Source organism: Lethenteron reissneri, chromosome 35 (assembly GCF_015708825.2).
Source record: "Lethenteron reissneri isolate LAM-NWPU_2019-01 chromosome 35, ASM1570882v1, whole genome shotgun sequence".
NCBI lineage: Eukaryota > Metazoa > Chordata > Hyperoartia > Petromyzontiformes > Petromyzontidae > Lethenteron > Lethenteron reissneri.
Genome location: NC_083813.1, coordinates 4,510,697 through 4,654,875, shown reverse-complemented (window position 1 = coordinate 4,654,875; position 144,179 = coordinate 4,510,697). Strand labels below are relative to the sequence as shown.

General features: G+C 43.3%; 1 protein-coding gene across 4 annotated transcripts; it reads left to right on the top strand.

The window, feature by feature from the left end:
- Positions 1 to 34,673: 34,673 nt before the first annotated feature.
- On the top strand, positions 34,674 to 107,975 carry LOC133350831 (TOX high mobility group box family member 3-like). 4 transcript variants are annotated; one of them, XM_061565603.1, is made up of 9 exons: positions 34,674 to 36,133; positions 65,506 to 65,568; positions 77,054 to 77,290; positions 81,789 to 82,091; positions 87,158 to 87,388; positions 88,513 to 88,593; positions 90,617 to 91,426; positions 103,652 to 103,827; positions 105,959 to 107,975. In XM_061565603.1, the coding sequence occupies exons 1-9, from the start codon at positions 36,023 to 36,025 to the stop codon at positions 106,023 to 106,025; spliced, it is 2,079 nt and encodes a 692-aa protein (XP_061421587.1). In that variant the 5' UTR covers positions 34,674 to 36,022; the 3' UTR covers positions 106,026 to 107,975. The 4 variants fall into 4 exon arrangements, with proteins under 4 accessions (XP_061421587.1, XP_061421588.1, XP_061421585.1 ...); XM_061565604.1 differs by having other exon boundaries at positions 105,854 to 107,975; XM_061565601.1 differs by having other exon boundaries at positions 103,652 to 103,848.
- The last annotated feature ends 36,204 nt before the right edge of the window (positions 107,976 to 144,179 follow it).

Sequence of the window (144,179 nt, the reverse complement as noted above, 5' to 3'; positions counted from 1 at the left end):
TTTTGCGAAATTTTGACAAAACCCAAGCCACCCCTTTTGTTTCCTCCCGCAAAGCTCAACAAAAGATGAACATCATCATCATCATCTTCTTGCCCGCATGTGGTGGCCACAAGTTTGTTAACCGGCGCGAAGCACTATGAGCAAAACTGCAGTTCTGAGACATTGTCGGAGCGAGCACTTCACATCGGCTCCCGTAAAACGCATTTTAAATTACAAACAGTGCCCCCCACCTCTCAGCAATCGTGGGTGTGAGAGTTGAGAGCCTCAAACTCTTGTCTGGCCGGTGCGCAAGGCAACGGGTTGCGATTCACAACCATTAATAACAACGCCAAACATTCGTCCGGAACGCTGCAAGTGACTCGGCAATGTGGCTAAATGCACCGCAGTGCCGTATTTATTGCAAAGGTCTCCATAATGAGGGTGTTGCATTGTGTTTTTTGAACTGCGTTATCAGGTTCCGTTTTAAAAGGACAGCCCTTTTGGATTATGCTCTGCTGAGAGGCAAAAAAAAATCGTGAAACTTATAGGATTATCTGGGCACTTTAATTGGGCAGATTTTGAGAAGGTCTGAGGGTTTAAATAATAACGATGTTCATTTGTAAAGGCCAACATGCTTTCGCTTCTAAACTTATCACACGTGAAGATGTAAACGCACTGCACTCACCATTGCAGTGGGCTCGGCAAACATTGTTGTATAAACAGTACTTCTTGAACTGGCTGTTAATACAAATGCCTTTTAAAGTCTACAAAGCAAACACTGCTCATGTGAATGTGCAAAAAGCCGTGTAAAGTCAATGACAAATTTGTACCGTAAAAAAATGGAAGTGCAATACTGTAGACCATTGACGACATAGGTTTCAGGCATATGACACGACTCTAGAGTTTGGTCCAAAGTAAATCTGGTTCCTTGACTAACCTTACATCCCCTTTGTCAGTGCACGGCTGGATGAAGACCTGGCCGTCATCAGGGTTGTGGGAAAAACGTGACCATGTTGAAGTGAGGGACCCAGGACCTGTTCGGCCACCGCTCGCCACCGCATGCCACCGGCTCCATCTCCCCACTCCCTGAACTGCGTCTGAGAGAGCATGAGACGCGACAGAATACGCTGGAGAACATCAAATAGTGGCCTCGCTCTTAATGGTGCCTCTGTGTTGTTTTGGTGATGAATGGTACACGAGGGAAAAAAAACATGACATGATCAAAAACATTGAAAATCACTCGGAACGTCACGATGGATTTGACGGAATGTAATAGAAGATTATTTTCAGTTACTTCAATGCAGTTTTATTATTGTTATTTAAAATGCTATTAAAGTGACTTTAAAATTAATCCACCAATAATATCACCGTATTGTGACATGCCGTATGAGTTATACTCCGTGCGATTCATTCAGATTAAAACATCCTCTGCTCTTCTCATGCTTGGCCATGCTACGCCCATCAAATTTGTAAATTCCTTTCTTTAATGCTCAGAACATTAAACATGAAAGTTTAGTGAAAACATTCGTCCACCCGCTTGCATGCACCGCTGTTTAGTTTCTCTCTCTCAATATAGCTGGAGGTTAATAAAGAATTTAACAAAAGCAAACACAATTAGATGCAATCAAATATTAACCCAATCGCTGCTCCCTGTCACGACAGAGCACATAGGCAAAAACACATTCCTGCGGAGGGAGCTGGTAGGAACGTTGGGTTGCTCGGTCAATGGCCAGGGTCAACGGCGGCGTGGTGTATTCCGCAAATATGGCCGACTGTGAGGGCGGGCACAAGCCGGCGTGAGTAGGTTAAACGTTGAGTTTTATAAGGGCACCACAAGGTGACCAGCCCCTCCCCACCCAGCCCCACCCCTCCCATCCCCCATCCAGCCCCACCCTCCCCACTCAGCCCCTCCCCACCCTCCCCACCCAGCCACTCCCCACCCTCCCCTCCCCACCCAGCCCCTCCCCACTCTCCCCACCCAGCCACTCCCCACCCTCCCCACCCAGCCTCTTCCCACCCTCCCCTCCCCACCCAGCCCCACCCAGCCCCTCCCTGCACGACGGACGGACGGACACAATAATCCCCTGTGGGCTGGTGTAACCAGGAGGTTCCTACCAGTAAAAGCATATGCCTGTGGCTGTACACATCGTGGGCCTAGGAGATGAGGCTTTATGCAATTGTTTGCTTTATTTTGTGAGCTCAGGATGACAGATCAAGCAGCAAGGGAAGGACAGCACACACACCATCCATATGTTTTGCTACTCACCCTCACTTCAACAAACAGCTAAATGAAGAGCTTCACAGCCACGGGCAATAATAATTAAATTTCAGTGTGTTCTAAAAGGGATAATGAAGCGATGGTGATGATGTTTTCATCACCAATGTTAAAAAATAAACCTCCATTTTGCCTTGGCATTTCACCAGTGGTGGCAATAGAGACATGCTAATGCGTTCGCCATGGTAACGACATCACGACTGACATGGAATGGCCATACAGAGCAAATGTAAATGTGGCTTTTTTATTTTTCAGAATTTCACAGCATGCAAAAATGTAGAATGAAAGGCTTCCCCCCCCCCCCCGCTTACAATTTTTTTCCCCTTTTTCTATTACTGCCCGTTACAGTATGCTTAACAGGAGCGCATCAAGGTATCCGTGCCGCCATGTATATAAACTGGCTTTGTAAAATACGATGCGTGAGCATTTCATTTGGTCGAAGCATTAACACATAATAGCGCTGCTGCGGTGAATGTTTTGCTTTGATTGCTTTTAGCATGACAAGCCACTTTAAGTGCAGATACGAAACACGTTCACACATAGACAGATGCACACGCTCGTGACCTACTTTACATATAGTCTGTCCACATCCGACACAAATGTGAATTGCTTTTCTTTTTTCTTTGCCAATACCAAAATCCATGGTGAAAGGAGCTGAGAAGTAATATTCTTAACTCACCTCCACCAGGCCCCCCCCCAAAGTATATTGTCGGTGCCTCTACCCACGCCACCCCCATGTTTACGAAGGCCACAATACACAGACAGATGACATGTCCACACCTCTAGTCCGCGCCGTGTTAGTAAGGCACTTGTGTCATGTTGCGTATTAGTGTGTGTGTATGAGCTTGTCTGCCGCAATGTTGCACCGGCATTCCCTCGTGCGCATTCGAAATGTCTCCTGCACGGTATCCACGCCGCAGCCTGCACCACCCTGAAAGGATCGGCCAAACTTATGGAAAGTGGAGAGAGTGCCCGGAATGTTCTTCCTTTGTTTTCCTTTCCCAGCCCGAGTTTCCCAAGGGTGGCGCGGTGCTCCCCCGTCGTTTCACTATCTCCAGGTTATCAAGTTGACCAATTGTGTGTGTGTGTGGTTTTTATGCAGGAACATCGTTTTGCCTTTGCGCGTGAATCATGTGAACTGCACGAATATCGTGACCCCGTGAGCACTTGGCAAGCCATTGTGCCTGCCCTCCATCATGGAAAATTGGTTCGACAGATGGTTTAAAGCCATCTTGTCTGTTTGTATCATTAGCTTGATCACCATCAGAGCCAATTAGCGCGCACGATTTCTGTTGCTAAATTTACGGCACTCATTGGGCCTCCCTTACTTTATTATATAACATGCTACAATGTGCGACTCCTGGGTTTCATTAGCTTTAAAACACAATTTAATCCTTTCATTTCGTCCATCCAATTAGGCATTATGCAACCCTCACGTGTACGCGCCGCGGTTGAAATTGCGTAGTGGTGAACGTGCTGCATGCGAGGGTTCGACAGTTCAAATCTCGGTCCGGTGGCGTCGCGGGCAATTATCGCAAATCGCCACGTCTGCTCTTGAAGTGGGCTTACTTGCGTTGCCACTCGCAAGAGGAGGCCGTTGTTTGTTGCTGTCATGACCAAAATTCTAGACGTGAAAATTAGGCGTAACTAAATGATGAAACAGATATTGGCTCACAGTGGTGCCCCGAGCCCGCTGGTGGGTATCATTTGCTTAAATCATCGTGGAGTTGATAGGGAGAAACTAATTGGGCCAGCATTGGTGCAAATAATCGCGATGCTAATAACAACAGTGATATGGCTTTCTTCGTTGAATTAATATTATTTTCATGCTTACTGATGCAGCTCGCTTAACAAAAAAGTATGCATTATCTTATAGGGCCAACCGGAAGTATGATGTCTGACACAGTGTGACGTCAAAGCACGGAGGGCCCCCCGAAGCGCGGGGCCCGGGGCAGCTGCCCCGAATCACCGTGCACTCGAGGGACGGCTCTGTCTCGTATTCCATTACAAGCCGTAGAGTATAACGCTATAAAAAAAAATATATATATATAAACATCGCGTACTCCATATGAATACGATACGGCCTATCATGAAATCACACGGGATGCGCCCAATCTCATCAGATCTTGGAGGGCAAGCAGGGTTGAGCCTGGATAGTGCATGGACGGGTGACTATAATGCACAGCATGTGTTATAGGGTGCAAACCCCTTATTGAGCAGCAGGCAGTGCAACGAGATTAGCTGTTGTACTGTAATGCTGTGCTCCCCATGTCGATGCTTACCACCTTAACTAAGCCGCATCGACTGGCGTGCTGCAGTACAGGTTGGGTCCAGATGTCTTGTGACCCCCATTTCATTATCCAATACTTCAAGCGAATAAGCAAGGGGAACACAAATGTCCGGGGTCAATTTATTTGGGGGTCACAGGACATCTGGACCCAACCTGTGCAGTCAAATATCCTGCATGTGCTCATGTGCTCGCATGTCACGGGGAAGTCCTCATCCAGCAGTGAGTTGACAAAGGTAGGAACGTGTACACATACAGCACGTACATTGTGAGCGATTGTTAAGCATCATCAATATCTGGTAGGAACATGTACACATACAGCACGTACATTGTGAGCGATTGTTAAGCATCATCAATATCTACTAGGAACCTGAAAAACAGCAAACTATCACGGTTGGCTACGTACGGTGCGAAAGAAGTCCAGCATACATACGTACCGAATATATATGCTTTCTAAAATACAAAACTCTTGAATGAAATCCTCTGAGAGAATTTGAGCAGGAGAACGCCTCTCATCCCAAATCACGTTACCCGCACCTCCAATCGCAACTGCGACAGCTGTAGGGTTCACATAAACTCACACAATCTAGGACCATAAAAATCCTATCATCCGCAATTATTTTCTTGCAGACAAGTCGAGGTAATCCACGGAAAGTCCGACGGATAATACGATCCCGCGATGTTCATTCCTAACATCATGAACAGGAGGAGATCTGTCGTATATTTTCATCATAGAGTAGTTGTGCTCTTTTTTCCGGCATTCTAAAGCACGCCGTTTGCAATCCGAAGGTTGCAAGAATTTAAATCTCAAGACGAGGGTCAACTCAGCCTTTCGTTCCTGTGGGGTGGATAAAATATGTACCACTTCGCACGTTGTTGTTGTTGTTGTTTCCTATGTAAAGACTAATCTCCCGCCATAGGAATGTACAATTCCATAACTGGCCCAAGGCTGGAAACGGGAGATGAGCAATTCTCCCCGTGTCCAATTGAATGGGAAACCACTAAAGACTCTTCTAATTTTTGAATGGATGAGAGGGCATAGGGAAACGAATTCTCTGTGCATCCCTTTTGAACATGTTGTTAATGTTGAGCAGAGGTCCAAACGGGTTTTGATTCCTTACCCATACCCGTACCCGGCCGCACCAGGGTCGCAAACGGGTACCCGTACCCGTTTCCGGCCGTACCTGTACCCTACCCGTATCTGGCCGAGTACGGGTAGGGTACGGGTATCGGGTACCTGATTGCGACCTCTGGGATGAAGCCATGTTGCAGGCGCAGGTGGGTTGATTCTAGGAACTTGAATTGTGAGAAGAGACAAGACATTGGGAAATGAGTGACAAACGGTTACTCACCAGTGACTCACGGTCTACCCGTACCCGGCCGCACCAGGGTCGCAAACGGGTACCCGTACCCGTACCCGGCCGGGTACGGGTAGCCGGGTATCGGGTAGGGTACGGGTATCGGGTACCCGGTTGCGACCTCTGATGTTGAGTGATCCCTAAGTGTACACTCTTTACATATACAGAGCGGTGCACTGTCATTTTGTGACATGTGGCCACTAAAGAGTTGTGAAGATGGCATGTTAAACTCAAACACATACGACATTATTACGACTACAGGCTTCAGAAGTCACTCCCATAGCATTTACCATCGGCAGCCTTTGTTTTGTCCACAGCTGGATGAAGGCCTCCTCACGGCATCGCCATCCCTCGTGGCTCTAGTGACGTCACAATCCATCTCGCTCATGGACATGAGCTGTTTTCATCGCTCCATCTCCACGTTGATCGAAACCTCGGACTTGTTTTACTCACCTTTGGCTGGCATTCTGTTACGGGTCTCGTCTATTTTTTTTTTATATCAACCCCGAGACTGATTTTTTGTACCCAGTCCAAGTCCGCTTACTTTTCGTATCAGTGAATATGACGTTCTAGATTTGAAGCTTTCGTGACTGCAAGGATTCATACTCTTAGTTCTTTCGGTAAAGTCACGTGGGTAAAAAATGAAATTAAATTTAATTGTTTTATTTTTATTAATTTTTATTTTATGTTTTACCTACGTGACTTTACCGAAAGAACTAAGAGTATGAATATGACGTCTCCAATTTGTGTTCTTTGATCCCGGTGTTATTTCTCCGTGCCTCGGTGTGTAATTCGCGGCACTGTATTTCTCCGCGCTCTTTTGCATACTGTTCAGTCAGTCAATCGTTCCAGTCTGCATGTCGTAGAAGTAATACGTATTGATGTAAAATGCTCTCTGTAGACACGTTTCAAAGGAAACATTTCCAGAAGCACTGCATCCGTTACTCTCAGGCCTCTCTGTATTGCATCACTTTGATCCTCGTCCACCTGTAATAATTGCTCGGGATGTACATCACCGGTTGTGTTTACATTTGCATCTCTCATTGCACGTGGATTTTGTCTTGCTCATTCATCTTCGTCCCCACTTTGGAGCCTCCTTTAAGTTCATCAATCATTTCATATCGGTAATTAGAATGCGTTCGTATAATGACCCTCTGTAATTAGCAACATCTGAGATGTTTGATACGTATGCCGTTTATGTTTACGGAGCATTAACCAACCTTTTATCATTTAAATACGATTTATTTGAACATGATTTCAGCATTAGATGACTGCGACTTCTTTCAGACTTTGCTGCAGTATCACACAGAGCATTGCATGAGTTACTATTTACAGCTGTCAAAGCCGCGCTATCTTCTTATTAGATCACAAAACAGCATGGGAGGGAGAAGGCAGTTAATGGAGCTGGTGTGTCTGGGTGCAGCAGTGGAGCTGTGTCTGCGTGCAGCAGTGGAGCTGTGTGTCTGTGTGCAGCAGTGGAGCTGGTGTGTCTGAGTGCAGCAGTGAAGCTGGTGTGTCTGTGTGCAGCAGTGGAGCTGTGTGTCTCTGTGCAGCAGTGGAGCTGTGTGTCTGTGTGCAGCAGTGGAGCTGTGTGTCTGTGTGCAGCGAGTGGAGCTGGCGTGTCTGTGTGCAGCAGTGGAGCTGGTGTGTCTGTGTGCAGCAGTGGAGCTGTGTGTCTGTGTGCAGCAGTGGAGCTGTGTGTCTGTGTGCAGCAGTGGAGCTGTGTGTCTGAGTGCAGCAGTGGAGCTGGTGTGTCTGTGTGCAGCAGTGGAGCTGGTGTGTCTGTGTGCAGCAGTGGAGCTGTGTGTCTGAGTGCAGCAGTGGAGTTGTGTGTCTGTGTGCAGCATGTGAAGCTGGTGTGTCTGTGTGTAGTCAGTGGAGCTGGTGTGTGTGTGTGTGTGCAGTCAGTGTAGCTGTGTGTCTGTGTGCAGCAGTGGAGCTGGTGTGTCTGTGTGCAGCAGTGGAGCTGGCGTGTCTGTGTGCAGCAGTGAAGCTGTGTGTCTGTGTGCAGTCAGTGGAGCTGGTGTGTCCTAGTGCAGCAGTGGAGCTGTGTGTCTGGGTGCAGCAGTGTAGCTCGTGTGTCTGCGTGCAGCAGTGGAGCTGGTGTGCCTGTGTGCAGCAGTGGTGCTGTGTGTCTGTGTGCAGCAGTGGTGCTGTGTGTCTGTGTGCAGCAGTGGAGCTGGTGTGTCTGTGTGCAGCAGTGTAGCTGTGTGTCTGTGTGCAGCAGTGGAGCTGACGTGTCTGTGTGCAGTCAGTGGAGCTGGTGTGTCTGTGTGCAGCAGTGGAGCTGGCGTGTCTGGGTGCAGCAGTAGAGCTAGCATGTCTATGTGCAGTCAGTGGAGCTGGTGTGTCTGTGTGCAACAGTGGAGCTGTGTGTCTGTGTGCAGCAGTGGAGCTGTGTCTGCGTGCAGCAGTGGAGCTGTGTGTCTGAGTGCAGCAGTGGAGCTGGAGTGTCTGTGTGCAGTCAGTGGAGCTGGTGTGTCTGTGTGCAGCAGTGGAGCTGTGTGTCTTGTGCAGCAGTGGAGCTGGTGTGTCTGTGTGCAGCAGTGGAGCTGGTATGTCTGTGTGCAGCAGTGGAGCTGTGTGTCTGTGCGCCGCAGTGGAGCTGGCGTGTCTGTGTGCAGCAATGGAGCTGTGTGTCTGTGTGCAGCAATGGAGCTGTGTGTCTGTGTGCAGCAGTGGAGCTGTGTGTCTGTGTGCAGCAGTGGAGCTGGTGTGTCTGAGTGCAGCATGTGAAGCTGGTGTGTCTGTGTGCAGCAATGGAGCTGTGTGTCTGTGTGCAGCAATGGAGCTGTGTGTCTGAGTGCAGCAATGGAGCTGTGTGTCTGTGTGCAGCAGTGGAGCTGTGTGTCTGTGTGCAGCGAGTGGAGCTAGTGTGTCTGTGTGCAGCAGTGGAGCTGGTGTGTCTGTGTGCAGCAGTGTAGCTGTGTGTCTGTGTGCAGCAGTGGAGCTGGTGTGTCTGTGTGCAGCAGTGGAGCTGGTGTGTCTGTGTGCAGCAGTGGAGCTGGTGTGTCTGTGTGCAGCAGTGGAGCTGGTGTGTCTGTGTGCAGCAGTGTAGCTGTGTGTCTGTGTGCAGTATGTGAAGCTGGTGTGTCTGTGTCCAGCAGTGGAGCTGGTGTGTCTGTGTGCAGCAGTAGAGCTGGTGTGTCTGTGTGGTGTCAGTAGAGCTGGTGTGTCTGTGTGCAGCAGTGGAGCTGTGTGTCTATGTGCAGCAGTGGAGCTGTGTGTCTGAGTGCAGCAGTGGAGCTGGTGTGTCTGCGTGCAGCAGTGGAGCTGGTGTGTCTGTGTGCAGCAGTGGAGCTGTGTGTCTGAGTGCAGCAGTGGAGCTGTGTGTCTGTGTGCAGCATGTGAAGCTGGTGTGTCTGTGTGTAGTCAGTGGAGCTGGTGTGTGTGTGTGCAGTCAGTGTAGCTGTGTGTCTATGTGCAGCAGTGGAGCTGGTGTGTCTGTGTGCAGCAGTGGAGCTGGCGTGTCTGTGTGCAGCAGTGAAGCCGTGTGTCTGTGTGCAGTCAGTGGAGCTGGTATGTCCTTGTGCAGCTGTGGAGCTGTGTGTCTGGGTGCAGCAGTGTAGCTCGTGTGTCTGCGTGCAGCAGTGGAGCTGGTGTGCCTGTGTGCAGCAGTGGGGCTGTGTGTCTGTGTGCAGCAGTGTAGCTGGTGTGTCTGCGTGCAGCAGTGGAGCTGTGTGTCTGTGTGCAGCAGTGGAGCTGTTGTGTCTATGTGCAGCAGTGTAGCTGTGTGTCTGTGTGCAGCAGTGGAGTTGACGTGTCTATGTGCAGTCAGTGGAGCTGGTGTGTCTGTGTGCAGCAGTGGAGCTGGCGTGTCTGTGTGCAGCAGTGGAGCTAGCATGTCTGTGTGCAGTCAGTGGAGCTGGTGTGTCTGTGTGCAGCAGTGGAGCTGGTGTGTCTGTGTGCAGCAGTGGAGCTGGCGTGTCTGTGTGCAGCAGTGGAGCTGGTGTGTCTGTGTGCAGCAGTGTAGCTGGCGTGTCTGTGTGCAGCAGTGTAGCTGGTGTGTCTGTGTGCAGCAGTGGAGCTGGTGTGTTTGTGTGCAGTCAGTGGAGCTGGTGTGTCTGTGTGCAGCAGTGGAGCTGGTGTGTCTGTGTGCAGCAGTGTAGCTGGTGTGTCTAAAACGACACGGAATGTCCCACAGCGCTGCTCTCGTAAAGAGCCTCTCGCTCAGAGGCCCCCTCGTGCCTTTGTCGTGTTTCACGTTCACTCGTAATGTTTATGTAACAAATGGCCTGTTTACCTTTCACGTTATGTTCATCGACCGAGATCAACGGGGGGGGGGGGGGGGGGTGCAGTACAAACCCCCCAAAAAAGAGAATCTTTCCCCCAATTATATCGATGTATGGCTAATTCATACGAGTGTCCACCGTGGACACATATGTCACGAAAACAGCCGCACAAGTAGATTTGAAGTGATTCAGAAAGCATTTAAAAGTGTCCATTTGTTTTTCTTCGAGTTTCTGTTTAGTCGCAAACAGAGCAGGTCATGGCTGCGTAAGCGCAGGAAACATTCATTTTGCTCCTTCTTAAAGGCAAAAAAATGGAGTATGATTCATGTTTCAAATTGCAAACACTGCCTTCTTTTGTGCATTTCTAAAACATTGATTATGTGCTGCGCTGCCCAAGTCGTGCTGTTTATATAATGCAACAACACAAGAAAAAACCCCGTTGATAAATGCTAGGATGCTACGTAAATATATCCTGAGCAACCCGGTGCTGGCTGGAACTGAATGGTTTAAGCAGCAGCAGCAGCAGCACAAACAGTGCCATTAAGTGGGAGTGGAATGGCGATGCAGGGTACAAAGGGGGCTTAAGAGAGGGTGAGAGGTCAAAGGTCAGAGGGTATAGGTAGAGGAAGATGGGGTTGGGAAGTATACGACAGATCAATGGTAGAGTTGAAACGTAACAAAAATATACGATATACATGTTGCCATAGGTGGAGTTTGACTTATATATTTGGGAGAGCTGGGGTTCGCTTTGTCCCTCACATTAAGCATTGTGATGCCCCCCTCCCCGTGCCCCCCCCCCCCCAACGCCGCCCATGCGTGTTGCGGCAGGAGTGCGGTTTTGCGATGTGCTACTGAAAGCAGAGTTCATCTGCACAAGGGGACACACTTTTTAAGTGATTATTTGGTGTAATCGTTGCTTATCGCTCCTGGCAATATAAATCACGCAAACGACGCCATCGAAAATGTTGCAGAGTAGATAACAGTTGGATGTCCTGGTGCAGAATTCAAAACAGTTGAGAAGCTCTTGACTGCATATTAATGAGCATGGACCCCCAAATACGCTGACATTATTCCATTATTTTGTTTAAGCTGGACCTGCTACGGCCCCTGAGGCAACATCACAATTTAGCCCGTGTCAGTCCAAATGCAATTTATATCAGATGCATCGATCATTTGTGTGGTTCCCAGGAGGACATATGGTAAGTCGCGCACGCTGGAAAACATTTGCCTACTTGAGTTTCTGGTTGTAGCGAAACGTCCACCGTCCATTAATATTTAACTGCTCTGTCGCAATCAACGTCCAAATTTGAAAGTTGCCTAAGTGATCCTACGAATAAGTAAAGATAATTACTTATGCATCGCATGGTCTCAGTGTGACTTATGACCAAGTCATCCAGAATATGTCCAGACTCGTCATCACTTTAATGGACGACCACCATCCATCATATAGGTGCTATGGGGCCGTCCATAAATGACGTCACGCACCTGGGGGGGGGGTCAGACATTTGTGACGATGTGTGACGATGGGGGGGGGGGGGGGTTGAGAAATGTGACGTCACATCAAAATGCGCAATTTTAAATAAATATAGACAACACGTTCTACTTCATTAAATATAGTTTTTAATAAATGTTTTCTCCTACAACATCAAAGTGCAGCGCCACATTAAATACGCACTACAATGACAATAATTTAAAGCGATTTGGGCAGAGCTTTGTGACGTCATATTTGAGGGGGGGTCTGACTTTTTGTGACGCCGTGTGACGAAGGGGGGGGGGTCAAAAATCATCCAAAATCGCGTGACGTCATTTATGGACGGCCCCTATAGGCTGCTGCCGGTCTGCGCTGTCAGCAGAGGGTAGTAGAGCAAACACATTGCATTGTGTGATACTGTACTCCAACATCGATGCTCCCTGCCTTCAGCAGTGGATTGAAAAAAAGAGCAGTACATTTACCTGGTTTGACACACACAGTGTTCGTTCATAGACCAACCGAACGAGATTGTTGCTTGTGACGGACACTTGAATCGTTATAGCTCTTCCCATTTACACTGGAAAAGAATGCACAATGCAACATTGCATCTTTTTTTTTTACCTCGTTCAATTATGCACTGCGAGATTGTCACAAGTCTAGGGGCTTTGTTTTGGAGCAGTGGTTTGCTCCACGCTGGTCGACCAATGAAAGTGCCTCCTTACAGGACACGTGATGCATTTGTTTTTCGGTTTGAGTCGACACAGTTGTAAGTCGGTTTTATCGAGCGGGATATCTGACTAAAGTGGGCCGTAGGGACAGAGTAAAAGCACCTTTCATCGTGTCCCATTGATAGACGCGGCTCTTTTCACCCCCCCCCCCCCAAAAAAAAATATATTGCGAGGTTTAGAGAGTGTAGGGCAACGATGGCACGACACTAAATCTTAAACTTCTCATACGAATGGGAAATACCACTTTTTGGCAGTTTTTGGTTTCATTCTTTTATGGTTTCCCCTCCCTCCCCCCCCCCCCTTTTTTGCCAATATCTCCTTGGTTAAATCATTGCCAAGTGAATGTTCTAAACTCCATCCCAATTGACAGTCACAATAGCAGCATGATTGCTAAAAGTAGACTGAATGCCACAATTAAAGTCTCAACTGACTCCTTTTTTTCCCCGAAAAGGAATTCGACAAGACGTGTGGTTCTTATTTCTAACAAAGAATGTGACAGAATCCTCGTGTTTTTTTTAAGAAAGTGGGCAGGCTATATAGGTGGTGAATGATTGAAATTGCGATTAAGTTTGCCTTTTTTTAGTGTGAAAATCAAGTCACTTTCAAGAAGAGCTTTGTGATGCCGTCGGACAGAGTGTCCCAATGGGGGATAACAGCAGTGTCAGGAATATTTAAAGGACAAGCCTCAATCAGGCAACGGGTGCCACTTGTGCAACCTGAGATGTCACTGCCTCCTGTTTGGCAGCCACTGTCTCCCATTCACGTCCTCACCTCGAGTCCGCGAGTTAACACCGTCGCGTAACGTGCGTTACCTCGTGGGAGTAGATGGTTAAATGGTTAGCGCCATAGACGGGGTTTGACTTCTATATTTGGGTGAGTGAGTAAGGGGGGGGGTCGCTTTGTCTCTCAGATTAGGAATTGCGGTGCATATAAAAGAATGTATTTTTTATGTTTATTGTAAACTACTGAAAATAAATTAATATAGGTGTCCAGTTTGGACGAGGAGTTGCCCTCCCCCCGTGCCACCCTCCCCCCCCCCCCGCAAAATCCGCCCATGGTTAGGACAATGGGTTATGGTCCCAGTGGTCTGGGCTTGATTCCTGGCCAGATGCAATGCCGATGGAAATTGGAATCCGAATCTGGCCTCAGCGTTCGCTAGGTCAACGCAATCTAAGACGAGTAAACTGATTTAATTTGTGAATATCAGCATTCGTAATAAGAAATCTTACATGCAATTTTGGGCGTATGACAACAGGCAATGTTATCAACACGATGTCTGTGAATATGAATAGCAGGTCACCACAGTTATTTATGCAGTGACCTCGCGACAAACACGCAGGATTCCGACACGACACAAACAGCAGCCCTCAGCACGCTAACCAAAGGCACGCATGTCGTCAAACAGCACTACAGGTGGCACACAAGACAGCCGATAACTGCATACCCGGTCCTCGCTCGACATCCACTCCACCCTCCCAACCCACAACCACCCATTTTTCACTGCCCCACATCTCGGTATCGGCCCTACGGCTTGTGATTTTAAGTAACAGCTGTCGCCCCCAGCAGCAAGCAGGCAGAGATCGGAGTGTAATTTACGGCTCAGTTCTGATATCGCCCGACAAGAGAAAGCCCTCCAATGTGTCACATGTCTTCACGCTGCTGTGGATGGGGTGCTCATCTGTGAGGAGCTGTGTGCCAGGGATCCGTTGCTGATTTCCACACAAATCCAACTCGGCCCCATTCGCTTTGTGGAACAGGTAACAATGGCCCTAAAATCCCAGCCGCGGGCGGTCAATCATTTCATCGCGCATTGACACGCGCGCAGTTCCTACATCTATATATATAAAATCGTGAATGTCTGTCTGTCCGTCTGTGTGTGTGTGTATTTCGGACCATACGCACTTTCATTGGACGGCGGTTGCCCCTGGCAACGGATAGCGACGCCTTCGCCTCTTTCATTGGACCTGGCAACGGCTAGCGACGCCTTCGCCAAGGGCTGCAGTTTCATTGGACGGCGGTTGCCCCTGCCAACGGCTAGCCACGCCTTCGCCACTTTCATAGGCTCCTTAAATAATTAAATAATAGCCATTACACAGTATTGTTGGAGCGCTGAGGGGAGGGGGGGGGGAAGGCACGCCACCCGTACCCTGCCTCTGGCGGCTGGACAATTTTGGCGAGGCCGCAGGCTCTGCACGCTACTAGGCCTCGACACCCACCACGCCACTCTGAGGTAAATTCATCAAAGTTTTTCCTACTCTTCACTCCACCCCCACCACAATGTGTGCAATTAATATTACTTTTAAACCCAACGCGCCAAACATCGATTACTTAAATATTCACTGTACAAATAGTCATTAAGCTGGGTCAGCGTACTGCCAGTCTATCATGTAGACTGTAGCCTGCTTATTAAGCTCGGTGAGCGTACTGCCACTCTATCATGTACACTCTAGCCTGCTTATGAAGCTGACTGCGTGTACTGGCAGTCTATAATGTGGACTGTAGCCTGGTTATTATAATCGATTCTTTATATGTTCTTTGTACAAATAGTCATTAAGCTGGTTGAGCGACCCCAGTTCGATTCCAACTCACGCCCACCACCGCTGACGATTATTTGAAACGGATCTGGCCCTCCCCTATGTCCACTCAGCCTCAAACGCGTAACTGCTGTCGTTTGTGAACATCGTCACTGGGGAGACAAAGGCGGCCGGCCATCGTGGATCCAAGTCCCGGGCGAAGCCGGGTCATGTGTATGTGTGTATGTGTTTATGTGTATGTCTGTGTGTCTGTATGTATGTGTGTATGTATGTATGTGTATGTGTTTGTGTGTATGTGTGTGTGTATGTATGTGGGTTTTTTTCTATGTCTTTATGTGTATGTCTGCGTGTCTGTATGTATGTGTGTATGTACGTGTGTGTATGTGTTTCTGTGTATGTACGTGTGTGTATGTATGTGTGTTATGTGTCTGTCTGTGTGTCTGCATGTATGTGTGTGTGTATTGTGTATGTGTTTGTATGTGTTTGTGTGTTTACGCTCGCATTACACAAATGTGTTGCAGGTCTAAGGCGTTCCTTGCGCAGCATTGCCACTTTATTATTTCAATCGTTTACTGCCGTACGCACCCTGACAGTCGTGTGTGTCTGCAGCAAGCGCGTCTATGTGTACCTATGGACGCGCGCGCGTGTTTTGTGTAGGGGGAACGGTAGTGTAGTGCTTAGCGTGCTGCCTGTGTCTGTGTGTGTGTGTCTGTGTGTGTGTGTCTGTGTGTGTGTCTGTGTGTGTGCGTGTGTGGTGTGGGGAGTGGTAGTGTAGCGGTTAGCGCGCTGCGCTATGAACCTGGCGACCCGGGTTCGATTCCCGCTCACGGCTAACACCAGTGACGATTATCTGAACCGGTCTTGGGCCTCCCCTAGGTCGACTCAGCCTTAAATGAGTACCTGGTGTGGTGTGTAAACATCGCCACTAGGGAGACAAAGGCGGTCGGGCGTGGTGCTGGCCACCCACCCCCTCGTGTACCGTTCCGGCCTTCATAGGTGCTCGCTAACAGCACTTGCCCCTACAGTCTGTTCAGGCTATACGGGGGATCTTTATCTTTGTGGTGTGTGGGGAGCGGTAGTGTAGTGGTTAGCGTGCTGTCTGTGTGTCTGTGTGTCTGTCTGTGTGTGTCTGTGTGTGTGTCTGTGTGTGTGTCTGTGCGTCTGTGTGTGTGAGGAGCGGTGGGTGTAGTGCTTAACGCTACGCTGCGCTACCAACCCGGCGAACCCAGTTCCATTCCCGCTCACGGCCACCACCGGTGACGATTATTTGAACCTCCCCTAGGTCGACTCTGCCTCAAACGAGTAACTGCTGTAGCGTATTAACATCGCCACTGGGGAGACAAAGGCGGCCGGTCGTGGTGGATACAAGTCCCGGGCGAAGCCGGGTAGTACAGCTAGTTATATATGAACCTGGAGACGAGATCGCCCCGTTCATTTTTAGAAGAGTGATAATTTTTAAAACAGGTAATATTAGTGCTCACAATAGGTGGAGTGGTGGCGCAGTGGTTAGTGTGCCGTGCTAATTATCCAGACACCTGCGCTAGATTTCAGGCCACGGCTGACATCAGTGGTGAGTTATATTTGGGCTGGTTCTGGGCCTCTATCCACCCTTCAACTCACACTGACCAGTGTGGCGAATTGTGGTCAAACAGCCCCCATAACTGATATGACGTGGGGAGGCCTTCATCCAGCAGTAGATTGACAAAGAACTGTCCATTATAACATTGTATTTACTTATTTTATCTTACAGACCATTAACAAAGAACCAAATAAGGCAAGTAACACCTCTTCGGTGCTGTTAATATAATTCTTGACTAACTGTTGGAAGGTCGTGAGTTGAAGCCCAGATTGAGGATTGATTCAGGCCATGAATATCTGGTGTCAGTGAAATGACAACTACTTTTCGTAGCAAGCCAACAAGTGGTGATTCTGGGAGAACGCTCAATTGCACAAAAAGATACTTTGAATCTGGCCTGGGTCATGATAGAAATGTACCGTCGAGAAATATTACTGGCAGAATAAAAGGGATAAAGAGCTCATGAACTAAGTGCTTCTCTCCTTAACCTTGTTGCAACAAAGATAGCTGGCTTTTTAATATTTCATCACCAGTTGCATTCCATTCGTGCTGTCAAGAGTCATGTCACAAGGCAATGAATCGGCCTTCTGGAACTCCTACGGTCAGCAGATCCTTGCATCAAGTCAGAGAAAGACGACACCACAGAGCCACTTCCACGGGTGTCTCTTCAATCGGCCCTCTCTTATCCACTTACACACTGCCTGATGTCACCCCTTCGGGCTCTGCAGAGAGTGGCTCTTCAAATAACAACTATTTACACGCTTTTGTCCTCATAGCTGGCATAAGACGCATTGCACGAAGAACACATTTGAGTTTACATTTTATTTTATTTCACGGTTGTCGACCAGGACAGATAAAAAAACATCCGGCAATATGAAGCAGGCAAAATACGAAAAATTTGAAGACACATCAAAAACGAACACAGCAGATGCATGCATGTTGAACTTATTTTTCACTGTACGTAGCCAACCGCGCTAATTTGAGATGCGGGGGAAGGACAACAAACTAAACACAAAACAGCAGTACTCAGGAAATTAGTTTTCAATCTAAATTTTAAAATGCACAGCTCCGGTAGCTTCATCATATCGAAAGGAAGAGTATTACAGACGGCCTTAGAAGCGCGTGACTAGAAACTATTACACAATATTGCTTTTGTTGAAAATAGGGGATATTTTCACATCAATCAGAACCATCCAATTCAAATACATAAAGAAACCCAAATAACAAATACATAAACACATTCCAAAACTCTAAATTACTTAATGCCCTCCAAAATACCAATTTACGTAAACACAGTACAAAAAAAAATTCCATAAACGCACTCCAAAACGCAAACAGGGGAGGGAAATCATAGCGAGAAAATGCAACAAAAGCATTCACCAATTGGTGTGGACCAATCAACTTCAAGGACAGTGCATACATTATCAGAGTTATGTATTGTGGTCTATGCAAACATGACTCCTCGTAAAAAGAGGTGTCAGTTTTGTTGCCAGATAAAAGGGTAAAAAACCAATTATCAGAATTCACCAAGATTACACCTGCATATAATAATCCATGCCTTCACGCTTGGAAGTTACATGTTAAGGGCAGGGATATCCCCAATACTGCTGCTCAGAGAACATCCTCAACACCGAAGAGAGGAGGGAAAGAAATCATTCTAATAATCTGGGTGAACATAAATGTCTTGCAGAAATGGTCACCAGCTACATGTGTACGTGCTAATTCCCCCTTGGATAGACGTGCCCATGTATTTTATGTAGTTTTTTGTTTGTTTTATCCAAACAATGAACTTTTTTCCATACTTTCCTTTTGTTCTATGATGAGGAACAATCTCTGGAGGCCATAAGCCCTGCTCAACAGGCTATGAACCGGCCAGGGTCTATGCGCAGCCAACCTCCACCTTGATGCGTCCTATTACTCCAGCTTAATACCACCGATGAGTCCATCTTGATACCACCAATGAGTCCATCTTGATACCACCGATGAGTCAATCTTGATACCACCGAGTCCAACTTGATACCAATGACATATCAACCTTGATACTACCGATAAGTCCACCTTAATACCAGCGACTATTCAATTTGACACCACCAATGAGTCCACCTTGATACCACCATTAGGATCGCTACCGCCTTAGTGCTGCGTGGAAGCGATTCATCAAATAATACATTGTCGAAATGCATGCCTATAAAGGGCAGCATACGTCAATAGCGACTACCGTTGATACAGCTATTTTAATATACACAATAGACAGGAAGGACAAGTTCAAAGGGCTCGCATAGTGCATAATGTACGTTGCCTCAGTAACCCCCCCCCCCCCCCACGTGGCGCAAGAGCGCAGAAGTGTGGTCACCACATCTGCGCCTCTATATAAGGAACGAAACAGGTGGACTTCTCCACAAATCTGGCTGTCGCCTGATGAAGCTGGTTGTAATTGCTGGCGAAACGTCGTACTCAGATTGTAAATGTGGCTTGGCTCTCCAACACACACCGGTGTGCTGTACTAGTGACGAATCGGCACATTCTGTTCACGTGACAACCCTTACTAGTTGGCTGTGTCGGGTGGTGGCGGGTTTTAACGACACATTGATATATTTACGCGATCTAACCCAAAAAAAACCTCTATTATGGAGTCCACTTTAATACCACCGACGAGTTAACCTTGATAACACCAATGAGTCCGACTTGATACCAACGACATATCCATGTTGATTCCACCAGCGATTCCACCTCGATCCCACTGATGAGTCCACTTTAATGTCACCGACCTCCGCTGATGATGACGTGGCTGTCACCTGGCTCGGCAAGGCGAGCGTACGGGAATAATAATGTAATGACTCCGACGACAAGAATATAAGAAGAGACACTTTTATTAGTTTACACCATAAGGAAACTTACTATAAAATGCACAATAAGGGACCCTAGGCTTCTTGGCTGTCTTCCAGCTTGTGTCTTCCTCCGAACGTCCCCACTCCTCGTGCTCTCTCCTGAGATATGCCTCAGCCCCTTTCTCGAATGTCCCCTCACCCTATTTCCCTTAGTCAATCCCTGTCCGCTCCCTCTAACGGATCCAAACCGTCGCCTTTGGGTTCAACTTTGTTTCCCACCTATTCTCCTTTAAAACGTTTCCTCCAATCACTTCAAAAGCCTGCCTCCTGACCAATCCCTGTGGAGGCCTCTTAACTCCAATCGGAGACCTTAGTTTAGCCGTTAGGCTGAACGTTGCCTTGGGGTAATTTTCGGTCATTACATCAAAAAAGCGATAGTGGAAGGCCGAGAACACAAACTTCCACGGTAGCAATGAACTGAAGCAGATCACATGACTATACATTTGGAACATCTGGGCATGTTCCAAATATCACACTCGAAAAAGTGAACCACTGCCTTTCACAGTATGAACAAAGATTACGCTCCCAGTTCGGATGGAACAACTGTGGACAGCAAATAATTGGGATCAGCTGGTGGATCGAAATGAGTAGACCTACTTGCTAAATGTTTCCTTAGAAATTAATTACAACCGATTTGAGGGATTGTAAAACCTACTCGCCTCTTATCACACGTATAAGTATATACTGTCAACCAAAATCTTATATATCTGAGTAATAGACAATTTAGAGGGCAACAACCTACGAACCAACCAGCTTGATTTAGAAAGGTTGTTCTACCATTACCCACATACATACTGTCAATCAAATATTTTGTTTCTTCAAATATGTAGCGCAGTATAACGCGGTGGCTCAGTTTTGGCCAGAGGTCGAACGTCACGAAAGAAATCGGGTGGGGGGGGTGCAAGGGGCTCTGGGACCTCAACCGCCTATCCCCTGCAATCTTCCCACCTCCAATCCGCAACCCACAACGTCAGCCGAGGCTTCTGATTGGCTGACACGACCAGTCAGTGCACCAATAGTTACGTCGTCCCACAACACCTCCCAGTTCAGTGGTTCTCACCCCCCCCTGGGTCTTCTCGGGCTCGCGGCATGGATACCGTGCAGTAGAAATCTCGAATGTGCGTGGGAAATGCCAGCGCCACGTTGCAGTGACACAACACACGCATACACAACACGAAACAAATGCCTTCCTAGCATGGGGGGATGGTGGGGAGCTGGGAGGGGACTGGGAGGGCCCAGTCGTCTTGATTGGAGGGCCGCCAAACCAAAAAGGTTGCAAACCATTGGAATAGTTAACTGGTAATAGAGTACCAAAATCTCACAGAAACTGTGTAAGGCGCCTTATGATTTTAAATACAAGAGACTCAGAGAACCAGACTGATATCCCTAAAGGTACACTGGTAATTCTTGAATCTCAGAGAGCATTGATAATACCATTCCACAAAAACCTGTATGAAGCACATAAGGATTGTTGGAGTTCGTCGTTTATGCCAGAGACTCGGAGATAAATACTGGCATGACCAAGATTCTTAGGGTTCACTGTTAATGCCTAAGGCTCAGAGAGACATTTTGTAAAGAGAGGCATATTAGTCATGGATAACCAGCTAACCATTATGTAAATACACCAGTACAATGCAGTCAAGGTCAATCTTGTTTTCCTGCTTGTGCATTGGCCAATGCGGCTCTCAGCAACTCTCTTTCCCTCTTAGGAAACATACTGCGTGATATATAATCCCCTCTCTCAAATATTTACCAAATGCCTGCCATTATTCTTCGTCAATATAATTTTGTTTTATCGGAGCGGCTATTTGAAGGCAAAATGCACACACGTATGCAGTCCGGCATGTTTAATAAGTCGTCGAACAATAATAATAATAAAAAAATATTTCCAACACAACCTGGTTACCAGGGAAACACCATTCTTTGCAAGTGTAGTAAATAAATGAACTTTAAAGAAGGATCAGTGTTTGAAAATTGTGGAACTATAATAGTTTCCTGTGTTTTTTATTGTGCGTATTTCCACGAATCTGTGCTGACTCTGTCCTCGTGTTTATTTTGGCAGATGTGGAGAGAGACAATCGGTGCTCTAATAGCACAGTTTTCTTCACGTAAACTTCATTTTGTCCACCGCCATTTCACTGTGAGCAGAAAAATAAATATATACGCCGTGCTACGGAAAGGGGCACATCCACACACGTACGACTCCTTGTTGGCGATATGCTGCTGGATGATGCCCCCCCCCCCTCTCCACGTAGCGTGCGAATCATGGGGGCTATCTGACCACATTTCACATTGTTGTTGGCAGGGGGGGTTGGTGAAAGTCGAGGGGGCATAGACGTACAGCATCATAATAATGGATTATGCTCCATTGCCCTGTGGGCTGCCCTCTACAGCCCACGACATGCCTCTTGCACCTGTTCTATGCGTGGTGGTTGCCCATCCGTGCACTATCGAGGCCCCGAACGTTGCTTAGCTTTCTATGTTTAACGAGATGGAGCACATTCCGAAATTACGGGTGATTTGCCCTGTCTGATCGTAACTTTAACACGGGATGAGAATTCAAGTTTAACCTATAAACAAGGGGAGGAGCGCAGCATTGATGTAAGTTGCGAGCGCATATGCTCCCGTTCTCTTCTGCCATAAACCACTTCCCGACTGCAGTTTTAAAGCGCTTGCTTCACGGCAGCGAAACTGTCAAGTGCACTCTGGCGCAACAAAAATAATAATTGCTCCACCAATTATTTCGCGTACCGAGAAGCCGGCTCGCATCTTCGCAACCATCCGCGGATGCGGCCAGCACCCGGCCGAGGTGTTCATGCATAACCAAATCAAAGTGGGTCTCTCTGCGCACAATTGAGAAAGGTTGCTGGGGGTGCTTTCTGTGAGGTCAGCAGGGGGACTGGAAGGAGACACTGCAGATGAAGAACGTAATCAAGGTCGTCATAGCGGGTGGAGTTGGTCACAGCAGAGCAACATTATTACGGGAGCACTCCGGATTGTCCTAGTAGCACAAGTAGCTACATATGCTCGGGGCCCCGCACTTTCAAGGGCCCCGCGTTAAATGCTTCCGAGCTATCAATTCCGGTTCAGTGATTTTGCACTTGCTCTATTACTATAGTACTATACTGCCTTCAAATTTTATGGACTGGGTGTTTAAGGTGAGCGATTTGTCGTATTGTCTGGCTGTATAGCAAATGAAATAATAAAATGACTTTACTGTCCAAGGAAAATAAATGTGTGTTTTAAAATTTTCGTGTTTTTATTTTATTTAGGACCCCTTTATAACATTTGCTACAGGCCCTGCACTAGCTTAATCCGGCATTGCTGTCCGGTAATGAAAATATATTTAAGCTGATATGACATCTCACGGAAAATTAACTGTTTTGCCATGGGTGTGGCAAACGAGGGGGGGGGGGGAGCGGCGCAGGGGGTGGTGTTGGGGCTGTCAGAGAGTTTTGAGAGTGCGAGATTTACTCGGGGAAGCGGTTAAAAGACTCGGGGTGCCATGCGCCCGCGCACTTTGCACCTGGTCACCATATAAAGCGCCGGCGAAAGTAAAAGCTGCAATCTTAATTTTAGAACTTTTGTGACTGCAGGAATTATTATTTGGTTCTTTCGGTTAAGTCACGTCTAAAGATAAAATAATAAATTAAATAATAGCATACGACGTTTCGATTGCAACACAAGCAATCATCATCAGGTATAATGAAACAGCGACATAAAATCTAACCAGAAAACTATAGACAGACATATTAGCAGACAGATATCACCAAGATACATAGAGGGAGCAACACAGGTAACAGGTTACCTGTGTTGCTTTAAAATAGCAGGTAACAGGTTACCTGTGTTGCTCCCTCTATGTATCTTGGTGATATCTGTCTGCTAATATGTCTGTCTATAGTTTTCTGGTTAGATTTTATGTCGCTATTTCATTTATACCTGATGATGATTGCTTGTGTTGCAATCGAAACGTCGTATGCTATTATTTAATTTAATTTATTATTTTATCTTTAGACGTGACTTAACCGAAAGAACCAAAAAATAATAAAAGCTGCAAGTCGCAAAATGTGTTCAGTGTTCGAGACGCCGGTCAGGTGGGAATTGCACCGTCTCACGTCGCGTCAATCCGCCGCATCACAATTAATTGCGGCTTTGGGAAGCACGTGCCCGCGGACATGACCTGGATGGAACGGGAAACGAGTTGGAGAAATTGTGTGTGGTTTGCCGGGTGCGGAAGGTGGCATGCGCCCGGTTGTAGCCACGGGGAGTGTGAAGGAGGGGGGGCAGTGAAAAGGAACTGTTACGATTGCAATGCAGCTTTAAAATAGCAATAGCATTCGAGTAAACTATTTATTGCTGGAGAGGATGGAATGCATGAGGTGGGTGTTGAAACACGATTGCTGAATTGTTCAGTTTCATTGTGTGTTCAGACACTTTGTATATTTTAATCAATTTGAAACTTTAAACAGGGGGGGAGGAAAAAACCCGTCGCAATGAGTTAAAAGAGAGTGAAAATGTAACACGTGTAAATATACAAGACAATCCAAAAATCAAACAAGCTGATGGTAACAGCCGTGCAGCTAACAAAAGTCTGGCTCCAGTCAGTAAAAAACGAGACAACTTAAAATTAAGCAGATGTTTTGAGGCAAGTATTCCAGATCCCATGAAAAGTGTTGTTAATTTTAATGGACACTTTTTTTCTTCCACGAAAGGCACACACGATCCTTCAAATTATCCACTGCCCCTTTAGACAGCACGGTGAAACATACTTGCGCCATGAGTTAATGTTGGCGAATGTGGTCACTGCCAAACTATTTGCTTGAAGGCTTGCCAGCACAGGGACGATAAAACAAGCCAGAGTGCGGTACAGTGCCACAAGGAACATGGTTAGCCTTCGTTTGCGCTTAAAGTGACGAATTTGTTAGTTTTATGAAGCTCTCTGAAGTTGCTGTGAAGTGATTTTTTTTAACATTAGCATAAAGTGTAAATAAGTAGTGGCGTGTAAATTTTTTAAGTAGATGGAGCTAATTAGACTGAAAAGTGAATCCATTACGAGGTGCTCAATGTAACAGCACCAAAGTGTTTATGGATTCTGAATGCTGTACAGCAGCCTGAAAAGTCCCATAAGTTTATTTTACAGCCCGCGTAATTGGATTTGGAATAGAAACAGCCAGATGCCGAATTGGTTTATATTACTGCAGAATGTCACTGTCTGTTCCGATAAAGATATGATATATCTTGATGAATTGCGGTACAATTTTTTTTCTCAAGATAATTTTGCAATCTATCTTGACACCAGCAAGAACAAACATTCGAGCACGCGTGTTTAGTTTTTACTTAAATCGTGTAATGAGAAATTAATGACATGCTCTCATTGCAAAAAAGCAATACATTTGACTCGTAAACACAAAACATGGATTTATATTTTCAATGTTATTTTTTCAATACCGTGTTCGCCAAACATCAGTGAAGTTATTGTCGTATATGATTAGTTCAAAGATGTGGACTTAAATATAGCCTGACATTAGGTTGGTACTACTTTTGTTAGTATCGCATTCCAAACTTTTCAACAACCCCATAAATATCTTTACGTATGCACACATACATTTCATCGCAGTGCACATAAAACCTTAGCGTTTATACAGACGCACCACACTCAGAAAAATATTTATAAAGGCAAACCACTAAAAGTTCCTTCGTAGCATGCGATCCTTCACGTGTTCGTACACCTGTGGAGATATTTCACGACCCAAAACATTGAACCGCTCTGCAGTGCCGACGTTTGGTGAAGTATGTTACATCTGTGCACGCAAGAAGGCTGAGCAAAAACAGGTCTGCACTGCAGAAAAAGAGGTTGATTTTTTTAGATACTCCCACCCCACCACCATCACACCACCCTCCCAATTGCACAGCAGCCCCTTTACTCTGTCTTTCTGGTTTCTGTTCGGAGGTAGGAATGCGGTGTTGGCACTTAGGACACAATGCGGTCACAGCTGTAGTCACTGCCCAGCCCCCAAACCAACTCTCTAACAACACCAACCCCTCCACCCACCCCATTCAATGACATGCTTCAGAAAAATCGAAGGGGGGGAAAAAGCCGGGGTTAAGGGTCAGCAACACCTCCAACAATGCCTTTTCTTTCCCTAAATGGTGAAAATGGAGCCATTGCTGCAGTCTGTGCCTTGCATATCCTTTGTGGCGTGTGCTCGTAATTAGGATCAGCCCACGAAAGAAAACGGTTCGTTGTATTTATAACAAAATGCGACATACATTGGAAACCTGCAGATTTGTTTTAACTATGTAAGCGTACGTGCAAACACACACACATATTTTGAATAATCGTAGAATGCAACATGCTACATATCCTTCATGTCATCATCAATTATCACCATAATCAACATCTAGTATCAAATAGCATTTTTTTACAAACGGCTGACACAACCCACCGATTCTGAGTAATAAAGTACGATGCGTGGTCACACGCAATGAATTGTTTCAGGCACAAGAGCAGACCGATGCCACTCTCTCATCGACTCTTCCAGTTCATTGGTGATGAATAGAATGCCTTGCTTTGCATATTGTGCACTTTATTACAAAAGAGGGTCTGCGAATGCTTAATGTGGAGGTAGCAGCTGGGAGATGGCCCTACCCAGTGAGGTGCCAAAGAAAAGCGATAATCTGCTACGTGACCACTCCACATGTGGTCACGTAGAGGATAACAGCTCCCACTGGCAGCTCCGAGTGACTGAGACTCAAGACCAAATGACCATGCTCACTTAGAATTATTTTACACGAATTACATGCATAATATTGCAAAGAGCAGTTATAATAACAATGCCTTTGCTCGGAGAATCGGCTCAGCTTTGTCTGGCTGAATTAGAATAGCGATTAATGCAATGTTACGTTCTCATCCGCCGTTCTGTTTCATTAATTAAGATAAAAATGAATTGCGATTTAAAGCTTTCGTGACTGCAGGGATGCATCTTCTTGGTTCTTTCGGTAAAGTCACGTAGAAGGGAAATAATAAAATAATAAAAATAAAACATAATAAATTAATTCTCACGACGTTTCGGCCACAACGCAAGCAGAGGACGGCTGCTTGCATTGTGGCCGAAACGTTGTGATAATTATTTTATTATGTTTCATTTTTGTTATTTTATTATTTCCCTTCTACGTGACTTTACCGAAAGAACCAAGAAGAAGATAAAAATGCCTTACTTTACATATTGTGCACTTTTCTATGAAAGGGGCATCTCTAAGCACTTAATAATGGAGACAAGAGCTGGGAGACACCTCTGCCAAGTTAAGTACAGACAGAGGTGATGCTCTGTTCTGTAAGGTTACAAGGGGGCACCTGGGGGTGGGGGAGGGCCACAGCAGTTGAATGATGTTGGTGTGGCCACGAGCATGATCCATGCCATGCCTGTGGGCCAACGCAGCCAAACATCATTACATCGATGCAGAACATTTTCAACAGACACAGCTTAGAGCAGAGTTATGCATGCAGTGTGTCCCGTTTATAAATAGCGACAGCGATAACAGACAGTTGTAACCTGGAGGCTTCATCATTAGCGGTGGAGTTTACATTTGCGCAAATGAAATAATTAGACGGTATTATTTTACGACGAAACATTTTCTCTGATCCACAATGTACGGTGATGGGAGGTGGTGGTGGGGGGGGGTACGTGGGGGTTGGCAATGCGATTGGACCAAATGACCTTTGCGTTGTGTAGTGCTGGTTACAAAGCTAATTGCCACTTTGGTTTCCTTAATTGAATGTTTTGCAACAAAAATAACAAGTACACCCACACCCAGTCGTGTTTGCTTTTAGGCCATTCTCTGAGACCAGATCGCATGGTGTAGAACAGGCAGCCAGCCCCCTTAGAACCCAATACTCTTTAATCCCACACTGCTATGGAAACGGTAAACAAGCAATGGCCCTGTTCGCCACCCACCCATCCACCCATCCCCCCCGCTACCCAATCCACACGGCCTCACTCTGTCCTTGCTCCTATTAAAATTGCTGGAGTATACCCATTCCTATAATTCGATATTTCAGGTAGTTGGTGAGGCAACTGACAAGGAGGCTGGGTGGGTGACAGCAGTGGAGAATGGAGAGGGTTTTTTTTTTGATGGTTTGTTTGCTTTGCTCGCAATTCGGGCAGGTGCTCTTCCTACGCTGATATTTGTTTAGAGATGGAAGGAGAGAAATGGGTTACACAGCTTGCATTAATCAAACAAGGGATTTCTCTGGGCAAAATGTGTATCTCCCGAAGGCTCTGTTAACACTGAACCGGCTGTAAAAACCACAGTGTGCTCCATCACGGTTGTTAAAGAGTAATGCACCTCAAATTAATTTAAAATCCTTCGTCCATGAATAATAATGTCATTATTTTCTATTAATTTGGAATAACAAAAAGGAGGAGGGAAAAAAAGCATGTCAGCAATGCAGTTGCACGGACAAATCCTGCTTTCTGGATGTAATTTCCCCTTCATCCCAGCCCTATTATTTTCAGCACACTCCCTTTGTCAGGTATAATGAATGGGAGGCATTTGGCATTTTTCATGGTGGCAATTGCTGCCATGTCTAGAATATTAAACACGCTCGCAGGTGCTGTGAAAGGCAGTGTCCTACCACCAAGCGCATTCGCTAAATATTCCCCGAAACTTATCTCCGAGATGCATTGCGCACTTTGAATAACCGAGCACCATTTAACTTTCCTCCGGAAATACAGCATGAATGACGGCCATATGTTTGCGTTGGAAAAAAGTATATTTTAACGTATGACAAATTTGACGAAAATAACCGTTTTAATTTTTTTCCACTCACCACGTTATTTCACAAATTCAATACCTATTTTGTAGAACGTTTATCGTTAAGACAAAATGTGTTTTTTTTTTAGAAGCGTGGAAACGTTTGCACGCCAAGCCATCGTTCTTCTCCACTCCACTCTAATCTAATTGTTCGCCGCTCTGGAGTACAACAACATTATTGTACTTAACGTGAATATAAAGTCAAGCCACTGACATCCATATGCTGTATGTGTGTGTGTGTGCACGTCTGTCTTGTTATATAACTAGTGACAATTGGTGCCTCAATCTGTCTTGAGCCTCCCCCCTATGTCGACTCAGCCTGAAGTGAGTACCTGATGGGCTCACACTGATGACATCACCTTCCTCTATTTCGGACTGGAAACAGGGAGACTCCTTCACAATTCTGACAATCGCCTGATGAAGTTGGTTGTTGTCATCATCAGCGAAACGTCGTACTCAAATTATAAATATTGTGGGTTTATTCTCCAACGCACCGGTGTGCTGAAGTTAGTAACTAATCGGCACGTTTTCGTTTACGTGACAAACCTTGCCAATTTGGCTGTGTTGGGTGACGGTGGGTTAACGACACATTTATATTCACGCGATTTAACCCAACAAAAACCTTTATTATGAGTAAGTACCTGTTGCTGCGTGTGGAAAAGGAGGCCGGAAGTGGTCCTGCTATGTGCCAAGCTGTTCTCAATTTAATATAAATAAATTACGGCCCTTTATATTCTGGGCACTTTCGGTAAAGTCACGTAAATAGAAAACAACAAAAAAAAAACCAAGACCGCTTGTGTTGCGATCGAAACGTCGTGGGTTTTTTGCTTTTATTATTAAAAAATTTTATTTTAAATTTGTTTGTTTGTTTTCTATTTACGTGACTTTACCGAAAGAACCACTGCTGGTTGAAGGTCTCCCCACACCATGTTGACAATGGGCGATGATTGACAATACTGGTCGGTGTGGGTTGGTAAAGTGGGGACGCCCAAGAATGATTCAGATATCGCTCACCGCTGATGTTAGGCACGAGCCAGGAATCAAACTCAGGTCGACGGGTTCATGACAACGGCGTGTGAACCGTTCCAACCACCGCTAGTACCTCGCTGGAAATTAATAGGTGCTCACTAAAAACACCAATCACTTTGCACCAGCTGTCAATAAAGCTGAATGTGCCATTTCTCTCTTCACGTGTTGCTATGCGGCACAGTTTGTGTACAGTATGAGAAATGAAGATCAAACACTTTTCGAATCAGACGAAAAAAGTCGCACAAAGCCATTGTTAGCCCTCATATTGAATGTCTGCGCTTCATGCATGCAGCACATAATAGACTATGTTAATTCGCGCTGGGGTAGAATTCATTACATTTATAAATGACGCGAAAACGTGTTGTAGGCCATTGTCATAAGTTTTTAGATCTCCCCTATACGTGTGCAAATGCACTGTTACAAAATATAAATCAAATACAGTGAGCATATTCAGTGACAGTTTAACGTTGCTGTATACACAGCTGTACAAATAACATGCGCTCTTCTCTATTGCTCTGCAAGCGCCTAATTACTAAAAAAACTGTTTGTCCTCTACTTATCGTCTGTCCTAAGCAGCGTTGACATAAATGGGATGAATTCCGCAATGGATTACTTTTTTGTTACAACGTTTGATGGGTGTACATGTATTCCATTTAGCGTTGAGTTTGTTCATCAATAAAGCGATCTTTCCATTCGTGTCTTTACAAAGTTAGTTTTTTGGATCTTATTTACGTCGGCGTGTATTCCACATTCAGTGTTTGGGAGCAGAGAAGGGACGTGCTTCATGGGGATGTTGGCTCAACATCACGACAATATAACCACATGACTTCACTTCAGAAAAATGGAAGAACAATGTGGCCATAAATATAAAGAAATACTTAGTCAATGGGCCCACTTTGTTTCACATTTTATGTCTTTATGACCGCTATAAAGTAGCAGGCAGGTGGTGGTGATTTTCTGTGCTGTGGCTTTTGTGTGAAAACAAAGGAAAAACAAAGAATTAAACATTTTATTAGTGGCATTTATAGTTTTTTTTTTACTTTGGCCACATTAACAACTTGCCTTAACACATGTAAATAATTTAATATGGCATCACATGAAAGAAAGGTAATGTTTCGTGAATATATATACAGTGTGTGCGTATTTATAGCGTGCGCCAAATAATTGCTACAAGGCAATTAGAGCATTGAGAGTGGCATGTGGATACAAAGATGGCACACACGTGTGTTTATAACAAAATGGTTGAAAACAAGTCTTTGTCAAATAGGGAACATGTGAAAAAACCCCAATTGTTTTGGACATGCCCCCCCCCCCCCCCATCTTTTCTATTCAGTAAAAAAGCGTGCGCTTTAAAAACATATTCTGAGCCAGATACACTGTATTAATTGCAATAATTACGCATAACCAAGGCATGTTCTCAAGAGTGCCCTCGTCTCTGTATCACTACTGCCTATATGTATCCCAGATGGTGCAGTCCCAGGCGCAGTCGCCCTTCCATTGCTGTGCTTGTGCTGCAGCTGGGTGCGCCTCCGTGCACAAGAGGTCGTGGGTTCGATCCCGACCCCTGACGCCTGTATATTTGTAGTTTGCATGTTCTCTCCATGGTCGCGTGGCATTTATCTTCGGGTTCCTCTGGTTTCCCCCTCCACATTTAGAATTAACGTGCATTTAAAGGACAGTGGCTGCTATACATTTGAACGTGATAAGCCACTTCGTTGAGTTATCATTTGTGATAGTCAGGTCGCTTCTGAAAAAGAGCTAAGATAGCTCAGTGGGCCTGACCTGCTAAAATGTAAAGCAGTATAGAAGTGCCTCCACTAGAGGGAGCTCCGGGGAGCCCTTGTCATGGAAGGTTTTATGCTGGCGAAACATTTTGGAGGAGAAATCTTGACTTGAAACTTTCGTGACTGCGAGAATTCATATTCTTTGTGTCTTTCGGTAAAGGCACGTACGTACGTGACTTTACCGAAAGACCCAAATAATATCTTGGAGGAGTTTAACACGTAGGCTTTCGCCCACTTGATTCCACCACGTGACCTGCCGATGGACTTACTGTTATGTATATTCTTTGGGTCTTTTGGTAAAGCCACGTGGCTTTAGTCAATATTTAACTGTTATGTATCCAGAGGTGGGATGGGGGGGGGATTTAAGAAACTTGATGGTTTGAATAAAGGAGTTAATTAGTAAACCAAATACCTAAAATGTACAGATATGCATTTCACATTTGTATACTGGACTGCACGAGGTGACCTTTTAATCGCGTGGTTTTAAAATATAAGTGTCTCTGTTTTGTGTGCATAATCGGTGCACAGTATATATTACATTGAATACAAATGCTGTGTTGTGGCTACCTATTTTAGCTCCCTCACCTTTCCTGCTCTTAATGTCTAAAAAATAACTATTTAATGCCATTTATTTAGAATATTAACATAGCAAATGTCAAAATAATGTCAAACTGTGTACATTTATAAGTTTTGATGGTGGAGTGGCGGCACAGTGGTTAGAGCATTGTGGTATGAACCTGGCAACGTCGGTTTTATTCTTAGCCATGGGTAACATCTGTGGCAAGTAAATCTGAATTTGTCTTGGATTCCACCTCTTCATCAACCTGCCTGACCAGCCTGGTGAAGTATGATCAAACGACCCCTACGATCAACACGATGAAATGAGGTTCTTTATCCAACCGTGAATTGACAAAATAGCCGAAAATATATTGTACACGATTATTATACTCTGTGTAAAGTGGTATACTACCAAGCGATTTAGCCCTGTGTGTACAATAGTAAATGTTACATGATATTCCTGGGACACGTCCTGCACAAAACCGGCAACTACCTGGAGAAGATGTTAAGTCAAGGCTCAGTCCCACGAAAGGCCAATGCCTACCAAGAAGGGTTTGGATTGATGACACTGTCGTTGCTGCTTGGACAGGGCTCAGTATGGGACAACCCGTAAGAAAAGCCAAAGACAGAGCCCCGTGGGCATCGGAGAATCCATCTCGCCACCAGCCCTCAGATCGAGGAAGGTTCAAAAGGAACGATACTTTAGAAGTCAGCGGTGGCTAACCGGCGTCTCCTGAGCCACATGCGGCTCTATAATCCACCACATGTAGCTCTATCGAAGGGGCATAACGTAGAACATACTATCACAGCGGCGAAGAATAATGAATGTCTCCCATGCTGTGCCGAAAACTGCCAATATATACACTGTTTAACATGTAGGTTTTCGTAACCAATATCATCCATAATAGAGTTTTTTTGGGTTATATGAATTGGCCACGTTCTGTTGACGTGACAACCCTTACTAGTTGGCTGCGTCGGGTGGTGGCGGGTTTTAACGACACTTTTATATATTTACGCGATCCAACCACACAAAAACCCCATTATGCATATACACTCTTATATACATACACTTGACTCTTTGCAAAACTCATGGGTCCTTTTTGTCTCTGGGTCCTTTTTGTCTCTCGGTCTACGACAGGTTTGCCACCCATGCTTTAGGTGGTGTGAGAAGCTGTCGTGGTTGAATGGTGAGCACACTGGAACTTGCAATTCAGAGGTCGCCGGTTCAATGCGATCTCCTTGTGCAGCACGTGAAGCAATGTGCGAGTTTATTATATCCAACCGCCTCTGTCTACTCAGTGGCATAATGGGTAAGCCACAGGCCATCACCAGGTTGGGTGCGGTGGGATAAAATGTGGGTAACCCCACCTCTTCCGGCCAACGTAGAAGAGTAGTCGAAAATACCCTTCAGAGGGGCTCTGCAAAGCTCGCTGAAATAGAAGAAATTACTTGGCGATACTGCATTTGCACGGATAACAAAATAACCTCAGCACGTTCCTCCATAGCATTGCATTTAAAAAGAAAAACACTATAATCGGTGGCGTTTTTGGCAATTGCCTTTCACAGCAGGCACCAGAGTCAATAGAGACCTTGTCTCTAGTGAAGGACCTTCTGCCAGCAGTGGTATGAGCAAGTTATTGCAGGGTTGCACCGTTAATTTTTTTTTACTTTAGGTGGCTAGACGAGACCCGTCATATCAACGTGGAGTTTTTGTTTGTTTTACCACTGGCAAGGACGACACTTTGACTTTTTAATTTACCGTGGCGTGGGAATGTTTTTTTTATTCATCTGTTATGAGCACATTGCATATATATGTATACACACGTTGTATATAAACAAGTACACATCTCAAAAGGATGAATTACACAGCCCTAAAAACTAAGGCACTGGCCACTGCATAACCACACGCTTATGTTAATGTACATGCCAAAACAAAGCGTGAAAAGGCATGCAATTAAAACATCCAGTGGTTTTTCTCTGTGTGCCATGTGTCGGTAATTTGCATTATTGATATGCATGGTTACAGATAACACTGATTAAGAGATGTGATCACGCGAATGTGCGGCTTAATTATCCTCTGCGTGTAGTACTCCAGTCGGACACCCATGGCACTCTACCCCGACACAATTGCGAGAGCTGGCTGCATGCCTCCCTCCCTCTCTCCATCTCACTCTCTTCTTACCCCGTTGCGAGCAGAAAGAATCAAATACGTAAATAATGAATGAATGCCACCTCCCCCCCCTCCTCCCTCCTCCACTGCCCACGCAATTCGCGCAGCGCGCCGTCGGATTGGATACACAATTACATTACATCATACCCATAGATGGAGCAGTGGGCCTGGTCTCAGCTCATCTCTCGTGCTCACGACTGGGAGAGGGAGAGAGAGAGAAGGGGGTGGGTGGGTGGGTGTAGGGGCCGGTGCGGTGGGGAGGGAGTGGTGGGTGGATGCGTGGGGGATGAACGAGCAGGAAGAGAGAGGAGTGGGGTGGGTTGGTGGATGGGTGGGTTGGTGGATGGGTGGGTTGGTGGATGGGTGAGCCACACCAGAAGGGGGTGGGGGGTGTCTACGCGCTCCCGTATAACAAGTGGGCAGGGCAGCTGATGTGCGTTGGCGCTGCGCGCACACCCAGCGCAACCCCCTCCAACCCCACCCATCCCAACCCAGCCCACGACACCATCATACCTCCCTCCCTCCCCTGCTCCACGAACCCTCCCCTCCCATTGCATTACTCACAGTCCCAACCCCACCCCATCCCATCATAGCCCAGCCACCCCTCCCCCTGGGGGGTGGGGGGGTAAGGAGGCGGAGAGGGAGGAGGAGGAGGGAGGGAGGGGGGTGAGATCTGGGGCTTGCGCAGGCGACCACGGGGCTTCCAACACCTAAGCAGTGGGGCGCTTGACCGTACCGAGCATTAGCGCTCACTTTGCCGTGACCAACGTCCGCATGTTACTCCCCCGGCGAGATTGATAGTGGCTTTGACGGGCAGCTGTGATTGCTGTAAGCAGTTTGTTTAAATAATAAATAAAATAAATATAATATAAAGGTGGCTGGCGGGTGGGGAGGGGGGCCACCGGCAAAATTGACGTTCTAATATTACAGCTCGTGTTTAAAAGGCAGTTAACTCTATCGCGTAAATATATTTTTTTGCGTGAGTTGGTGGGTGGGGGGGAAATAGGGGTTTTTGGGCCTCTTTAACGAGCATCTAGAACAATTATTTACTCAATTTTTTTTTATTTTTTTTGGTGGTGGTAGGAACCTGTGACTGTTCAGCAGCAGCAGGAGTAGCGAGGCAGCAAAGGGAGACCGCTCCAAAGAGCGACTGTGGTTATTGTTGTTGTGCTGCTTCTCATCCACGGGCCAAGCGGCATCGTCGGTGCCGGGAGTCGCTTGTTCCCTGGCCGTCCTTTCTTTGTTGTGTCACCTCGTGCGGCGCGTCCCGTGCTGGGATAACATCATCATCACTAGAAAGGGGGCAGTCCAACGCGCTAAATATTCTCGCTGTGCGCCATTGGATTCGGAAGACAATCAGAGGGGGGCCGGCCGTCTTGTCGCGTGAGTGAGACAGGCGGGGTGGTTGTTGTGTTGGGGGGTGGTGGTGGTGCGAGACGTGGCTCTGGGGGGTGGTGGTGGTGGAGAGACATTCGCAACACGGAGAGGAAGAGAGTAGCAGCCAGCGTCGGTGGTGGAGAGAGGCGAACAGATTAAGAATGCTGTAATAAGCGCAACTTTGGTCGAATCAATTTTTTTTTGGTTGCTGCTCTCGAAACTACAGCGACGGTGAACTCGGAATTGGCGTCCCGGGAGAAGTTAACGGGGCTCGCGAAGTGGAGGAACAATCAAAGTCGCCCTCGGTGGGGACTTTTTTGTTGAACGCAATTAACTTTTGCGCGTGTCCGTGTCGAGTTTTTTTAACGCGACAACTTTGGCTTAAGTTGGTTCACAAAGACGCGCAATCCCGTCGCCTGCCTCCTGAACATCATCATCATCATCCGCTGCTGCTGCTGATGATGATGCGTCTGCCACCGCCGGTTTCCGCTGTCTACTTTGTAAATCGCTAACAGGGAAAAGAGGAGGGTGGAGGTGGAAGGAGGAGGAAGAAGGAGGAACAAGAGACCCGGACTGATGTCGCAGGAGGCTCGGAGAGCCACGGGGTTCGCTGGTTTTTACGCGTTCAGTTGAACTGCTGTGAAAGCGGCGTTTGTCGGCAGTCTCAGACGGGGTTTGGGGGGGGAAGGGAGGGACAGGAGATAACCCACGAGCAGCACCGGATCATTAACTCATAGCATTTACTAATTAGCTGTAATAGTAAACCACGCACGCCTAGTTACCGCAGTTATTGCGCGTCTATACGGCGCATGCGTTCCTAAAACGAAAACTCATTATTAGCAACGGGAACAAACAAACAAACAACAGCAACAGCAGCCAGCCAGCAGAGACATCGACCATCATCATCATCGCGATCACCGGGGACGAGAGGCGAGGAGACAACCCACAAGACCGTGGCCACGATGGACCTGAGATTCTATTCCCCGGCGGCTGGGAAATGTTTTCCCGCAGAGCCCAACTCGAGCCTGGATCCGTCTCGCTGCGCATCCTTCCCCTACTACACCAGCGGCAAGGTGATGATGATGGTTGTGATGATGGTGATGATGGTTGTGATGATGGTGGTGGTGATGGTTGTGATGGTGGTGATGTTTGTGATGATGATGGTGATGGTTGTGGTGATGGTGGTGATGGTGGTGATGATGATGGTTGTGATGATGGTGGTGATGATGGTTGTGATGATGGTGATGGTGGTTGTGATGATGGTTGTGATGATGATGATGATGATGGTTGTGATGATGGTGGTGATGATGATGGTTGTGATGATGGTGGTGATGATGGTTGTGATGATGGTGGTGATGATGGTTGTGATGATGATGATGGCTGTGATGATGGTGATGATGGTTGTGATGATGGTGATGATGGTTGTGATGATGGTGATGATGATGGTTGTGGTGATGATCGATGATTGCGTCCGTGTCTGTGTGTAAAGTGAACGCGTTCAGCGCTCCGCACTACGAACCCGGAGCGCAGAGTTCGACTCCACCGCCAGTGGCGATTGTGCGAAGTGGTTCTGCTGTCCCTCGTCTAGGTCGACTCGGCCTCGAATGAGTACCTGGTGCGGTGCGTGAACATTTTAATAGTAATACAAAAAATACATCTCCACTGGGGAGACAAAGGCGGCCGGGTTCGGTGCTGGCCACCCGCTCGTGTGCCACAGTGCCGGCCTTAATAGGTGCTCGCTAACAGCACTTGGCCCTACACGTGGGGGTATGGGGGGTGTCGTTGTGTCTGTGGCTGCGCACGGGAAACGCAACTCCCTCGGCATCCTCGTCTCATCATCCCCCGGTTGACAATCTCGCAGCGCTCACACACGCGCACGTGTGTACGAACGTGCACGTGTATGGTGTGTGTGTGGTGTGTGTGTGTGGGGTGTGTGTGTGGCGTGTGTGTGGTGTGTGTTGTGTGTATGTATGTTGGTGGTGTGTTGTGTGTGTGTGTTGTGTGTATGGTGTTGTGTGTGTATGGTGTTGTGTGTGTGTGTTGTGTATGGTGTTGGTGTGTGTGTTGTTGGTGTGTATGGTGTTGTGTGTGTGTATGTTGTGTGTGGTTCTGGTGTGTTGTGTGTGTGGTTCTGGTGTGTTGTGTGTGTGTATGTTGTGTGTATGGTTCTGGTGTGTTGTGTGTGTGTATGTTGTGTGTATGGTTCTGGTGTGTTGTGTGTGTGTATGTTGTGTGTATGGTTCTGGTGTGTTGTGTGTATGTTGCTGGTGTGTGTTGTGTGTATGGTGTTGTGTGTGTGTGTGTATGATGTGTGTGTGTGTATGGTTCTGGTGTGTTGTGTGTGTATGGTGTATGTGTGTGTGTGGTGTGTGTGTGTTGGTGCTGGTGTGTGTACGCGCAGGCAGTGATTGTTCACGTGCGCGCTTGTTTGACGGGCGAGTTGGGAGGAGGAGGAGGAGGGAGGCGAAGTGGTCGTCGTCGTCGGGCGTTGCGAGTAAACTAAAGCAGCACCTCGACACCGTCAGCTGAGCGCTCGCTCGCTCACGCGTTACCAGAAGCGGGCAGGCACCACGCTGTTCACCCTGCAATAACACACGTGTCTGTGTGTGTGTGTGTGCCTGCTTTAAACTATATCGACGTGCCCCCCAATGCGATTATTGTCAATGCAAGTTACGTTCGCGCAAAGCGTGGTTGCTGGTGTATCCGTAGGGATGTATATATGTTGTGTTTGTGTGTCCTCGGTTTGCATGATGCCCCCCCCCCACTCCTTGTTCCGACAAAGTCAGGTCGTGCTTGTTAGTTGTGTGTCGTGGTTGTGCTAACACAGCTGGTGTTTGCGGGCTCGACACGCGGGTTTGTTTCGGGTTGACGTTTTTAGTTGGGAGATTTAAAAAAATAAATGAACTATGTTCTGTTCCTGAAGAGGGCCCCCGCAGCGAAACGTTGGCAACATCACGCGGTTAAACGGCGTGTGTGCGCATCGAGGAATTGTGCGAACATACCATTTGAAGGATACCTCCTGCTAACGGGGTTCTTGAGACTCCGACGATGCCTTCGTGTACAGATCACCCATCGATATACTTATGGAGTGGTAACGCCAACAACATCAAGGTGCTATGGTAGAGACGAAGACTTCACGTGGCATTCGTCGACTTTCTCAACGCGATGTTCTCGCAATGACACCTGGCGCGGCTGGGACGGTCCTTATCCTCATTTATTTACTCCTCTCTCTGTCTTTCTCGGATCCTCTGTAACGTACGAAGCGATGTTAATGACGTGTATTAAATATGAATAGCGATGGGAGGATTTTTTGTTAGTTTTTGTTTGTTTCACGACAGCGCTTTAACGAACGGGTTGTGTGTTTTTTGGGGCTTTTGTTTGGTAAGTGGCGGGTGGTTGTTGTGTTATTAATTCCACTTAGGCCACGAGGTGGCGGTAGAGTGTTGTGATTGTTCAGTCGATCTGTGCGGAGATGATAGTAAGTATCCCCATCTCCACTTGGGTTATCTTCGGGTACTCCCGATTTATTGACACGTGCCAATCCCTTAACGGAACCGGCCACGCATACAGACGTGGGATCCTCCTGCAAATCTAACGTTAAGAGTCGGATAAGGCCTTCCTAAAAATAAAGGGCATTAATCTCACGTTTAAATTAGTCGACGGATATATTAGCACAAAACACAATTGTTATTTAGGAATTACAGCGAAGCGTACTAAATGCAAATCAATTCATACTCAGTACATAACCTCGTTTAGACGGCCGTGAAATTACAACAGGCACATGCATTGGAAATCAAATCGGTAATATTTTCACTTTTTTACACAATTGGTCAGTTGGTTTTTAAATAATTCATGCAGCCACAACGTAGCAGGTGTGAAGTGAACAATTATAAAGCTTCAAATCAAGATTGAACAATTATTATAGTAGTTTTTTTTTAATATAATGTGGTTGGCCGCTCTTGAATATATATTTCAAATGTCCGCATGTAGGAGCATACATCGGTGGGTTGGATTAGAAAACTTAACAGCTGATTTTTTTTTGACTACGTACTAATTAATAGCAAAGTTCGGTCAAAATCCCAGTGACCGAAGTGGCATGGTGACGCGTTCATCTAGCAGTGGATTTTACCCCATGGTTCATGCTACTGATGTGTCTGGAGTATAATGACTATTTTATTTGCTGCCCATTGCTGCGTTGACAATGATGCTCTGGGACAGTTTTATGATATAAATCAAGACATTTGACAATCGCAAAACTGCGTGGCTTTAAAAAAGTAACAAAAAAAAACGTTCACAGTTACGTTATAGATGTAATGCAGGCTGAATTCGGTACCATTAATTTACTTCATGATGATTGTGTGCTGGTATGTCATAGATGTGGGGGAGAGTTGTTTGTAAGGTACACCTTTGAACGCAAGCAAAATGTTGATTGTCATATTTGTTTTAATGTGCAGCATATGCATTATAAAAAAAAATACGCTTTTTGAAAGCTACCTCCATTGTACAGTACGTGAGTCGTGCACTTTATGTTGTGAGACCATTAAGTGAAACTCAAGCCTTCGCAAAACACACTTATTAAACATGACTCCGACCCAGAATCCTTCAACAATGTGTAACCCAAACCGCATATAGCCCATGCCACCGCCACCCTCATTCTTAAGCCCACTGACAACATTAACAGGAGAGTAATCTGCAATGTGATAAGGCACGATTTTTTTCAATTTCCTTTATTTAGAAGCAGGTGAACGCTTGCCCAACGCGATACAATATCTCCTTTGCAAATTCAGACACTGGTCACCCATACAAAAGACCATTGTTATTATATGTTTAGATAACTAGTGGATTCACATATTTGTGTTTGTTCTCTGGGATGTTTTGCGCTATGCCATAGTCATTTACAGGAAACTGCTACTCCAACATTCAAAAAGAGCGTGCAATAATCCCGAAATTCACAAGTGTGGAGTCACACTTTGCCAACAACTCGTCCACACTGTTTATGCAGTTTCCCGATCCGGCGTGTTTATGTGTGTGTGTATATATTACGCGTTATACTGCTATTGACTACAAAACCGTGCATGTGCTAAGAGATAGGCATCTTCAGGACAGTGTTGTGGGGATTAAGCAGAGAGATGGGGGGGGGGGGAAGTTTGCACGCATGCAAGGCTGTCCCTTAGCCCTGTATGCGCCATTCATGCTGTCAAGCAGTGATAGCGAACCGCTTCTTCCACGCGATAGCCATCGCATCCACAAGCGAAAGCGAGAGGGGCATGTGGTTACGTGGGGAGGACTTTCACCCACACGTTTGGAACGCGCCGTCTTGTGGCGATCAACGGGGGAGTGTTTCGCTTGCGCCAAGAGAGAGAGGATCTTGTTGTCACCTTGTTAGGAGTTTTTTTCTTTTAAAGAGAGCATTTATTTTCATAATCAACGTTTTTGGGTTTAGATCGCGTTATTTATAAATGTGTCGTAACCCTCCACCACCCGACACGGCCAATCGACAAAAAAGTGTCACGTTGACAAAAGACAAATTGTTCACTGCTTTAGCCCCACCGGTGTGTTGAAGCGTGAAACCACAACATTTACAATTTTTTTTGCAGTGAACTATTTGTCTTTTGTCAACGTGACATTTTTTTGCTGATTGGCCGTGTCGGGTGGTGGAGGGTTACGACACATTTATAAATAACGCGATCTAAACCCAAAAACGTTGATTATGAATAATATTGGTCGCGAAAGCCTACGTGTTAAACTGAGCATTTATTTTCTGCGGATGAGTGAATATTGCACAATTTCGTTGCTCGCTTGGCTCTTGTTCGTATGCGACGAGGGGCAGTGTCGTTGGTGCCTTCATTACTGGCATACCAGCTGATCAATGTGCAAATCGATGATCTGTGTTGCATTTATATTCTTGATCTACTCTCATGCGCAAACGGCACCCACAGACTATTGGGGGGGTAATCCTGAAATTGGGGGTAATCCTGATGAAGTAATTTAGAGTTTAATTAAATAGAGTATTGCTTTGGAGCTCGGACAGCATCTGAAAAGGGTGGCTAATGTCGGACGTAATGTTATTTGGGATTCGGGTTACATAATTGTTGCAGTGTGACTTGTGTTTACCAAGTTAACGGAGGGAACTATATAGCATATATATAGTGGACTGCAAGTTGCCAAGAGAGGGGTTATCAAACAGCTGCTAAAAATCGCAAGCACGATACATTTTTTACGTCCGCCTGCCAAGTAAATGAGATACCACGGTGGAGAGATGTTAACTACCTCGCCTGGTATGCAGGGGGTGGTGGGTTCGATCCCGACTCTCGCACCTGCCGTATATTTGGAGTTTGCGTGCTCTTCCTGTGATCGCGTGGATTTTTCTCTGGGTCCTCCCGGTTTTTCCCTCCATATTTAGAAACAACATCACGCGTTTAGGGTTTTTGGCTACTGATATATATTTCCACGTGATAAGCCACTGCGTTGAGCTATCATTTGTGGCCAGGTCGCTTCTGAAAAACAGTTATACAGCTCAGAGTGGGCCTTACCGGGTAAAATAAAAAAGAGTTTAGTTTAAATTGTAATTCCAAGCCGAACTGTGTTAACCCCCACCCCCCCCCCCTCGTTTCTTGTGCAACACTTTACAGACTGTGCAGGGGCCAGCTGTAAGACCCCCAAGCTGAAAGCCCCTAAACCCCCCCCCCCCCCCCCCCCGAACACCAAATTGTAAAATGTTACAATATCCAAATTATATTGTGCGTGCTGTGTTGGTGACTTTTTTCATCAACACCCTCCTTCGCCTTATCAGCGTGCAAACAGCCGCTCCTTTGCTTTGTGCAATATTGCACGGACGCCCTCTGTCTAGGAAGAAGGTTAGTTGTACCCGGGGTCTTGTGCTTTCGTGTACAGAATGTGTAAATTTCCAAGACTTGGACCCCGCGGCTTTGCTTTGCGAGGAGTATCGGCTGGTCTGCACCATTACCCCGTTTTAAAGGTCCAACTACGAGCTCTCGCCGCACCCCCAAAGAGGAACGACCGCCCGGGTCGTTCGGCTGAGTAAACTGTTTTGACAGATCATTTGACAAAAGCTTGTGCTACGTGTGCCGTAGAGTTTCTTGTGTTCTCTCGTGTTTTGAGACTAACGCATTGTGAAAATCCTTAACCCGTGCAGTGTGAACCCGAGCTCAAGTGCCCAGACATTTTCTAAAACTTTGATCCAATAATAAGGAGTTTCAACATAATGTATCGGCTATATTTACAGTTAAGAAAGGGGGGGGGGGGGGCGGCATTTTACACTTTACAAAACGCATTAGTGAGAGTGTCAATCTTCTTCAAAGTGTACATTTTAAAAATAGTAGTTCCAAAATGACGGCTATTTTAGCTTTCATGTGGACTTTGAAAGTTGCGCTTTTTTATTGCACTGGAAATTGTGAAGTTCCCCGAGGTTTCATATTAAGCAGAGTACTGTGGAGTGAGATTAAGCAGACCAGGTTCACCAGCGTCGGATGTGGCTTTTTAAATTCAACGTGCATTTCACCGAGACCTCGAGGTTGTGTTTAGCGAGCTCTACGCGGCACAGCGGATGCGGGTGCTTTGGAAAATCCGTGCTGGGCATTTTGCAGTCTTCATCACAGAGTTAAAATCAAAGCCTCGATCATTCCAAAGTATTGCTCAGGACTTCCAGTTACACTTACAGGCAAAGCACTTGCGATATGCTGAAGTGACAGCTGTCAAAGCCCCGCTATTGCTCTGGGCGTAAAATTCCAGATGTTCAAGAAACACGTTCCATGGCTGTGAGTATGACTCCATTCCGTCTGGGGAATGGTATCCAGTCCAGGCTTTTGGCTCGCATTACTGCATTCAGATACATTGCAGTGAATACAATTGATATATTTTTGTTGGCAGTTCCTGTATGGATTGAAGCCACATTGTAAGCTTGATTTGCAGATAAAGCATTGTAGTTCCTGGGGGTCGTTTCAGCCATTACTCACCATCGTGTGATTCTGGAGTAGATCTGCATTGTTTTCAGTGAGGTCACAGATAGGTTATCCCCTGCCAGCCAATAGGCTCATCAATCATCTCAAAACATTACACGATTGAATTGTTATGTGCAAAAAGAAATATTGTCCCTTATCAATTCACCCAGCCGGGCATTGCTGTTTTATCACTCATTCATTCCCATGATGAATTTGGTGTAAAAGGTATACATTTCGCAATGAAAAATATACAGTGGAGCAAAAATAACACGTACGGTATATTGAAACAGCGTGTGACGAATAGTGAGCATCTCATCAAAATACAATATATCGAATGACGGTTCTCATTTTCATTCATGTATGTTTAGCGTGTAATTTTGTACAGCCCCTCCGTCAATCCACTGCTGGATAAAGGCCTCTCCACACCGTGGTGATCAGAGCCTGCTGGTGAAGGATGAGTGCCCAGGACACGTTTCAAATATCACTTTCCACTGATGTTGGCCCTTGGCTGGGAATATAACTTAGGAAGCTGGGTTCATAATGCGGTGCGCTAACCGTTGTCTGCCATCGTTTCCCCATTGTATGCTACTGCTTCCCCATATGTGAATATAGTGCAAAATATATTTTCATTCCACGTTCACGTAGTGTGTAACGCAATGCGTGTGCAGCGTTCACATCGGTAAGTAGAATACATGTGGATTGTGTCGAGGGCATTATACGTGCAGCGTAATTTTTTTCAACATTTTAATGCAGTACAATTAATTTTGCTTTCATAAAGTACAACAGTGTATTATTTCCTGTACAGTGAATGTAATCAGCAGTGACATGGTAGATAAGCGTGGAATGTCCCTGGCTTCAACGGAAACTTTTAAAAGCCATCCCTCGTTGCCTTTTTGAAACAATTAAATGCCTTATTCCCTACAATGCCAGTGGCTTCTTTGTATCTCATTTTGAATAATTTTACATTCATAAATGGCTATTAACTTATTAAGTAAACACTTTACAATCAAGGGGCCCTTTGTAAAGGGTGCAAATGTGTTACAATGTGCCAGACTCGCTGGAGCCTTTAAAAATGTAAAATTGGCAGCGATCCCGTGCTAAATCCAGCCTTGGTTCTCTTGAGTAATAAATGCACAGCCTAGAGTGGGACGTTTTGCTTGAGCATGAGCCAGCGCAACGCATGATGAAAGACAGAACAAGATATTACATTTACACAGACGGCACACAAAAAAAAAAAATGACACATATGAGCATTGGCTTGGGCTTATGTGGAGTAATTAAATATTTTATTTCTGACTTTTTAATTTTAATGCACCGTGCTTCAACTCGGCTTGCTTGAGTGTAACAATTCATTCGCATTTAACTCCTTCGTATTATTATGTTACACGTTATTATGTTACACGCTCCATAATAATAATAAAAATAAAAGTTGGTTAATTTGTTGGCCAAAACTTCCGTGCTTATATTTGAATTAATGTATAGTATACCATTATTGTTAAATAAAGAAGCAATGCATCATTATTACAATTGTGCACGCTATTTTTTTAAATCCACAATTAGATAAAATTCAAGTACATTACAAGCATTCAGTTTCTGTGGAATATATTAACAGGACATTAGTTTTAAAACTCGGTAGTACTTGGCCGCTTCTCTCCTAGGTATTTCTCAAAGGTTGTACAATTTGTCAACTATATTAAACAGTCATGTTCTTAAAAAACAAAAATATATAACGGACGTTAAGTTTTCCTGAACTGACGGTAATGATTAAAGTGTACTGAACGTTTTTTTTAGTTATTCATTTTTTTTCAGTGCAAACTATTTACTGTGTAACTGCATAAAAACAGAGGCACTATAAGCCAAGATCGCGAGCAAGTCTGCAATTCATGCAAGCACATGGTGTCCTGTGTCGCTTTAGAAGGGCCCTCTTGTCCCATCGGATATTGCCGCTGAATTAAAATAAAAGCGTGTTTGTTACTGTGGCTGATTTTGTTGCCGCTGTGACCAGTTTCTTTGTGGCAGTTGTGTTGATCTTGAAGTTGATATTGGTTGGCGTAACTGTTCTTGCCAGAGCGTCGGTTGTGTGCGGCCATTAGGACATTTTTCTCGAATTTTCTTTAAAGAACTTTCTGACCTTGAGAAAAAAAAACGGAATGAATATCCATGGTAAAAATTTTGTTGAACGCTACAATCGAAGATTGGATATGTCTTCAAACGTCATGTTAAACGGTGTACGTTTAAACGCATGGCATCGTGTATTTTTTATGCGTTGCGTTTGACTGAAATGCAAGCAACAACAATGAAACAGACATAAAAGCGCCTTTATAAAATTGCATTGTGAGAAGTGCGGTAAGTAAATACGATGTCATTTATCACAATGGCTATTAGCCAAATAGGGGGCTGTAATACATACGTGGGGGTAATTGGATGTATTAAAAAAAGGTAATAATATAAGTAATGTGGCTCTGCAGGCAGTGTGGCTCAATGAGGCTCTCCAGGCATTGCTGCAAGATCAGCATTGCCACCATTTTGTGTCAAAACACAGGGTGCGCCCCTAAACACACACTGAAGTAGTAGTAATAATAAAAATATACTGATATAACAATCATCACGCTTCCAGAATGTGGGTCTGGCAGCGGGCACGCAAGCGCAGAATCCATTGTTGAGGCGTGCAATTGTTTGCCAGTCGGTGTAAAAAGCACAAAAGTGCAAAGCCAGTGGCAAGCTTTGGATAAAGGGGGGGGTGGAGGTTGGGTGGGTGGATACTTCTCTAAAGCACCCCCCAACTTGCGTCTTAAATGGATCAAGCATATCAGCAAATTGTTTCGTAAAGCTGTTCACAACCACCCCCAACGCCCCCCCCCAACCCATTCTCCACTTACTGCCACTGTTTTGTAATGCCTTGACAAGCATTGGTACACACCGTGTCTGGAGCTTGTAACAAACATCACATGAAAGAGCACACAATTCTGTACGTCTTTCCCTCCAAGGCAGTTGTTCCTTTACTTATTTATAAGTTTGCAGTCTTATGAAATACACACGCCTGGATTGTTTAAAAAAAAAAACACTTTTGTGAATTTTTTGAGAAACTAGTTTGTTTTGTCGGTATATATATAGATAGAGTTGGTGGCACAAGCCCATAGAAACACACGGAAGGCCAAGATTTCGCTGACGCCGCTGTCATCTTTCCACGATGTAGTCTATTAGTGGCCTAAAAGGTTAGAGGCACCGTGTCGACGCGTGTACAACATGCAGAGGACAGGTTACGACTCGCATCCAGTGGGACGCCAGGCGCGTGCTATTCGCGCCGACGGGAAGGAGCTATTGGGACCGCTTTGCGCTGAGCGGTGCCATTTCACAGCCGGATTGCCACGTGCGCGTAAATCCCGTGGATCTCCATATCATCTGCAGGATGACGGCGCTCGTCAAAACAGTTCCCACTTTAGTGTGCACGATTTATTCCTGCCCGCTACGAACTGCCCGGTTTCGCTTTTGCTGATTAATCGAGTGTTCTGTGGAAAGCCAGGGGTTTTTGCGGCGCGCAATTCACGTCTGCAGAAAGCGGTACCTGTGCGCTGACGAAGAGGCAGCGGCAATAAGCGAGCCCATTCACCGCTCGTAGCAATAACTGGCGTCGTCATTTTGTAACCACCGTACACTATCCACAGACTCAAACGCGGTATCAAAATGCACCGCTTATAGTAATGCACCGTACACCGAATTTCCATTTGCAGTTGGGCAAGCGGAAACGCACCATTTACAAATAGCACAACACAGTATAAAATTATTTAACGTGAACAATTACGCCTTGGTTACTAACTCGGCAGAAGCAAAATGTTATGTACAAGCCAATTTAGCAATGCCACTTTCTTGAATCGGTCGGTGCGACGGCTGTTTCTCAAGGAAGCATTGTTTATTGTTTATATGGCGGCGTGCAGAGCGTTGGACGTGTCCGTTTGGCTGCGCTGCCCGCATATGGTAGCCAACTCTGGCCGCATATGGTAGCCAACTCTGGCCGTAAATGTCCCACGGACCCTGAATGTTTTTAAATGGTAGGGGACGGTAGGTGGTATCAAAGTCCACCTCTGAAATGCAACCCATACAGCCTGCCACAGGGCCAGCCCCACCTGCCCGTTGTGTTGTGTCCAACAAGAGGCCCCATTAACTTGAAATAGCATTTTAAATATTAACGATAGAAGACAATTATGATTTCATTTAAAACCTCAGTGTTAAACTCATTTTAAATCTGATTGCCACAATTGTGCGTACCGTGACAATTTAGAAAATTTGTATTGTATTGAAGTGTATTTTATAGACCTGCAATACTTACTTACAGGCCTATAGTGTTGCCAGACTAGCAATTAATTGTGAACACAATAGATTTAGTGTTTTCAATGTACTCTCCAAAATGAACAAATATTTAACTAAAATGCCTTGTGACACGGAGTGAGTAATTTATGCTTTCAAAAAATGTTATTACATAACGTGGAGGTTGCCTTTTGAATCATTACATTAATTTGTGTAATCACAAGGGCACAAATAAATTTAGAAGTGCTCAAATGCATTTAATTTCAAACATTTATTTTGAAGCTAAGTGCATAAAACACATTGGGGGGCGGGGGAGAACCACGTGTCAAGGAATTTTTGTGTTAAAAGATTTTTTTAATGGAACGACATTTTCATTTCTGAAGCCGTACATTTTCATTGTCCGCATCATTTGATCTCTCAGAATTCATAGTGCCTTTTAGTGAGGTGATAGGTCGGGCTTCAATGCTAAAGTGAAGGTTGAAACCCCCTGAGTTATGAGGGACACAGTCAAAGGGGACCAAATTCCAGTTTCTGTGTATAGATAATAATATATTTGGTGTGAGGGATAAGTGGATAAAGACCCACCCTCCCTTTTACCTGATTTATTTTTGAGCCCGAATGCCCGAACCTCAAGAGTTGCCACAATAAAGTAAGGCTATCATCGCTTGTGGATGGGGATGGCACTTGATCGGTCTTTCGGTGTGTTTTACTTGCTTCAGAGGCCCTTATCTGATAAGTACATTTTGGGTTGTGCTGTCGTGGGGGTTGGGTGTGAGCTTCGGTTTGTGGGGGGGGGTGGCAGTTGTTGCAGCACAGTGGGGGGGTAGTGCAGCATAAAGTGGCTCTGTCACTCTGAATGGCCCCTTTCTGTCTGTCTGCGTTGACATATAGTGGGGTGTGTGCACTATGGCATTATACAGTCCATAAAAAAATCATTTACAATAGCCCTACACATTTTTTTTCTTATGTAAGTATGATATTTTTTTAGAGTAAAAATTCCACGGTGCAGACGTCATTACAAACACAACTTTAAGGAGGTGATTTAAAAAGCCAGGGTAGGTCAAACGATTTAAACAATGGCTGCCGGCTTACTTTTCTCCTCCCATCCCTAAATTGAGCGTTTATGATCCAACCATTGCCTGGCATGAATGTAAACTAGATGCCACACTTAAAATAAAACTTATCAGTGCCTCCCTGAAACATTTCAAAAATAAATAAAATAAATAAATGTTAGCCCAGGGAGCAATATTGTTTCAGCAACAACCTCGTGGAAGATAATTGACTAAAAGTCAATGGGGAAATGGAATTATAAGCTCTGATTGCTGTTTAAGTGATTGTAAGGACAATCCACGACAACACGAACTGCTGGTATTTTGTTGCTTTTAAGGGCTTTGGGGGTGGGTGGGTGGGTGGGGGGACAGGGCGTGCTTGCAGTGAGGACAAGTAGCGCTGGACAGATGGCAAGGGGGGGGAGAGGCACCGACCGTGGTTATGAAGAAAGAGTCGAGGCACTCGAAATGCCGAGTTTACAAAACGTACGTGCTTGCCACCCACCCCTTAGTGTGGTGGCGGGCGGGCGGGGGGGCAAGGAATCACCCCCGCAAAGTCAGGTGAACGGTGAGTTTGCATTTCTTCCGGCGGGGGGGCGGGGGGTGCCCAGATGATTACATTGGCAGAGGCAGGTGGCAGGTGCCGGTGTAGAAGGCGGGGGAGAGACAAACAACGCAGCCCACTTAATAACAAACAGGGGACATTAAAAACGTATTTCGCCGTCGTTTTACAAAAATTGTCTCCGAGGCATCGGCACTTGCGGCGGCGGCGGCGGCATCTGCTTGCGAGCGCGCAACCTCTTAAAAAAAATAGAAAGAAAGTGAGAATTGTACGTTTTAGCGAATTGATTTATGCCTCCGATTTGCTGGGGGGAGGGGGGGTCGGTGGAGCGACGAGAAGGTGCTGCCGACACGCGGCTTTTATTCCCATTGAAAAATGCCCCACGGTTTTTTGTCCGCGTAACCCCGGGGTCCTCCTTGCCGGCGTCTCGGTTCCCACATCATCCTTGGCCTTGTGTGGCTTTTTCGTGGCTGTTTCCAAGGGAAAGCTCACGGAATTCACGCAGATGCACGGCGCTAATTTGTTCCGGCCACCCCTTCTCTCTCTCCCCCCCCCCCCCTTTTCGTTTCCATGGCTTGATTGACGGCTCACTCTCTCTCATCCGAGCACAGCTGCGCACTGTCATTGTGTTCACATTACTGCAATTACCATAACTCTGTTCACGGAATACTAATGCTGCTCTATTACAGACTAATAGGCGACGAAGCAAATTGCAACATCAAAATACATTTGTTTCCAAAATGTTGCTTTGCATTTCATTTCGCCATTAGCTAGGCGCGGAGGAACAACGGAACAAGCACAATGTGAATTAAATATTTCCATCACAGTGAGGCAATTGCTTTGGATTATTATTCAGTTTCTTGTTGTGTGATTACACTTTTTTGAATATATATCTTAGCCATGTAGATAAATGTGAAAAAGTACAACGTGTAACTTAGTAGTTTGTTTAAATGTGTTTTGATATTTTCATCAACACTGATTTTCAGAAGAACCGTGAATTATATGCCGGAAAAGTATACTTTAGTGTTGTGCTGTATTCAAACATGAGTGGCAATTGGAAACCAAAATAATTTGATCATATTTTGTTGAATAAAATCAGCAATTTAATTGCATGTGTTTGGCTTTTGAAAGTAATTGTATAAATAATGTGGACTGTCGCAGTGTTGCATGTACAGGTCTACACTCCACATACAATACGTTAATTCAGCAGTGCAAATTATTCGCTGATACCGTCTTGGCAGTAGTTCACAAGCACACAAAAAACTCTACATTCATAAATGGCACTGCCTTAAAAAGTATTCCACGAGGCGACGTGTTTTCTTTTGCAATGGCTCTTCACAGCCCATAGACGGACCAGTCCTGTACCGTAATACAGTGGCGGCTCCTGCAAAATCTCTCAGGGGGGGCAAATGTCTGGATGATTGATAAGGATAAGGTCCACCCATGCAATGGATAAATTAACAGCTTAAGCATGTAAAGGCAACTTCACTTCTTTAATATTAATGAAAAATAAAGTGACTCTTACAATACATCTTGTTTGTTTATATACTCACTATTAAAACAAACCACTCAAGTTTATTTTATTAAAGATTCCACTAGGTGGCGATACATTATATTGTTGGATGAAACGTGCTTACGTATGATGACGTTAGCACGTATGATGACGTAAGCACGTTAGTGCATGCCCTCCCGGAAGCCATAGAGAATGCATTGCAGCGCCCCCGTTCGAAAAAAAACATCTTTGAATGTAAGTCTATGGGGCCACTCGGGGCGATTCTCAGCCGGAGTGAAATCGCCCAAAAAGAGGCGGTACTCCACAGAACGTGACATGACGCTGATTGGACTATATCCAGAGGCTGACAGTGACGGCTAGCGTGACTCTGTGGTTGAATGACATTGGTGGTGCGTCGCCCAATCGCCCTAATGAAGAAACCGCCCCTGCCGTAATATCATTGGGGGGGGGGATGGAGCAGTGGCACAGTGGTTAGCTCGCTCTGCTATGAACTCGGCAAGCCCCAGTGTCTGAACTAGTCCTAGACCCTGCTCCCCTTCAAAATTCTGCACTGACCAGTGTGGCAAAGTATGGTCACACAGCCCCCATAATTAACATTCAATTTAGGGCCATTCATCCAGCAGTGATAGTAAGGATAGTACATTTATATAATTAATGTCATATATACACTAAATAGTGTATAATTAATTTGTATCAAAGAAATCATGCCAGAGCAGTAGAACAACATATGTAATACACTGTATTTTTATGTATTTTTTTTTACTTATACAGCCACTAACTAAATCTGAGGGAATCATCGTTGGTACACCAGCTGCCTGGAGCAATTTCGCCAGTGACTTGTATCTGGCTGCCTGCTGCGCATGTGAAGTGCGTGCGTGCCGTGCACTTGCCAAGGCTAACTTGCCATACGTCCTGGCATCAGATGGACCGAAGTTCTGCATCACTTTGGGCTGTTAACCGAAAATCACTTCTAATTGCTCCGTTAATATTTATACAGGACGAGGCGTACGGCGGCGGGTGGTCACGGTCTTTGCCTGGTTCCTTCCATCGGTGATCTGCACCCCTGATGATTAGCGGGGTTACGAATGTGGAGCCGCACATGCCGAGGGTGAACAGAATGATGGTTGGGGGGCTTGCTTTGAAAACCCAGATAAGCACAATCACGTCCGCGAGTTTTTATCGGCGCGACGTTTGCTATTTGTTGCCTCGGACCTTGTTTGAGTTCATATCCGTGGTTGGCGTTTATAGTACGAGCTTTGTTTTACACATTTGCACGTCCTACATGCACCACCAAGTCAGTCGTTACGGGGGAATTGTGTAATATTTTTGTATTTCTCTGCGGGCTTTAAACTGTTATTTAAGCGTCGTAATACGTGCGCATGCATACGAGAAAGCACTTTCTGTTTATTTTGTGTAACGACCCTGACAACCTCACATTGTGGGCCAACCTTTGTGGTGTGGTTTTTATTTTCCTTCTGGCGCTCGGTGTTATGATTCAAAGAATTCGCACGCAAATACAAAATATATGCAGGGCCAAAGGTGAAGGTGTAGTTTTAGCTATTTGCGCCCCGTGAGGGTGAGAAACTAAATCAAGAGCAAACATTTCAAATGCGCCTTTGTGTTAGGCGTGAAGTCTCTGAATGTAAACCCGTAATGGATAGGAATACGTGGACAAACGTACCTGAGTTAAACGTGTCTGTGTGTTGCTTTGAGAAATGTGGAATTTATATGGCGTGTTCTGTCGTTCCGCTGGCAACACTGCGCCTGAATGCGCCTCGTATTTATTCCCGCTTAGCGTAGAAAACGTGCAAGATTATGGAACGAACAGGAGGCACTTCAATCCATCAAGCCCGTTGATCAAAAAACGAGGTCCCACAGAGCAACGCATGCCCACGGCCGATGCACGCGAGACCCAAATTTAGGAGAAAACCAACTCATTCGCCGGGCACCGCTGGGGAAAAAACTAAGAAGAAGTGCTCGCTGTTTTGTTTGCGAGGAAACAAATTGAGAGAGTAAGAGCAGGTAAAATACTGTGGAGACGCAATCCTCCTTGAAGTCCCCCTTGTCTATGCCACAATCTGTGCGACTGCCGCCAAGCGGCTGAGAGCTGAGTGGCCCAATTGAGCAAGATTGATGGGGCATTGAACCAATCACATGTGAGCAAATTAATGGTCACATGTGGCTTTAAAAAAAAACTATCGGTAAGAGGAGTTTACATAAAGTTTACAGCCAGTTCTCAAACACATTTTTGGTCATGCTTTGTGAATGTATTACATTTTGTTAGCACATTTCATTTGTTTAAAAGACGCATGTGATGGCGAACGCTTACGTGCGATTGGCTACGCGTACTCGCCGTAACAGAACCAGATGCGTGAATCTTAACAAAACCTAAATTATAGTACCCTGCTGCAAACCCATTTGTAAACTGTCTCGTTACAAGCAGCACCGCAGGGAAACTTTTCTTAACTGTGGATGGTATATCAGCAGAAACACCCCCCCCCCCCAAAAAAAAATCCCTCTATCAATAAATATCTGTGATGAAGGAAAATAAATGAACACAAATCTTCCCTGCCGCTGGTTTTTAAATATTTTCCTTTGTGACCTACGAGATTGTTTTTTTTCTTGTCTCTAAACTCATTACAAAACCATTTGGCACTGGGCGACAATATGATTGGTTTGAGTAATTTCACTGTGTATTACACGGCACACTCGGTGCAGCATTTTGTTGAATCAATTCACACTCTGGCTGCTGCTTCAAGGCAGCAGCCGGGGAGGCTTAAACATCCTATGGCGTGCACTTTTCCCTACCTTTTTTTCTTGAGGGATGATTCTCCATTCTGGAATGTAGTTCTAAAGGATTGTTTGGCTGGGTGTGGTGATGGCTGCGCACCTGCAATGCAGCAAAATGGAGGTGGGGGGGGTGGGGTTGGTGGACCACGTTGAGATGATGTGCTTGAGACTCCCATCGTCGCCAGGAGCAGCAAGGTGCACACAGGAGGCAGTGCAGCAAGGGGGGCACTTCCTCTGCAAAATACTCCCGAAGTACAGTAGTGTAACAAACTGTCCACGTGTAATGATCCTCCAAACGGTATTCAGCTCTTAGGCGAGACTTTGGTGGGAAGATGAACAATGGAATCTATGATACCTTTTTTGCCCAGAATCAAAACTTATGAAAAAAAAAAAGAATGGGTTTTTACCTTTCTGGCAATAAAACAGGAGGTGTTAATGTGATCAAACGACAAATAGATACCTATTACAAGGCATCAAGTCTGCATTAGCCGCAAATACTTGTGGCAATACATGCAAACGAACATGCTGTGATAATGTTTGCATTGTCTTTGAAACTGGTTGGCCTACACCAGAAACAACCATCTTTATGGCCTTGTCTCACTAGTGCTAGATCAGAAAACGCCAAAAGGCGAACAGTACAAAGGCAATGCAAGTATCGATCAATACCACTGTGTAGGTTATTGTGGTTGTGCTGTTTCAGTTCCTTAAGAAGCTTCCAGCACGTGGAGCGAAACGATGGACATTGTGCTAAACAACACGCGACACACCACATCGCAGAGCAATTAATGAAGGAACATTTTATTTTCGACGACGTTGCCCAATACGGTTGTCTCTTCTACTTTGCACAACACGTGTTCCGTTCACCTGTCCCATCACAAAGGTGCGTGGAGGTAGTAGCGTGGTGGGTAGCAATGCTCTGTCTCATTGTAGCTCATTTCTATTCCAGCCTCTTCCTCCCGAGCTCATAACGGCCCCCTTCCCTGTTGCAGCAGGCACAGGGGAGGGAAGGGATAAGGGAGGCCATGCACGACACACGAGTTATCACATTGAGTGCTCAACTAAGAAGCGAGTAGGTTCTGCTATCTCCTGTCCCCGTCGCCCTGTTCAGTACATTGAACGTGAGTGTTCTTTTGTTTAGAGACACACATGAAAGTCTCGCGCACAAGAAGGCCATTCATTCCACAAAGCCGGTCACAAACATGGAGCACAAGCCAGGTCCGTCATACTAACAACTACTGTTACGCTGCTGTTTTATTTATTTTACCCCCCCCCCAAAAAAATAACAAATGTGTGCCTTTAGGACGTCTCCCAGGGATGCAACTGGACAGAAGGTTGCAGTGATCTAAAAGCAAGGCTCGAGTGTGCGAGGATCCATAATGCACAGAGGGTTATGCTGATTCATACGAGTCATTAAGAGAAGGATCAGCATGTTCTGAGTTTTAAGAGAGCTGGAATGAGTGATGTTTATTAACCGCAGTGAGCAGTCCCGCAAGGGACATGCATCAACAGTCACTCTTGATACACGTGGCATCTATTCTGTGTATTGTATCTTTATTTCTTGAACTAAAGGAAACGTTGTTCTTGTGATCCAAACGGGTATTAGGTTTCAAGGAGAAACTCCCGCCTGCAGTACTGTAACTTATTTCCATGGGGCGAATGTAATTGTCAAAGGAATGTGAATGTTGACTCCAAAGCTCAGCCCCTTAGACTATCCCCACCCGCTGTTATTTGTGAGTAAATATTTGAAGTTGCACGGAGGGGTGCAGAGAAATGGACCATTCAGAGGCTCTTGAGAATGCACACAGAAAGGCCCTCTCATCCTCTGGCCAGCTCAGCGTGAATAATTCATTGTGACCTTTGCACTCCATTAAAAAAACTGGAATGCGGCAAGATGACGTCTTTTGTGATAACCGGGCGACCTTACGCGGCGTGACGTTTCACCGTAATGGGATGACCGATTCCATTGTTCAAATTCTTCCGAGTTATTATAGAGATTACAAAAATCGCTTACCAACGGGGAGTGGTGTGTGCTGCCGGAAAGAGCTGACACGGGGTTTCCTACAGAGCCCCTCTTTATTTAAATCAAAAGGGATATTAATTTGCTCTTCGTGATTGACGAGCCATATCATGCAAACAAATAAAAGAAATACAAATGTCACGTCATCGTTTTCGAATGGAATTACACTAAAGTTGGTTGCGTAGACTGTAACCATTTCTATTGGCGGTCTTCCATTATTAATAAGAAATCGGCGAGTGGAATTTAAACACGCACATTCGGTACATGGATGAGCAGGCATTTACGGAAGACATGAAGACGACGTTTAAGTAATTTCACTTGTGCAGTATAAAAGCCACAGTCGTTTTAAATGGACAAAATTAAACTTAAATCGTACCTGCGTTTGTGGCCGCATGCCAAGCAAGAATGCAGCTTCCTTCACGAGAGCCCCGCGTACAATTTGAAGGCAAACTAAAATTGTTCACAAGTGGCCATTAAACATGCGTAATGTACACAAATACACAATTTAGGTTATCGTTGGTGGTCTAGTTTATTTATCCAATTTTTACGAGCATGAATTTTAAGCGATTGAAATGTTCACTGTTTGCGAGAGAGTGAGACGCGTACGGGTTTTTTTTATTTTAACATCAATACAGTTTCTAGGAATTTCCATCGCCGCAGCCATTTGGATTTTTTTTCTTCAATGTGACCTCGGAAGCAGCGTGTGATGGACAGATGCTATGGTCTACAGCTTTTGGTGCACATTTGATGACACTTGCCCTTTTAATGGGAAATGTTGAAGTTTGAAATGAAAAGTGCAGTTATCATTCCACCTTTCACCTTGGCCTGTGGAGCAGCCGGGCCACACATTTCATGTTGTTATAATACACGCATGACTTTCAAACCGCAAACATTTTAGCCAAAAAAAAAGCTAAAATGAACAATTTTTTATCTTCCAAACAATCTGCACAATTAGTCATTCCTATTATCCCAGTCACACTCGCTATTTTTAATCTTTCGCTTATACCAAGATATTCCTTTAGAAAAGAAATGTTAATCAAATACTTAATTTGAAAAAAAGTATTTACCTCTGAGAGAGACCTTCATGGTTTCCTCATAATAAGGCAGCTTATTAAAATAAATTGTGCACACTTTGTAAATGTGTACATTCGTGGTACAGCGCATAGATATTACGCGAAGCCCTGTGATTAGAATGCTTTATCTTAATACAAACCATGCCTCTAGGCTTGAACAAGAATTGGAGCAGTGCTCCTCACGCTTGTGTGACCCTGAGCCTACAGTGGAAATTCCACGTTTACATGGCAGGGACCAGATTGTCAGTAAGACAAACCACTGCTAACTTACCCAAGAAGTGGTACAGCTCCCCATCTTTATGACAATAATTTTAAATATTTGTCCGGCACTTCAGTACACCAGAAACTGGGGGTGGTGGATTGCTTCAGGATGGGATGTCTCGGATACATCTTGTGCTCGATATCAATTGATCACAAAATGCCCCAGAGGCTTCAACGTGTTTCAACCTGCCCCCCCCCCCAAATTTGTGTAAAAGGAAGTGCCTTAGGGACCAATAGAGCTTGAAATTGCAGAGCATAAGGTGACTTCCACGTTGACCTGCAGCGGCCCCTGTGCCAAAGAATTAGCGTTTTGTGTCGTCTCCGTTTGATTGCGTGCAGGTGCACGATGCAACAGTTTCATGGGGGGGGGGGGGGGGGGCTAAATGCCTTCCCAATGGAGTGCCGTGTGGAACTGTTGCAGGCGGAGCTTTGTGCCAGTGGTGTTGTGGTGGCTCTAGACTTCCTTGTCGGTGTGTTGCATGTGCGTACCAGTCAGGCCCCGGTGCAAGCCATAAGGCTAATGCCATCTGTCATGCTGTGCAGCTACTTAATGATATAAATGCTGTAATGGATAAATTAATTAATGTGTGTACGCTCATATGTAAACATGTAGGGGGGGGGGGAATATTTGTAGGTGGATGCCTTTAACCAATTAATTGTAGGGTACGTGCGATGTGGGTGTACACTTACGTACGTGCACATAGGAGCGGTAGTGTAGTGGTTAGCACACTGCACTATGAACCCGGCCAACCAGTTCTGGGCATCTCCTGGGTCGATTCAACTGTAAATGAGTAGCTGGTTGCGGTGTGCAAACATGATCATTGGGGAGACAAAGGCGGCCAGGCGTGGTGCTAGCCACCCCACCTCCTCGTGTGCCATGTCGGCCTTCATAGGTTCTTCCTAACCGCACTTGCCCTAACAGTCTGATGAATGATATATGGGGGATATTGTCTTGCCTATGTATATCCATAAATAAACTACCATATTGTACGTCCTCGATTGACCCCTGAGCAATTATATACATGCAATTATTAGTAATGATCGATATTTATCAATTCATAATAATCATTCCAAACCAAAATACTCAAATACAATATACTAATGTGTATATATAAGTAAAGGTTCAGATTCTGCTATTTGTATTTGCACAAATGACGTAATGTAAATAATATATTGGATTAGAGTCATTTCAGTGAGCCCACTGGTAAACAATATAATTTCCAAGGTAGGGTTGGGTAACTCTATATGGAACCTTTATTGTTTGTTTTTATTTTATTAAAATATTTCACCTACAAAATCCCTTGAGGTGGAAAAAGTCATTTGCAAAGGTGTCCAGGGTGTCGATTGCAATATACAAAACAAACTCGTAATGTCACGCATACACACATTTCAAATCTATAACTTATACGGTCGGCATTTATACAGCGAATATCACACCCAGTGAAATATATAAATAAATACATCAATAATTATATTGGACACACCGCTCGTTCGTATAGAATATGGTACATATAGAATGCACCACGGTTGTTGTAGCGAGTTTGTTTTTAAATAAAGATTCATCCAAGGTGAGACTGGTGAAATATTTGAGTGTCTGGGAGATGTTTCAACGTTGAAGCGGCTCGATGACCAATGCATGGCTGCTACAGTTAAGAATTGTGGTATTCGTGCCACTTAAACACATTCCTGCGGAGGGAGCTGGTAGGAACGTTGGGTTGCTCGGTCAATGGGCAGGGTCAACGGCGGCGTGGTGTATTCCGAAACTATGCTCGACTGTGAGGGCGGGCACAAGCCGGCGTGAGTAGGTTAAACGTTGAGTTTTATAAGGGCACCACGGGGTGACCAGCCCCTCCCCACCCAGCCCTTCCCCTCTCCACCCAGCCCCACCCCTCCCATTTTTGGATGCACGACGGACGGACACAATAATCCCCTGTGGGCTGGTGTAACCAGGAGGTTCCTACCAGTATAAAACATCGCTGGCCTACAGTGATACAACAGGGTTTTGAATGTTCACTCTGAATCAGACACTGAGCTTTGGTTATTCCAGTTAGCATTGCCAGCCAATTTCGGGTATGGAACTATGACAAATGTTTTGCCCAGCAGGTTGTATGAAATATTCGTGAACTATAACAACATTGATATATTGGCAGCGTGAAGGCGTAGGCCAAATACCCTATAGAGGGGCTCTTTAGAACTCCCTCTTGTGGAGACCCTTTCACAAACAGTGGTGAGAGAAAGCAATTGCAGGGCTAGACGCTTACCTGTTTGCAGGATGCCTATACTGGAATACAAATTTAAACCTAATTCCATTTTTCGGATGTGATCGGAGGGATCGGGCGCAGAATAACCAGAGCTCCTGGGTTCAAAGCTAGGTAAGTTAGCTGGGATTACACCATTTCCTCAAGTGTAGCGAGTTGATGTTCTCAACCAAAGGACATTGTATTGGATATAATGTTTCACTTGGAAAAATTCCAACCGTCATGTGACGAACATTTCTCTGTGTAGTTGGGAACGTGCTCCCCCCCCCCCTAGAGTCTCGATTAAAAGGGTATTTGATGGACAGAATCTCAGAATTAATTTTGAGATGTCCTGACACAGAGAATGTGCACTGGCTCAACAAGAGTTTTGAGTGGTTAGTTGGCCTTGTCACGTGATGCAGACAGCACAATTGTAATAGCGTTCTGCAAAAGGCAATGAAAACACATTCCCTACACATATATAACACTTACGTGTGCACATGTCAGCGAATCGTCTGCATTTAGAGGATTGGTGGTAAAAGACAAGATTACACTAGGAAAAAAAGCATTTGCAACAAATATATACACTGAGAAATGCTACACAAGTCGTGGCCTTCATGCCGACCGGGGGTCAGTTTCTGTCTAACAACGACACAAAGCGCGGGCCGGGCCATTGTGGGGATGTCACAGTGCCTCCCACGAGCTCGCACTGACAACACTAAATCATGGCCTTGTTCCTGGGACCCCACAAACCTGCCACCGCCGTCAGCCGTAATCCCAAAGCACGAGCGCGCAATCGGAACTGGCAGACGACTCGATTCGCCCGTTCGAATCGGCCGCTCTACCCTTTGTGGCGAACGACGCAAAACTTTTCACGTTTGAAAATGTAGCACTTCACACCGGACGAGACGTTACAATGGGTCCCATATTGGTCCCACTGAAAGCGCCTTTAGTTGCGTCCAGTGGCGGGAGTGGATTTTTATGCGACATGGCCTGGAAGTGGATTCGGTACATGCTGGCACGCATCGCAGCTGTGTACCGCAACGTTCTGAGAGAGGCATTCAAAGCTACCGTATCGTTTTCACAGCTTAGTGAGTCGGTGGAGCTTTTCAATTGATTGGGAACGGACAACCTCAATGGAAATTCCATACAAATTTGACATCTCTTGTCATCTAAAACGTCCAGGCTACACCCCCAAGCTCACGTGGCAGTGTTATGGGTGCAATAGTACTTTGAACGATGATGTTTTTGATGACGATGGCAACGGCAATGCATGTGGTGATGAGGATCATGTAAATAACGTGTGCAAGGTCTAATAACCAGCATAGGTAACGACAATTTAAATAGTGATCAACTATGTGGCGCTAATGGTGATGGTGACGACACCAGTGACAACAAGGGCACGGATAGCAATTAGTGGTTAAGTGTGCGGGAATTCATTACGTTGGGTTTTTAAGGAAGGTTATTTGTAATGCACTTAAGTTGCTCAGAGGCTGAGACTTCCGCCAATGTTCAGAAGGGGCATTGGCAGCTGTGCAATAAAGCTAATCCCCATCGACAAATTGATCAGTTCAATTCTTGCTTGAAAGGAACCCGCTGGTTAATTTATTGGGCAATTACTGAATTAAACCATCACGTGGATTTGGAGATGAGCCGCAGAGTAGCCTTTGGTGAAAGAAAAAAAAGTTATTTAGCGTTTAGCTGTGAAAAAAAGATGAAAGCTGCAAATTATATTCACATTACTATTTTTTGTTAATGATATTTAAGCGTTAGGTAATGCGGTTAAACTCCCGAGTCTTTTGTGTAAACTGGTAACTTGCTGCAATAGACTTCGGCTGCCTGTTTCGTTATTCCCCTTACAATAATGCAGTTGTTGGAGAAAAAAAAACATTTAAAAGGCAAATTTATGCATTCCCTCATTTAAATTAAAATAGGCTTGGATGCAGTTTGAGACAGGAGCTTTATCATGGCGCTGGACTAATGGAGTGTTTCTGGCCAGGTGGAGTCCAATTACAGCCCATTAATCATTGATAAGTACACATAACAGGACATGTTGTTCCAGGGGAACAGATTGTTCGTATTCATTACGGCACTCTTCATCTGCAGGCTTGATCAATGATGTCGTTTGGCTTGAACACAGCCATTGTGCCATGACTTGGAGTGTACCATACGGAATGCTGAATAAGTATGGGGAGGCAACGAAGGTGGGGAGGTGGTAGGGAAGGGGGGCATATGGCAGTATGAAAATGAGAAGGCATAAACTGGTGGACTGTCCTGCATTCAGTTTATTAATTTCAACGGTGCACTGCTTAATCCAGCTTTTAGCTTTGGTTCAGCTTAAATTGTTTTATTCTTTTGTAGCCGGCTTTGTGCGTGTGTGTGTTTTTTTGCTAGCGTGCGTATATTTATTTATTTAATTACATGCTTATGCCATTTTCACTGCAGCTTCATTAACAGGTACTGACAATACCACGCATTTCTCGAGGCTACGCATGTTCAGAAATACGCTCGTCCCCCCCCCCCCCACGCTCGGCTATTTAAGCTCACTGACATTTGGCGAAATATAAAACCTGCATATAAAAGAACATTAACATGCTGTCGCAGCAGTGGCTCCACCACATGCGGGCCGTTATTAGAAGCCACCGCTGTTTGTTTAGGCCGACTCGCGTACAACAAATTCTGCGAGTTGATTGAAAATGCCGAGATCGTGCCAAATACAGCTACGCAGTTTCAGGAAAAGGGGGGGGGGTGATCATTGCAAGGATGTAATTGCAAAGCAGATCACATTGACTATTGAAATGAGCCTTTGGTTGGTGAACGGGGAAATGTCATACGGTGTCATTTAGGATATGGGGTGAAATATAAAAGATGATTTGTGGGAGCGGGGGGGGGTGTTTGGGATTTGTGTTTGTTACGTCAAGTTGATGCTCTCGCTCAGCTGTTAAATCGATTTCGGTGGCAACTTCAATGCATTTTTTGGAATTTCGCTGCATAGTCATCATCAGCCATGTTCTGTCAATTGCTGGATGAAGGCCTCCCCCACATCACCATCACCCACATGACATGTGCGCAGTGATGTATTACACTCGTTTCCACAGGAGTGTGCTGCATGTGCAGTGGCTCACTGAACCTCGCATTCTGGGTTTGATTCCCGATAAAGGCCTCCTATTTTTAAATCCTTTATATTAAGTTCGCTTGCTTGCTTGCGTGCTTGCGTGCTTGCTTGCTTACGACCGTGCAAATCTTTCGGTCGTTTTTTAACCCACTTCCCGTGATCCAATCGAGCTGACATTTTGCACACAGACTCGTTGTGCGAGACAATTAATGTTCGTGAAAAAAATTTCACAAATTTTACACTTTTTAGGGAAAACAAATTAAATATTTAATTACCAATTGCTTAATACTGGCAGACAATCATCTGACCCATAGGTGGCAGCCATCTCAAGCCAGAGGTCGAGAGAACTCTAGCCGCCACGCATATAAAGGATTTATAGTGAAAACTTTGTTTTTACGGGTTATACTTATTTTACATCATTGGCGAGTAATAACGGAACCGGTATGGGTCCCCTCTTCACTTGCCCGCACTGACCAGCACGGTGAAGTGTGGTCAAACGAGCCCTGTGACGACATGGCGTGGGGGAGGCCTTCAATCCAGCAGTGGATTGACAACATAGCTCTCAATTGTTATGTGTTGTCGTTATTAGCGTTATCACTACAGTGTCTTTTAGGGGTGGTGAAACTTTTTTAATAATAGCGCTTGAAACATTAACAAAGGGTAGCGTTTACAGTCCGGTGTTTAGTTTCCAATATCCACCCGTATTAATGTATCATCGTAAATTATTAATAGCACGTGAAGTTTGGGGGCTTTAGAATTTGCTCGGCATTAGGTAGGAGGCGGAGCTTTTCCTGGTGTCTTGTTCTCAGAGTGTTTTGGCCGTGCCCTGGCTATGAATGAATGAATGTCTGTTGTGTGTGGGTAGCGGTAGTGTTAGCGGTCAGCACGCTGCACGGCCAACACCCCAGTGACGAGTGTCAGAACCGGTCCTGGGCCTGCCCTAGGTCGACTCGGCCTCAAAAATTACTACCTGGTGCGGTGTGTAAAACATCATAGGTGCTCGCCAACAGCACTTGCCCCAACAGTCTGTTAAGCCTATACGGGGGATCTTTGTCTTTGGTGGTAAGCACACCGCACTCCATTGCTGGTGGAGCTATGGCTCGTATCCTGGGCCACCATGCACAACATTGGTGAGCAAAGTGGCATCTCAACCCATCCTGCGGCTCGCGTAGTTCAACTAAGCCTTAAATAAGAGTTCCGTGTCTGTTGTTGCAGTGTGTCGAAGGATAGGCAGCAGGCTGACAAAGGTGGCGATCTTGGACGTGTTGCCAACAACCACCCACTTCTTCTTGCGTTGACAGCCTTTAATAGGCGCTCACTAACCACACTCTTCCCTGCAGTCTTTGAGGTCGGATGGGCTGGTAATCTTTTGTGTGTATTTTCATATCCTCTACGCATCAAAATGATTGATGCATGTTCATTTCGCGTACGGGCAAAACAAGAAGCCGGTGGAATTGGCGCTAGCGTTGCGCCAATTAATACGTTGCATTTAATACGATTACACAAGCAAAGTAGCACGAGGCAGACCTTGTTAGGGGAGTCTAGAGGAAAATGCTTATTTATGTGAAAGCCACTGTTCGATCTCCATCGCTCCCTTCTCAGCCACTGGCCCAAACCAATGCCCCCCCCCACCCCAAAAAAAAAACTTTAAAAAAAATACAAGAGAGAATAAAAAAAACTGGTATTAATTAGGCACGCAGAAACATAGCGCTTTCTACTCGTTAAAAATAATTCGGAGAAACAGAGAAAATATTGTGCGGGAGGGGATTAAGATTGATTACGCTCAGAGTGAACGCAGCGGGGTTACTGTTGTCGATTATTACTGTCATGCCAGCTGCAGTGGGTAATTGCTGTTGACAGCCCACCCTTCATTGTGTGTTCAGTTTGCTTTATGTTATTTCCTTTACATTTCTACTCTCTTGGCACATATTTGTCTACTTCAGTTTCTTGGCTTATGAGTTATTTATTTTGTGTGTGCGTACTGTATTTTTTTACCCCCCCCCCTACGCCCGTGTTTGCCTAATGATCTTTATCCATCTGTTGCACTGTTTACGTTCCATATCCTACCGTAACGTAGTTATGTTATAAATCTCCCTTCATTGTAAGTGACTTGTTCATTATCCCTCCATGTTTAATTCCTCCTTTTTCACCGTAATTTTTTTTGGCACTTCCAAAATTCTCTCGTCATGTGCTTTTGTTTAATATACCCTACCTATTTGTTGATGAATGTCCCTTTCTCTCATAACAACCCCTCCCCTCCACTCCCTTGCCTCTTTCCACACGAACCACAACCCCCATCTCCACCCAGGCCCTCCCTGGCCCTCCTTCATGGTCTGTCCATCTTTTGCTCTACATGCATATCCAACTTGACACTCTGTTGCGTGCCGAGTGAATTGTATGGCCAGATGGTGTTAATCAATTACCCCGGAGTTGTTAAGTGGGAACATTGATTTTCATGTCACGCTCTGTAATAGCGGTAGGGGTTTTGCCGAAATGCAGCAACGAAACGAGGACTCATGAGCGGCTGCTAACCCCTCTGCGTTCATCTCGCCCTTATTGTTGGTCCTGTCGCAGCGTATTGTCATCGTTGTAAACCACTTTTGGAATACCTCCACTGCTTGGAAAATGCGTCGCACGGGGGATGCGTTTTAAAGCCCCTTCTTGATATAAACGGGGCCACGTGCGTTGCGCAAGACAGCCCTACGTGGACGTACAATTTTATATATAAACCAGGGATTCATGCAATTTTCATTAAGGAAGTAAACCGTAAAATGACTGCTGTACGGTATTATCTACAAATCAGATTTCCCCCTTGACGTTTTATTTAAACATTGATATTGGAATGCAACCACAGTTTTTTTTGTTTCTTTACAATGTGTTTAATCATTCTTAGCAAGTGCTTCAATAATGACTTGGCAATCCATCAAATTAGACAACGTGCTTTTTATGGGAGCATTTGGAAGCCATCAAGTACAGTATTACATTGTGATTCAACCTGTCTCTCTCTCTCTCTTTTTCCCCCAGTCTAACAAAAGCTATATTTTAACCAGACTAAATTACAGCGGTCTTCAGTTGTAAAGCTTTACCATATGTACGCCTAATGTTACAATTCATCTGCCCAGTTTTAAACAAGTGATTCTCATTTGTGCAATATGTGCCTTTTAAACGTTTACCGACAACAATCATTTTGACAGCCCAGTTACATAAATTAAGATAGGGAGGGCGGGGGGGTAAAACGTGTTAAAATAAATTATAAAAACACATCCCAAAACTTAAACTTTGCACATTCCAACGTGAGAGTACAATGTAATGACACATTCTCAGCTTGCCCCCAGAATGAGCAGTGTAAGCACACTGGCCCAGTTTGGACAAAAAAAAAACCTTTCCCCAGAGGAAGAGAATTTGATGTGATCTGCCTCTGGAGAATGGAGAATTTATAACCACGTGGCCATTTTTTTTGTATGTCAATTTAAAAATGAGGCATTTGTTTAACTGTGTCCGTGTGTGCGTGTGTGTCTCTCCCCCCCCTCCCTCCATTTATTTTGTATGTTCGTCGTTTTAGTTCGGAAGCGAAAACTACATGGATGTCATGGAACCAAGCCACAGCTTTCTTCCAAATACAGAGGCAAGTAATACGACAATATTAATGAACACACGCATATATGTATGTTGAACTTCTTTAACACCATACGTAGCCATGCTATATACAGCAAATACATATACCAGTGGTCCTTAACCTTTACTGCAGCTATGCACCCCTTTGATTCTCAATCGTAAAACATATATAATGTTAACAAATACATAGGTTTGATGAAACAAAGTAGTTGTACTTACATGGCCGTGCTTAATTTGTGTTTCAATGATTTACCTTCTAAAGAAATCCGGTATGTCTCGCACCCCCAGAAAGGGCATCATGCACCCCAGGTTCAGAACCACTGGCATATAGTGTAGCTGTATAAGCATAACTCCATTGCGTGCCTTCACACGAATATAATTGTGATCACAATGCAAACACAAAACGTACTCTGATAATGTATATGATAATATATCTGGTGTGGACCAATCAGTTTCAAAGACAATGCATATATTATCAGAGTACGTTTTTTGTTTGCATTCTGACCACAAGTATTTTGGTTAATGCAGACATTATTCTTTGTAAAAGGTTTCAGTTTGGTGTATTAACATCTTAACACCTTTTTTGTTGCCAGAAAAAAAGGGGCAAACCTATTCTCATAAAATTGGTACTGGCAAAGGAGGTCCCATGATGAATATAATTGTTTTAGTCCATCAGCCCTTTGGCTTTCTAGACCAATATTATCCCAGCAGAATTAATTCTGCCGGGGAAATATTCTGGGCCGGTTTCAGAACTTCTGGGTTCTGTCAGCAGCCAGGCTTGTTATAAAAACGCTGCTGCTGATTTACCAACTCATTGGCTACAGTACTCGATCTAAGCAACGGGACCCTGTTGAATGGGAAAAAAGCAATATTATATACAAACTACATATGAACTTAGCTGTAGCTATAGCTCAATTGGTTGAGCAGTAAGGTTGCAAATCCCAAGCAGGGTTCATTCTTGCCATCATCATCATCGCTCCAGCTAAAATGAGCACCCTCAAGTGTGGCTGTGCAACTCTTTGCAAGATCAACAGCAGTTGCTCTGTGGTTGTACTTATCCCCGCCATAGGAATGTTGAATTAATACCACTGGCACAGACCACAAATATAGATGTACACCACCCATCTTTCATTGGAGCATGGAGGAATGTGAGCTTTTATATCTTAATATTAAAATACAATAATGTGATCATAAAATAAGTATATATATGAGTATGACCGCATTACTTTTTCAACGTATTATGAACCCACTTCTATATTACTTTTACAAAGACCCACCTTCCGAGTCTAAATGTGGCCATATACTCTAATTTATTGCTGCCAAGGTTGGCACTGCTGAAAATTAAACTCTCATAAAAACCTCTAGAATTTCAACCGTGAACTCGTTGGAATTTAAATTTGCTTTAGAGATGGTATAGAATGTACAGAACTCTGTATTATTACATGAAAACGTATGAAGTGCAATAATTTATTGGAAGTACAGCATATATATGCGTGTTAATTGTAAATGTCAGCCTTGCCACGTGTGGCTCATGTCACTGCAGATGGAGTTTTTGAGAGAGGTGTAGCCTTCTTTCATGCATGTCAGATGACATGGGGGGAGGGGGGGGGCGATACCCACGCTTTTTCCCCACCATGAAAGTACATTGCCTTTCATTCACTGCAGGTTACTGCAGGTACAATGCAGGTGATGATGCTGGAGGAAAATGTTCTATAATTCACCTGCTTTGACTCGATTACAAATGGGCAGTGTGAGCCTGCAAGGTGGTGAGATGTTAACTACCTCGCCTGGTATGCAAGAGGTCATGGGTTCAGTCAGTCCCGACTCTGACGCCGGTATATTTGGAGTTTGCATGTTCTCCTCGTGGTTGCATGGATTTGTATTCGGGTCCTCCAGTTTTTCCCTCCACTTTTAAGAAACATGGGTTTAGAATATTTGGCTGCTATAAAATTCCACATGATAAGCCACTTCATTGAGCTATCATTTGTGGCCAGGTCACGTCTGAAAACAAGCTACATAGCTCAGTGGGCCTTACCTGGTAAAAAAAAAAAAGTTTTTGTTAGTTCCGTATCTTCATTCAATACAGAACAGTGAATCCCATCTAATCTTCCCTCACATAGGGGTGCTATTGACAGTTCCTATTATCCGCATTTACCTCCGCAAATGACTAATTTTATCCATGGAATTACACGTGCATAAGTGGATAATGGGTCATTCCTCTTGTCCACAGTGGATAAGTGTTGATAATAGGAAGGACCAGTCCGCAGGTAATTATACTTTCCACTGACTGAATTGGAGGAGTGGATAAAAAGAAGAGTGAGTTAAAGGAAGGCAGGTTAAAGCAGTTTAACTAAATTTACATTTTGAGGTTCCATATTCTTAGGTTTTTTCGGTAAAGTCACGTAGGTAAAAAAATTTAAATTAATAAAAGTAAAATAAAAATAAAATAAAAATCACGACGTTTCGGAGGCAACACAAGCTTCCGTCTTCAGGTGGAACCGTCACAGCCCGACAGCTGTATCAAGTAAATGAGATATTACAAGAGATACCACTCCGTATATATAGCATTCTTAAGAATAAAGCGATGGGTATTACCTTGTTATCTCGGCATCTCTTGAGGAAGGCCAGCGTCTCGAGAAGCTGTGACTTCTTGTCTCGTTGTCTGTTAAAAACTCTAACAGATAGGTGGAATTCCTCCCCGTAGAGGGCATTAATTATAGATTTGAAGCTTTCGTGACTGCAAGGATTCATATTCTTAGTTTTTTTCGGTAAAGTCACGTATTTTTATTTAACTTGTATTAATTTTAATTTTTTTACCGACGTGACTTTACCGAAAAAACCTAAGAATATGAATCCTTGCAGTCACGAAAGCTTCAAATCTAGAAGTTTTGAGGTTCACCATTCGGATTGGGTCGTACGAGCCGTTCTTCCTGCATACTTATATTCCACGATAAGGCGGCATACTTGCAACAAAAACGATACCATTGTGCAAGTCGAATAAATTGCTAAAGTTAACGTCACAACAGCTCTGTAGATTTTATCCAACGTGTTATCCACACCCAGGCATCCGTCTGCATTGAAATAAGAAGTCGGTTGCAAATTATCCATGCAAAGAACAGCATAATGGAGGTAGATTGTTTAGTTAATGTGTTGCCACACACTTTGTCACACTTAATTAACATGATATGCCTTGTTTGTTTCTGGCCAGAAGAGCATTAAGTGATAACCATAATGTGGGCAAGCAGTTGGCAATTGCAAAAGAGACTGTGTGGAAAGCTGATATTTATCCTGCATTGACAAGGATAAAGTAAAAAGACACGTGTTGAAATAGACGTATTAATACTCCATTGGCATATACAATGTCGCAGCAAAAGGCATGTTCCCCTTTCGATAGTTGTCAGGAATAAAGAGAAGAATAAAATGCATTATTGTTAAATAATTACAAAGGTCATCAGATAATTAAACGAGGTCAAATCCGTGTGTTGAAGGTTGTATTATAAGTTCAATTTACAACATGTGCCACATATTCCAGTGATACATACTTTGGCCTGAGCTTCCACAATTTCTCGTGGCATAAATTCCACAAAGAAATATAAAAAAATGACATTTGAATGCAGTGTACAGACTCTTGCATATGCTGCACAGTATGTGGCTAATCCTGAGTTTTGATATACGACGTTATTTGCGCTGTCAAAACGAATATAATTGCAAACAGATGCCACTGTCCTGCATTCAAGTTATGAATGGGACCCCATCACTCGGAAAGCGTCTGCAGTGGTGTGTGTGCGCGTTTGATCAGCTTCATTGCGGCTGTTTCATTTCACGTGTAGCTGCCACGAATGGGGTCCCATTGCTAAGCAGGGTAGGCATACCAGCGTTCAATAAACAGCGCGTGCTGACAGCAGTCCACACACCAGGATAGTGGAAACCCTGCAGGCATGCACATGTCTTCTCCAGTAATAGTGGGCTGTTTACATGCTTAGCAGACAGGCCTGGCTTCTGGATCTCTTAAGTACTGTGGCTTTTTTTCCCCTGCAGATAATTTGTGTCGAGGTCCACGTTGGAAATATGTTTTGCGATGACGAAAGGGCGGACAGGAAATTGTGTGTTGCATATGCGTTTTCAGGAATTGTGCAGTTAAAGCGATTATCACCTAGATGATAATTTCATAACCCACCTAGGTCGATTCGGGTAAAACTAAAATGTTTGTCATTTACAAACTAAAACTAAACTATGTGTTTTATTTTACAAAGTAAGACCCACGCTGAGCTATATAGCTTTGTTTCTGAAGCGACCTGGCCACAAATGGTAGCTCAACGAAGTGGCTTATCACGTGGAGATGTATAGCAGCCAAATACTCTTAAAGTATAAGATTTGAATGATGGCAATGTAGCAAAGAAAGCTTAGATACACGTGAAAAACACAGCTGCCTGGAATACAATACCCTGTTACAAAGTACAAAACAGGAAAAACCAGTACTAATGGTTGACAAAGGTAACATTGAGGGAGGGGTAGTGGGAGGAGGATTTAAGAGTTGTTACGGTGGGCAGGTGTTTTTTTCTCGCCATTTCGCCAAACACTGCTCTTCATAAAGGCCACCCAAAGTATCGCAGTCAAGATTTTGTGAGGTTTTTTGTGTGTGCCCAAAACCTCTCTAATAACAAAACACACCATTTGCAAGATGGAGAACCCTTTTAAAACAACAAACAAAGTTTCCTTGCTAACAGTTGTTAACAATGGGGCTGTTATAATGACAAGTTAAAAATAGTGGAGTGAGACTTTTTTTTGGAAGGAAAGGTTAAATAATAAAATGAAGAACAATTGGAGGCAAGAGCTGGTGAAAGGCATTAGTCATATTTTGTCATTACCAATCTGCACCAACAGTAACTGTGAATGATTCACGGTCTTACCTTTCATTTCTTTCCAGTGCCTTTTCAGTTTGGTGGCACAGAGAACGTCACTGTAAAACATCAACCACGGCAGTTAAGCGTTAAAGGTTAATAAACACACCTGCTCAAGGAGGGGCCCCTGTGCGATTTTTTCTAACCTGCCAACTAATCTTTTTTTTCTAACACGGTTTGACGAATCGTCAACAATATTGAAGACAACGAACGGCCCGGGGATTTTTATTCTTCCCCTCCTTTGCTCCAGATGTTCCCATTGCCGCTGCAGGGGGAATTTGCTCGGTACAAACATTTATTATAAAACAAGAGCCTTCAGGCACGATGTCCCTGGGCTTGGGGCTGGGTGCGTTCCAAAAGACGGCGGGATTACAAGGATGGGTTTGAGGCCAAAGTCTCTGCACTCTGCCGTATCGCTCTCGGCTTTTGTTTTCTCAGGGCCTTCTGTGTACACAACTTCGCACAATGTCGCACTGTACGCGCGAAAGACGTGCCGTAAAATTCCTCCTGAATATAAAAAAGAACAATTCATTTACTTAAAAGCTCCCTTTGTTGTTGTTGTTGTTGGGCAGAGGATTTACAATGTATTAGAAGAGGAAAATTAACCCCCCCCCCCCACCTTTTGTCTCTTTGGAAACAGGCATTGAGATTATTTAGATGATTTTGGTGCTATAAATGCCCAAATGATGGGCGGCTTTGTTGAGCTATAGCATTTGTGGCCCAGTCTCTTCTGAAAAATAAGTTAATACATCAGTGGGCTTTGCCTGGTAGGATGGGAATGCTTGAGTTTTATTTGGGTGATTTCTTTACCTTTCTTGTACTTTACACTACTATCGGTTTTTTTTGTACTGTTTGTTGTTGTAACGTTCTTACCCGCCCCCTCTGGACATCTGTGAGAAAGAGCTTTATAGCTCATCGGATTCCTCCAGGCTAAATAAATATTCTGATTCTCTTTCCGTGACTGGCAAAGAGTTGTTAACCGTGCCCGTGTTTCCAGTTGGAATTGTCGCATGTCAAACATGCACTGAGTCCAGCTGAGCAGCTTTCTTTGTTTTCAGTTGTAAGTTTTTTTTTAAATCAAGTAAATGTTAATCTTGCTTTTTTACTTTGATGTCGGTTAAATTAAACTAAGAGTAATGGCAAATGCATTTTAGATATCAGGCAACCAACTCTAACTTTAGTAGACTAGCTTAATCGTTTAATATAGTACAGTACAGCCCTGCGTATATTATTTTTACAACAATAGCCTTTTGTGTGTTAATGTATTGTATCCGTTTACAAAAGGCAGATTCACTCGTCTAATGATGGTAAAGTTATTTGTTTCTAAATACGGCAATGAAATGGGAGATAAACCAAAGTATGAACAAGGCGTAGTGCCCGTACCAGTAAACAAACATTCGGAATTGAAATGCAGATCATTGGCAGAAAGTTTGACTGGCGAGAGATTCTGAGAAAACTTTTGACTTGTTCAAAACTAATGTGAAAACAATTTTAGCCGGGACATATATCTGCCCGCGTGCACGATTGCTTTGTTTAAATAGCTGTGTGGAAGACAGTGCAGGCAGATGATTGATTTTTGTGTCCTCAAGGCCTGTGCCTGGCACCAAGCATTGAAATGTTATACATTTTCTTTGTTTGATATCGACTTATTTTTTTTAGGGGACCTTGTTGCCTTTGAGCACATGATGAATACTTTGTATAATCTGCTTTGATGTGCATTCATTCAGTATGCCCACCTTCCACAAAGTGCCTCTGTGTGCTGTGTGTGCAGATACTCTGAGTAGGTATCAACACACAATCTAATTTTGCATTACAATGTGTGTTTATGTGGTGCGTCTAAGGTTAATTGATATTTTTGTGATATTTGATATTTCATAATTTATATTTTTGGAAATTCTTCCACCAAAATTCACCCAGCCGATGAATCGGGGCTGTGTGTATGCAATGTGTCATTATGTTTTGGTTTGTATATATTGGACTGTAAACACCAAAAAATAATTCAACATATGAGATCAGCCGAAAAATTTGGATATTAAAGTTATTCACAGTTTTAATTTTGTTACTGTACAAAGTGATTTCACCATCCTATGGAGAGCTTAACCTCTGCCATGGGAATGTGGAATGTTCTGCCCGAGTTTTTTTCCTCTCCAATTTCGACGGTAAGTTAGCATCCATACAAATATTTGTGCTGTACGTAATTGTCAATCTTATCAAAAACGAAAATGTGTAATGCAAACAGATGCAAATAATCTTTTCGACATATTTTAGCACTGTGTCAAGATTGAAATGATAAACTGGCCCACGCAGACCTCAGATCGTGGAGCTTACGTCACTGAAAGCCATCAGCTGACGACCCCTGTGGGTTCCGAAAGGATTTGCCAAGCGCTGCGGTTGCCCAAAACAAGATGCGAGTGGGGATCTGGGTCCTGAGTTGCTCTGCAGACATCGTGCCAGGCCTCGCTGCTTTCTTATGAAATGGGATCCTGCTGTTGAGGAATATTTATTAGGTTTATAATGGCTGCTTTTCATCTTTTTATCCACGCCCACGCATACTGGTCAGAATTTCTGTGGCCTCTCAAAGGGGTGTGCTGTTTGTGGTCATGTTTATGCTCTGTGTTCAGTTTCACGTGAAAACAGTCCCAAATTAATAGACAGATGTGTCCTTCTTAGCAAATGGCTTTCACCGACTTTAATGTACAGTGTTGTGGTGTGGGACGTGCCTCTTGTACAGAGCGACCACTGAAGGCCTCTGATGTTAACCCCTGATGGCTTTCAAAAAATGTGCGTCGTTCCATTTTAAACCGACATGTTTTATTCAAATTTTAATTTATTGAACTTGTTCAGGCCAACTAAACAGTGCAGGAGTAACACTCTGGAAGCGGGAAATGTCGAAACGCAACAGCGCCGCTCGCTTTGCCCAGAAGTTCTGCGTAAGTGGAAAAATATGCTTCTTGAGGGTTACACGCAGTCTAAGGCATTTGAGTGATTGAGCAAAACTTCTGAGCAACTTCCCAATTCGGAAGGAGGGGGGGAGGGTGTTACCGTTGCTGTAAGCATCTGCATTAAGATTGTTGTCCAAGTTAATGCGTAACACTTGCGTGTTCACGCATTCTCAGGGGAATTATTGCCCGTTTAAAATTCAACAATCCTCACTGGCAAGGCTTGCATGCCCCCCCCCTCATTTTTGTCTCTTAGTGACCCCCCCCCCACTTGAATTCACTCGCACGCGCGCACAGCACACGCTTGGAAGGAAAACGTGAAATTCTTTACCGTTCTTGACAGTCTGAATGCGGCTTACACGCGTGCTTAGACAGGTGTGCTGACTCAACGCATGCCAAACGAAACGTTGTGCAAATATGCCCCAACTTCAAGGGGCCTTTTGGCATTTTTATGCAGTTTTACTGCATCCCGCCAAGAGGTGTAGTTTTACAAAAGCGTGTGCAAATAAAAAACAAGTCTTGACTAACGTGACTTTATTATGAGTTTTTTTTATATTAACTGCAGTCCGGACAACAGTCTTTGACATTCAACAGACTATGCCACAGCGCCAAGAGGTATTTGACGATGCTTTCAGTGGGAGAAAAAAAAAACTGTGACTCGTACTCACGTTGTGGTGTTGTGCGGCACAAATGGCAGATTGTGTTTATTTGCGTGGCAGCCACTGTGTCATTAGCTATCTACAGGAAAGCGACAATTCCTGCCTTCCTGCCTTTTAAAAGAAACACTTACTGTTCGGGTATAAGTACATATGCATATACACAGATAAAGATCCCCCCTCGTATAGCCTTAACAGACTGGTGGGGCAAGTGCTGTTAGCGAGGAGCACCTATGAAGGGTGGCACTGCACACGAGGGGGGTGGGTAGCCAGCACCATGCCTGGCCACCCTTTGTCTCCCTCCACATTGCACAAGGTACTAATTTTAGGCTGAGTCAACCTAGGGGAAGCCCAGTACACACACACGTATACATTTCTATTTTACTTTCAAATGCACAACAGGACAGGATCATCAACTATGCCCCAGTTGGACGTCTGATGACATTGGTTTAAAAATCCACATCAATCAAATGGAAAACTACCTATTTTCCTTTTATTATGGACAGGGGGGTGTTTACAGAGACGGAGAGTGATTGCAACGGAGGGTAAGGGCAAGGGAGAGAAGAGGCTTAGAGCGTAAAATGGGGAATAACAGTTTTAAACAGAGGTTTTCCCACTTGATGTGGAACGTAACATTTTGAAGGAAGATGCCTGCGGGCATGGCTTTTGCTTGTTGCTCTTGTGCGCTCATGGATACTGTTGAACAAGAAGCCAAACTGTTAAATTTGACCTTTAGTCTGAAACAAATAAGTCTTGTGTAATGCATTTTAAACATGTAAATAAATTATATATCGGTACAAGTGCAATTCAAAATGTCTCCGTGCTCAAACGAGCATGAGGGCAATGCTGCTTTCTTTTGGTGGCCCCGGACCAGTGGTGCGCATCGTGGTGAGGCTCTTTCCTTCCCCCCCCCCCCCATCGATACGGGGGGGATGGGGCACCACAGTGGTGAGATGTTACCTCCCTCGCCTGGTATACAGGGAGGCATATTTGTAGTTTTCATGTTTTCTCCGTGGCCGCGTGGATTTTTCTCAGGGTCCACCGGTTTTTCCATTCACGTGTGAAATCAACGTGCGTGTAGGGCATTCGGCTGCCGATATACATTTCCACGTGATAAGCCAATTCGTTGAGCTATCATCGGGGACCAGGTCGCTTCTGAAAAAGAGCTACATAGCTCAGTCGGCCTTACCTGGCAAAATATTTTTTTTTAATAGATACAGGCAGAATAGGTGCTTTTAGAGGATCCTATTATCTGCACAAATATAGCTCCCAGTATCCGCACAATTACCCGAATAATAGACACCTGTAATACGATACATTTTTACCACCACTTTCTGGGTCTTTCCTTTTATTCGGGAAAATGTAGGTAATGGGATGAAGTTGTTGCTTCCAGGAGACACCTTTCATCCACAAACGTTGCGGATATTAGGATGGATTTAGTACTTTCAAGTGGCTTATGTGGATAACAGCTTGTTCTTGCCACTACTTCCACGTCACTGTTCTTATCTGCGTAAAAAAATATACATGATGTGAAGGATACATCGCAGATATTAGTATTTTTCATGGATAGACTTGATCCGCGGATAGTAGGAGTGGCAGGTCATAGGGCCTCAAATACGAGGGGTTGGTCTGAATGCCTTCCTATGGCTGGAGACGTAGGAAGGCATTGCCACTGCAATGTCTCATGCTTAGGAGAACATCTTGGGTTTTCTGTGTGTAGAGATGCGGTGCTATGGGCTAAATGTGCACAGCCCTTTGACAATCAGCTGCTGCATGAAGACATCGTATTGTGTCAGTCGTCGGGGATGTTTGACCATACTTCATCATGCTGGTCACTGCGGTATTGGTAAAGCGGGGACCTGGGACCAGTTTAGACATAAATCACCACTGATGTGTTACTCATGGGCAGGAACTAATCTCAGGGCATGTTCAATAATTGTATCCAGACTGATATAATCACAGAGAAACGTAAATGTTCTGCAAATAAGATAAGTAAAACTTTCTGCAATTGCAGATGTATTGAATAATAGAGCTCGGAAACAACATCAGTTGTCATTCAAGCAAACGCCAACTTTCATCACATCTCTCTCATATAGAGTACTGTAGATATACTCTCCATAAAGATGCATAATAAATGCATAATATGATTGCAGTTACTACTCATCTGGATGGTATCAAAATTGTATCTTCAAAAAAACATCCGTTTGAATATAATTTGCGCCGACAAGACATGCATTGCCTTAATAATCAAAGCACTCTGTCTTTCATCTGCATTTTAATAAAGTGCAGGCACAAGCTTTAAAGTGTTGGTTTGGATTTTTTCCCCTTTCTGTAGTTAATAAATCCTGTTCCCCTCCCAGAGAGCCATCACTGGTTATTTATGATTTAAAAGAGCAGTCTCAACTTCACAGGATGCAATATCAGTGCCAGTCTTTTGAATACTGATCTTTAATATCCCACCAATGCGTTTGATGTTCTATGTGAGAGACTGTGTATTTTCAGTTTTAATGATTTCACGCCCATGTTTTTTTGTAGCCAACCCTTGAAAAAAAAGAAATCCTAGCTCAATATTTTATTTTATTTCTTTAATCTCATGTTCAACTTTGCCCTCTTCAAATTTCAAAAATTTCCAGTCTTGTGTGTTATTGTCCAATGTAGATAGATGACATTTTTGACTTTGAAGTGAAGAGATGTACAAAAGACGATTTTCTAGCTTGTATTGTAGCAGCCTAGTGAGAAATGACACGTCAGACATGTGTTCTCTATTTGATCTGTACTACCAACTGTGAACAACTGTTATATTAAAAGAGAGCATTTGTGACCTTGAGTGTATTGGAGCCACATGTCCATAATTTTGTGAAGCAGAGCATTCAAATGTTTAAATGTGTGTCTGTCTGTAGATAAATATTAGAACCATTTTATTGTTCGATTTTTTTACATTCACAGTGATACTTTTGCACAGTTAATAACATTTGACGGTTCCTGTTTGTCACCCACAGACATTTCACACGCCAAGCCTCGGCGATGAAGAGTTCGAAATCCCACCCATCAACCCCCTCAATGAAATGGATCCTTCTGGATTGATTCTGGATGATTCTGTGGTGCGGTATCATGGGCTGGAAGATACTATTCCACCACAGGGGGGACAGTATGTGCCACATTTCCCACCACAAAATCTCGACCTGCCGGCCATCACTGTTTCCCGAGGCATGATGGGAGGTCACATGAATGGCATGGTGAGTTGTAAACGCAACGCCTTAAGCACATATCCATCCTCATGCATGCACTCATGCACGTACACAATTTAATGCATTAAGACATACTGCTGCCGCTTCCAAGTATCACAACGTTTTTTCTAACTTATTGCACTAAATACTATTTAGGCCATATATGTTTGTCATATTTTACCATGCTGATCAAGTTTGGTTAGCAAACGGGTGTCCAGTACTGGTTCAGATATCGTATCCGACTGATATTAAACGTGGTCAGGAATGTAACTCGCGTTACTGGGTTCACAGTGCAGTGCGCTCATCACCGTGCCACCGTTACATGGCATTATTTATATATTTGAATAAAGATCATGATTATTATCTATAAACGATGATCAATACTAACCACATGAATAACCGCCACTGCTCTCAAGGTTCTGCGAAGGGCTGCACTGGGCTTTGCCCTGGTCACAGGGCCTGGCTGTTACTCTCGTCATTAAAAGCCCCCTGTTTAGAATATGTGCACGCTCATGTGCTCAGAAATCATTAGCAATTGCCTTTGACAGCAGTGACAGGTCACAGGGGAAGGTCAAGCCTTGTTTACCCACATTGTCACTGTCCCAGTAGCCGACCATGCAAAGAAGCCCTGAGGGTTCACATCCTCGTGGCATCTGTGAGCCGGTGATGCATACCAAGGTGACGCCCGTTGGCCCAAATCACCCCAAGGTGACGCCGGAATCTCCAAGGGTGTTTGTGCCTCTCATCAACTTTTTGCACCCCCCCCCCCCAAAAAAAAAAAACCTCACCTGTTTCTCTTGTATACTGAGAAATGCAAAGAGCTATCGTGCCCATTTTTTAAATTGCAGATTTAGCGCAGGTCATCGAGATCTACGCATCGGAAACCTGTCGGGCAGGTTCTTTTGAGCCGGCATGATATGTACCATTACAGTTGAAAAAGCACCATTTGGCAGCCTCTGTTTGTTGAAGGTTTAGCAACATTTACATAACTACTTTTGACTGCAACATTTATCTGTGACTGCCAAGGCTGTGGCAACATGAATTGTAAACTTAAAGTGAATCACGTTTGAACAAAAAAAACTGCAATTCATGGTTGTGTTTCCATTACACGTACGTTTGTGCAAATATTTCCCTTGTTAAAATTTACAGGGCTTGATTTTTTTTCCATTAAATATCACTATGATCAACCTTGCGTCATTACTTTGTAAAAAGCCACACATCTTAATGAGGATTATTTTTAAACACAATTTTGCCAACTGTAATGGAACCCGGTAAAAGACTCGTTCAAATAATTCCAAGGCTTCCATCGTCTCTTCTCTCATTTACATCTCGACCGACTTTAACGTCCCCTTTGTAAGGTGATGTATTTTACAGCGGCTTGTCTCCACGAACGCGTCACAAAACCTCTGTGTGTGCCGTTAAATGGTGAATTCAAGACGGAACAGAAAATGGGCTCATTCTTTTCAATTGGGGAATTTCTGCCAGCAATGGCTTATATTTATGTAATGTGCACGTTTTACTTTTTTATCGACCATCTCAGACTACTCGCGTGTTTATGGAGCTAACAACACCGTGCTGCATTATTTTTTTGTTGCCGTACATTTTGACGATGGTGTAATACCGTAATTGAGGCAAAATGATATTGACTTAAAACCATTTCAATAGTCACACACTGGCCTATTCATATGCGCGCGATTTAAATCTGCTCTCAAATGAACGGCTTCTCCAGCACAAATGTTGACACAGTAACGGGCGGCCATTTTAAATCCCCCCGCTGTTCTTTCTCCCTCTCTCTTTCCTTATTGACCCCACCATCTTCCTGATCCTGACTGAATTGCGTTATTTCTGGACAAATTTGAATGAGGTTTCAGACTAAAGCTATTTCGGTTCGCACAAATTAACTCGAAGGGGGCGAATGTTTTCGTTATTTTCAAAGACATGTTTTCTTCACACGAATTAGGTGATTTTTTTTCTTATTCTGTTAATTGGCATGACAACAGCACATATTGATGCATTTGGCATTAGAGCTGTGGCGTAGTGGAAAATCAATCCAAAAGTAATGTACTGCGAGGGATTTTTAGAGATTAAATGAGTTTTACAGTAATTGCTTTGGGGTCAGCTTTCAGCTGAAGGCTTTGAGATGCAAGCCATCTTACTTAAAATGCCTAAATATAGATGGCAGTGACGTCCGTGACATTTCAATGATTCATTCTGTACCTGCTCTAACAAAGAACGCCATGACGTTACCTTGCGTGCGCACTTACATCTGTTTTTTCCCTAATTGAATACTCAGGTTAAATTATCAAAGAGGAGAATATAAAACATGTTGGTGAATGTAAAAATATAACTGTAAGAATGAAAGAACGAAATACACAGGACTCCTTTTTTAATGGTGTGTTTCACTGGTTGGACCATGACAAGAAATACAAAATAAACCTTGCGTGGCATTTAAAATGCCACATTTAATCCTGTAGGAATTTTCCATGTCAGCATTACTCAATAGTTATCCTTTAACATAAATATCCATTAGGGTTTCATAAAAGCCCTTATGAGATCTTGTTGTTTTTGTAAATTCTTGCAGGATTCCTTGAGGATTTCTCTTGAAATTGTTTACATTTCATACAGGGTCCAATAACATGTTTTTTTTATTTGTAAGATAGGGCTTTTTTTCTGGCAGTGAGCATTACAGCTAACGAATTAGCTTCTTGCCAGCAAAGAAATACTTTAGCTGATAGGGTTTCAATGAGATATATTAAACGTGTTCACAAAGTTGTCCATATCATGGAGCATGCATTACATCACTGAAAGTAAATCTGGAAGCATTGTTTTGCTGCTAAATGAAATGGGTTTAAGTGGATATTGGATTTTTTTGCTGATATACCGGGTATCAATACTGGCTAAGCATGGACACTGCTTCTGGCTTGCACACTAGCTCTCTTTTAAGCGCAGCACACTCGCAGTAATGATGCCGTTGGATTATGAGAGGCTTACGGTAATGATGTGCCCGATTTATAAAAGGCCAAATGTTTAAAACAGAATTCCTTACTCAACCAAAATTCGGCGCTTTAATAAGCCCTTTCTTAAGGTCCTTTTTGCCCTCATTTAATATACAATGTTTGTATTATCGCGTTATTAAAACTGTAGGTCAATTTCCTGAATTGAGAGCTGGCACTTTTTTTGGATGGGGGGGTAGAGGTGTCGCTATAAGGTGGCAGGTGGTCACTGAATAATGAGGGCAATAGACTTGGGGGGGGGGGGTGGATAATTCTGATTGATCGTAATAAATGCCATTTTAGAGAAACTAGAAAAGGAAGATTGCATTATATTTGCACCGTAGAAGGTATCCATCAGTATATACGTTACGGTACAGTGCGGTACTGTATATACACACACTCTGATTTGGGATTTAGAAACAATTTAACTGGAAGAAGATCAAAAGAAAAATCATGTCCAGCAATTGAATATAAAGTAATGACATTACACTAATTACGAATAGAGTTCTTTTCAACATGTGAATTGTGTTCTCTGCTTAAACAAACAATGAAGAGGTGTCTTCTTGGTTCTTTCGGTAAAGTCACGTAGAATGGAAATAATAAAATAATAAAAATAAAGCATAATAAAATAATTCTCACGACGTTTCAGCCACAACGCAAGCAGCAGTCCCCAGGTGAAGAACAGGTCTGTCAATAAGACTCTGGCCGAAACGTCGTGAGAATTATTTTATTATGTTTTATTTTTATTATTTTTTTATTTCCCTTCTACGTGACTTTACCGAAAGAACCAAGAAGATGAATCCCTGCAGTCACGAAAGCTTTAAATCGAAATTTAATGAAGAGGTGCTCCTCTACTTTGACGGACTCTGAGCAAGTGGTGAGGATTCCATATTCCTATGGTGGGGGGGGGGGGGGGCATTGTCTCTTCAAATGAGACCCACCATTCACTTCCATTTAAGTGGTGCTCATTCTATTGACCCTGGAGGGATTGTGGGGTGCATCGACCCCCAACCGGGATTTGAACTCGCGACCTTCCAATTGTGAGTCAATTGCATGAATAACAGGGCCACCTGCTTGCAATGTCTACAAATGCCACTCGTAGAGCTCAATGATACCAGCATGGAGAGGCCTTCATCCAGCAGTGGATAGACAATGGATGGTTACGATTATGGGAAACTTCATATGATAACAAAAAATGTGACCCTATAATTATATTGTGGACAATAGCTGCAGATAATGCCCCTAGTGATGTTGCTGATAACAATAATGATGTTCAATATCAAAACTGAATCCTTTATCTCACAGATAATTGAAAATGTCATCTTATGATGCTTCTAGTGCTGCAAATGGTGTCGACGATGTTTACGATTCTGTGCAGTTTCCATCTTGGTTCAGGATGATCGGGCGAGTGACATTTACTTTGAGTGTTTCCTGTTAATGATTTCAGTGGAACCTGCTGAAGGCAGTCCGCTAACGGGCGTTGCGCGTGTGTGTGTGCGGCTGCTACCCCTTAGGCAATGGCTCAAGCTAACCCAGCGTTCTTTGGGCACGACCCTCACCTGGGCTTCCCTCACATGATTCCCATGGGCGGCCTGGGCCAGCCAGGGTCCATGCTGCCACCACACGGGCAGCTCACCACCATCAACCAGTCCCACCTGGGCCTGGGGGCTATTGGGGCCGGGGGAGGCGGCGGCGGCGGTGGTGGCGCCGGCATGGCAGGGCTACCGTACGGCTCACCCTCACCTCCCGGAAGCAAGTCTGCCACGCCGTCTCCGACCAGCTCGGCTAATGACGAGGAGGCGGACGATGCGGCTCGGGTAAGTGAACACCACGGTCGCGAGATGTTAACGGACTCGCCTGGTATACAGGAGGTCGTGGGTTCAATTCTGACCCTCACGCCTGCTGTTGTATATTTGGAGTTTACGTGTCCCCTCTCCCCATGGTTGCGTGGTTTTTTTTCCTCCGGGTCCTCCGGTTTTTCCCCTCCACATTTAGAAATGTGTGTTTAGAGCAATTGGCTGCTATACATCTCCACGTCATAAGCCACTTCATCGAGCTATCATTTGTGGCCAGGTCGATTCTGAAAAGAGCTACATAACGCAGTCGGCCTTACCTGGTAAAATAAAATAAAACATTTGTATAATAGTTTAGTTTAGAAAAGGCATCGGATGTGCCACACTGGTTAATAAATAGTGATCTAATTTTGAGGCTGCCTTGTCAACACATCCAATGAATACAGTGATGAGAACAATGGCAACAACATAAACGCGAAAGCCCACACTTTCCATAGACGATGAGAAGGCCTGTCGAAACGGGAAGGCAAATGTGTGTGTGTAGGCTGGAAACAAGGTCGAGAGCATTGTTCATGCGAATGTGGTGGTGACATGATATGCACGCAAGGCACGATGGGAGTCGGGCCTTCCTGCTGTTTGTGGGCACACCTTTTGCATGTTATTTTGACAAAATTAAAACCGTTGACTGGAGGAATATTGGATGCAGAGCACACTGGGGAGATCAACAGTGATTGGTATCCTGCCCATAAGTAAAGGGCTTGGTTTAAATCCAACCTGGGCCTCGAAATGATGAGCTGCTGGGCTGTTGTCAAGCACTGCAATGCCCTTCTCTAGCTAAGTTTGCATCCAAGAATGTGAAAGGGAAAAACTCTTTCTTTTCTAATCGTATATTCTGATAGATCAAGATACAATGCTTGCATCGTAACTGAACTGTATTTCAGAAATGGAGGCATAACGTCTTGAGCTCTTGCTTTGAATGGGTTGCGAAGCCAGGTTTTGGAATAGGAAAATGGCCAGTGACCCACAGGATGACATGCCAATTAGGCCACAGTACGATGATTACACGAGCACACTCTGATGATGTACCCATTGTGCTGGAGCGCAGTTGATAATACAACCAAATCATCGGCAGCAAGGCACAGTCTTGTAGATTGGCCATTTAGTGAAGTGGCAGCCCACCTGGTCTGTAATAATGAAACCTGGGGTTGTTTTATCAGTTGTCATGGATGAAAATAACCCCAAGTCATTATTCACAAGAAATAGGCCGCTGTTGACCATAGATAGTTGTTTTCAATCTCGCATTTCCAAAATGATCAGATTGTCCCTGTTATGAATTCTGCTCTATCTCATTTCACTCTCCGCTGTGTGTTTCCTCCGGTAGTCACACGTGCTCGATTTTGCCATTGTTCCGTCAACATGCATGCGGTGATGTTTACAGGGCAAAGCTTTAGATGATTATTATTCTGTGAAAATGCCCCTGCTTGGTGCGAGTCTTGCACCTGACTACGGCATATACGTTCGCCGGGACTAATGAAGACTCTCGAGGGATGCTTAACGTGCAGTGGCAAGGCAGATAACACACGTGTTTGTTCTGTTCCCGATGCACATGATCATTGTGCATGAGCTGAGAGCCTGAACCAGCTAACCTCTGATTTGATTGCTGGTGCAATAGGATCTAAGCCCAACCACTCCGAGAAAAAACAAACTGAGCCACTGTCTTACGTGTGGTGTACAGATGTCACGCCTTGTAAGCCTGTGGCATAAAAAAAAACAATGGAGATAGAAATCTCGTCGAAATGATCCCCATTTCATTTCTACAATTTGGTTGCTTTTTGACCCCTTCATGATTTTAAATACGGCGAGTATCCCCTGAAGCTTAATTCACTTTGTTTCCCGAAAATATTTTTCTCAATGTCTAAACAAGCCCTAACATCTAAAACTCACTCCCCCAGTGTGAATATTCACATATGTGTGCAAATGCATATACCAGGAACCTCTAAGTCGAAGTGTGATTGGTGGTGTAATCCTGTGGGACGTCTCAGCTTCTGACACAGGTTAGATTCTAGGCCATATACAACACCAGTGGCAATTGGTATCCAAATGCAGCCTGGGTCTCCTCAAGGGTTGATTTGGCCTTAAATCGAGAACTTCGTGTGTGGGGTGAGGTTTGCTTCGACTCTGCAGAAGACAAAGGCAGCCAGGCATGAGTGGTATTGCAGACCACATCACTCCTATAAATACCATGCCGGCTTTAATAGACGCTCACAAACAGTCCCGTTTTTTCTGGATGGACGTAGGGATTCATACATTTGCTCATTTTATTTTCCACATCCATCTTTCCACATTGGCCAAATTTCCATGAACCTACATTAGGCCTGCAATGATTCACCTCCCTCCCTCGCCAATTTTACGAGTCGTCACGATTCCATATCGCGACCGTGGTTTGTTCCGCTTCTTTGTTGCAATTACATTGTTTGCACACCTCGGAGAAGTCGTGAGGTTCACGTGAGCTCACCACAATCAACACACGCGGAGTGAATGACAAATTATTGCAACAATTCGATGCGTCTATCGTGAGCTTGTCAGCCGAATTGAATCCGGTGGGGTGTCATTGTTCTCAAAAATGAAAGGAGGAGCTCTAGATTTGAATTTTTCGTGACTGCAAGGATTCATACGCTTTGGTTTTTTCGGTAAAGTCACGTAGGTTAAAAATTCAAATAAATTCAATCACGACGTTTCGGGTGCAACACAAGCGTCCTTCTTCAGGTGGGGACAACTAAGCGAAAGCACACTGCACACTTAAGCGGTTGTGCTTTCGCTAAGTTGTCCCCACCTGAAGAAGGACGCTTGTGTTGCGCCCGAAACGTCGTGATTGAATTTATTTGAATTTTTTACCTACGTGACTTTACCGAAAAAACCAAAGGGTATAAAGGAGAAGCTCTGGACGATGTTGAAAGATTGACTGGTGTCCAGCACATGCGGTCAAAACGAACCCCCACTTCTCATTCAAAACCGACAAGATGTGAAATATGACTGTGGCAGGCCATTTATATTTGTGGGAAAGCATTCCGTTTGTTTACAGTCGCTTTAATTGTTCAGTTATTCGGTCTGTTTCCCTGTCTCTCTGGGTGGTTCTATTCAGTTACTCCTTGCGAGTCATTTACAAGGCTGTGCTCTGTTTGTTTTTGTTGGATAACATTATCCAAAGTAGGTCTATTAAGCTCCTCTTTATACACGAGCGCGTCTTCATACAGAGCAACCTTGTTGGCGTTACATAAATCACGTTTATAAGAAGGGCCCTGTTTGCTTCTTAAAGAAACCCCGTGACTGAAGAGAGTCATGTGCTTAGCTTGGCCTTGAAATCTATACACAATATTCTGACACTAAACGAGGAGTTCTGCCATGGTGTTAGTGTCCATGAGACGATAGGACAAGCTGTTTCACCATCTGCTGTGATATATACACCAGGGCTGGGTTTCCTATTGACTTCTCATGAGATCAGAATCAAGTATACAACCAGGCTTGTACCTACAAACAAGATGAATAATAACAAAGAATAATAATACTTTGTTTATTCATAAAAGCCTCAATTAGGTTTGAGGCTCATTTCGAGAGGACCATGCATTGGGCTGTTTGTACAATTCCTGAATCGGTATTATTGCATGTGGCATGAAGCTGACATTTAGAGAAAAATAACACATACTCGTGTAAATACTCAAAAATCAGTATAGTTAAGTCGGTACAATAATTTATTAGCTGTACTGCCATCTACTGATCACCTCACAGCCCTGCTGGTTAGAAGTCTCAACACAAGGGTACCAATTAATGCAATGGGTACCACTTTGTGGGTAGTCAGCAGTGGTTCATCCTACGGAAAGACTGGGCCTTGTCATGACAATCTAGAATTTCCACCACCTGAAATGAGCAATGATCCTTGCTCGTTTGACGTTTTTTGTGCGTGCAAAAGACGATGAACGAGCGGTATGTTATCCTTAAAAGATAAATGAAGGGCATCTGGCTGGTATGTTCAGAAATTAGTAACGTCGCTGAACCGAGGCCTTAATTGAATAACAAATTAGACAGGGCAGGGAGCAGGCAAGAGAGATGGGCACTGCATTGTCAAGGTGGTACATTTGTCCTAAGGGGGTTGGCTGAAGGGTTTAATGACGTTTGTTGGCACACGCACAAGTGCGTACATTGATTAGCATGGCACAAGCCGTGCCCCATTGTAATCGTTGTGGATATGTGGCTTAAAAATAGAGCATCCCATTTTAGCTTTTAAAGGGGCAGGAGCCGCTGCGCTAATCCAAGGGTCACTGCAGCCTCAGAATAACTCGTGTGCTCTGAATCGTGGCCCACCAAAAGACCTGACATTATTTCTTATTGTTATTTTTTTCTTCTTTAAATATATACAACTGTATAAAAATGGGATCTCCTCACTACAGTTCATGCAATTGTTGCTGTGCTTCTGGCAAAGCCAAAGAGCTGAGATGGCATATTGCATCGTGCTCTTTGGTTATTTGAGTTGTAACCTAATTAAAAAATTAATGCGTATGAAGAAATGTAAACTCTGTTTGCAACTTGTCAACTTTGGTCATTGGCTGGCAAGGTTCATGAAGAACAGTTTAACACTCACAGTTCCCGATACATTGGCTGCATTGTAATTGGCTCGATGAATGCACTTTGTTAGGAAATTTGTCAGAAAATATTTCACCGCGTGAATTGAGTCATTGAGCATCACTGTGATTAGTTCGTTGATTGCACACACATTTGTAATTAAAATGTTTTTGCATTTATATTATATTCCACACAATTCCTATGCAATTAGAACTGTTATATAAACTCAATTACATGTTGTTTCTTATTTTAATCGTGTAATTTTAGATCTTTTGTTGTCATAAAAAAACACCCACAATACTGCTATCGCCACCAATGACCAATTAAACTTCGTTTCAACGGTGGAGGTGTAGCCTCTGCAATACTAACAATATAAAAAAATTTGGCAAAGTTGGGGCGGCGTTTCTTGCCGGTGGGCTCTCGTCGTCGCATTGGCGGCGGCGCTGACTGTGATCGCCTGTGTGTGTGTGCAGAATGGCGGAGAGAAGCGGCCTGCTCCCGACTCCGTGCTCAAGAAGCCCAAGATGCCCAAGAAGAAAAAGAAGAAGGACCCCAACGAGCCCCAGAAGCCCGTGTCGGCCTACGCGCTCTTCTTTCGCGACACGCAGGCGGCCATCAAGGGGCAGAACCCGAGCGCCACGTTCGGAGAGGTCTCCAAGATCGTGGCCTCCATGTGGGACGGCCTAGGAGAGGAGCAGAAGCAGGTCGGCGAGCGTCGCTTTTGTAATTCCCCGCGCGCCGCGTTAATGCGGGCATGGCACTTGGCGTTGCACCGCCCCCGTGTGCGCGCACGGTAGACACTGTCTTGTTGTGCGTGCAACAACGACAACAACAACAACAAAAATCGCAAATCGTTGTGCGTCCAGTGTTCTGTGGTGCCTGGCGTGTGTGTTGCAGGAAAGCTCTTTGTTGCCCCGTTGCCTCTTAGTGCAAAAGATAGCCACATTTTCCCTCGATTTAGCAGTCATTTTTCTGTGATCCTGCCAAATGCTAGCGCAAACTGCCTTTTCTGCGAACACATGAATTCGGCTGTGCCCTTGAACGTCAACATGTGGCATGAAGCTGACATAAAGAGGGGGCATGTTGGGGCCTAAGAAAGTCCTGTGCATGAAATATACAGGAATGTAATGTTTTCCTTGGAATACAATTTTACGTCAATACATGTCATTCCAACCACCATCTAAAATACAGCTGTACACGCAATGAACTGCGTGGCATATTGCAACCTCGCAGAAATGTAACCACATCTCGTGACATTCACACAACGTCTATTGCGATACGCGCACATATATATCATCGTTAAAATAACAGTTGCAGCCCTTTGCCAATCCTCTGCTGGATAAATGCCTCCCTCATGCAGCGTCAGTCCATGGGGGTTGCTTGACCATACTTCAGCATGCTGGGCAGTGCGGTGAGCACTTATGTCGGCCATGGCCACAAATGAAACTCGTGTCCAGGAATCGAACTCGATTCACAAAGGGTGTGCGCGCCCCTAATGTACACATGTACGTTGAACTACTTTTGCACCGTACGTAGCCAACCGTGTTTCTGCTAAACATTCCATGTAGGCGTAGACAAGAAAACGTGTTACTTATTATATAGCATGACTTACAATAATATATTTACTTATTTAAATATCATATCAATAATTCAAATGTATTGTAACTTAACCAGCATTAAGCGTTTTCCCTGCCACGATGGGCTTGTCCTCAATGCGAGTCTGAGACAAGCTTTCACTCTGCAATTCTGAGATTCGAGTGTGTGTGTGCACGATTGTGCAAATGTATTTCATGGTGTAAAGCCAGTGCATTCGAATGTGTTTTCTTAGGCATATAAACGAAGAACTGAAGCAGCTAAAAAGGAGTACCTGAAGCAGCTTGCAGCATACCGAGCCAGCTTAGTTTCCAAGGTAAGATGTTCCCCCTATCAACGCTTCAAGCGCTCCATTCAGCCTGCAAGCACCACTTAACATACCTGGACTACAAGAACAAACATTCTTGGAGGGGGAGAGGAGAAATAAATAATAATAAAATCCCACCTACTTCGTTTTTCCTTCATCACAAAACCACAACCAGTTTGTACCACAAAACTGTTATTTTTTTAATGTTACATCAAATAATATTTTTTGCAACAATCAGCGTACAATTAATTCTAGATTTGAAGTTTTCGTGACTGCAAGGATCCATACTCTTTGTTTTTTTGGTAAAGTCACGTAGGTAAAAAATATAAGATAAATTTATTTGTTTTAATTTAATTTTATATTTTTTAGCTACGTGACTTTACCGAAAAAACCAAAGAGTATAGCGTACACTTAACATACGGGTGCAGGTGGAACTGCATGACAATGTGTCATCATAATCGGTAATCGTACATTTTTATTTTAATCTGTGTTAATGCCAGCATGCAGGTGTATTTTCTCCAAGGCTTTGTCCTTGACTTTCTTTATCTACCTGTTTAACCCCATTAAGGCGCAGTCATCTTGCTCTGGCTACTAATGCACTAAGGCAGCGTTAGCTGACCAATTACACCATCCCTTTTTGCGGTCCATTTAAGGCAGATGTTGCATTTATTTCAGGGTAGCTCATAGAAGGCTGTACAGCAAGTAGGTTGCTGAGCTGTCTATTTATATTTTTTGACTGCTATCTCCTCACGTGCATGGGTATTCTCTGCTGTGCCTGATTCATCCCACATGCAAAAAAAATACTCTGAAAGAAGTTGACTGAACATCTGAAGCAGGATCTTCTTTAAAAAAAGTGTCTTAAATACTCATGAGACTATCCCGGGTAAATTAAGGATAATATATATTTAAATAATTTTCATCTATTTATAAAAATTCGATTTCCGTGCTTAATTTTTTGCAAATACAAGTTTAAAACATTAGTGCAAATGCACGCAGTCATGAACACAAATAATGTAATAATTTAATTACACTGATGTTAAGGGTTATGGAATTTAAACATAATTACATCCATCATAACTGCGAGCGTGTGTATACGTTTAACGTCTCGCTCTCAACATTTTGGCAGACTCTTGGTATACGCTGCGTGCGTGCACCCTCTCGTTCGTACGCACTCCCGAGTGAAATTTACATTTCAAGTTGCTTTTAAATGTCACCGTGTTCAGCACTTGCCACAGTCGTGTGAAGGCAAACAAACGCGTAAGCATTTTCGCCGAATTCCCTTTATTACTTTCAGCTCCATTAATATGCAGATTGCCGTTGCTTTTCGCAATAAAAGCTAAATGTTTTTTAACGTGCAACCATTTTAAAAGCCCGCAAACAAAACATTCTTTATACGGCACCCTCTTAAACGTGGCCAATTTTCTTTTTAAATATCATTAACAGGTGATGGATTTCAAAAAAATAGTTAATCTACACTACAATTCCTGAATCTTGCCAACTATCCTCTATTGCAACTGACATATTATAATGTTTTTTTGTGACCTGTAATCATGAAGTGATTGAATTTGCCTGTTATTTTTTACCATCTCATACGTCATCAGGATTTGAGTCTAATAGAGTTTTCAAGGTATATTTATTTTCAACATTAAATAGCTCATTTTCTTTTCAGCTTTAATATTAGGCCTAAAATATATAAAATGAAATCAAAGCCATTATCACGGTATTCTAACAAGCTCATCTCTCTATCGGTGCTCTGCGGGGGTGGGGGGGGGGGTGTTGGGGTTAAGTTGACCCCAGAAAGGATTTTAACCCATGACCTCATGATCGAAATCCTTGCACACACATCAATTCAAGCTATGGTATATTCCAATCGTAAAACCGTTGCTACATTCGTATATATATTTTTTTCCCCCGTCTTCATCATGTTATTGTATTCTTTCCCTGTTTTGCCGCACTGGCAGTGACAACTGTGCACAAATCCCCGTACAACGTTCCTTTGCGCTGTCCCTTCCTTCGTCTTCCCTTTTGGCAGTCCTACCCCGACCCAGGCGACACCCAGCCTCCACGCGTCACGCAGGGCGGCATATCGCAGGTCAACATGTCGTCCTCCTTCCCAATGTCACAACAATCTCCGGGCATGGCCTCCCAGCTGCAGCCCATCCCCAGGACCATCGCACCCAAGCCGCAGGGGAACCAGGGACAACCTCCGCAACAGCAGCAGCAGCAGCAGCAGCAGCAGCAGCAACAGCAGCAACAGCAACAACAGCAGCAACAGCAACAACAGCAGCAACAGCAGCAACAGCAGCAACAGCAGCAACAGCAGCCACAGCCGACGCCCGTCGGGATGGTGATGTCGCCCCGGCCAATGAGGATGAGCCCCCCTCGCCCACACCACCACCCACACCCTCACCAGCACCATCACCACTCGCCGCACGGCATGCCCACGCAGATGATGACGCCGGGCCAGGCGATGGTGCCACCCCACGGCATGCCCATGCAGCGCCTGCACCCGGCGCAGGGCCCGCCCATGGGGATGCCCACACCCCAGCAGCAACAGCAGCAGCACATGCAGCACGCGGCAGCACAGCAAGCCCTGATGGGACAACCGCAGGAGCCCCAGCCGCCACACTCTCAGCCGCAGGGGCAGCCCCAGCCGCCGCAGCCGCAGGGCCAGCACATGATGGTGTTCGGGCAGCAGATGATGGGCAGCCCCATCCAGTCACCTCACGGCTTCGCTCAGCCACCACCCGGGCCGCCCCAGCACCACCCGATGGGCGGGCAGCAGCAGCAGCAGCCACAGCTGCACTGTGAGCCAATTGGGCCAGACCAGCAGTCTATACAGGTGGGTGTCCTCTAGAACCTCTTTTCCACCGTACGAGTGAGCTGTGCCGGAGTGGTGCCGAGTCATCGCGGCCGTGCCGCTGACGTCGCATATAGTTGAACCAGTCGAGGCGCGTGTCGATGATGCGGCGTAGCCGTGTGCTTGCGGTGCATTGACTGATATCGCATGCAATGAATGCGTTATTTGGCCTGGCTCCTGGGCCTGCTTAACCCTGGAGCAGTAAGTGGGTTTCTTGTGAGGCCGATGTGTCGTGGCTTGGTTCCGGCACAGTATGGCAAATGCCTTGTGGAAAACCACCCATACCGTGAGGGCGCAGCGCTGGCTTGGGCTCTGATGTGTCAATGGAAATGGGTACTAGCGTACGTATATGTACGTTGAACTTGTAGTGTCCTCCTGACCCAGGATGTAGTGACGGAAGGAGGTCAGATTGCAGGAAGTGAATGCACTGAATGGAAATTTCCTCATCGTGGCAGTGCAAGCGAATTGTAACCGGATTTGAAATTTGAATGTAATGGGAGTGTTATTTTATAAACACAACATTGGATACCAAGACACAAGTCATTGTTTTATAATATGTCAATTGAACATGTGTATGCTTTGTAGAATTCTTATTTTTAGGAGCAGAGTCAAGAATGCAAATATTTACAGTATTTGTTTGCACATACGGGTCAATTTAAACGTACAGCAATTACGAATGTGCACTTTTTTTTTTCACTGCAGTGCAAAATTATACATCGTGCCATCGTACAATCCCATTTGTGATTACGGGAGATAAGATAGCATACACAAAAAGCATGCGCACAGTTAAAACAATTTAATCCACATAGATAATTCACGAGCAATCACTTTGCACTGCAGAGCCGTCACGCAGACGGTGATCCCTGCCTGGGCTCAGACGCAGTGTCGCGCAGCAGCAGCTGTCACGGCGCGTACTGTACACCCCACTGCCGCACCGACAGCGCTGATGTCTGCGCATTTGGAAACGATTGAACCCCAATGTGCGTTGCATTATGAGCAGAATGTTCTACGCAGCGGTGTTTTAAGTGCTGTCCCGCTTAATTATTAATGCCCCATCGATCCTTCTTTTGTGGATTTATTTATGGTATATATTTTTTACGCGGCAGTGTGCGTGGCCTGGTGGTCAGCAGGATTTTGTGAACTAATTTATAACTATTTATATCCAAGTTGGATGAATGCATTGGTGGCCAACACACCGCAAAGCCATGCGTTACAGAGGGGACAGTTTCTTTTCCCTGGGTAGCCAGTAGCCACCATACAATTGATGTATATTCAAACAACTTGTGACATTGCTCCAACGTGCAGAGAACCTCGTCTACCACCAGTATTAGAGCCCAAATCCCACAGCTCGAAAATACCCACAGGCAAATTACTAAACAAATTAACAGCTATCACTTCCTGGCTTGGAGTTTACCCACGTGTTCCTGGCAAATATTAATATATTTGATTGGACCTCATGATTTACCACTTAATTTGTTTTTGCTTGACTACGTCGCAACGAAGGAAGAATGACAAGCACAAGGCAATATGCTTCACCAATGAAATGCCTGCAGAAGGTCAGGCTCCGTTTGGTAGCATTTACTTTAGCAGCTGTGAGCCCATTGAGACATTAAAGCTCTTTTGCAAGGGAGACCTGGCTGTGTTTCTATATGATTAGTGTCCTCTGTGATTTGTCAGCCACCAAAGCAATAATGGAGCCCTTGGTTGGTTGTTCCGATACAAAAACATGGGAAGTGCATTGCAATATAGTGAGCCGCTTGGCAGTGGGATATTCGGCCAGTTGATCTGTCCTCGCAAATATTGGAGATTTGTCTACAAAATAAATCCATTGTGGTTACATTTTATTAAAAGCAAATAATATTAAATCGCTCTGAAGGTAAGCTCCCTGCAGCTTGCTGGAGTAAATAATTGCGTGTTATGTGCGCACTTTGCTTCACTTAACAAAAATATATGTTAAATTGTCCTTAACTTTTTCTTAAACGAAACATGTTTAGAAAGTTTTTCATGATTAAATGTGTGGTTTTAACCAGGCTCCTTTACCTTCCAGATGTGCATCATCAACTTTGTATTTCAATATCTTTTTGGCCATTATTAACCTACGGATGTGAAATGTAAATTAATACCAAATTCTCAATACATGGCTTAGGTAATTACTGAAACAAATATGCAATGTTAACTATTTCTCTGAAAGCTCATTCATTCTGCAAGATATCTCAAACACGTATTCATTCATTTCTTAATTACGTACACACCTCGCAACTCTTAACCATCACCACTATCAATGTCTGCCATTAGAGAATACAGCTTCATTTTACTAAACACTGATTAAGTTTTGTCATCCTTTCCCCAGCCAATGGAACTCGCTGTACCTTCAAAGCTAATAATCTTATTTAATGAAATAAGGCCACCAGTGGCTGAACTAACATCTGCATTGCCTCGCCTCTTCTTAACTTCCAGTTATTAAAACGTAATGTTCTCTTTTTTTAGAATATCCATTTTAATACTTCCAAGAAAGCTTTGTTTATTTATTTGATACCTTCGTCAATGAAAGGTGGTCGGAAAATGTTTGGAATGGGTTCATAAATGTGCGGCGGGGTCATTAAAAACCAATGCACTTTGTGCTTTTATTTTCCATCCAGTCACCTCTATTGGATTATTGTGAAACACGTTTACACTTATCATAATAACGTGCAGCATTTTGTCACAACACTGCTTGATGAAGGCCTCTACATGTCGTTTCAGTCATGGCCGTTGTTAGACCATACTTTATAGCGCCGCTGGTCAATGCAGTTTTTTGAAGGGAGTCCAGGAACGAGTTGAGATATCACTCATGTTAGCCATGGATGAGAATTTAACTCCGGTAGCTGGGTTCATCGCGCACTGTGCACTAACCAATGTGCCATCACTCCACCTCCACACTTTCATATGAAGGCTCTATAGTGTTCATAACATTAAGTCAGTGCGACTATTTCATATCACATTCTTAGATTTGTTTTCCTCCAGCCCAGTAAACTGATACAGCATCTGTTTTTGCATATGTTTTGTCTACTTCTCACCTTTAAGGCCATTGTAATGGCACATTATAAGTGTAGTTAATAAAAATAAAAAATTGCAAACATATACGCGTGTTTATACTCGTGTCCTGGTAAAGAAAAAAACACATGCAAGTTTTTTTACTCAATGGTTCATCAATATCACCGTTACTTAAATCCTCAAAGATGGCAATTCTCCGTGTCAAAAAGCAACCCAGCCCCGCATGTTGCACACACCAGCAGTGCGTCGTCTGGTTAACTGGAAGCGCAAGCCACCATTGTCAACTGTTCGATTTGCAGTATTGACGGGCGTCTGGGGGCCCTTTATATGGGAACAAAGCTGCAAGATCAGAACCCCTGAGTGGGCGAGTTGTTATTGCCCCGACGACGCAGAGGGGAAACAAAACCAATTTAGCAGCCCACTCGTCACTCTGGCGGCGCTCTTTGAACATTAACCAAAGCCTCAACCCTCTTGCTCCTGGTGTTTCATTAAAAAAAAAAACAATTATGATTTTACAAGAATATGCGTGCACTGCTGGGCTTTTTCAAACAAGAAAGTAAATGGGGATAAAGAAAAACCAATAATGAATATTTCAGCATCGTGAATAATTTGTAAGGACTAGTCTTGCCAAATGCCTGAGGAGTCCTCTTCCACCCCCCCGCTACTTTTTATATTTTACATGGATAGAGTATCAAGAGCAGTGCATGTTGGGAGAATTTCAGTAGAAATGAGCGATGGGACAGGTTTTTGGCAGACATGAGGCTGAGGACATAACGCATTAGCTGCATTATTAATGTGATGCCCACACGTTTTTAAGGTTCGTGTTATTGGTGTGCATTAAATAGCTGTTAAAGGAAAATTGATGTACGCTCAAAATCCTTAGCACAATAAACTCTATTATTGTACGAAACCTAATTATTTTGTTTTCCTGAACTGATTGAAGGCAGGAAAAAGTCCGTGGCTTTATGCACATTTATGTGTTGTCAGAGTAAACAGTTCCATGGAAGGATTTGAAAAGTAATTTTATTTTGATGGACTATGGAAAATAAATGCAATGGGCGCACAATGGAAAAAGCAAGAGATGGGGAGAGCGCTGACCACGATGTCATTTTCTGTTTGCAAGCATTGTTCACAACTATTCATATACAATTTCGAAGCTGCCCCACAACAACAAAAATGAATTGCAAATAAATTACCTATAATTGTATTTCAGCTGCCTCATTTACACTGGCTATTCTGCCAAAGTAAAGCTTTTATTGGATGTGATATCGCGCGCTCAAATAGTGACTGCATAACTGTATTCGTTCATCACAAATTGGCAGACAGAAGCCCCCAACCCATAGGTCCACTAAGCCAATGGCAGAGTAGTTGTCATAGTGATGACGGTTGACTCCGATGGAAGCTTGCACGCTACTGGCCCAGTGCACGGTTAGTGGACTTGCATGATGTTCATTTAGAGGTGATGGATTTGAGAATACTTTTTTTTTTAATATTCGCTGGGGATTTTTGCTTTTGACAAAATTGTCCTCGGCTTTCTATACATCCACGTTTAAAAGATACCGTTGGATATCTCCAATTCAATAGTTGTGTATTTCAAACAATCACATTTTTCTGTAGGCTCCAGTAAGAATTCCAAATATGACTTTTTTTACCTCAAGGAATTATTGTTTTGTGTACACAAAAAAGCGTACAAACTGTTGCAAATTTTGTGTACCCACCCGAGCACTGCATGTGCATCCACTGCCCATGTTTTCAGACAGTTATGAAGATGATAATGATGATGAATTGTACCATGGGTCCCTAGTCACTGCTAACGGGAACGCGCCCTTAATTGGAAACTGCTTTGGCCATGATGATTTGGCCAGAGTCAAACAACTGATCAAATAAAGGTACCCCCCTCCTCCTATCCCAATTCTCTGCCTCCATTTCTCCTGCACCTCAAACTTGGCTGTACAAACACTTGACAATCTTAACCTGCAGAGAAAATAAGCATACTTTAACTAGCCCCCCTTGCATTTATCGTTTGACCTAAGACACCTCTGCTGCTCGATTCAAGTGCAGCAGAGACTTCTGGTCGAGCACTCAAGCCACGGCCGTTTGCCAGTCGTGATCTCCACTTCGATCTCGCCATTTTTCTTTACACGATGAGATAGACTATCAGATTTGGGGCACTTGGGTTAATGCATAGATGATTTTTTTTCTCTTCTCTTATTAGCATTACACCATTCGAGATGGAATAATTACCTAAAAAAGCCTCTGTCTCCACCTTTATGGGGAATTTTTTTTCACATTATAGCTTCAGCTTTGATAAGTAAAAAAAAAACAAAGGACATTCAATTATTTTATATATGTAAAAGTCAGCGTGCATATTGCAGCCAATTATGGGCAAAAACGTGCTGGTTTTCTGAACAATTTAAAGTTACAAAAAGAAAAAGGTCAACAGAATTAAGGGGCTGATCCCTGACTTGAAATGTTCTCATTGTGACCCAAGGAGATTGCATCTCTCTCTCTCTCCCAGGCACCTGTCTGCTACAGCAAGTTAATTAGTTTGGAATAGGCTGGGGAAGGAGGAGGGACCTGAAGCAAGGCGCGCGAGAGAGAGAGAGAGAGGTTGTGTGTGAGGATGTGCGGCTGTATAGGGAGTGAGAGGAGGGAGGAGAAGGGGGTGGCAAGTGCGGTGTGTTCCCTGACAGTGAATGAAGAAGGCAAAAAAGAGGGTCTCAATCTGAATAGCGGTGGACAAAACCAGCTTTGTCCCCGGATAGGCCAGAGCAATGAGGCATTGGCGCAGCGGCCGCGAGAGAAAGTACTTGTCACGGCTGAGCCTCCTGGGTCTCTCAGTGGAGGGACATTTTTACACAACAGCTGAGCTATTAGTTTTTAAATTGCGTTTCGCAACTTTCTAACCGGCTCGAGGCATTGCTTTATATGATATAATGAATTGATTGATGCATTTTCAGTTATCTTATTTTACTAAATCTGGCGTCGGTTACACTGAGAGTAGTTGTTTTGCCTTATTTCAGCTTTGTGCATTTCTATGCGCAGATATTTACACATGCCTTCTTATTAATCTGTTGATGTTGACCAAGTATCACATTATCTTTTTTTTCCATTTGCAAGTCATCTTGACTAAGTTATGCTTTTCTGGGTAAATAAAATACTATCTGTTCATATACAGTACAGTATGGACAGCAAGTCATAATGTGAGACAAATATTCTTGGTTCTTTCGGTAAAGTCACGTAGAAAGGAAACAATAATGTTTTATATTTTTATTATTTTATTGTTTCCCGTCTACGTGACTTTACCGAAAGAACCAAGAATATGAATCGCTGCAGTCATGAAAGCTTTAAATCAAAATATAAAAATGTGAGACAACTTACAATGTGTTAATGTGCAATACAAACTGACGTATTTTTGGTTTCTTGTACGGTTTTTGTTACGCAAAATCACTAAGATGCCTTGCCTTTTCGTTATAAAACAACTTAATACATGAATGATAGCAATATATTTTCATTTATATAAAGTCATGTATGGTTAAATACGCACATTCCAGAGGATGTGTTTTAGAGGCTGTAAGACTGATATTTAGATGAAAATTCCACTTATATTCTTGGACCTTTCTGAGCTCACTGCATACAATTGACTTGTTTTTAATGTTTGGCACAAGCTAAATAACATCTTTAAAAACGGCTGCTGCTGTCATGGCCAAGAAAGCAACATAAAACCTTCATTGTTGAATTTACAAAACATTAATAAACACACAAGCTGTACGCTTACGAAACTATTGTATCTGTACAATATACATTTCCATTACCAGTGTAATATTATTAAATCAGAATCATTAACTTTGTGTCTGCAAAATGAGACCTGGTAACTTATTTGCCGAGGACAGTTTAATTCCAAAACAAGTGAATTTGCCTTTTTTTTCTTTTCAAATGTGGAATTTTTGGGCTTCAAGTTTATACCACTCTGGTCACATCGCACGTTGCGAGAGATGGCACTGCTTTGGTAAGTGTACAAAATAAATTGGAGATCCGTGAAGTTGTGACATCGCACCAATGCCCGCAAATAAAACCTTTAAGATTCAATGTTGTGAGTGCTAGACCTATCCTGCCACTAAAATAACATCACGCTTTTATCAGTTATTTATGTCAATGATCCAACACATACGGACTAGAACAGTTTCGGGGAAGAAAAAACAACTAAACACATGTTTCTGATAGAGTTGCAGTATCAGTTGCATTAAATTAAATTTTGCCATTCAGGCTGGAGCCATGCCCTAGCTATATTTTGTGAATGCTGCTGCTGCTGCTGCTGTGTATACTGTTAGAGAGTTGTATAAAGCAGACACTACATGAGTGTTGTCACAATACCCTGTGCTCTGGAATACATTCTGCATGTGGGCTTGTGTTGACATGCATGAAGGACAGTCAAAGAGAACTGGAGAACAGCCATCACACAGATTTGATAACCAGATATCCGTCAGCTCTGTGTGATGATGACAATGAAATAAGAGAATAAGTAGAATTTTTTTTTTACAATGATGTCACTATGTAGGGAAACAAAGTATAATGTTTATGGACAATATAAATTCTGCATCCAATACTCTTTGCTATTGTTATGCCCATGTCACATGTAAACATACCATGCAGGCTATGAAAACATTTATAACATATGTACTTTGTCCAGCCCTTACAGTTTTGATCTGATAATGGGATTGCCTTGGACTTCGTAAAAAACTAATTTTTTTTTTGTATTCAGTCCAATTAAAAACAATACTTATTGATGTTATATTCAACTAATCCTATTGATCCTTTACATGAAAACATGTAGTTAATGTGATAATTGGTTCTTTACCCTTCTATCTGAAGAAGAACCAATTATCATATTTTTACTGGCAAATGAGGTCCCCATAATGTAGTTAATGTATTCAAAGAAATCCTATAATACCCCACAGGGATTTTGAATTCCTCCAGGATCTGATAGAGCAGTGGTAAAACGCAATAGGACTCTTTTGTAAAGATCAAAATGCAACAATAAGGGCCCGTGTATGAATTGGCCTAGTCCCGTGACAACGCCCCAAACGAAACACCTCGGCTGCAGCAATAACTCCGCAATGTGCGCTTTTTTAATCACCGCCTCTTCTCGCCGTCTATTTACATCGGCTTGGCAAGGCCCAATGCATTATCCCAATGCCATCATCCCATCTTTGCAATTAAATTGGCAAATTGCATAAAAATCTAAATTGCAGTGGACTTTTCCATTAGGAAGCACACCCCCCCCCCCCTCTTACGGAGAGACAGAAAGAGATGGGGGGGGGGAGTAACTCCCATCCCACCCTTTTTACTTCAAGTCCTCAATTCAGATAAAAAATAATGTACGTTCAATCAGGTCCCGTAATCTGAATAGGGCCCAACAGCACAAAGAACCTCGCTATTTTTCGCTGTTAAATGATAGACTGAACCCTCTTCTCTGTTCCCTTCCTATGTGTGCCCCCCCCTCCTCCCTGCCTAATCCCGCTTTTATTTTGTTTGCTCCTTTGTTTAGTGGCAGCTGTCGGCTCTGTTTTTTATTATGATTATTTTCTTTCTTTCCTTTTTTTCCGTGGGGGCCAGCTGGGGTGGGCAGATGGGCCCAGAGAGAGAAAGGACCAGATGGTGCTTAGCTATGCATGAATAGTTCTGCCTCAACAAAGTTCCCACAGGCCAAGTTTCTGTGTGTTAGCGCACAGCCGTGCATGCGCACACACGCACACTCGCCAATTACATATACAGTAGATGCGGTGCGCATAAATCTATAAATGTATCGTATGATATCAGACGGTCACCCCCCCCCAAACCCCCCAGTTGCATTAATTTCGCTTATTCTCTCTGCGATTTGGGATGTGTGTAGTGTTCTTGTGTCGCTGTTGAAACTCGTTACGCAGTGCGACAGTAAGCGGTGAACTTCTTAGTGCTTTCTGCACCTCCGATTAGCGCGGTTTGCTATGTACGGTGCGAAAGAGGTTCAACGTTTCAACGTACATACGTTGAAATTGGGGGGCTACTTTAGCTTCAAGAAATGCAGGAGGACTAATACTGTAAAGGTATGGGGCGGAGAACAGATTTTTAAAAATCACAGTTGTTTACTTTGCAGTTCAATATGTTTACCAATAATGTGTTTTGTAATTACCCTCTTGTTTAGCGATGTCAGCATTAAATCGTAGGTCAAAAAATGCTTTGGTGGATACATTTACAAATAACCAGCTTCCTTCTAAGTATACTTCTGTTCTGCTTAAGGCACTGCTAACCACAACAGTTGCATTAGTATGACGGGCTGAGTGAGTATTATTTGTGGTACGCATTGTGTACACTTGATATAACCACCCGAACTTGCCCGTCAGCAGGACTTTCATTGAAAACGTTTCACGACACTTTGATGCATTCACTATTATTATTGGATTACAAATTAGATATATTTTACCCGACATTGTTTAACGATTGTAAAAAAAAGGCATTTAGTTCATACAGCTTCATTTATATTATTCTTTTGTTTAGTTGTGCTTGTGAAATCGCTCTCCGATAAATATTCACGGCTGCATGTGCACCTATTGACAAAAGCGTGGAAGGAGCTAATGGAGAAATCAATTTTGCTCAATTACGCAAACACACTCTGCCTCAGAAGCCATGTTGCTATATTGAGTACCGGAACTTCTTTAGTAATTAAAAACTTGTACTTGTTAATAGCATTAGTCCTACATTAGATTTTCCCGGCAATATTTGTTTTTTTATTAAAATTGAATAACAAAAAAAATCATTGCTCTCTTTAATATCTTTCTACGCACTCGTGTAACTATTGTTCAAAATTGAGCTTGGAATTGAACACTTTACAAGTAACCAAAGGATATACAAAACAAATAGTCGATGGGCAGGTTGCATGAGGTGGGTTACAGCGTGGGTCCTCTCACCTCGTTTTAGATAACTGGCCAGCGTGGAAGAGTAGGCCAAATACTCCTGGAGGGGCTCTCTAGGGCTCCTGCCGCCAGTGGCGTAAGCAAGCAGTCACATAATAATAGTTCAATTTGTAACGCGCGCAAATTTGCAGACGTAGTGGCCGCAACTCAGAGGCGCGGAGCCAAGCTCAGAGTCGCTCGAAAGCATGATTGTAGAGGTGAGTTTTAAGTGTCTCTTGAAGGAGGCGATTGAGGTGATGCTGCGAATGTGCAGAGGGACCTCGTTCCAGACTGTTGGGGCTGCCACCGAGAAGCGGCGCATAGACGTGACCATCCTGGATCTTGGTAACAAAAGGAGGTCGTGAGTCACGCTGCGCAGGCATCTGCCGTGTGCTGAGCTGCAAATTGTCAATAATGAAGAAAGGTATGGTGGGCAGGCGGATATGAAGGCATTGTGGCAGAGGCAGGCGGTCTTGTATGTGACCCTACTGGCGATGGGTAGCCAGTTGATTGGTTTTACCTCTTAATCTCTCGTGTCAGGTCAGAGGTTTTACCTCTAAATCTCTCGTGTCAGGTCAGAGGTTTTACCTCTCAATCTCACGTGACGGGGATGAGTGTGGCTCCTCCTTGACTGCTACACCCAACAATAAAAGCAGTGCGAGCATGCGAGCCAAGAGATGTAACCGAACCCGCGATGATGACCAAGGGGAAGGGAAAAGTGGCCCAGGTCTCTGTGTGCAGGCACAAGGGCATGGCTGAGCAGCTCGAGCAGGTAAAAGTAGCCCAGCTTCCAATCATGAGATCATGACTTAATCTCATCAACACAGGATCAACTCAGAATTACCGTCATCTAGTCAAGGTCATAACTATAAGCACTGAATTGGGAGGCTGGGCTTGTGATCATCCTGTGGATATATACAGGTCTCTGTTATAGGAATGAGTAATTAATTTTCAGCATGTGCTGAGGATTGCCAGTGGAGCGGGGGAGGGCGATAAGTGCCACTCAATGCTCACGTGTACATGAGAACACATTGGGGACTTGTTATGACTTCATCATGGGACCTCCTTTGCCAGTACCAAAATATGAGAATAGGTTTTCCCATTTTTTTTCTCGCAACAAAACAGGTGTTGAGATGCTAAAACACCAAACTGAAACCTTTTACAAGGAATCATGGCCTTTTGGCGTCCTCTGGTCTAACACCGTTTTGAGACGAGGCTCAAAAGAAAGCGGTCTCTGGTGTGGACCAATCAATTTCAAGGATAATGCATATATTATCAGAGTACGTTTTTTTTTTGCATTCTGACCACAATTATTGTGGTTAATGCAGACATGATTCCTTGTAAAAGGTTTCAGTTTGGTGTCTTAAGATCTTAACACCTGTTTTGTTGCCAGAAAAAAGGGGAAAACCCCATTCTCATATTTTGTTTCGACTTATTGAGTCTTAGGAAGCCAGGTGCTCAGGACGACGTTGAGGAGTCTGAGCTATGGGAAGACATTTTGCGGTGACCACAACATTGCTGATGGTGAATTGATGTCTGTAGAGGTCTTTCTTTGAGTTTTTGGAGGAATCCAAATCCAGAAATATGAGTTTGGGAAGGATTCTGTGAGTAGGTATTTTAATAGAGTCTTTAAAAAGTCATAAAATACACCTGCAGCCAAAGCACATTCACGATTGTATAAACATCATACAGCTGCATTCAATATCACAGGGCTTTGATCCTGGTGAGGTTACACCTGTAAGTATTGCACGTTAAACCGGTGAAAAATGTACCTGAGCCCCAACATTCCCGGGGACAATGTCTGCACGCACACCTGCACCAAGTTACTCCATGTTAAATTCAATTATCCATTCATATCAAAATCTTTCACTCTATTGTTGCTGTTCAGCTGTGTGCAGTTTCTCTTCAGGGCCCTGCGCCCTTGGTTGTGTGTGTATGTGTGTGCGTGGGTTACACTATGACTCACGATTTGGCCAACACACAGTACTTAACTCGCGTAAAAAGGGCTTCTTGGGATTGTTAATGCCTAAAAGCGGATGGGATGGCTGGTTTAACATACCCTTTGAAGGGCAGCGCACTTCTGACAATGCCATGCCCAGGGCACGAAGCCAGGGGGGGCGGGGGTGGCCTAGTGCGCGGCGCGTTAACGTGTCAAGCGTCGGTGCCAACGCGGTCTCCCGCGGCATCTACTCGCGCCCGGTGCTTTACGCTCGCTGTCCCCCCCCCCCACCCACCCTCGCAGGTGTACTCCCCGCAGCAGGGCGACTCGCGACCCATGATGGGCTCCCCTCCGCCGCCTCAGCCCAGCCTGCCTTCCCCGCAGGGACAGCCGCCCCCGCACCGGTCGTGCGTCCGCGCCGGCTGCCCCAACCCGCCGGCTCCCAGCGCCGACTGGGACAGCAGCTACTGCAGCAGCGAGTGCGTGGTCCACCACTGCAGGTGTGCGTGCTGCCACCTGTTTGTCACTGTGCATGCTTGTGACTCGGCCTAGTGGCGGGGGGTAGTGGTTGGCGCTACGAACCCTCGGTGGGCCGAATTCGATTCCCGCTCGTGGCCAACATCGGTGACGAATATCTGAACCGGGTCATGGGCCTCCACTAGGTCCACTCGGCCTCATATGAGTACCTGATGCGGTGTGTAAACATCAGCACTGGGAAGACAAAGGCGGCTGGAAATGCTGTTGGCCACCCAATGCCTTCATGTGCCATGCCGGCCTTTATAGGTGCTCGCTAACAGCACCTTTGTGACTTGGCCTAGTGGCTGGCAATATTGTCAGTGAGACGCATTTTGCATTGGGCCTGACAACGCTTTTGTCAGTGGATAATATCAACTGAGGCCTATAGCCTTTCGTTAACTGAATTTTAGCATCTCCATGCTCAAGCAAGGATTGCGTGGTGCCCATTTTCTGGTGGCCTTGTACCAGTGGTAAACATTCCACATTCCTATGCCAAGATTAAATATTTATATTTGACTTATGAAGACTCTTTGAGACCGAGATAATTGGGCCCAATGTGCACTCGGAAGACAATCCCAGTATTTTTAATTATCCGCAGTTGAATCCTGAAAATGTTGACAGAACTGCCCCTTTATGTTGCTACGATTTATTTAGCCTCTCCTGAAAAAGAGATAAGTATGAATTCTCTCCCTCGGCCAAGTACAAAAAAAAATTGGATTTCGTTTTTAAGGTCACGTTCTCTGTTGTCGGTGTTACCCAAGGCTCAGCTTACTTCCAACGCTGTTGTAATGTTATCGTTGGTGTATACTATAAATCAATGGTTATTAGCTGGAACAGAGTGACGTTATGAGATTGGCTCAGCAAAGAGGTACTATATTTCACTCGAGCTACAACACATGCCTCTTTGGTGCATTTATCACGGCTGCAGTTATTACTCTTTTATATCCCAGGTGTTTTTCCTTAGCTACAGCTAAACGCAACTGAAAATGCAAGTTAGGGATTATGTGGGGAACACAGCTGTCCCAAGTCTGGATCATACCCCTTATGCAAGCTTTTGAGATGTTCAATGATGCAGGTGCGCTAATCCAAAAGAAGTTGAATGGACCAGTATGTAAATTCACAGCGCATTAACTACGCATGAGCTTGAAAGCAGTGTGTCCTACATTACATTTAGATGGAATTGAGTAATCAACCCTTGCAAACAAAAGCCTTTGCAAGCTCACACATTTTCCTCCATTTCTTATAGGGCCCCATTGAATTAATTTCCATAATCCCATAGATTTATTTTCAGTATGGAAATATTACTGGGGTGAGTTTTACATTTAGACTGTGTTGCATAATGTAGCCCAAACAGGAACTGATCTTTTAAGCATTTCAGAAAGGAGGAAGATACATTTTGTAGCTTGTTTCATGAGAGGTTTCAGAATGAGGTGTATACTCATTTGCCCACCTCCTTGATTTGTTTTAAGGAAAGTTTTGCGTGACTAGGCATTCTTGCATTTCCATTTGGTGGCATTCCTCTGAGATCATGGTGGGGTGTTTTTTTTGTTGTTAAGTGAAACAAACAGCATTTGGTGCTTTCGAGCAGCAGATTGTTTCTAAGTGTGGGTCGATAGACCGTTTAGATGCGCAAAGTCTGGTCACGTCTTACCCTGAGCGTACGGCAGGAGGGGTAGACATAGCGGAGAGCAGCTGTGCCATGTGTTTACGAGCGCACGTGAACGTGTCCTCGTGTGCGCATGTGTGAGATGTACACGTTTCTTATTTGTGGGTGTTGCCGACGTTGATCTGTGGCCCATTCTTTAGCCGAAGAGAGCGCTGTGTTTTATTGTGCATTCCACACCCTTACAAAGCGACATATGCTTGCCACAATCAACCGTCAGATTCCTACAAGGGTCTAAAGCTCTATTGATTTGGAACAACAACAAAAAATACAAGTGGCATTTGAAACTGTTCAGACTAATTGTCCCTTTGTTTCTGTCCCTGCAGAGATGTGTTTATGGCTTGGGTGGCGGGAAGAAACCAGAGCAATGCTGCTCCTGTCAAGTGAAGCCACTGGACGGGACACTGACTGAAGCGTTGTGTGCTTTGCAGTGATTGCTGGAACTTGAAAAACGATGATTCAAAAAGGAAAGTACGCAGATCAGAGTGGGAAGGGTGACTCTCGCGCCGACACAGGGACGCTGTCTGGATTTTCTTCTCTCCCGAAGGCGAAACACATAACTGTACTGCGTCACGTCACGCAAGTTCTCTTTTAAACCCTGTAGAAATTATTATCCCTTATCCTCTCTACGCTTTAACTGAACACCTGTGTTTTGATATATCACTACATGTAAATGTTCTACGGTTACCACTTGCTGCGAGCAAAGCTAATCGTTAGTGTAAAAGCCACACGTGTAAAGGATGGTGCTTTTTTTTTCTTCTGTTTGTGACGCTATCAGTTATCGGATGTACAGCCCATATATGTGAAAAACACAGACAAACAGACCACAAACCTTGCGCCGACAGTTGATAACTACAGCACAGTTTACCAAAACGAGCAGCAGCAACCTCTCGGAGCCGGGGCTGACTGTGCTAATCCACGCCGCATTGTCGGGCGCATCGAGAAAAAAAAAAACATTTCACTGTTGTACATTCACAGAGAACGACTGAACAGACGATGGCACCGGACGAATGCATTTGTGCGACGCTTGACCACTTGTCATGCTTATCCCCTGCCCAAGTCGCAGGGTGCACTGGGTGCACTGGTGCAACCAGTCGGAAGGGAGGGGGCGGCACCCTGCTTTCTTCATTTTTTGATCCCACGGTGACCCTGGTCGGCACAGACCCGAATGCGGATATTGTTGCATTTATCAGACACTTTACCAGGCTATGATGTGTGGAAGAAGACACACGGGGGATTTAATTCTGTGTGTTAGCCTCATTAACTGAACTGGGGGTGAGGGGGGGGGGGTCTGGCAGGGGCTTCAGTAAATGACTCTCCCACACGTTTCATCGCTATGGTTTTTTTTTCTATAAGGTGCCTGTCTGCCTGTCTGTCTGTCTTTTTTTTATCTGCTATATAAATGTGTGTAATGCACGGATTGCTATTTAAGAAATGAAAAAAAAATGTAAAAACAGAAAAAAATGTACTTTGAAATGGAGAGCTGGGAATCCACTGCCAAGGCAAACATTAAGACATTAATGTGGTTTTCAGTTGGCCGTAGATAAATTGAAAAAATGGCAGTGTACAAATTGTGCGTGCATCATATATATACACATACCTGGCTGCCAAGAGGGTAGAACCTCGCATTCAGTATCTCCTCCTTTGCTGTTGGGGTTTTCGTTTTTCTGTTTTTGCAAATTTTGCAATCTTAGCACTTGTTTGTTGGAGCTGTATGTGGCTGAACAAATGTACTTGTAAGTTGTGGCAAATAAAATAAAAACAAAAAAATTCCAGCCTGGGTTACCTAGGGCTTTACGAGATAATTTGTAAAAAAAAAAATAACGTGGTGATGATGTTTTTTTCTTTTCTAGCGAAGAAAATACACCGGAAAAAAAATGTTTGGGATTTGTAAAGTAAGATGAAAACACAATTAAAACAAACCATGCTTTTTAGCTCTCCGTTTAAACCACACCTTATATTCTGCTACCAAAAAATGAAAAAAAACCAGTGAAAATATTTACATTTTGTAATCTACGGTATATTGCAGAAGTTAATATAGCTTTTTTGTATGTCGTCGTGTGTAGAATAAAAAAGATAAATCCGCCAGATTTTTAAGTGAAATCCATTTGCATTAAATGCCAAAATAGCTTTCTAATTGACTGCTGGGGGTATAGTTTTAACAGAGGGGGTGTTGAAGTTGGCTCCATGTAGCCTTAAAAGCATTCAATGGTATAATATGATGTAATAAATTAAATGTTTCTGTTTCTTATTTAATTTTGTTTTTGTATTTGAAAATGAGGCTTTATTTAAACTGTAATAATGACATTTTAAGGAGGTCATCACCATCTTTTAAAACATTTCTCTTGTTTAGTGTAAATCAGTCTTTCGGATTTGGTGGTATTATTGTTATTATTATTTGTTTGTAATTTTTTGGGCCACAATAAATTAAGTCATCACAAAATGTGACTCCACGTGTGGCTGTGTGATTTGTCGGAGAACATGAATCCACACTGGTACCCTGGTTGCGGATGATTTGTAAGCAACACTGGCCCTTTGAAAGCGACTGAAACAACACAACTTTTTTCCCAGCAGCTGCTTCAGCATTTATTTAGCAGTAAACACATAGTGTAAGGGAATTAAAATGAAGGTAAAACACAGTACGGGTGAAATTGTTGGCAGATAACCTGCCCATCAGAACTGAAGGTCCTTAATAGTGGATTAAGTGTGGAAACGGAAAGAGATTTAGCCTTGCCTAAGGAGGCCTGTCATTCTGACAGCTATTGCCTCTGACACCCTGGGTTCTAAAGCTGTCATCACAGAAAAAAACCGATCAATTTCTTCAAATGTATAAGGGCCAGTAAAACCCCTTTCTGAGTTAGATTTTTTTTAAGTATGCAAAGACTTCAACTAGCTGCAGTACTTCAAGCTGTAAATGCAATAACTCCTAATTATACCTGTGAAAATATTATATGACCTGCAAGAAACCTGTCCTATGTCAGGAACACTCAAATGTAAACTTAGTACAATAGTTAATTAAGAAATAGAGGATCTGCTACCTGCCTTAACTTTATGGCAGCGTGGCTTAAGTGTTTGAAGTTGGTTACCTCCGTGTATTCTGATACGTAATAATTTACATTTATAAGGTGCAATTCATCAAAGGAGCTCAGTGCGCCTAGTTCATTATAGAACAACCAATCTGTCTCGCAGTGCGTGTTCATTCTGGTTGTCATGGTACCGCATTTGTACACGATGAGTCAGTTCTGCAGGAGTTTGCTTGCAGACTGAAAGTCACTTTATGCGAGTAAAGGTGCAGCAATGAACGTTCTTGCTCACTCCACTGCCAACAGAGGTCCTATGAGGAGACGAAGCTTCAAAGATGCCCCCCCCTAAGCAGGATATTTTGGCCAGTTTTATTCTGGCCTGGTTTCTTGGAAGAGACTATAGAAACTTGTACGCAATATACAATATAGCATTATTTATGTATTCGGGGCCGTCCATAAATGACGTCACGCGATTTTGGAAGATTTTTACCCCCCCCCCTCCGTCACAAAAGTCAGACCCCCCCCCCTCAAATATGACGTCACAAAGCTCTGCCCCCCCCCCTCCCAAAAAAATAAAACATGCTTCAAATCGCTTTAAACTATTGTCATTGTAGTGCGTATTTAATGTGGCGCTGCACTCTGATTGTTGTAGGAGTAAACATGTATTAAAATGTCTACTTAATTAACGTATTGTCTATATTTATTTAAAGTTGCGCATTTTGATGTGACGTCACATTTCTCACCTCGTCACACATCGTCACAAATGTCTGATCCCCCCCCCCCCCCAGGCGAGTGACGTCATTTATGGACGGCCTCTTACATTAGGTTATCAGCAAATAATGCAGGAATCAAAATATATCTAAATAACTTGTAAGTTAGTGTTTTTCCCGCGCACCTCTGATTATCACGGTTGACTACGTAAGGTGCGAAAGAAGTTCAACAACATACACGACTTATGTAATTCATATCCTTTTCACTGTCTTTTTGACCACCCTGCGTACATGAAGCAGAGAACCTGGGACATTTCTGTTCATTAGGGAGGGAGTCGAAAGTAAACCAAGATGAAGATGAAGGGAGTAAACATCGGGAGCTAGTAAATACAGGGAGCTGGCCTTGCTGAGCTCCGCACGTGGTTCTTGGCATTGTTGTTTGTCAGGCTTGAATGAATGCTCCCAAGTGCACATGGGAATTCTTTCAGTGTGCTTGCGTACATTTTGACATAAGCCTTCCTAATCCTCTCTCTACTTTTGTCCGTTATTATGCATTGGGAAAAAAAATTATGCATTGGTGGTATTTTATGATCTTGGCCTCGTAAATAAAACAATCCACTGCTGAATGAAGACTTTCCACATGTGATATCGGTCATGATTTTTTTTTACCACACCTTAACATAGTGGGATGCATGTATCTTTGCATTATGTCTTTGCTGACCTATAAAATCATCTCGTTATGGAAAAAAACATCTCATAGATCAAAAGCGGAGAAATGGCATGGCGTATTTTCATGTCTTGTCAATACTCTACTGCTTTGGGTTAAAATGTTCTCTGGAGCATTGCCTGGTCATGCAAAGAAGAAGGTAAGTTCTAAATGCCTTATTTATTAGTAATCTGAATCAATTTCAATATGCAGTGTGTGTTTGTGTCTGGGGTTTTTAATGGGGGGAGCGATCGTGTAGTGGCTACCTGAAATTGATTCCGTTCACAGCTCAAATCAGTGATGTTTATCTGGACTAGTTTCGGGCCTCCCCGAGGTCGAATCAGCCTTAATTGAGTACCTGATAGAGTGAGTAAACACTCGGTACTAGGTAAACCGGTGGCCATCCGTGGTGCTGACCACATCATGCACCATGGATCGCTCTGGTAAAATAGCCGAGAAACTGGCTAATCGGCATCAAATCAAACTCTCATGTGCCGTGGGGACCTTTAATAGGTGCTTGCAAACAGCACTTACCTCAAAAGCATGTGTAGGCTTTAGCAGGGTGTCTGTGTTCACATTGTTGGAACGAAAAGGAAATGTATCATGGTATCTAATACACGTAGGTTGTTCTAGTGACTGCAAGGATTCATATTTTTAGGTTTTTTCGGTAAAGTCACGTAGGTAAAAAATTAAAATTAATAAAAGTAAAATAAAAAATAAAATAAAAATCACGACGTTTCGGAGGCAACACAAGCTTCCGTCTTCAGGTGGAACCGTCACAGCACGACTGCTGCATCTTACCGAAAAAACCTAAGAATATGATAACTTTCTTTTTCATCTGCCAATTCTACAATGCACCGATAACCATGTAGTTCCTGAATTGCAATTGGCCTTAAAAGTCAACTTTAAATCATATGTGAATGAAGTCAACAGTGCTTGGATGGCAGAGAGACCAATCTCTGCCATAGGAACGGGGAATGTACACCTATCTCAGAGCTGCGGAGATATGCATCACCCATTGCTTGTTTGAACGTCAGCGATTTAAACATATACTGGAATTAAGCTACGACAATTGGCCTTAGTTATAACTAAACTTGTCGGTAACTAGTATTCTTCGTCTGGTTATATAAGCCACGGCAAGTTACAAAATTTGTTCTCAAAGCAAGTGAGTGGGTTATTCGCGATTATGCTGTGTGGCGCGTGTGCCACTCGGGCGCTGAAGCTTTCAGACATATTGCAAAATTCGGTCAAAGGCCGAATCCAGCGACAGGCCCGTGACCTCTGTTATTGTCGACTTTGACCTCTGTGATAGGTGCCGTTACTTTGATGTTACCTCCGCCGTGCTGTCCGCACATTTTGTTGCAGGCCCACAGAGATGCAATGATCCCAGCAAAAGTGTTTTGATCATGAATCAAATACCTGATTTACGCAGCCAACTAACGCTTATTGGCACTTTGGCCATTACGTAAGCGGCTCTATTGGCTTATTGGTTTGACCTGAGGCTCCTCTAAAGTCGTATTCCCTGTGGCTGATCAACCTCACACTCTCTTGATTGGCAGCAAGGAACGACTTCATTAGGACAAAGAGCTCAAGTTGGCAAATACACTCTCCCTTGATGTTAACTGACATCTTAAATAAATTATGTTAATAGATTTCCCCCCCCAAATAAGTAGGTGCAGATCACGTTAGGGCAGGAAGAGATTAAACGGCCTTGTTTTGTTAAGGCATGGCAAGCCTTGTAACATTCAAAAACAAATCTATACTTTTACAATTTAAAAAGTAAACTTCACAAACTTGTTATGTTAAGGTTAAAGCTTTTCGTTTGGGGAGAAAACAAATTATGTATGTGGAATATAAATAATACGGTTCGAGGATACGAATGTACAGTCCTGTGTTCACAAAAGAAAAACTTTCTTTAATAAAAACCCGTGATGTATTTTTTTTACAGGTCACACCTGTTTGATTGACTTTTCAAACATAACCTTGTGTTTACAAAACACAACGCTGCCTGTGCAAGATGACACATTTTTTTTTCCAAATGTCAGATTTTTCCTTCACCCACCCCCACAACCTCATCGTTTGTTGTTGATGGGTGAGGTGTGCTTCACTTAGCAAGCTGTCTTTATGATCAAAAGCAGACCATTTTAAAGCATGTGTCTCCTGGGTATGACAAACAGCTGTAGAAAGTAGGCCTTCAATTAGCCCCCAGGCAAACTTTAATTGTCATCTAATTATTGTCAAGGTTGCTTGCCAACAAACAGAAGGCGGTGAATCTGTTAGCATCAATAAAAGTAAAAATAAAAAAAACTAATCAAACCATTAAAATGTCACACCCCCCCCCCCTTCTCTCTGCTCACATCAGTTGTGTAATGATGTGGTATTGCTAAACTACAAACAAAAAGGAACGTTGGGACATGCCATTCACTATTGAGGAAACATGTTAACTTTAGGGCATCTGCTCACTTGCTTAATGGCTTTGGTGGCTACTTTGGTTTTGTTATCATTTGTGTTGTTTCTCGTCATGCCATCTGCGCACTAATACATCTGAATGCATGCTACTGCTGCCATATTCCCTTTCCCCCTAGTCATGGTGTTACAGTAGCGCATATTCATTGTTCGCACGAGGGAGTACAAATCGCAAAGCAGACAAGCCAAGAATGGTGTGTTGCCCAGAGCAGATGTTCCCAAGCTCTCGATGAGACCTCCGATGCTTGCTTTACAGCGGCCAAACTCTTGCACAACCGTCCAAAGACGCATTCCATGTTAAGTTAAACACAAGCCTCGCAAACTTGGCATAGTTCAATTAATGCATTACAAAAATAGCAAGTTGCTCACATTCCTGTGCGCTTTTTATTTTTAGGTTCCAAGGCAACTGTTTTCTAAAAATTTACATCAACCTTTGTTAAAATCAAACATGAAACGGTGCTTGTAAAAGGAGACAGTGGCGGGCCTAGTTTAAAATTCTGGATCGTATTTCACAAGTTCACTCCGAGGATTTTAAATTATTTACGGAATAAATTAAATGCATAGTACCAGTAATTCCAGTTCTCTAATGAGAAACAAAGCAGGTGCTGAAAAGCATGAGGCAGTATACCGGCAAGGCAGTTCAACAAACAGTCACCTTTGACTTCCACAAAGGAAACCACCAGCAAATAAGAAATTGGGCTGCACTTTCTGATAAGATATTGTACAGTTCTTTACTAAAAACAAACCCATGTGTTCACTGATAAGTGTGTTATTGTTTTTTTTTTATAATTCACTATTTATTTTAAATCTGGTATACGATATGTTTATTATTATTCTTATCATTGAGTTTATTTTTTATTTTTGTATGCATTTAATTATTCTTGCTCCGTTGTCCAATGTTACTTTTAGTTGTATTAATATTAATACGGATAGATGCATTCCGTCTTGCCAAGCAGAATTTTGATATTGGCTTCAGCATTGCCAACATCATTATACCAACATCCATCAACCTCACCTGAAAGCATTGCCAGCCCTTTTACAAGAAAAGGGGGGGGGGGGATGAAGAGTACATCACAGTATGAAGCATATGCATTTTTTATAATGTTCTTGATTTATTAATATTGCAACACTGCACCTAGGGTATTTGATTTATGCCTGTTAATCCACAAGCATGTTGCAGAGATATTTAAGCTGCCGAAAAGTATTCTTTATGGGGTACTTATTTTAAAATTTGGAGAGAACTTGCCGGAACACAATACTTGTTTAATAAAGCTGAGAGATAAGGAGTGCAATGCTGTCATGTAACCTTTCAGTTTGTATGATATATTCTGATGCTCTTTGCGTTGTTGTTGTCTTTGAGGATGCTATTATCAAAGGTCCCCACTCACAGTCTCACGGGGTAAGACAGTTGACCAATTTTATCCTTTAATCTTGTGGCCCTAAATTGTTTTACTTGCCTCCAGCGTGTATACCACAAAATTTGATTCCAGCATGAGTCTGTTTGACATCAAATTAGACCAGTGCCTGGAGCACAGGGGCCTCACAATGCCTTGGCATGCCCCTAAATAACACCAACAAGACATACGCTGTTTGTTATAGAACTCGTCGTTTGGCAGGTAAGCTTACAGAATGAACTGAAACACGCAACATACAGCCAGCATTTTACAGGCACTCGCACACACACGTTCAAGCACATGTAAAAACACAGAAGACACGCATACACACGTGTGTGTGTGTGTGTATATAAGTAAAGGCAAATATCATTGTACTGTCTTGCCTTATAGACGATTTGTGGAAGTTGTGTTAGTGAGCACCTATTAATGCCAGAAGGTGCACAGAGAGGTGGCGTTGCAAGCAATGCCCCTGAATAATTTTGTCTTCCCGTGACGGATGTTTGCACACTCGCATCAGCTACTCATTTTAGGCCGAGTCAACCTATGGCAGGCGCAGGAGCAGACATCGCTCACCAATGATGCTCTCCATGGTCAGGAACCAAACTCAGGGGAGCCACGTTTTGCAGCGCGATGCGCCCCAATCACGACACAATCACTCCCCACACAGCCACACACAGCAGCAGCAACAACAACTACAGCCACCATGTGCCACTAAGCGAGGCTGATATCACCAGAGCACTAGTGCCAGAGGAGGTGCATTTGGAGACCACGTGACAGTGTCAAAGGCTCAAATGCTGGCAGGAGATCATGGAACAGATGCAGGTGTTATGGGTTAACTGAATGAGATGACTGGCAGATGACTGAGACACAGGCACGAGCGCATACACACACACACACGCGCGCGTATGCACACGTGCCTTTGTGTTAGCTCACCTGCACCACTGAATTTAAGAGGGGGAGCTAGGCATAGGAAGGGAGGGGGGGCCGGGCTGCTGGGGTGGATCGCGCCTGTGGTCTTTGGAGGTCGTCCCTCACATGGCCCCTGACACATTGTCGTGGGTGAATATGGCGGAGTGTTTAAATGTGAAGTGTCTTAATGGCTCCCCTAAGCCAGGTCTGACAGATACCAGCCTGTTTTTTTTTTAAAGGCAGGGCCTCCGGGCCGCATTCTTACCACATGTAAGGTCATGTCATCTGCCGCATAGTGCAGCCTTAGCAGCTGTGTACAGACAATGCGAAAGCCAATTTGTATTATAGCACACAATTGAGATCACACAATTCCTTTTTACAATGCACTTGGTGAGTGTCGCAAAAGTGGAAAACATATCCCTCTGCTTCGTCCCTTATATATAAAAATATATATATACGGGGTCGTAAAACCCATTGGGCTACGTGCACAACGCAAGATCACATTCTCAATAAGTTCGTGGGGTTTGATGAACAAAAACGCATTTAATTACTCGTTTAAGTGAAAGTGTATTATTTATGCATGTATGCTCACTCAGTGTTGATTCATGAACCTTATTAAAAGTTAACCATGCAACCTTTGCTCCCAATGAAAACTATCTAAGAATGGCTACATTTGAGCTAACCTTTATACATGCATTTAATATATAATGGCTTCAACATAAAAGGGAATACAGTTCATTAAAACAAACAAGGTGGTGAATTATTTTTGAGGACTTTAATAGCATGTGTAATGGCATTCTATTACAATCGGGTATTAACTAAAGTGTGTGCTATTAAAATTGTTGATGTTGTTGTTGCAAAAGAGCTTACCCGTATTCATAAATCCTTTTTTGGAAAGTGTCATGGTGTTGAGAAAACTTATCCCTTCCTCTTGTAAATGATCGAGATGAAAACCACAGCCGCTGACAGAGAGATGAATAGATCTTCCCTGAGAGCTGTTTTTCTGCCACCTTATTTCATTATAAAAAATAAGACGGCGTTCCATCTTAATCAGGGACACTGTCGCCTACAATACCCAATGATGGCTCTCGCTGTTGTCTGCCATCCAAGCATAAGTTATGTACAATTTCACGAAACAAACATTTGCTGAAAATGTACCGTGCCGTGAGAGTGAATGTTAATTATACTCTTAGTTCTTTCGGTAAAGTCACGTAGGTAAAAATCTAATTTAAATTGATACAAATAAAATAATAAAAATCACGACGTTTCGGAGGCAACACAAGCCTCCAGAACGTCGTGATTTTTATTTGATTTTTATTAATTTTAATTTCATTTTTTACCTACGTGACTTTACAGAAAGAACTAAGAGTATGAATCCTTGCAGTCACGAAAGCTTCAAATCTAGGAATGTTAATTATGTTTGGTGGCGAGCGGTGGCACCATGATTCGGAGTGGACAGCAATTTCAAACCTGAGTTTTCATTCTTAAGCACGGCTAAACAATCAGTGGTGAGTGATATCTGAACTGGTCATCCGAAGCCACACGAACCGGCGTGGCGAATTATGGTCAAGCAATCCCAATATATACGGACGCAGCGTCGGGGAGGCCTTTATCCATCATAGTTTTAATGATAATTATTTGATCTTGATTTGAAGCTTTCGTGACTGTAGGAATCCTATACTCTATGGTTCTTTCGGTAAAGTCACGTAGGTAGTAGAAAAATGTTAAAATAAAATTAAAATAAAATAATATATGATGGTTCAGCAGTTCCACTGCTGGATATTTTTTTTTCCGCCTGAGGACGACCACTTGTGTTGCGATCGAAACGTCGTGATATATTATTTTTTGTTTTATTTTATTATTTTTCTACCTACGTGACTTTACCGAAAGAACCAAAGAGTATGATGATTATTTAGATATGTGTTAGTGATGACGCACGCAGCAGTTTGCAATCTGGTGGCTTGAACAATGTGTGGGCGGATCATGTTGCCATCTTGTTAGGTTGTAGCGCCACAACATAGGTGTCACAAACTGTATTACAAGGAGTTTGTTCAATAGCGACGAGGCATTGCGTGATTTTCACCCTTGAGTATTTAATTTGTGACGTATTCATGCCTTTCTTTTATCTTGAAAATCAAAGTACTGAGACCCAATATAACTTTAGGAGGTGCCTGCATTGAGATGTTTGGACAATTCCTTTCATAAGTATTTAGCATGTGGGAGGACATCTGGAGAAAATCCCACTCACGTAAGGAGATAACACTCAAATATCTGTAATAGAGATTGTTTTGGGTTAGATCACGTAAATATCAACGTGTCCTTAAACCCGCCACCACCCGACACAGCCAATTAGTAAGGTTTGTCACGTAATCAAAACATGCCGATTTGTTACTAGTACAGCTCATCGGTGTGTTGGAGAGTAACCCCACAACATTTACAATTCGAGTAGTGACGTTTTGCCAGTAATTACAACCAGCATCATCAGGCCACAGCTAGATTTGTGGCGGTTTTAACGGCACATTTATAATTAAGGCAATCAAACCCCAAAAAACATCTACCATGGATAACATTGGTTGTGAAAGCCTACGTGTTATACTGACTCGAACATCTTCATTGGCAGATTCAACTATTTATTGACGGACTGCCATCTCCTGGCCATATTGCAGCCCAAACATTTGGAGGGGTAGGCGGGGGGGAGGGTCACATTTTGATTCAAGAATGTATTTTTGTTGCCATTCTCTCGTGGCCGCGCAGGATTCACACGATGGCGAGCACATTGGATGACCATGGCATAGGGAGGCCTCCGTTGCAGCCGTGCATTTGATGGCCTCGTGTTATTATTTAGCAAGCCACCCACATGGGGGTGTTATTCTTTGAATGCAACAGTCTACTTAACCTTGCTCACAAATAAAAAAAAAACCACTCACGTTAAAGGGATTGGTAACGTATTCCAAAGTAGCGTCCTCCTGAAATGTAGTCCTGAGACTTGGTGAGGCTCAGTAAAAGTTAGAGGTGCAGCGCTGATATTTCTTGCTCAGACTATTGCTGGTGGACGAGTCTTCCGACTTGAGGGTGCTCTTGAGAGTCCCTCTAGACATTATGTTAGCCTAACTATTCACACTGACCAGACGTCTTGGAAGAGGTGGGTGGGTACCGACACTTTTCCCCCCACCAAACACGTACTCCCGATTGACTGTGTTGTGCCCATATATATTGCTGGTGTTGGCAGAGGCCCTGCACCGGGAAATCAGTATTGTAAAGGCGTGTTGCTCTGTGCTCATTTTAATGAGCCATCTAAATTGTTACAAAATGTTGCAGTGAGAGAAATCGAGGCAGGAGGGGTAACATGAAGGAGGTTGTCAGATGTCATGTTGAGTGTGAGTAGAATAAAAAAAGCTCATACCATAAAAAACCCTGAAGGTCATAAGCCTGATATGATATTAAGATTGCTTAGTATTAGCATAATAATCATACATTATTAATAATAATACGTGTAATGGGTGTCTTAGTGCTGACTGTGATTGCAAAGTGAAGCACAGTGCTTTCTTAATTAACCTTATCAGGTATAAAAATATATATTTTATAAACTGTAACTATAAATGTGTTAGGCATATGGATAAATGTTCTTTCAAACATTGGGGCAATGTTATAGCCATCGTCAGCCCCAAGGTTGTGGATGAAGGCTCCTCCCCACAATCTCTCGGTCATGGGACTTGTTTGACCATACTTCACCATGCTGGACAGTGCAGGTTCGTTAAGTGGAGACCCAGAAGTGGTACAAATGTGACGTGCCACTGATGTTAGCCATTGAAAGAAGTCCGGCCAAACATAGCACGTGACCAAACAGAGGTCACTGGGCTCATCATGGAATGCACTAACATTACAAAAGCAACTTCTTCTTCTTCTTCTTCTTCCTAGCGTTGTTCCCGCTGTGGCGCAGGGTCCGCTTTTCGGCATTGTCTTCTCCATTTGGCTCGGTCCAGGGCATCTTCAGGGGATGCGTTGACCGTCTTCATGTCTTCCTTTATTCGGTCCATCCATCGCTTCTTCGGACGTCCGCGTGGACGGCGGCCCTCTGGCTCAATACGCACGGCAGTCTTGGCCACTGATGACTCTTCACTTCGCATCACATGGCCGTACCACCGAAGCCTTGCACTAACATTACAAAAGCAACTATGTCTTGGAATACATTCTCCTTATTTCGATTATTGCATAATAATGTATAATACATTTAAATATCGTGCATGTCAAGTCCTTGGATTATTTATTTTTTAAGACTCCTTTTGACCATGTAGCCATTCATTTTTCAGTAACAGTAGTGATAACACTCTGTCCCTGGGTAGTAAGTGTTATTTCCTAATTGCTAATGCCTCAAAAGTACAGAACAGTTTTATTATTCCCCACAAATGTTGCTTTTGTGACCAGGACAATGATATTTTGAAATGTACCTATTTTACAGAACATTCCAGATAGATTCAGTGCTGATCAAACTTGGAGTAACTTCTAGAACATTCTAGAACTTTCCAGTAATATAAATAGTAGTATAAATACAAGGGCCTTAAGCCCACCAGTTCAGTTTAGTTCCAGTTGCCTGAATTTATGAAGATGGTCATCTTCATAAATTAAAGGAGAACATGGGAGCGTACTCAGAGGAGCAAGGCGAAGCACTTCCACCAGGATCTACTGGACTTTGAACGCCGCTACCAAGGGACAGTATAACGAGAACATGATGGGAGACTACATTTGGGGGCTGATTCGTGAAAGTGATTTACAGTATAATTGTAAATCTCGAAACAATACTCATTTCTAAATCATTTGTGGTCTTTTTTGTATTACTTTAGTATAAATACATGTTAATTTTGATTCAAATGTTTTTTTTCTGATTTTATGTGAACAAAAAGACACAAATTCGCCCGTTTTCTCATTAAAAATAGGTAATTGCAGAATACCACTGTCCTGGTCACAAAAGCAAAGTTTGTGGGGAATAATAGCCATTTTCTATACTTTTTAGGCATAAGCAATTACGAAAAAAACACTTACTACCCAGGAACAAAAATTGCATTACATAGTGTAATCATTGGGGTATTTTTTGGGGTAGGGTCTGCATTAATAAATAAAAAACACATTCAGATTTGGAAAGCATGGCTATAAGGAGACATGCATGTGTGGAGTATAAGAGAAGTGCATAGGCCACTGAACAATGGGAAAACATGCTCACAGTCAGCTAGCAATCAGCAAATGCATCCTTGAAGCAAAATTATTGCACTGCACCCTGGCAGCAAAAAATTGAAAGGGCCACAGGTTTCCTTGGGGGAATTCAAACTGTACTTAGAATTGAATGCATCACATGCCTCGACTTGGTTACACAACCATTGCGATCATACTGTGCCATACACCGATTCCTCAAGTGTTGTTGCATTGCAGTAGGAGACTTGGGCGCCTCAAGACCATGTACACATTTTGATCCAGGTCCTATAATACTTTAGGTTCATGTTCTGTAAGTGAATTAATTCATATTCTTGGGTCTTTCGGTAAAGTCACGTCGATAGGTTCAAAGAAAATAATTCAGCGATTAAACAAAAAAATGCATAAAGTGCCCTACATTTTAATTGGCAATTGCACTTGTAAATTGTCGACATATGTTAATGTTTTTCACATTTGTTTTTATTGCTTTTGTAATTCTACACTTAACTTCCCCCATTGTGCAGTTTGCTTATCATTCTTTTTTAAAGTAATCTCTTTCAACTCGGGTTGAAAGTCTCTTGACAAAGAGACTTCTAGTTTCAATGAGCTCTTATCCAGTTGAAATAAATGAACATGTCTTTATTTTTTTCCAGATAAGGCCCACTAAACTATACAGCTCTTTTTCAAAAGTGACCTGGTCACAGATGATAGCTCAACGAAGTAGCTTATCATGTGGAAATGTATACCAGCTAAATACTCTAAACGCATGTTTCTAAATGCGACCACGGCGAGAACACGCAAACTTCAAATCGACAAGCGTCAGGGTTGGGATCGAACCCATCGCCTCCTGCATACCAGGCGAGGGAATTCACGTCTCGCCACTGCGGTGACCCCGTGGTGGCAGACACTGAGGCAAAGCGATACCAAGGGCCTGCTTGTGGCAATGGTTCCACCACAGGTTGGTGGAATTCTGGCCAAACCTGCACAGTTTGACACATCATCGTCGGCTCAGTCCGTGGGTGAAGCGACCGTGCTGATGCCAGCCCGCCTGCCCGGATTCTCCCCACCGGCTACCGATGTACTTGCGGAAACGATTGTGGAATGGGGCCTCCACCGATTATTCCACATAGTGAATTGGACCAGAAGCTGACATATCATATGATCTCGGCAGATACTATTTTGCCGAATTTCTTTCTTCTGCCAGAATGTCGGAGATGCGCAGAAATAAAACTGAACACGAATTAGGCCCTCGACGATACGTGTGCGTTTACAGTTAAATAAAGCCTTCCACAGGGCACATAATAATGTGCAAAGCCTGAGTGAGAGTGGGAGAGGTCTTGGAGTATCTTGTAACCGAAGCTGTTCTCTGCCAAAACGCATTGTTCTGATCTCAGTTGGAGATTCTAAGATGAAATAGTGTGCTGCTTTGTAACCAACATGGTTGAATGTTGAGGCAAAAAAAAATCTATCGCCAAAAAACTGAAATTATTTAAACATAATGAAACAACCTTGGCTAAGTTTGTAAAATATGTAATATAGCATTAATATTGACTTGGAGTTCAAGGTACGGTGGGATTTTGCTATTGGCTATCATGGTGAGGGCCTCAGCTTGTTTACAGCTTTGGTTGAAGAAACAGTAATGCATGGCTGTACAGTAGAATCATAAACTCAGCAAAGGCACTCCATAAAACCAGCAGCCCCCTCACCTTCCACGATGCACACACCACGTCGTCGTTGTTGTTGTTGTTTTAAATTGGCGGCGGGTCCAAAGTACAGAACTGTATCAAATGAAGTTCAAAGTGCATTACTGCAGCAAATTAATGAAAAATGCACTTTTAAAACCTCGAGCAGCATAGAGTATTTATTTTTCTCGACGCGTCCGCGTGTAGATGTCGAGCGCACAACAATAAAACATTATAATTTTGTTTGAAATTGGATTTCTGTCACTTTGATATTGTAAAGAAAAATCATAATGTCTTGTGTGTAGCATGCCAACTGGTTGCAGAATGTTTCAAACCCCTTAACTTGGAATGTGTAGCTCATTCAGATACACGAACAAAACAAAGAACCGCTTGTATGTTTTTTTTATTTCAGTTTTTAGATGGATGTTTAAGGTTCTTGGGAAAATGCCATTGGTGAGTGTAACTCCAAGAACATGCATTGCATGGACTTGTGGGTTCAGTTATTTTTTTCAATAAGAATTTAAATTTCTCTTCATTCACGCTCTCCACTGTACCACTACAGTGACCTGGCATCTGCACAGGGATAATAAATATACGACCCCTTTTACAACATTGGAAATAAGCACTGGCCACGTGTGTTAGCTTTACAAGTCAATTTCACTTGTGTCCAATTTGGTCTCCAGTGCAAGGCTTTTATGATACATCTGCATTGCATCTGCATTACTCATCCATAACCCAGACTCGATGTTTCATTTGAAACAAAAAGCCACTAAAACAAAGCAAACGGTTTCTAAGCAGCACCCATTATGCTTCTGCAATGGTGAGAATCGGTATATAATGTTTCGTGTATATTTATTGAAGAATAAATGCAACGAATGTCAAGAGGTAAAGGTACGGCTCTGCAATTGCTTGCTTCAGTCTACTGCTGGCGGAAGAGCCTCCGCTCGAGGGTGTCCTTGAGAATCCCTCTAGAAATGACATTTGCCTACTTTTCCCACACTGACCAGACTTTACCCCACTACTGCTGGCTATATAGAGGTGGGGGGAGGGGCCGTTTAATAAACTGGCCCATTGTTCCAACTGCTGCACCAGGAAAGAGAATCGGTCTTTGGATTGCAAGTCCAGTGTGCTAACCATTACGCCGATGAATATGGAATGAATGTACAGTTAAATAAATGTAAAGCAGTAATTCAATCCGTGTGTTATTTTCGACATATTTCATTGTGTGCAATCGGAAACTGTGCAGAAGCTGGTGTTCCTGATAACAATCGAAGATAATGCAGTTTGTGTGTATTGTAACCCACAATAAGTGTTTCAATTTATCACCAAAATGTTGTTTTGCAGCAGCTTATAACTTCGCTATAAAGAGACAACAGATTGCACAATATGCAATAAGATTCCCATTTTAAGGTGGCGTGCGTGCACAAATTGTGATAGAATGATGGTAGCTCTCTCAACCAGATGACCGCATTAAGCAGCTGTTCACATTACCTTCGGCTGGGAAATTCAAGGTAATAGTGGATGACTCCTCAAACTGGGACCATAAGCAACTGTGACACAATTCTAGATTTGAAGCTTTCGTGACTGCAAGGATTCATATTCTTAGGTTTTTCGGTAAAGTCACGTAGGTAAAACATTAAAATTAATAAAAGTAAAATAAAATAAAAATCACGACGTTTCGAAGGCAACACAAGCTTCCGTCTTCAGGTGGAACCGTCACAGCCACGACAGCTGTATCAAGTAAATGAGAGATTGCAGGAGCTACCACTCCGTTTATATAATGGTTGGAGAAGGGGGGGGGGGTAAGGGCCAAGTGCAGCACACTTTTTATTAATATGGTAAGGTGAGGCTTAAGAGGGTGAGCCTTTGTTATGGAGAGGTACGGTTTGTGACTCAAACTGTGACAAGGTGACACAGTTGTTGGTGCTATGTTCACAGCGACCAGAACGAAAAACAGATACATCTGCTTATCAACCTCCTTCCTCTTTGACTGACAACTCAGTCTACTTAAGCCATGCTTAAATCTAGAAAGCAGGAGATTTAGTATGTAAAAAAAAGCACAGCACTTATGAGTATGCACTCAATGAAGGCGGGTAAATAGATGTTTTTTTAACTGCAAAGAAAATATTAAGTTAAATTAAATAAAAAAAAACAATTACCCGCCTGTATCGATTCATCAAGTTCTCATTTCTCTGAAGCATTTTCTTTTGATCGCCTTATGTATTCCACGTTCATGGCGCTTTGTATTTTCTGCCAGTCTTTATATGTTCCACACAAAAGAGCGATTACACACGACTTTATAGTTGAACTGTAGGCGTACTGTTTGAGCGCAAGGTTCATATAATGTCTAATTGAGTCTTGTAGCGAAGTAGAACTTTGCCCGTGATCGCTTGAAACAAGCCGCCCCGGTTTCTCGGCTCTTGGCAGGAAATCTTGGGTGGCGTCATGAATAACAAAATTAAAGGGCTCAGTTAGTGCTGCCTTAGCTCTTGGGTCTTGTACATAAATTAGTAATTATATTTCCAAAGAGCCATTCTTCAGTATTTCCATGACCTGTGCCAGGCGCTAGTGGGCGTGAATACGGCTTTACCGATCTTCGAAAGGTTAACAGAGCTATTTTACCAACACATTTGAGAATAAAATTTGCCAACAAAGTTTAATTTACCCCTGAAAGTATTTCTTTTATTTGTGGGAGTCTTTTTTTTCTTTCACATTGCCATTGATTTGTCGGGCTGATTAAAAAATATTTCCGTTGGAATAAAATTTCAGTTGGATAAGCTTGGTTAAAATGGTGATACAGTAAGCCCTCGCCACTTCGCGGTTCAAGTTTTGCGGCCTCAGTGCATCGCATATTTTTCAAACTGATTTAAAGGCCTCATTATACCTGTGCAGTAACACCATCATCATCATCATTCATCATCACATTCATCGAACTGCACAGGTCTGTCATCGTCGTCATTGTCATCGTCGTCGTCGTCATTACTGGAGTCAAGTCTCAAGATACTACTGTCATTGGTGAGTGTAGAACACCATAATACGTATCGTATGAGAGAGAGAGTGAATGTATAATATCAAGGTTTTATAATTAAATAGATTTAAGTAAAATATGTATATATAAAGTATAAATATACATATTTTAAACATTCTGGTACCCACACACACATATACGGAAATTCCTAGGGGGGCCAATCCTACTTCGCGGATTTTCACCTATCGCGAGGGGTTCCGGTCCCCATTAACCGCGATAAACGAGCGATCACTGTATTTGCAAAATTCAGTTTGGCCAAACGAGCAGTAGATTTCCTCCAGTGGTATTGTGTGAATAAATCATTGTGGGTAAAGGACTGCAGTGGGACGGGACTGCTGCCTTCATAGGGAGCAGTGCTGCCTCAGATCCAGTGTGAAGCCCATGTAAACAAGTCTGTGATTCATAATTGGTTACTTTTGGGTTGGATCGTGTCGGTATACTGTCAGTTAGAGATACAAACCTCAATCACCCGACACAGCCAAACGAATCAAGTGAAAAAACAAACAAAGTGCTACTTTTCACAATTCCGGTTTGCTGAAAAATAAAATCAACTTGCACATTTGCCCACGTGACAACTTCATTTGTTTGGCTCTGTCGGACTGGTGGAGGGTTATCGGTAAGGAATGGACATTGTGCAGTATTTTCGCGGTCTCACCTAACATGAACCAATTATGAATCAGAATATTGGTCATGAAATCACGCGTACGTAAACGAGTCAAACTGTGCCCAGTGCATTGGCACTGCGGGGCCCCTACATGGAAATGGAATGCTCTGTAATCAACACCTGCAGCTGCGTAGCCGGCCTTTGCCGTTAATTAAATGACGCGCGTGTTTGAAATTTTCCTGAGGATTGTACCGTGCATTTTCGGTTTCTTTTTTTAGAGTCAAATCCCCCTTTTGGGGGCCAGCCATTGAGTCCGTCACTTAAGGATCCTGGTTACGTGGCCATAATAACCATGCATTCCTGCAAAGGCCAGATGCAGGGATGTGCAGTGAAAGTGCACTTCAAGATTGGACAACTAAACACACAAGAAACTACGATGAACACAATTTAAACGCGGCGTTTTTATGGCAGTCTGAATGTTAAGTGCACTGTATTTAACTTTATCCGACCACGCTGCTGATTAGTTCACGATCTAGTTGTAAGTGGCCCTGAATAAAACACTTTTGCTTACTTGGCAAAGCACAACTGCTTTTACCCATCTGTCGATTTTACGGAGACGAGACGCGGGTAATTATTCAAATGGTTGTGTTTTTTATTCTATTGTAAAGGTGGTCTGACATTTTTGTTCGATGTCCTGCCGACTCTGTTGAATATCCATGGGTCCTGTGGGTTTGAACACTGATTTGAGACTCCTTGTTGGTTCACTGCAAAATGGTCGAACGTTTTTTTCTACGTGGGTTCTTTAAACATCCCGTGCTCCTATTCCTACGTAGAGTACCTGCTTGCTCATACGCTCAAGCCGATTTTAAATTTATATTGAGACGTTTAAATTAATCATTAAAAGCACAAATTTCAAATATAGGAAACTGCTGTTCTGTAGCGAGAATCCCATAAAATGATGGGCTTTTTCGTTGCAATAATTAAAGTGCGCTAGTGTGTATATCAGTACAATTTGGCATGACGTGTACCGTAGATATTTTTGCTATACGTACATACATGGTATGACAGAAGCAATAGCGTTACTGTGCTTGCTTGGTGGTTAGGCATTATAACAGTGCTTATTACAGTGTTTGGGAGGCATTGCCTGTCTTTGCCTACCCTTCAAAAAGCAGAACTCTATAATAATGAGAAGTCATTGGTCATCTCAACCATAGAATCACACCGTGGATACCTACAGCCTCTTCATGAAGTTGCACATCTCATTGCTCGGTAAGAGGGTCAACGTTCTTATTTTCAAAGTCACACATTCCAGTTGCAAAACCACCACTGTATTTTGTGTGTGTGTGTGTGTGCTAATTTTCAGGAGTTGATTTGGAAAAGGCCAAAAACTGACCCGCAATTGATTGCAAGGAAAATTGAAGATCCAGTTTGCAATGTTTGAAGATTGGAAATCGTGAGAAAAGCTCATGTTGCACTCTTTTGGAGCATCCTAGTCCAGAAAATAACCCCCCCCCCCTTCATTCTGTATCTCCACACCAATGTTTTTTTAGTGTATCGTCCAATTGGCTTCCTAGAATTGTGTTCAACGCCAGCAGCCTCCAAGTGAATTCACCTGAATTTGCTTGATATCGTCGGTTATCTCGCATTCTAAGCAAGTTTGGGGCCTGTATCGGGGTCTTTAAATTGACGAGGAGATGGGAGTGCTGAGTGACACTCCCCACACGTGTGTATTTTTTCCAGGTCTTCTGATTTTCTCCCATATATACGCCAAACATCACCCGACTACAACAGCCTTAGGACTCGGTGAGGCATTCCTGGGTAAATAATTGCCAGGCACAATTGTTGCCATTCATTCAAGCAAGCAAACGCCGAACTGGATTAAACCTTTTAAGCAGAGTCAGGTTGGATAATTATACGCTGTTTTTGTTGTTGATTCAGTTGATATTGCTTCTGCTGATGGTGATAATGATGAAGATGATCCTGAAGGAAACTCCCACTGCATGCAAGAGGGAACTCGGCACCCAGAGGATATGCAAGCTTATAGAGGATAACAATCAAACAATCTGCACAGATAGATTCTAGAATGAACTTGTACTGTCATCTCTTGGCTATGTTACAGCCCAGCGGGAATTGTGAGTTTCAGCTTTCACGTGATTCTCCAACCCATCCCTCCAAAGTGATGTATGGGATGTTCCACGTCTGTGCTGGACCAGGCACCCATTTAAGTCTGAGTTGACCTAGATGAGTATTAAAACAGGTTCGTATACCACTCACCACTGATATGTGTGCCTTGGCTGATAATTATCAAACGTTAGTGATCAGGTTCATAGTGCAGTGTACACACCGCTGCATTCCCCACGTGACACAATGACAAAGGTGCTCTGTACTGTATAGTCTTTAAACAGACTATTGGGGCAAGTGCTGTTAGCTGGCACTTATGTTGGCCTGGCACGGCACACGAGGGGCTCGGTGGCTAGCACCACCCCTCGGCCAAACTTTGTCCCACCAGTGCTCATGGGGCGCCACGGTGACGAGATGTTAACGACCTCGCCCGGTATTCAAGAGGTCGTGGGTTCGATCCCAACCCTGACGCTTGTACATTTAGAGTTTGAATGTTCTTCTCGTGGTAGTGTAGTTTCTTCTCCGGGCCCTCCGGGTTTCCCCTCAACGTTTAGAATCAAGACGCGTTTCGAATATGTGGCTGCTGTAAATGTCCACGTGATAAGCCACTTCGTTGGGATATAATTTGTGGGCCAGGTCGCTTCTGAACAAAATAGCTAAATAGCTCAGTGGGCCTTACCTGGTAAAACAATAAATTGTTTCCACAAAAAATACCACTTACTCATTTAAGTCGGAGTCGACTTTGAGAGAAGACCAGAACCAATGCGCTCGCCACTGTTTCGCCTTGACTGGGAATTGAACCCAGGTGGCCAGGTTCATAGTGCAAGTGCGCTAACCAATATGCCACCACTCCCTATTCACAAAGGGCTGTAAATTATTACTGGAATTTTTTTCGTGTCGCCAAAAGGGGTAAGCACTTTGACCGGCGATCTAGGTGTTGCTGCTATCCATGTTTGCCTTAATCACTGTCATTGATCTTTTCCTTTTGATGTTTAGCAATATAAATAATTATTTTACAACCCTTTGTCAAGCTACTGTCTTTGATGTTTTTGTTTGTGAGGGAATCGAGGCAGCAGTGACCACTAGATGTACCGTGCTACGAAACCAAGCACAAACTAACTTCAATACTCAACCGCTGGAAAACATCAATGGTGTCTGTTGTTTTGAACCCACACCAGCCTCAAATGAATACTATAGCTCGTGTGGATAGGATGTTAGAGTGGGTTGGTGGATTCCCCGTTGGTGGATAATGAGTAGTTACGTGAGCATTTACTGATGGAAAATTGTAACCGACAGTTTTATGGCACGTGCGTTGTGCCGAGTGAACGATGAAGAGTAATAACAACAGTAATTATTGACCCAATGAACGCTTCTGTGAGTCTACGCATCGGGATGTTTGTCCAGGACCGTTAATGAGTATTTAGCGTTTGGAGGGAAACCAGAGTAATGGATTCTACTATACCTGGAGAAACCCCACGCAATACAAGGGGGGGCATTCTTAGCACTGCCACATCACAGCTTGAGCAAGGCCTAACTGGCAGAACCAGTCATGTAGCCTCATACCCATAACCAGCCCAAAACACACGTCACATAATAACTTTTTGTTAACGTAAACACTCAACTCATCGATTTTATTTTGTGTAATGTATGTCTTTGGGAACAGTGCTAATAACAGTGTTTCAACTCTCACTGAGAATTCCCGTGATTTTATAGATCTGTTAGGTCTCATACGTCACACCTCACGAGTCCTTTATTATGCTGTTGCAGTTCAATAAACATGCATTTATGAAAGCTTCCGTCTTCAAAGACGGAAGCTTGTGTTGCCTCCGAAATGTCGTAATTTAATTTATTAAATTTTTTTACCTACGTGACTTTTACCGAAAAACCCAAGAGTATGAATCCTTGCAGTCACGAAAACATCAAATCAAGAATGCATTTATGAATATTCCACTTGCATACTGTTTCACGGAAATTACTAATGAACCACCATATAAAATGATTTTTGCTATATCAGTACATACATAATTAAGTTGCGCTCGTTGCCAATAACCAAACAGAAGTTATAAACGTTAAACTTAAAAATTACGGCAATAATGTTACTCATTAGGGCAATTATTAAGGAGGGGTTGTTGACGTTTGGAATTTTCCACAACTTACCATACTGTACTTCTTTGGGCCACGATGTTTTTAAGAAGCTGATTAACTGAGAGAGTGTGTGTGGAGTGTGACCCATGATGAGAAAAAAGCATTGAATAATCAATGACTCAGCGTTGACTTAGTGAAAGGACTTTTTAGAAAAGCTGTGACAGTTGCTAACACCGTGTCTATTGACTCCTTGGCCAATTTATCAAATGCCTCCCTTCACTCATTCATTAAGTATCATTCTCTTCCCATCACAAATCCAGGCACGTTTATTTGTACATTTTACAAATTCCACACACTAGAGTCCAGTGTGGAAGGGAAATTGAACATGCCTTTGTTATTCAAATTACCTCGATTGACTATGCCTAACAACAACTGCTTAATATTTCGCTATGCTTTTCACACTTAGTTTTTTCGCAGTGCAGTCCGGCTATAATTAAATGGGGGGGAAATCACTTCTGCTATTGCACTCCAATTTATCTGAGTACATAGTTTTCCATGAGGGTAGGTCTTCATAATTCACAGAGCATGTAATAATGACCTCCATTCGTTGTCATTCTTAGAGAAGCCAGGGGTGTCCTCAGAAGGATCGCTTGCATCCTTCACATCACATGAACCAAATCTCGCCACGAGCACAGTGTTTGGATCTAAATATAATGCTTCACTTTTTTTGCTTATTTCTATGACATTGTCTGTCTTAATGCATTTTTAAACACCGTGTCTGTAGCCCACTGCTTTGAAGGCGGGTTGGTGGATAAATCACGCAAAGACACTGTATCATGGTGGTGGTGGTGGCGCACGCCTGTAATCCAGCACTGTGGAGGTAGCGAGGGTTGATGGATCACCGCACGAATGTTTTGAAACTCAGGATGAAAAATAAGAATAGGTTTGACCCTTTCTGGAAATAAAACAGGTGTTAAGGTGTTCAAACACCAAATAGATCAGTTTTGCAAGGAATCAAGTCTGCGTAAACCACACGTACTTGTGGTGAACATGCAAACAAACACGCTCTGATATAATGTGAACCTCCCTTCCCGAGGATGTCGAGGAGGTGCCATATCCGAGCTCGCCAGGAGTAGGCAGTACAGGAAGTGGACTAATTTCCATCTGTTTCCATCTATAGGGAGAGGGTGTTTCCCGTTTGTGCATATTGGTTTTCTCCAGGTCCTCTGGTTTCCTTCCACGTTAAAATTTAACAAAAACCCAATGCAAAAGATTCATTGTACTCAGTGTGGATTTCCTGAATAAATAAGTCGTAACAATAATAATCATTCGACATGTCAACCCTGCAGGGCTACATGGTGGCCAGTAGATGGCTGAAAGTCAAGTACAGGTAACCCTCGGTTTACGAAAGGGATGCGTTATTCAAAACACACGCATGACACTTCATGAGAATTGCCTCCCATTAATGTAATACGAAAGATTAGGAATGTGTTTCAGACAGCGATTCTATCTATACTACTAACGTAAAAATGTATATCACCTATACAACTTTCACAATTTTCTCGTTTGAAAACTCCTTTCTGCCTTTTGTGTTTAGCTTATTGTCCTCCCACCTTACTTCCGATTAGCACGGTTGGCTGCGTACAGTGCAACAACAAGAAATTCCAATATACATACGTACACAATACAAAAGAATAACGAAGACCATAAATACAAACACGATTGAATAATAATTTAGCACAGCAATTTACCTATTTAGGGTACTCACCCAAAAAGATCTGCATTTTGGAATGACTGTAAATGTGATGTGGAGGCCTTACGGTTGCACTGCAGGGACACCGTGGCACTGTCGAGGATGGATGATGCAGCCTCCCGGGTGCTTCTTCTTTGATCTCATGGTGGCGTGCCACGTGATATTTCGTTTACACAGAAATTGGATTTTGTTGATTGAAAAGTGTCCATAATTTGTCAATGGCGTGAACGCGAAATTTCGCAAACCGTACGATCATAAATCGAGGGATACCTGTGCTGTCGGTGGTGAACCTACGCAGGCACGTTTTGTTTAATGGTTTTCCAGTTTAAGTATCGGGTTTTTTCAGGGACTCTACAGGGTGGCCCAGATGTCTTGTGACCCACAATTTATTGACCCCGAACAGTGAAAAAATATATATTAATTTATGTTTGAAATAAACCTTACTTAAAAAAAACCATTAAGTTTTAGAGAATTCAATGGGGGTCACAAGACATCGGGGCCACTTTGTAGATTCCTTCTATCATTAAAAAAAACTCTACATCTGAAGGAAGACCTTCTTTATAAAGAGGCCTGATAATAAATTATTACTTTAGTTTCGTCGATTACCATTATCATCCCAATAGGGTTGATAAAATGAATGCCACTTTGTGAAAAGTTAACAGTGAATATCCTATTACTGGACTGGCCCCTGCCATGAGAATGTGGAATTTACGCCACTGGCTAAAAGCCAATTAAAAACGAGTTCCACCCCATTGCTCATTAGAGCAGTCGTACAGATCTGACTAAAAGAAAACTAATCAAATAAAATCACCGATACAATTGTAAATATTATAATTGTATGGTCATTAGAGTAGAATGTAATACAATAATAATTGAAATATGTAACAATAAGGTTTCTAGAATTTGTCTTCATTCTCGGCAATTACATTTACATTTAAAAACACGTGGGTTAAAATTAAAACCGTTGAAAATCACGCACTCATTAGGGCTCATTTATTGGTTAACTTGGAAGTTAATGAGTAAAAATAATAACCAATCGACTTCAATAAACCCATTGAGCGCCGCTTTATTTTGTGCGATCGGGCAGACTGCTGTTTAATTTGTGCAGTGATGGCGTGGCTGTGTGGAGCAGAAACATAATAATGCCTCATTTGCTTGATTAAGTGCCAGTAGGAGTGCTCTTCCTGCCACATAAACAATGTAATTTGTGCGGGTGAAAAATGGCAAAAGGTTAAATTGCGCCCGTCGCATGCAATTAATTTGCTAAATTGCAGTTTGTGATGTTGACTCGTTAAAAATCTCATCTCATATGAAATATGACTCTGGAGCCCCAAAGACAAGTATCTTTCATGTAGTAACAATAAAAATGAGTTTTATACTCTTATAATATCGCCGGTTTTAATTAATGGAACAACAGAAAGGTTGCTGTTGGGGAAGAAAAGAAATAATATGAATTAAAGATGTGGAATGTAAAATGTCAAAGATCACGAAATTAAATGTAGATTACAGTGATGTATAGCATCTTGATATCATGCATTCTGGCATTTGATTGAATGTAATTACAATAATGTAAGATGTGAAATGTCAGACGAGATAGTTTGCATAAAGTGTTTTTCCATGATGTACTTTAAAGTTGTACGTTGTGTGTTAGATAAGACATTCTCTCGTCGTTTAATTTTAAGCATATTCCGGGAAATAGATTATGCCATGACCTTTAGCTAAGTCAGTGTTTTTTTAAAGACCATCATTTATTTCACCTTGGGAAGACGTATATTGTAAATGTTCGATGAATTAAATTAATTGCTTAAAATAAATAACATTTAAATGGTAGAACATAAAAAGCTATGACTTCATAACATCCGTCCCAGCATTACTTACTTTAACAGAAAAGTGGCAACATTCCATTATGGTTTTTTTGTATTATAAGTATTGCAGTCTCATAAACATTAGTTACTGCATAGCAAGTAACACGGCCAAAGATACATTCATAAATTATCGCTATAGCTTATGTATAAGACTATAAGTCTATTAGTGAATTAGTTAAACAGTGTTTAAGTGAAGCCTTCTTTGTATCGCTGTGGTCATTACTTATTCCAGAAACAAAATCTTTATTTATGTTTTTGTAACACAATTGTCTAAGGCAATTTTTTTCCACACTTGAAAAATGTTAATGAAATCAAGGAATGTATTACTACGGGGCAATTGATGATGTTCACAATATAGAGCCGTGGTAGGAGTTTGAGACGTCAAATTGCCACACCGAACACAAACGCAAGCAAAACAAAGCGAACAACAGTGGGAGGCATTGCGGCATGTTGCTGGGCGCGAGGTCTAAAAGAGCACTGCCAAACAATTACAGACCGCCGGCCTGACACAAAATCATCACCGACGTCAGTTGCAAAGCAAAAGTGCCGGCCCCCAAAAACCGCAATCATCCAGCTTAATAAGAAACAAGCAGCAAAATATGTCTGACCCCCCACAGTCCGCTAATGAATTCATAAAAAAGCAGACACACTGAGACGGCCATATTTTCCCATCCCTGAACCTCGTCTGAATGGAGCTCGAGGCGTGTGTTATGTGGTGTTTTGTGTGTGTGTGTGTTAAATATGTCAAATGCACTTTTAAATCATCCACTTATTCATACGATAACCTGCAACGCAAATTAATGCGGTTGATGATAATTACAGTATCTTATATTTAACTGTTGCTTTGCAAAAAATTCCTATGAATGTATTCAACGGCCATATAAGGAAAATGTAACAGCATTTATTCAAGTATATTAAATGCAATTATTTTGTTTTACTTATGCTCAAACTTGCAGTCATCACATGGAAGCCATGTTATGTTCTTGCATGTCCTTTTGTAAGACATCATAAAGTGTACCCGGGATTTGAATATTGACACCCACCACTGATTCAAACAATTGTCGAGTGAACTGAGTTGATGATATCAGTCACTAATGACTGCACAAACAAAAACCATCGCATTAAATTCGTTTCTGCATTTGACTTGTTTAAATTCCAGCCCTCAGAACAAAAACAATATATTAGTTTGACTGTTATCCCAGTAAACACGCAACGTTGGGCCAGCAATTGTCATGTAGTTGGAAGCGTTGGTTCCAACATTGTTCTAATGTTCCATGCCCGTACTGTGTAGACCATAAAGAAAAAGTCTGGTCAAAAGACATTGCCTCGACAGGCCGTTCTCTGGCGCACACTGATCTGCTGCGTTTCCGAATTATGGATTCTCCATGACACGGTGCCAATAGCATAATTAGAATAATTTGGGAGGGGAAAAAATACCCATGAATTTTTGTTATAAGGCCCTTTGTAAATAGATTTCTTGAAAGCAAATGTTTCTTATAATTACACGAAAAAGCTTTTGAAATAATTGTGCACAATTTTGTATCGCAACATAACACGAAAAATACACGTTTTCATTTATTCTTAAGCGTGCAATTACCTACCAATTTTCAACAAAACATTTGCGAAATAGAACATCTTTTGTTAACAAGGCCGCACTGTACTATTGGAATACATTTGTAAACTTGTGTTGAACCAGTATGAAAATTACATTGAAAACAAAGTGTTATCACTCGCTTTATATACTGCGGTAAAGTGTAATTATACTGAAAAAGCAATATACGCCCCAAACATTGTATAATGGAAATTGGTGTGAATTGAATTGCATGTCGTTTTGCTATGCCGTGAGAAAGGGTGGGTGAATGGAAAGGAATATTATATTTTTTCTCTTTTTAATGGTTTAATGGTATTATAAACTAAAACTCTTCTGGAAAACTGTGATAGCATGTTAAATGGAAAATGCAATTTTAACAAGGTTTTTGCTATAAACCACTAATGGGATTAATGTATGCGGAGCAATCTGCTTCTTAATGATGTCTGCAGATACCAGATACTCCTGTTCGTGTGATTGCCATTATTTATTGCTGCATTGCTGTAACTTGCAGCCCTCTTGCCGTGCACTATTTAAAGATATATTACTCATATAAATCAGCCCTTGCATTATGATTATTAATATTTCCATTTTACCGTGAGAAACGGGTACCGGGGAAACATTAGTCATACAGATCAAAATGTTAGCAATGATTTATTGGTGTAGACTTGTAATTGGTTTCTTGAATGCAATCCAGCAGACATCCACGGGGAGCAAAACAAAGGGGGTGATATAGCAGTGTTGTGAAAAGGAGAATGGCTGACCTCATTAATTATTTACAGGGATAGCAGAACAAGGTAGAAAATATTGTATTTAAGCAGCGCAGCGTAGTTCCGTATTTATTTTCCCACCTTTTGTCGAAGAAATGAGTGCTCTGAAAGGGTAGCTCTTGCTAAAAAGTGAATATTGCTTCGTGCCCCGTAACAATAGGTGGCTTTGAACCGATTATGGATCTGTTCTCTGCCTGTTTATACATTGGCGACTGTAGCCCATGAAAGTACCCTGTACCTGCTGGCGTGTAATTGCCACGAGATGTTACTACTCACGTGATTTGTTAAAGTCAGCCAGCGTACCATTGCAATCCACCACTCTTTGGCAGAGATATATCTCCGTGAAACAGCATGTGTAATCTCAGTTCTCATATTAAAGACCAATTTTCAGACCAATTTTCACCTTTTTTTTTAAGTAAGTGGAGTGACAGGGGGAAACTCATGCCGTGAGAGGGGAACACACTGAAGCCTCATGGAGACCGCATCACTGCAGCTCAGGTTTGATGCCGCTTACAGAAAATGAAAAGGCTGTCGATTTAAGATGAAAATTAATAATTATGGAAATATGTCAAGCAATTAGTTCTTCGTTAACAAAGGTTTATGCATTATTAATATTGTACAAGCTGTGCAAATGTTTTAATGTTCAGTACAGTAATTTCTTTTAAATGTTTTTCCATGTAGTGTCATATTCAAGTGAAAAAAAAAGTCTCAGCATTTCTAAATTAACATCGGCCGATAACTATAATCTGTGGGCGAAACACTGGTGGAAATTCCATATTGAAATGGCAGGGGCAGTTTTCTAAATTGTAATATAATCACTTTTATCATGGGACCTAATTACTTTTGATACCCAACAAAGGGGGTGTAAATGATGAGACCACTATTAAACACTTAGCCTCTTTATCCCCTAACATCCCACAATACACCGTGGTGTAACCATTATTAGTTATTATTAGTTCTGCCACAGTTGCCAGCACCTTTGGTACGTGAAGCCTCTTCCGTGGTCATCACAGGGCCTCCAGATCATCCGACACGGGCAGCACTGCGGGTAGCTGTCACATTTACTCTTCTCGGCAGCGTGAGTGGCTTCCTTTGACCCTTGTTGCGAGTGTCTGTCCAGTCGAGAAGGCTTCTGACACCTTATCACCCTCCACCTCCACGCATCATGTGCCAGGTTGTGTTGCGTGCCGTGAGCTTAAAGAGGGCCCTTTGATCAGCGGGTGGTGTGACCCAGAGGTGCAATTGTCCCTTGTTCTGAACAACCAAACATCACTTGGCACAACGATTTAAACACAAAAAAGCAAAAATCCCTGGGTTCTCTCCGCATCTCATAATTTTACAAATGATCGTGGCTTTTATCTGTCAACACTGTAGAATGTAGACAAATTATACCGCCTTAATGCTAAACTAACCTATTTTAATGATACTGCCTTTTATATTTAACCAATTTAGTAATGTTGAAATTAAAATACTGTAAACCATAAATCATTACTAATGACAACGAATTAATACATTTTATAATAATATCTGTTAATATTAATTATATTTGTATGGTAATGATATTTTAACATATTTATAATTATTAATCCATCTGAATGTAAATTATATTTAATGTGCTTTTAATTCTAATTATGCTTAATGACCAAGTACAGGAAATTGCCGCTAAATGTTTTACATTTATAATGCGTGAATTTTGTGGCTTGGTCTAAACAAACCTGCATCGCTTAATAATTATTTTAACGGGGCACGGTTACGGTTTTGCATTATATTTACATAGCATGAACAGTTTTGCATATCCGTGCTGTTTTTGCATCGTATACAAAGTAGTTCATGTATTTTAGTGTTTTACTTCTTGCAGTCATCTGCTAAAGAGGCCACATTTCCTCGTGTATATTTTTTTTGATAACTAACAAAAAAACAACACATTTCAGGTGATACTATTAACATGGAATAAATAGCATAACTTTAAGGCAATATCTTCTTGGTTCTTTCGGTAAAGTCACGTAGAAGGGAAAAAAAAATAAAACATAATAAAGCAGCCGTCCTCAGGTAAAGAACAGGTCTGTCGGAAAGACAGCGTCTGAATTCAGACGCTGTCTTTCCGAATTAATAACAATAAAACATAATAAAATAATTCTCACGACGTTTCGGCCACAACGCAAGCAGCCGTCCTCAGGTGAAGAACAGGTCTGTCGGAAAGACAGCGTCTGAATTCAGACGCTGAACAGTTTTGCATATCCGTGCTGTTTTTGCATCGTATACAAAGTAGTTCATGTATTTTAGTGTTTTACTTCTTGCAGTCATCTGCTAAAGAGGCCACATTTCCTCGTGTATATTTTTTTTGATAACTAACAAAAAAACAACACATTTCAGGTGATACTATTAACATGGAATAAATAGCATAACTTTAAGGCAATATCTTCTTGGTTCTTTCGGTAAAGTCACGTAGAAGGGAAATAATAAAATAATAAAAAATAAAACATAATAAAGCAGCCGTCCTCAGGTAAAGAACAGGTCTGTCGGAAAGACAGCGTCTGAATTCAGACGCTGTCTTTCCGAATTAATAACAATAAAACATAATAAAATAATTCTCACGACGTTTCGGCCACAACGCAAGCAGCCGTCCTCAGGTGAAGAACAGGTCTGTCGGAAAGACAGCGTCTGAATTCAGACGCTGAACAGTTTTGCATATCCGTGCTGTTTTTGCATCGTATACAAAGTAGTTCATGTATTTTAGTGTTTTACTTCTTGCAGTCATCTGCTAAAGAGGCCACATTTTCTCGTGTATTTTTTTTTATAACTAACAAAAAAACAACACATTTCAGGTGATAATATTAACATGGAATAAATAGCATAACTTTAAGGCAATATCTTCTTGGTTCTTTCGGTAAAGTCACGTAGAAGGGAAATAATAAAATTATAAAAATAAAACATAATAAAGCAGCCGTCCTCAGGTGAAGAACAGGTCTGTCGGAAAGACAGCGTCTGAATTCGTTGTTGTAAAGACAGCGTCTGAATTCGTTGTGAATTCAGACGCTGTCTTTCCGACAGACCTGTTCTTCGCCTGAGGAAGGCTGCTTGCATTGTGGCCGAAACGTCGTGAGAATTATTTTATTATGTTTTATTTGTATTATTGTATTATTTCCCTTCTACGTGACTTTACTGAAAGAACCAAGAAGATGAATCCCTGCAGTCACGAAAGCTTTGAATCGAAATTTTAAGGCAATACATTCCATGTAATCATTTTAACATCTCAGTTTGCTTATACTGTATAAGAGTTTGAACTTAAGATACCCTTCCGCATCTCAATACAGCACACATGTGTAAATGACTAGGTCAGTGCTAAATGTGTGCACAACTTAGTCAATTATTGTTGATTGCCAACTGATGTTATATATTTGCCGTGTTCCCTAGATTGCAAAGACACTCCCCCCCCCACCTTGTAATTCAAATAAAACATTTAGAGTGCAACTTATAATCTGGTTGGTGTGTGTGTATGAGAATACATTTGTATACATTTATTGACACCTGACATACGTTTGGTGAGTGTCTTACTTTCTTAAAGCATCTCGTATATCTGGAGAATACGCGATGTGTACACTTTCTTAGGGTAAGAGTCAGGTGTAATCGTTGGTCGACGTATAAAAAACACTGTCCTCACTCCAAGGGATGCAGAACAAACAGTGTAAACACCTGAAAATTATATTTTCTTGATCTAGATCTAGTGTTTTTTTAGGAAAATTGCCTTTTATTCTCAGCACCATCCATAGTCACAGCCATCGTTAACCAAATGCCACTAAGCCAGATGTCTTTTTTCCAGCAAACCTTTTCTTGAATTTGATAGCGAATGCGGCATTGCAATGTGCGAAGAAGAAAACAATCCGAGCAAATTCATGCGAGCATCTGGCATGGCAACATTATACGCCACCAACGTCTTATTTAATGTCGGGAAATAGAAAAACATATCAGGATATCAGGGTTAGGTCATTTTCCCCTAACTTATACCTTCGTAATGCGGAAAGCGGGTTATGCAGTACAACTGTCAGTAAACGTCGCGCTCTAGTGACATTAATCTGGGCAATCATTACTTTTTGGGGTCAAGCGGTTTGCCTGCAAGATATTCTCTTCTGTGTTCTTTTACTCAGCTGACGTGCACAAGGAAGTGCTTCGTTTGCTCAGAGTTTAATGCACTGTGTTTTGTTCCCATTAATCACATCATCATCTGTTGAGGCAATGCCGCATTGCGCTCGTTGTACGTTTCGTACAATAATTGATTGTGAAATAAATGAATTATTAAACCAATTATTTAATCACGAGAATTAAAATACAGCGTTACTGAAGGATATTGTTTCCGAAACCTGACACGTGTTAATGTGCGACTGCCTGTGTCTGGTTTCCGATAGCTATGCGCATAGTGATTGCACGAACTTGTTTAAAATTTTTTTGAAAATGAGCTCTGGTTATGTCGTTCCGTTTCCCGATTTGAGTCCAAACAACAATTCTGAGATTCACACACATGCCTGGGCCTCGTTGAATTAAATAATGCTGATGGGAAATCTCCCTTGAAGAATTACCATCGATGCGAGCAAATGGCTAAAGGTTGAAGTCGCTCATAGAATTTTATATGTGAGCTTTATGTCTGTTTACTGCACCGCACCTTATATGCTACACCAAGTATTGTTGGTGCCCATCTTCACGAGCCAGGGGTAGAAACTCCATGTGTTCATGATGCGAAAAAGTCTTTCCTAAGGACGACCTGTTGACCTTTCACCATATGGTGCAGCCTCATGGAATGGCACTTATTTTACCAATGCTGTAAGGGATAAGGCTGTGTTCACACAGGATTTGAGACTTACGTTTAGTGAATGTTAGGTGCCTTACATTTTACCTAATATGTGTTCACACTACCGCAGTAGTGGAAGCTCTAAATGTCAGAATCACCTGGTGTCATTTTTCATAGTTCGGGTTTTGTTTAAGCCTAAACTATTAACTTTCCTATAGGCCCAATAAGATGCAAAAACCTCCTTATTGATCGGTAAGATACATTTAGCGTTACACATTTTAATTATATTAATATCTGTCACAAATGTTTTCGGAGTTTAACTCATAACAAAGATACATTTACAAATAAGTTAGGCCTAGGCCTCCAACACCTCTTACTCGGCCCCCAGAAGTACCATGAGCTCTGAGCTTGATACCAATATCGTCTCGGGAATTGTCAATTTTGCTTGTGACCTTGAAATGAGGTCTTCTATATTCATAGAGCCATGGAAATGCTCTCAACTATTCTATTAATCCCTTGTTAGTTTCCACTGGTGACATGCCTTCAATTTAGGCTGGTTGAAAAGTCTCAAACCCCTTGGTTCCACCTTATTTGTGTCAACGGACCCCTGATTGGCCGCTGCTTCATTACCGATCTGTAAAATTCAACTTGGCACGTTAACCATACATCCCCGCGATGTCCCTTAATTTTGGCTTTAGTGGTTATTACGTACCGTGACATGTTAAGCCATCCTGTGTGAGCCCAGCATATATTGGGTTGAGTTGACACGAGCCAAGATTTTTTCATGACTGGGCAGCTGTCAATCTATCAACTCGGTAATATCTCGCGCATTTCTCACTGCGAATACAACACATGCAATTATTTTGAATGTTGTGCATTGTGTGCATACACTATTCCCAACGAACCAAAACATAAAATATCCATTAAATCTACAACAATAATAATAAAACAATCTTTAAACCTGTTTCTGAATTTTCGTTAAGGTGGTGTCATCTTGAAAACAGTGGTATCATTTATCAGAATTTCCGCTTGAAATTGAGGTGAAGCGCCGTGCTTTATTTGAAACCCTTTTATTTTTTTCCGGCTGACAGATCTGGGGTGTCAGGCTGTGGAAGCGTTCCGGGTGCATTGGGGGCTCATCGTTTCTGATCAGCGGCGCTCACCCTCACAGCCATAACTGTTACGGTGACGAATTGTCACAAATCAAGTCACAGCTACTCCGGGAATGGAAATTGTTCTCATAAATTCAGAGGCTCCGATGACTGGCTGTGGTAAACTAGCTCGCCACAAAGTTTGGATCCTTTTCTTGACAGTGAAGAGCCATTTTTTACATTCTCAATGGTATAGCTATTTCTGCGATTTTCTCGCATAAAAAACGCACAAATTCATACTTTTGTCAAATTAATGTCGTTGCCTCCTCGTATTGACATGTACTGTATACTGCATGTATCGATTGTTATACAATATATTGTATGGGAGAGTGGTGGCTTCGTGGTTTGAACATGATGCTGTGATCTTGATAACATTGGTTCCATTTCAAGACGAGTGTTAATTCCCTGGCCTTCCCGATGTTGCCTCAGTGCCTCACGTGGTATGTTCATGTCAGCACCGGGGAAGCAATGGCAGCTTGAGTTGGTCCTGGTCAGACCTTCTCCTTGAGATTTGTGTTGGCCTCAGGAGGTGCGAACCAGAGGTCGCAAACGGGTTTTGATTCCTTACCCGTACCCGGCCGCACCAAGGTCGCAAATGGGTACCCGTACCCGTACCCGGCCGGGTATGGGTAGCCGTTCCATACCCGTACCCGTACCCTACCCGAAATGAGTGACAAACGGTTACTCACCAGTGACTCACGGCCTGCCCGTACTCGTACCCGGCCGCACCAGGGTCGCAAACGGCTACCCGTACCCGTACCCGGCCGGGTACGGGTAGCCGGGTATCGGGTAGGGTACGGGTATCGGGTAACCCGGTTGCGACCTCTGGTGCGAACCAACACCATCTTGCCCAAGTTGTCGATATGACCTCATGGGATATCTGTCTGGTTAATTATCTGTGTTTCAACATTTCAACACGATCATCACCAGACATGGTCAATACGCTGACGGATGATGGTCATGGAATACAATTCATAATTGAGATAAAATTGGTGTATGCAGTAACTGTAAGTGTTAAATGTTGAACAGCAATTTAAATGTCATTACACCCGATGATATGTGTGGCATGACAAGCATAGCTGCATCATTTAGGACATATCCTAGCAGACGAGCCACGCATTTCCATGGCTTGTGTTAAACTGTAAACTCCTGCTTTAAGACGAAAAGCCTACGATTGTTAACACTCTATAAAATGTAAGCTTTAAACACTTTATCAATGTAAACAAAATATATATTTTGGCCGTGAATCTGCACGAGGAAAATATGTGCGCGTTGTTTAATGCATAGTGTGGTCACGTTAAACAAAGCCGGCCTTTTTTTCCTTCACGAATGTCACATTTCATAAAGATTGATGAATGTGAAACAGGTGAAGTCATGCAGTCAAAGGGTTATATCAGCCTTTGGTAAAAAAGAAGTACAGATCTAATTTCGTAATGCACTATATTTTAACCGTTTCACGTACGGTATTATTTCAGTTTAATAACTGCCATGTGTATCCAAATGCCCCAAGCAAACTTTAAAACAATATTAGTTATAGCTAGAACCAATCTTATTTACATTTTTTTCATCTTAAAGATGATGCATTGAGTCCAATACATGATTGGATCATGAATTGTGCTCACTGTTTTGAAGATATCAATATCGATGTGGTAAGACTCGTGGTGTGACAGTGGTCACCACACCGTGCTGTAAACTCAGTTGTCCGAGTTAGATTCCTGACTGCCACTAATATCACTGTTTTGAAGATATCAATATCGATGTGATGAGGCTCGTGATGGGACAGTGGTCACCACACCGTGCTGTAAACTCAGTTGTCTGAGTAAAATTCCTGACTGCGGCTAACATCACTGGCAATTGATATCTGAACCGGTCCTGGGTCCCCCAATTAACAACCCGTAAGGACGGTGTGGTGAAATATGGTCAAAGGTACCTAAGACTGACAGAGTGGGTAAACTTGAATCGACCAGTTGATTGACCAAAGGAAGTATGTTATTCTTAAGAGATAAGCACAAGTACAGTGGCTTTTTTTTACAATCCACTGCTGAATGAAGGCTTTGCCACACCTTAGGGCTCGTGTGGGGTTATTTGAACATACTTCATCATGTTGGTCCGTGCATGTTCGTGGAAGCATAGAAGTACTGTCCAGATGCAATGGATTTTTCTGCACTGCCCTCTACTGCCCAAAACGTAGCTCCACAGCTGTACGACAACGTTTGGCATGGTGGTCAACCATCCAAGAACCATCGAGGCTCTGACAAGATCTTGGTGTGTTTAAGGTAATTTGTTCACAGGCATTAAGAGATTAATCAAAGCAGATAACAATAAAAACAATATCATTCTCGAGCAACATATTATGAGGATTTTGCCATAAAAATATGATTTGTGATTTATATTGTAACTAGCGGGAAGTACCCAGCATTCCCGGGGTGAAAAAGACACACACACACACATCAACTTACACACACACAGATATCGACCCACACACGCAAACATATCGACTTACACACACACACATGGACTCAAACACACACATCGACTTATACATACACATCGACTTGCACACACACACATCGACTCACACAGACACATCGACTTACACACACACATCGACTTACACACACATATATGGACTTACACACACATGGACTCACAGACATACATCGACTCACTCACACATTGACAAAAACACACACATCGACTTACACACACATAAATCGACTTACACACATGCACGTCGACTTACACACACATACATAGACTCACACACACATCGACTGAGACACACACACATAGACTTACACACACACATGGACGCATGCACACACATCGA

Coding starts and splice junctions, on each gene's coding strand:
- LOC133350831 (XM_061565601.1), top strand. CDS start 36,023: ATGGACCTGAGATTCTATTCCCCGGCGGCTGGGAAATGTTTTCCCGCA. Junction 65,569..77,053: donor GCTTTCTTCCAAATACAGAG/GCAAGTAATACG, acceptor TGTCACCCACAG/ACATTTCACACGCCAAGCCT. Junction 82,092..87,157: donor AGGCGGACGATGCGGCTCGG/GTAAGTGAACAC, acceptor GTGTGTGTGCAG/AATGGCGGAGAGAAGCGGCC.